The sequence below is a fragment of the Talpa occidentalis genome, unplaced genomic scaffold (genome assembly GCF_014898055.3).
Source record: "Talpa occidentalis isolate TD23 unplaced genomic scaffold, MPIMG_talOcc4v2.1 talOcc4.2, whole genome shotgun sequence".
Classification (NCBI taxonomy): Eukaryota; Metazoa; Chordata; class Mammalia; order Eulipotyphla; family Talpidae; genus Talpa; species Talpa occidentalis.
The window spans coordinates 120430976-120554877 of NW_023602073.1; the positions used below are offsets into that span (position 1 = coordinate 120430976).

Genomic DNA, 123902 nt, shown 5'->3' on the forward strand with positions numbered 1-123902 from the left:
AAACTGATTTGGAGTTTTAGATAATTCACCTTATTCAAATTATCTGAAATAGCTGAGCTTCGGGTTATTATCTAAAAACAGAGATGATTATTACTACATTTTGGGATTAGTGATGGAGTTCAAGTGATGGGTTTTGGTGCGTGGGTTTCTTGGGTCCCTCTGAGAAAGAATTCATAGATGTCCCCACTCATCGGCACAGCACAAGGCAAGTTTGTTGAGGAAAGGAGAACAGGGAAAGAGAGATGCCTGCACAGACACAGGTGGGCAGTCCTAAGGACAAGAACTGCATTTTGCCAGGGCAAGGGGTGTTCTTTTATAATGTTCTTTGATGGAATTACTGTGGAAATGACTGCCTTGGAGTCAGATTGGGCTGGTCTCCTAAGATGGAACGAAGATCTTCTCTACCCTCACCTCTGGCTGATAATCTTTTCTGACCCCACCTTAGATTCCTGGAACCTTCCATAGCTGGAAGGTTAGTTAAGATTTACTAATCATCCCTACATCCACCTCTGGTGGATTTTGTACTTGTGATACCTTCCATCCTAAATTTTTTCACTGTACATTTCCATCATTAGGATGGGAACTTGGAAGTAGTCAGTAGTGAAGTGGTCAATATCATAGACCTTGGGTAGGATGCCAGAGCCTATATGAGCATATCGGCCCTTAGAAGACTTTGAACACTAATAATGACTTTCAGGAAACCATAGATCCCGGGTTTCAAGGCCAGAAAGCTGAGAAGAGCACCTTAATTTTATCAGCAGTGTTATCCATTTAATAAAGCATTTAAAAGACACAATGACACCGTCATAGCACAGAACTCATTTTCCTTAGTGGGGACCCGAAAGTGAAACTTGATATGCATTGTTTTCTGCTTTTCTTTGCACAAAAGTTTTCAAGTTGCATGTTACTCCCCTAACTGATAAAATAATCTGTTAATAAACTCAAAGACTCGGATTCCGTGTGCAGATAAGAAAACAATGTGCATAGAAGGCATCCCTACCTTCTCCAAACAGCAGGGTTAGATAAAAGGGCAACCTTATGACACTCTGAGCCCAAACCCTCCTGCTCAGGCACAAACGGGTTGGACGAATACCAAAGGTAGCAACTAGGAGCCTGGAGAGAAAGGAAATTCTTGCAATCATACTAAGCAAATCTAACAGAACCTGAACAATCTCCTGGGCGAACTGAGAATGGTGGGGGACTCGGGGTGAAATGGGGATGGACTCAGAGACAGGTGGGGGAGGACGCTGATGCTGTGATGATCACTAACGATTAATTGTTAATGTTCAGACCAGAAAAAGCCCTCCAGCCCTGCCCTGAGCGTCTACAAGGAAGAGACACCCCAGCGCTGGCTGCGAGAGCTCCGCCACCACCGAGCGCCGGACGCCTCCGGTGCCTGGGGGCGGGTCCTGGCCACCGCTCTCCCCACCCCCAGAGTCGCCGCCACCTCCCGGCTGCTCGGGTGCTGGCAGCTCAGACGCGGCTGCATCCCTGTGGACAGAAGAGGCGGCAGCGAGCTGGAGTCCGCGTCGCTGCTCCCGGCCACAGGCCAGCTGGGAGCGCCGGAGCGCGGGGAGCCTGCAGGCGCTGCTGGTGGGTACTTGGCGGAGGGGGCGGGAGTGGGTGTCGCTGGGGCGAGGAGCGGCGGGAATGGGCATTCGCGGGAGACCAAACGAGCCAAGACGAGACAAGTGCAACTTTCCCATTTTCCACCCTGTCTGCACAATCATGGGGGCGGGGTGGGGGGAGGTGACCCTTTTGCTGTGGCGACCACAGCATTCACATGTAAACTAGGGTAATTTTGAGGCGCTGGGGGCGCTTAGGTCAACAGCCGCAACCCGGGGGAGGTCTTGTCACCTGTTTTTTTTTACCCACTTTGCTTACCCTGAAGAGAGTGTTGCTGATCTTCTGTCTTAAGTTGCCGAACCTTCATCTCACGCGCAGGCAATGCCACGTCGTTTTCCTTGGGCTGAGCTTTCCCGGCCCTGGGCATCCGCTGGAGGCCAGGGGTCAGCTGAGACCTCGTTTCTAACCGGTTCTACCAGCATGGGGCTGTGTGGCTCTGGCGAAATCACCTCACCTCACCGGTCCCCGTGCATTCTTTGATGAAATATAGGGAGGATTAGAATGAACCCCTCAAGTCTCTCGCAGCTATTGGACTTTCTCTACTCTTAGGGCACTGGCGGGTAGCTAGGGCTGGACCCATCTAACGGAATCGCTGGGGATTAGGGATGGAGGTCCAGAATCCGAATAGCTGCAGCTAAGCTACCCCTTTGCAGACCAGTCCCATCTTTGTAGACTTCATCCCAGGGAGCTGTGTGAACGGGTTGCCTTGGAAAATCGCTGGGCACGAGCGGGACAGATGGGAAACACAAAGCGAGCAAGCCAGCAGATACAGAAAAACCCTAAAACTGCAAGTGGTGTTATTAGGAGGAGTATCTATGCAGAGCTAGAAAGTGGAGATTTCAGTTTCCAATTTTTTGAAAAAAATTTTTCCCCGATTTTTCCAATTTTTTTAAAAAAGAAAGTTGTTGATAATTAATTGCCTTTAAAGTTTTCTTTTTACCACAACTTCAACAAAATATCAAAAGCTAATGGACTATCTTATGTAGTATATTTAAAATGTGTAAAATTTCACTTTTGTTAAATAATGTTTCTTTTTTTAGTTAATATAAAAGTAGTAATTCAGATTTTTTAAAGAAATGTACCCATTTCAAGGATTTTTAAGAAACTTTATCAAGTTTAAAACCATCACAATAATCTAGTTTTAGAACATTTTCATCACCCAATAAGATTCCTCATGCCCATTTATTTTCTTGCTTAGCTTCAGACAAAACCTAATCTACTTTCAGTGTCTGTAGATTTGCTTTTCTTGACATTTCATATAAATAAGATCATACAATATGTGTTCTTTTGTTTATGACTTTTTTCACATATCACCATAATTTAGAAGTTCACCCATGCTATAGCATAGATCTATTTCATTCCCTTTTGTTGTTGAATAGTTTTCCATTCAACATATATCCATTCTGTGGATATACCACAGTTAACTTGTCTATTCATTCACCAGTGGATATGCATTTGGGTTGTTACTACTTTGAGGCTATTATGAATTATGCTGCTAAGATCATTCACATGCAAGCCTTTGTGAGCACATATGTTTTCATTTCCCTTGGGTAGAGGTTTAGCATTGGGATTGATGGGTTTGAATGATAAACTCATGTCTTTTAAGAGCATTATAGAGTGATTTTTTTTTGGCAGAAGTTTTATATTCACAAAATGTAGAAAATGATGAAGAAATAAATATTCCTCACTAGATTGTGTGTGATTTTACAAATATGTAAAGAGAAAGCTGGGAGAAGGAACACTTTGCTTTCTTTCAAATTTAGAACTCAATTATTGGAAATAATTTTGAAAAAAATGTGATATTTCTCAGAAATAAAATATTTCTTGGTTAATTTTAAAAGACCTGATTTTTGCAGAGCAATTTTAGGTTCACAACAAAACTGAAATGAAGGTACGGAGATTTCCCATATATGCCCTATTCCTACATGTGCTGAGCCTCTCCCATTCTTATGATCACACATCAGTGTCATGTGTTTGTTATAATGATAAACCGACATTGACACATCATAATCACCCAAAGACCATAGTTTACCTTAGGATTTACTTTTGGTGTAGTACATTCCATGTGTTTGAACAAATTTTTAATAGCATATATCCATCATAATACCATACAAAGTATTTTCACTCTCCTAAAAATTCTCTGTGCTCTGCCTTGTGGGTTCTTCCTCTATCTCTTGGATTTCCCTTCCCCATAGACCTTACTTCCTGCTAAATTCCAGAATTTTCTATGCTGGTGAAAAGTAGTCCTTATTTTGGAAAGTGAAAATCATCTTGGTAAGATGTACCTTTTTTTGATAATGAAGTAAAAGAGGAAATTGAGGTCCAGTTTGATGGTTTCAGGAATAAAACTATGGAAGATAGGAAAGAGTTAAACAGTCTTATCAAGCAAGCTTATGTTTAAATGACCATAAAATTATTTACTTCAAAATTAATCTTTATAGCCTTGCCTTATTTGTCTCAAAAGAAAATATTATTTTTAAGATCAGTGTGTGTGTATGTTATATAAATGGCTTATAATTCATAAATTACATTAATTTATTTTTAAAATGAGAATAAGTACTTCTATCATGGAGTCTCTGGAGCCAGGTATAATATTAAGTCTCAAAACACTGAAATAAGCCTTTCCCAAACAGATCAGAAATCTAATAAAAAGTCAGATTATAGCTATGATGGGTTTTATCACATTCTTAAGGCTTGTAAAGAGACTATCAAAACAAAAGAAGATGTTATAAAGGCCATGGTCTCCACGGAAACCACTCTGTCTCTCAGTTCCCCATTCCTGCAGAAGGATATGTATAATAAAGAAGGAGAAGTGTTCACAGTAGTGAAAAGTTAGAAAACCCCACAAACTTCTATATTTTCTTAACATGTCCCAAAACTGTGTATATATTTATATGTACTCTTGTAGCTCTGAGGAGGTTGAACTTAAAAGGTCCAGTCTGCTTTGGACAGACTTGTGCAGTCCAAGCAAGAGATACTATAGAGTGAGTCTGGGATTTAAGAGGAGGAATTAGAGATGAAAAGAGAATTCAAAGTCTAGAGATATTCTGAACTGAAAATGATCAAGCTTGATAATAGGGATAGGACATTAGAAGAAAAGGAGAATGAAGACTGCTCCTTAGTTTCCTGGATTGAAGTCAAGAGCTGGCACTACTTTTTTTTTTTTCTTTAAAACAAATCCTATGGTTTTATGTTTCAATATCTTTTTTTTTTTTAAGATTTATTTATTTTTTTGTTTATTTATACAAGCACTGGGTACAGTCAGAAGCGCGGGAGGGTGAGAGAATTCACCAGAGCCAGAGCAGGGAGCAGAGCAGGCAGAAGGACCGAAGTACACTGCTGAGGGGAGCAGCGGGTGGCAGGAGAGGTCTGCGTGCCATGTGAGACCCTCCACCGGTGGCCGGGGAGCAGCCGGGAATGGAACTGGCGTTGCAAAGGCCGCGGGCAGCTTTGCAACCCAGCGCTCAACCGCTGCGCCACCAGGGAGGCCCGAGCTGGCACTACTTTTAAAAGATGGGAGTTTGAGAATGAGAGCAGAATTGGTGGGTTTATTTGATTGAATAATGTCTCCTCAAAATTCATGTACTTCCTGAGACCTCAGATGTGGCCTTATTTAAAATAGGGTCATTGCAAATGTAATTAAGATGAGCTCATAATGGAGTAACATGGGACTTTACTCTAAAATGACTGGTGTTCTTATAAGAAAAGGAGAAGAGACACAGACAGAGACACACAGAGGGAAGACAAATCTGTGACAATGAGGCAATGAAGCTGCATGGCAGGGGGTTCAAGACTCCAGGGCCACTCTTAGAAACGAGGAGAAAGGCTTGGAATACATTCTCCCTTCAAGTTCCCTAGAAGGGCCCAACTCTGTTGACACTGTTTTTGAATTGCTGGCCACCTAAACTATGTGAGAATGAATTCATATTATTTTATGACACTGGTTTGTGGCGATTTCTTATGACAACCCTAGCAAATTAATATAGTGGATAGAAGGGAAGATGGTGAATAAAAGATGAATTAGAGGGGAAGGTATCCAGGAGGCTTTTCTGTAACAAACTCAAAAACAGATTTAGTTGACAGGTGGCATCCAGAAGGTAGCTATAATAATGAGACTTCCTATGGTAAAAACATACAATAAGAAGGAAAATGGGAGAAAATGGAGGCCTGGGAAGTAAGTTTCACTGGGAACCCAAACTATTATCATAGCAACAAAAATATGTCTGTGGCACTTCAAAATGACTGTCCCGATCTACAGGTCACAGTCATTAGAAAGGAGAAGAGCTGAAAGGATTTTTGACTTGACAAACACAAAGTTAGCATAATGGCTTTATAATTGGAGGTGAAAGCCAGATTATATTGAATAAGAAATGGAAAGTAATGAAATGGCCTCAGTCAGTGTTGATAACTCATTGCAGGATTACAGGTGACAGATGGAAGAAAAAATTGGGTGAAGAGTGGTGGTCAGAACACTTGGTCATATTAATTTTTAGTTAATGTTTCAAGGAAAGGCTTGGATCTCTTTTTAATGTCATAAAGAAGTGATTAGTGTGGAAGAGGCTTGAGGTACAGGAAAGAATATTCGTGCAGCTGATTTCCAAAGGAGGATGAAATTAGGGCAAAAGTAGAGACCTAAACTTACATATATATTTCAATCTCTAATAGAAAAGACAGTTATTTTTTTCTTTCTAATAGAAGACAGTTATTTCTTTCTAACAGAAGACAGTTATTTCTTTTCTAATAGAAAAGATGGTTATTTTTTCTTTCTCTGGAAATGATTACATATGCTGTTTACTGAGTAACATGCTAGGCCCAAACTAGGTGCTTTAACATTTTTTTTTCTTATTATTTTCCAGTCTGTGGAGTTGGTCTTAGGGCTCTATTTTCTAGTATGGGATGCAAGTGTCTCTCCAAAGTCATTTAATAGAAAGTGCCAGAGTTGTGATTAGAGGCCAGATTTGTATGGTGCCTAAATTTATTCACAACTTTTCTACCGCTTTAACTGGGAATACCCAGCACACTTATTCGTATTGGATATTTTTTGAAGTCACCTTTGAGCTTGACACACACTCAGTATTAATACAGTTGTGGTGAGGACTACAGGAAAAAAGCAATGTGATAACTTGGGTAGTGCCACCACAACCACAATATCCTGACATAGTCAAAGTCTTTTACCCCCAAACCAGGTAATAGGTCTGTCCGGCCATGTCAAGTTTCCCGTCCATTTATATGGGTCCATTGTAGATGGGACCCATCTACAATATGGAGTGGAGGTGGTTGTGCAGTTTTTATTCAGGTAGTGGTGGGAAAAAGAATTTAGGGGAAGTGAAGAAAGCTTTTCTAACAAGGTAGATTGAGGGTAACTCCCTGAGATGTTTATAACCTTTTGCCAGTGAATGTTATGCTTCAAGTAAAACCCAGCATAAATGTGTCAAGTCTGAGAAGCCCATGCTTTGGGTCCCCGCTTTCATTGCATTGGGAGGAAATTAAAACTTTCAGTTTTTTTTTAAAGATACATTTATTTATGCATACAAGAATTAGGGTACAGGCCAGAGATGTGGGGGATGAGGGGATTCACCAAAGACAGAGTGGGGAACAGAACAGGCAGATTGACTGAAATATACTGCTGAGGGGATTCACCAAAGACAGAGTGGGGAACAGAACAGGCAGATTGACTGAAATATACTGCTGAGGGGAGCAGCGGGCGAGACAGGAGAGGTCTGCTGTGCCACGTGGGCTGCTCCCCAGCCAGGGATTGAGCTCGTGCTGCAGTGGCTGCAGATAGCTTCATAGGTTGCATCTTATTACCCTTGCGGCACCAGGGAGACCCAAAACTTTCAGTTTTAATTGAACAATGGAAGGAAACAAAGCATATTTTACTCATAGATATTTATTTTACCAACTGTTTTAAAAGTATTTTAATTTATTCTATTACAACTTTTCCAAATTATCTGTCGGTAATTGTTACTGATCGTAACAGTCAATTGGTTCAGTTCTTCATTTTGTAGGTTTTTTTCTCCACATGATTCACTCGAAGAATTGGTGAAACATGTATTTTGTCTCATGATAACAGTTTTGATTGTATTTAAGACATCTTAAATTATCTTACAGAAGGATTATTAGACTTCTACTATATGTAATGTTATTGTTTTGGGGCTATTTTTTATAATGAAACTACAACCCTGTTAAGAAAACAAATTTTTCATTTCAATTCTAATATTTAACAATAAGTATTTCACTGTTCAATAACTTCCAGTATTTGTATATTTGTAAAGATTAATTTTATACTAATATAATAATGGTATACAATTTGCTCATTTTTTTCTATTAAAATTATTACTGTCAGAATAAAAGTGAATAGGGACAGCAAATTTAAAAATGATATTTTTCTTTATCATGTAATATAACCTATTAAGTAGTTTTTGACTAGATAAAATTTCAGATCTTATTTTCTTTTTTAAAGATTTTATTTATTTACACAAGAACTGGGGTACAGGTGAGAGGTGCGGGAGGGTGAGAGAATTCACCAGAAATAGAGTGGGGAGCAGAACAGGCTGATGACCAAAGCCATTGCTGAGGGGAGCAGCGGGCGCACATGAGAGGTCTGCCACGCCATGTGGGTTTCTCCTGGTCAGCAGGTATCGAACCCGCGCTGCAGAGGCTGCGGACAGTTTCACAGCGCAGCGCTCAACCCGCTGCGTCACCTGGGAGACCCAAAATTTCAGATCTTAAAGGATATAAAGCAGAGCATTTTATAGTTGACTGAAAGATTTCATTCTAATTTTGCTGCATTCTGTGATAATTGTTGATTTAACATAGAAATAGGAAAGTGAGACAAAAGAAAATGATATCCAAAGCATTAAAAAACATGCTTTAAATACAGCAGTGTTCAATTATAGAATTCTGTTTTCCAAGAATAATATGTGCTTACCATTGTAAATTCTTCACTAGAATCACAGATGTGAAAAATAATCAAGTGATTTTTTTCTTTTTCCATCTTACCCTTTTGTCAATTCACCATTGTTGCATTACAATTAGTTATTCCAGATGTGATTTTCTGGACAAGTAATATTTACTATTTAAAATAAAGTTATAAACTGGGGCCTCCCCTGGTGGCGCAGGCTGTTGAGCATAGTGCTGTGAAGCTGTCTGCAGCCTTTGCAGCGGGGTTTTGATCCCGGCAGGCGGGCAGGTGGGCAGGTGAGAGTCCCACATGGCATGTCAGACCTCTCCTGTCTCTCCTGCTGGCTGCTCCCCTCAGCAGTGTATTTCAATCTGCCTGTTCTGTTCCCAGCTCCGTCTCTTGTGAATCCTCTCACCCTCCTGCGCATGTGGCCTGTGCCCCGGTTCTTGTGTGCATAAATAAGTAAATCTTTTAAAAATAAATAAAGTTATAAACTTAAAAATTTTGAAATAGTATTTTTGAAATAATATACTTTGCAGTGAAAATCAGACATTTCAGGATAATATAAGGAAGAAATTGTCAACCTATGTTTTCATCAACCATAGATTATCATTATAAAATTATTCTCTATAAATATGTATCTTTTAAAAAACAAAATTGATAAGGACCTCCCCTGTGGGCAAGGGATTAAGTTTCAGTGTTACCACCTCTACTGGCCTGAGTTCGATCCTTGGTGAGGGAGCTAACCCACATATGATGCAGCAGACCTCTCCTGTCTCCCCTTAGTAGTGTATTTCAGTAGATCAGCCTGTTCTGCCCCGTTCCCCCCGCCCAGCATTCTGTCTCTGGTGAATCCTCTCACCTTCCCATGTCTGGCCTACACCCTAGTTCTTCTGCACAAAAATAAATTTAAAAAATCATTTAGGGGACCTCCCCGGTGGTGCAGCGGTTGAGCGCTGGGTTGCAAACCTACCTGCAGCCTCTGCAGCGCTGGTTTGATCCCCGGCTGCCAGGCGAGGGTCCCACATAGCGCGCAGACCTCTCCTGCTGCCCACTGCTCCCCTCAGCAGTGTTTTCTGTCAGTCTGCCTGTTCTGCTCCCCGCTCTGGCTCTGGTGAATTCTCTCACCCTCCCGCGCTGCTGACTGTACCCAGTGCTTGTATTAAAAAATAAATAAATAAACAAACAAACAAACAAATAAATAAGTCTCTTTAAAAAAAAATCATTTAGGGCCTCCTTAGTGGTGTGGGAACTAAAGACACAGTGCTATCAAGCTATCGTCAGCCTCTGTAGTGCAAGTTATATCCCTGGCTGGCCAGGAAGCTACCCACATGGCGCTGCAGACCTCGCCTACCTCACCTGCTGCTCCCCTCAGCAGTGTATTTCAATAGATCTGCTTGTTCTGTTCCCCACTCTGTCTCTGGTGAATCCTCTCACCACCACCCCCGCACGTCCTGTCTACACCCCATTTCTTATATGCATAAATAAATAAATCTTTAAAAACTAAAAAAACCCCAAATATATATGATATACCTTATTTTCCACTTTATAAACCATTTTAACATATATTGTGAAGGCAATAGTCTTTTTTGAATGTCTGCATTGTGTTTTATTAAAATATTTAATTAATCACCTATAGGCAAATGTGTAGATTATCTCCAAATTTTACCTTGTAAATAATATCATAATAATAATTGATTTTATAATCTTTTCGTATTGTGCATACTTATCTGATTAATTCCTTTGAATCAATTTCTAGTCATAGAATTGACAGGCTAGAGGATAGTCACTTTTAATGTTTTTCAATACACTTACAAAATTTCTTTTTTAGTAAGCCTGTAGCATTTATACTCTGGCTATTTCACTAACATATTGTTTCTAAATTTGTAAATTTAGAAATCAGTGGAAAAAGATAGCTCAGATTTGTATTTCTTTAATTGCTAGTGAGGCTCAATATTTTTAGTTAACCAAATGTTTATTGTATATTTTGGATTTATTTTTGTGAATTGCCTTTTTATATTCTTTGTCCATTTTAAAATCTTTTATTTTGTGCCTGCAATATTTTAAATGAACTCTTTGTATATATGTTATGTCATAATTTTTTGCCATTAAATTTTATGAATGTCAAAGCTATCAGTTTCTTCTTACATAATTTATGATTTTATTAAGCTTGAGAACGTTCCCACTTATAAAAATATTCACATACGTTTTTATAGCACTTTTGATGTCTTTTTAAAATTTAAACCTTTATTCCTTTGGAAATTTTAGTGAGGAATCTAGCTTAATTTGTTTATGACCTTGTCTCTCTCACTCCATTTGCTCTTTGACTGACACCTTCCCCAGTGAGTTAATATAGTGCCCTGCGCTGCCTATTCCCTTATAGCTCTTGGAGAACAACTTCATCATGGGTGTCCCACCCCGTGTGATGTGATGTCCCACACACTTTCTACCACATACTTTCCTCACTTTCATTTTCTTTTTTCTTTTTTTTTTAAAGATCTATTTATTTATGCATACAAGAACTGGGGTGTAGAGCAGAGGTGTGGGGCAGGGAGTGAGAGGATTCACCAGAGAGAATGGGGAGCAGAATAGGCAGATCTACTGAAATACACTGCAAGGCTGGCGAGGTCTGCAGTGCCATGTGGGTTGCTTCCTGGCTGGCTAGGGATTGAACTCATGCTTCAGTGGCTGGCCATAGCTAGATATCCTGCGTCTTTAACCCCTGCGCCACCAGGGAGGCCCCTCACTATCATTTTTGCCTATCAGTGAAGTCTCTTAATTGTTTTCCTAAATTACATTGATCCATATCTATCCTAAAGGAAAAAATTCCTCAACTTACATCATAGCTGCTAGCTCTTCCTACATTTCTGAAATACCAGTTAGGACACATGATTTTGTTAGCCCTGCAAAACAGGTAATTTGCTAGTGCTTTAAATCTGATTTTATCATTTGCTCTTTATTTATTTTTTTGCTCTGCCACAAACCTTATGATGGTTTGTGTTGACTCCCCGTCACCTAATCTCTGCTACTTTTATTCTTTTTTCAAAACCATTCTATCATACCTTCTGAAACACCTGTTCAATCATACTAAATTCTTCTTAAATTCCATTTCCCCCTCTAGACTTAAGAGTTGTCTCTCCTTTGAGTATCCTACTTCCTCTTGAACCCTTTCTGTTGTCAATTGAGGGCTTCCCAGGATGCTTGTGAAGTAAGTCCTGATTTAAAAATTCTGCACTTGAAATTCCGAATCTTCATTTTATGTATCACTTTGTTTTCACCTTCACCTTCAAGCTGTAAATATTATTTCATCTGCAGTATGTGATACTGTTTCCTCTTTCTACATGGTCCTTTTAATCTATTGTGGGCTGAGAAACTGAAGAGAAGTAAGTGAGCTAGGAATGTAACAATTGCCCATGATAGACTAGCCCTGTCAAACTGGCTTAAGGAAAAAGGGAAAATTACTCAGATTGATGTAATCCAGCCTTCAGTCACAGCTTGATCTAGAGCACAAATTTTTTTTATAAGAAATCAGTTTTTTTTTTCTACTTCTTATTACTCTCCTTCATGTTGGCTTTATTCTTAGATTCAGCTTGGTTATAAAATAGCTATCAATAGCACCAGGCCTAATTTGTCAAGTTTAAATGCAAAGAGAAATATGTATCTTTGCTTGGTAGCTTTGGCACCAGTCCTAGGATGCACTCACTTGCTGATCAACCCACTCACTCTATGTATTTACCTTGTTGGAAAAAGGTAATAAGCATGCTGATGAATGTTTGATTCATACACACGCACACGCGTGTGCGCGCGCACACACACACACACACACACGCTTCTGAACCAGTCACTATGGCTAGAGGCCTTTGGAGTCTGATTTGTTCAGGTCTCAATTGCATTCTTGGGAGTGAATGAATCACTTAAAATAAGTAGAGGGGAAAAGACGGTGGGCAGGTAAAATTTTTACCAACCGGCAAACTGATGACAAACAGAAAAAAAATACAGCAGAGGCTTACATAGGTTCTTATTAAACTTGTAGGACTGTCTTAAGAGCAGAAGAAATTGAACATTATTAGTATATAGGTTCCATGATATTTATTTTGACTAAAGGGCAGTGTGTTATAGTACTTTGATTCTTGACTGCATTCTTTATTGTTTAAAGTCGCAAAATATGTAAACCATATAATTTTGTTCAAATTAACCCTTTTTATTCACCATTAATGGATTTTATTTTAAATTCTGCCTGTTAAAGTAGTGTTTTGAAGATATATCATAAATAAGAGAAGGAAATATTTCCACTTAACAAAAATTCTTTCAAAGATTTATTTTATTTATTTATGCATATAAGAGCTGGGGTGCAGGCCAGAGGTGTGGGGGTGGTGAGAGGATTCACCAGAAACAGAGTGGGGAGCAGAACAGGCAGATTGACTGAAATATACCACTGAGGGGAGCAGCAGACAGGAGAAGTCTGCTGAGCTATGAGAGTTAGCTCCCTGGTGTGTGATTGAACTCATGCTGCAGTGCCTGCTCATAGCTCCATAGTGCTGATACTTAACCCCTGTACCACCAGGGAGGCCCCCTACAAAAATATTTTTGGGGCCTCCCTGATGGCGCAAGGGGTTAAGGCGCAACCTATGAAGCTGTCTGCAGCCACTGCAGCACGAATTTGATCCCCGCCTAGGGAGCTGCCCACATGGTGCAGCAGACCTCTCTTGACTCACCCGCTGCTCCCTCAGCAGTGTATTTCAGTCTGCCTGTTCTGTTCCCCACTCTGTCTCTGGTGAATCCTCTCACCCCCCCATATCTCTGACCTGTACCCCAGGTCTTGTATGCACAAATAAGTTAATCTTTAAAAAAATTGTTTCAGTTAACATTTAAGAAAATATATGACACATGATTTTGGAGATGATAGTGAAAAAAATAAGCTAGAAATTTAAAAACTTTGTTGTATAGCTAATTCAGCTTTTAACTAGTCATTGGACTCTGAAGAAGTGACTCTTTTTTAAAAAGACTTATTTATTTATGCATACGAGAACTGGAGAGTAGGCCGGAAGTGCAAGGGGTGGGGGGTGGTGAGAGGATTCACCAAAGACAGGGTGGGGGGCACACAGGCAGATCTACTGAAATACACTGCTGAGGAGAGCAGGGGGAGGAGACAGGAGAGGTCTGCTACCTCTTGTGGGTCAGGTCCCTGGTCAGTGATAGAACTCAGGCTGCAGTGGCTGGCAGTAGCTTGTTGGCACTGAGACTTTAACCCCTGTGCCACAGGGAGGCCCAAGTCTCTTAATCTCTTGAGATTTCAAGGTTGCTTTTTTGCCAATAGAATCATGTGAATATGATTTCACTTCATCATGAAATCAATATATTGAAAATAGTACCTGTGTATTTTAAATCTATAGTTCCATGTTTTATAAATAGATGTACCCATTCATTTTTTAGGTTAGTTTTTGTGGATGATATAAAAGTCCTTTATTTACATTTTTAATGAATTTTTGAAACTCATACATGCATCTCTAATATGAATAGTTAGGTAAACTCAAATAGACAAGTACCTACTAAAAGTATTCTCCTGAATTCACGTCCTTATTCTTAGTGCTGCAGTGCAACCAGAAATGAGTGAGAAACCCTGATTTCTACATGAAACTTAGAGTTCCATCTTCTCGGTGGAGGTGAAAAAAGATAATACACACAACTTTCCTGTGAGGCAGATTATAATAGATGCCATAAAAGAATTAAAAAGTAGTGTGGGGTCTCAGAGAGAAAGAAAAACTTTGAAATTAATCAGATAGATTTTATAAAGGACGTAGCAATTGGGGTGAACCTTGAAGGAATGATGAAATTTCAGTGAGTGAATGTAAGGTTCCTGATTGGGAGAATACCATGAAAAAAAGTACAAACACAGGGAAAAAATGAAACTGAGCTGTGTAGCATTTAAGAAGCTGGGAGAAGATAAGTGCAGAAAGACACTTGGAGGCTATAGTGAAGAATCTCACATGTGAAGTTGAGAACTGGATTTTAGATAAATTTGTAGCTAGTCCTTGAAAAGTGTTGTGTAGGGAGCCATCTGTATATTCAGTGTCACTCAATGAGTCAAAAAATTTTTAACAGCTTGTTTATTTGTGGATAAATATAAGAGTTATATACATTTTTAAAAAGAAATTAGCTAGGAAAAACTGTTACTTACAAAATCTGTAAAAAATTATGGAAAAATTTTGGTTTATGACCTATTCAATATGAATTGGCAACGTCAAGTGATTGTCTTACCAAGATAGCACATTTTTTAGTTGTATTAAGATAAGTATCTGATCCAGAACAAGGGCAGTGATGGCCCAATTCTGTTTTACCCTGGTCTAACACTCTGCTCCTACAAATAAGTGCACAGTGTTCTGGAAGCGTCTCTCCTACATATGAACATATGTGTGCACACACACACACAGAGACACACACACACACATTGGTAAGGGTGGTGAGTCATTGCAGAAGTGATAGATTAGTCATAAAATGAACATATTTAACTATGGAAATGAACACTTTGGAAAGAGGGCATGGGAACCTGGTATAATATGATGTATTAAAAAAAAGAACAAAACAAACACAAACTTTGGAATTAGATCTGTATTTAAATCTCAGTTCTTTTCCTTGTTAGCTGTATTATTTTGGGAAAGTTGCTTATACTTTTACAGACTTTGTTTCCAAAAAGGTATTTCCAAGGCTACCAGTTTCCAAGTTGGAGAAGCACAGCCTTAGCATATATAGACCCCACAGGTTCATAGTCCACTGAGTGTTCTCTTTCTGTTTCACCCATGGACTATCACTTCAGATTTCCATTCATCAGAATTGGCGTTTCTTGTTTTAACATAAACAATCATATTGCTAATATCGAAATGTTTGGCAATATATTTGCATAAATGTATATGTGAAATTAAGGAGTTAAGAAAAAACATAAAAACATGGCTATATTTGAAAGTATAGGCTTATATCTCTAGCTCCTGTGATGGTGAGGTAAGAGGTTGAGAAGCTTTGTGGTATTATACATGGCTTTTGCATTTTAGGCTTTAGTGTGTAGTTTGCTCATGTTCCTATTTATTTTTTTAATTAGTGCTTTAATGGATACAGATGTTGAGCAAATGCTGTTTTGTGAAGTATTATTTAGGAAGTTTTAAAATTAGAATAACTTTTCTTGCTTTTTGTTTAGTCCTTTTTTTTTTAATGTTCTCATCCCTCCTTTAAGTGTATCAGCCATTGCTTCCAAAGTTATTAATCTAAATGGGATATTATCTTCCCTGAGATCAAATCTAAACCAGCTTTTGGTTACCTGACCATGAAACTTTCTTAAGTTTTATATATATATATATTTTTTTAAAGATTTATTTATTTATGCATACAAGAACTGGGGTACAGGCTAGAGGTGCGGGAAGGTGAGAGGATTCACCAGAGACAGAGTGGGGAGCAGAACAGCCAGATTGGCTGAAAATCACTGCTGAGGGGAGCAGCGGGCGAGTCAGGGGAGTCTGCTGCGCCATGTGGGTCCTGGCAGGCTGGGGATCGAACTTGTGCTGCAGAGTCTTCCACATAACTTCATAGTGCTGTGCTTAACCCCTTGCACTACCAGGGAGGCCCTTTGAGTTTTATATTATTGTACTAAAAGGGCTCAGGCAATGGGTCACTGTTTATGTTGATTTCAACAATTCATCATAATTTAGGGGAGAAGGCCAGTCCAGAGGTCAGAAGATAACATTTTTGTTTTTATTTTTGGTGAATTGCTTTAGTACTCATCCCTAGTTAATTAAGAGATTGAAAATACTCAACCCTTTTGTATTTTTCAATTTTTCTTTGGTGTGATTACTTTCTGTGATCTTTAATAAAGATGTATTATTATATGTAAACACTTCCACAATGCTAAGAAATATGTCAGGCACCAAGGAGATCAGATTGAACAGAACCAAGTTTTAGACCTTGAATAGCATGGATTTAATGTGAGTAGGCAGATAACTGTGAGACAGTGTAACTAAGGTCACTGTAGTAGTGTCAACCAAGTAGGATGATGCTTGGAGGTGGTTATAATTCATTGCAAAATCAGGAATGTATTCTCAGAGGTGATGATGTTTCTAGATCTTCAAAGGTAACTGGTGGTCCTCTTTCCAAGCAAAGGGGAATGTATCCAAGGAAGAGAAAAGAGACAAAATGGGTGATATATTTAAGGAACATAGTGGCTAGCAGATGTGGTTAGAAGAGAGGAAATAGATTCAGAAGAGCCTTGTACATCATGCCAAATAGCTTGGGCTTGACTAGTTTTGAATTAGGGTGTAGAAGACTCTCCTATGTGCTGTGTTGTATTGAGTGTAAGATCAGGTCTCTCAGAGCACTTGTCTCTTCCTATATAATACAGAAATAGGGGGCAGAACCTAAGAGAGGGCAAGGCTACACCCTTGTTTAGATGTGTGGGTGTAGGGTAAGGAAAAAATGTCAGGCTTTTCTGCCCTCCCACCATCAGGATGGATGGTGGATCCTTGCGGTCCTGAATGCATGCCTGATGGCGGGCACCTGGAGGAGGGTGTGGGCATAGGTAGAAGGGGTTCACCTAGGCTGAGACTGGGCTTTTAAGGGCGGCGTCTCGGGGACGCCAGTAGAAGCCGAAAGAGAAGCCGAGAGAGGAGCAGAGAAGCAGAGATCACCGGAGAGCCCAAATAGAGTGAAGACTTGCTGGAGGCTGGGAGGCCTGCCAGCCTCCAGGCCCCCCATGACCCCTGCCTGCTGTGTACCTGGTAAATCCCAATAAAAGACCTGCAAAAACCACTAAGGACTCTGACTCCTCCTTCACCCGGTCTGCATGGGATCAGAAAACCTGCCAGTGGTCATTCCTGCCTCTACAGTGGGTAAACTTTTAGATTGGTTAACCAAGTTGTTGCCTTTGTCCTAAGAAGGAGAGGAGAAATGGATTGGAACATGTGACTATATTTGTTGAGTTTGAGTTAAGAGTGTAGAAGTAAGGAAAACATTAAGACTGAAAATTTAAATGTGGGTTTAACTATAGCTGTGACTTGAAGAATTTCCTGGAAATTGCTATACTTAAACAGAGTTATGTTAAAATATTGTAGGAGTAGTCTTGCCATAAAAGTGATGTAATTTAATTCTTATGTTTCCCCCATTTTTTTGTCTGTTACTTATGTGAGACACATATAACAGTGTTCTTTGAAATTGTGAAAGCTTTGAAAGTCCTATTTAAAATCTGATTTTAAAAAGAATTACTCCTCCTTCTTTCTTTCTCCCTCTCTCTCTCTCCCTCTCTCTCTCTCCCTCTCTCTCTTTCTCTGTTTGTGTGTGTGTGTGTTTTAATAGACTTTTTGGCCAAAGGTTTTGGCTTAGATGCATTCATTTTCTGTCAGCTTCTCTGAAAATCCAGGATAGAGTTTAAATTAAGGATGCAGTCAAGGGTACCCTTTGGGCTAGGAACTAGCTCTACTCTGATTTTTATTTAGTGACAGTGGAGAGCACTCAGAGAAATGTATATATAGATTATGTAACTTGTCATTTAGAGGCCCTGGCCTCCTGTGACCAGGGCCCTCTTGAGAGGGAGTACATGGAGAGCAGCTGGGTTAGATTCAGTGCTGTTGCCTAGCAGTCCCAGAGGAACAATCATAAGGGGTTGTTGCTGGGCAACCAGGAGGTTTGTGGTGGAGCATCAGCCCCCATGGAGTTTTACAGTAATGGTGGGCCTGCCCTCATGGGAAAAGGAGTATAGTCTGGCAGGGGGCCAAGCCTCCCTCAGAGACACCAGGGTTGTTAGCAGTACATATTTGGCCTTGGAATCAAAGATGATAACTTATGTTCTATGAACATGCAGGTATTTATGGAATTATTCATGTAAATTTAATTAAACATGGACTTGGAACAAGGCAGGTAGCTGTGAGAACCAGACTTCTATTTTGAAAACTTTCATTGAGTTTCCTTCTCCTTCAGGCTTAGTTTCAAGTGAAGTTTTCTGGGTCAACAGAAAGCAGTTTTTCTTTATGTTGCATGAGAAACATAACTTTGCCTATTAATGTTAGTTAACCAAAGCAAACATTTCCATTTGAGAAAGCTAGCAAGCTAACTCTGTTTGGTTAAGTGGGCCTGAATCACAAAGTATTTGACTTAATATCAATTTGAAGAACTTTATACTAATATTTGAGATACTGCTTCAGTTTTCTTTCTGAATATAAAGGTCAGAAAATAATTTACCAAGGCCACATCCTATTTTACTTTTAATATTAACACAGATCATAAATGACTCTTCAGGAGAGTTGATAACATGTTGAAACCAATCAGCTCTTGTAAGAAGGCTGAATTTTACTTTTAGAAGTTAAAGTCACCTGTGTTGAGCAATTGCTTCTCTTTAAGATTCAGGCACATATTTGAAAGGCCAAAATATAGCTGTTTCAATATTGGAAATAACAGAGTTGCATCAAAGGCTAAAGTGTGAAGTAGAGGAAAATACAACTGCCACATTTGAGAAATAATTAACATTGGCCAGCTAGAGAGAAGTGATGTAAACCTTTCTTATCTCCCTCCCTGCTCTACATTTTTATCAAGTACCTCTGGCCCTGGGCTGTAAGTGTTTGCCTACTCATTCAGAGGGTTTAGGAGGTAGGATTTTGCGCCCGGTACAAAGGGAAACCTCTTTGTTAGTGTTAGGGTCTGCACTCTTTAAGTGACCTATAATCTCTTTTTAAAAGTACTTAAGAACTTAAAATTTCCTCACAAGCCATACCCTGAGATTTTTGTTTTGCCTGTATGTATGCACACATACTAATGTGTCTCAGCCATTCAATTAGAGCACTGCTGATCTAGTTCATTAATCGTTATAGAAAATTTAAATGTTTTCCTAAGATGCCTTACTTAAACTACTTAACATTTAATAGTGATATTATTTACTATTTTATCATCTATAGCATTGGTAGCAGCATTCTATTATAATAGTTATGTAAGAATATTAATAAATCTTAAGCATCTTAAGTGCAATAATTGTTTTGTGATTTATTTAAATTGTCATGTAAACCTTCCAACATCTTTATGTGATAAGGTACTTTATATAAATATATGTGTATATATATATATATATTTTTTTTTTACATTGTGGTTCCTCTCAGGTGTAGGCCCCATAGAATTCCCACCAAGTCACCCTTGAACCATCACCATAGTCTCTTGTGCTCTTCCCGCTCCTGTTCTAATCCCTGTCACTTCTCCTCCACTGCTGAATGGCTCCAATTTATCTTTTGCCTGCTACTTTTGTTTTGGCTTTGTGTTTTATTTTTTCCTGATCGCTTATTTGTTTCCATAGTCCTCCTACTTTTCTTTTTCCTTCTGACTTATTTCACTGAGCATAATCCCTTCCAGCTCCATCCATGTTGCTGCAAATGGCATGAGTTTATCTTTTTTGACGCTGAATAGTATTCCATTGTGTATATATGCCACATCTTTTTTATCCAGTCATCTGTTTTGGGGCATTTAGGTTGTTTCCATATCTTAGCTATTGTAAATAGTGTCAGTAAAGACAGGAGTGAAGTTTTCCTTTCAAATTAATGCTTTTATTTCTTTTGGTAGATTTCTAGCAGTGGAATTGCTGGATCATATGGTAGTTCCATTTTTAGTAGTTTGAGGGTCCTCCACACAGCTTTCCATAGTGGTTGGACTATTTTTCAGTCTCACCAGCAGTGTAAGAGGGTTCCTTTTTCTCCATATCCTTACCAGCATTTGTTGTTGCCAGTTTTTTTAATATGGGCCACTCTCATTGGTGTGAGGTGGTATCTCATTGTGGTTTTGATTTGTAGTTCCCTGATTATAAGTGATGTTCAACATTTTTTCATATACCTGTTAGCCATTTGCGTTGCCTCTTTGGAAGTATTCTATTTCATATATGAGAAGTCTAGGTTTGACCAGAAAGGTTAAATAACGTGATAAATTTACATAACAGCTTTTATAATCAGAAAATATGTCTTCATAATCCAGGCTTTTGGTTATTACAGTGTACTTTAAATACCATATTATTCCATGAGGACAGCCCTTATGTCAGTATTGACAAAAAATTTGCTTATATGTTACAATGATAAAATGTAAGCATGAAATGAAAGCATACAAGAGAATGAAGACTATAAAATCATTCAGAAACTTGATTTGCTTATTTTATTCTTTGGGGCTACAATCTGAAACAGGAAGTCTTTTTAATCAAGCTTCATTTCATGCATCCAGTCTCTATGAATGTGAAAATTGGATTCAGCAAGCATTTAGCACTGAAGTTGTTTCTTTTTTGGTGTGAGGTATATTATTTTTGCTACATGTGATGTAAAGGAAGAGGAAATGGTTAAAACAAAAATTAGAGGAAATGAGCAAATAAACTTTCTGACTAATTCACAAAATTCTTATTTCTTAGAGCTTTGAGATTTGAAGCAAAATAATGTGTCAAGAAACTGCTGTTTTGTCATAACAGAAAAATAATACAGGAGAGAAGTTATATAAAAAACAGGTCAATAGTCTAAGAATATTATGAGGGATCATGTAGCCTAATAGCTCAGTCACAGGTTTTAGAGTCAGACAGAGATGAACGTGAGTCCTGGCACGGTGATTTGCTTGTTGTGACCTTAGAGATCTATCTCGCTATCTCTAAGCTCTAAAAGAAGTACTCTGTGTGGTAAATTGTGATGATTAAAAGGATTAAAATGCAAAGTGTCTAGCAAGGCTCATGACACAGAACAGGTGTTTCTAAAATGTTAAAATCCTTTTATCTCCTCTCCTTCCCTACAGCAACAGCAACAAGAAGTCAGAAGAGGGTTATCTTGAGTTTCTGAAGAGTCAAGGAGGTTTCACAGTGGAATTATTGGGTTAAAGTTTGTCAATATTTTTAACATTCTTGGTCAGCTTTGCCAAATTGCCATGTAAAAGTCATTGTACAATGCAGCACTTGCATTTTTAATTAAAAACCTGATTTTTGCTTATCACAACTATTTATGATATCAGCTTGAATCTAAGAAGACAGTTACTCTGGATGATTTACTGCTTAACTACTATCAGAAACATGAATGTTTCTTTTTTTTTTAAGATTTATTTATTTATTTATTCTTTATTTATACAAGCACTGGGTACAGTCAGAAGCGTGGGAGGGTGAGAGAATTCACCAGAGCCAGAGCGGGGAGCAGAGCAGGCAGAAGGACCAAAGTACACTGCTGGGGGAGCAGCGGGTGGCAGGAGAGGTCTGCGCGCCATGTGGGACCCTCCTCCGGTGGCCGGGGAGCAGCCGGGGATCGAACCTGCGCTGCAGAAGCTGCGGGCAGCTTTGCAACCCAGCGCTCAACCACTGCTCCACCGGGGAGGCCCATGAATATGTTTCTTAGTCATTATATGAGTTTCTCTTAATTCATTCTTTAAGTACTCAGACTTCACTGAAAAATTTTTTAAATTGGTATTTCAGATAAATTAGAGGTATGCCATCTAGATGAAATTCTGATTTTGGCCATTTGTGTATTTCTTATCAACTAGTCTAGTTATAACCCTTCTGTTACCTCAAACAGGGTCTGCATTTCTTCCATGTTATCTATCATATGATAAGACAATTGCTGAATGAATCAATGAATGAGTGAATGAATAAATGAATGCGGCAGATTACTTGCAATTTTATGTACCTACAACAACTATTAAAGCTTTTCAAAATGTAGCAGTTTATAAGGATCAAACAGATATTTGTAATTAAGTATATATAGTATGAAAAAAAAAAAAAAGAAAGAAGAGACTATAGGCCAAGGGCCAATGAGAGGGAAACTAAGTGAAGGTAAATAAAAAATTTTGAATAGAATAATGCTAATTTTGTTGTGAACACTTTCAAAAATGATTACATGAGTTTTCCATACATTTTACCAAAATATAAATTTACTTTTTTATAAGAATGAGAATAAGTTGTTTGGAAATGTTTATTTTAAATTTATGATATATCTTTTACTCATGCAAGATGTATGAATTTTCCATTCAGTAATCACCAATTGAGTCCCTGCACTGAGTATCTACATCACTAATTGAGTATCTATATCATACTAACTTGCGTATGTGGATGAAGAAATCATTGTCTCAAGATATTCATAGGTTGCTAAGGAAGTCTGTCACGCACACAGCCGTAATGCAGTTGGCCATGATAAATGCTTCAGAGAGTTTGATTAATACCATACTGGAGAGGTTCCAAAGACCTTCACAAAAGAGGGAGCATTTGAGTTGGCTCTTTAAGGGTGGGCCAGAGTCTTATAATAAGTGCACAGGGGGATGCGCCTTCTAGACAACAAGTGGTGTGTGTCTTATGTGGCTTGTGTACGCAATTCTTTGAACATTTGTTGCTAACCACAAGTGACCGATGGTTCAACCCAGCCCATCTTTTCACATCTTACATAAGAACTCGTGCTCTGGAGGCCCTTAGGAATTACTCATTTTGTAATATCAGAATGGATAAATGAACAAATTTATAGATCCCTTTTAATATGGAAAAATAAATTTCAGATTTAAAAATTATGCTTCATTCCTTGAGAGTTTTTTTATCTTTACCTAATTGCACCTATCTAATCCAAAGGAAAATTTAAACTTTGTGAACTCTGATTAACTTTCATCTCACCAAATTTTGAGAAAATACAGCTGTGGGTTTTCCCCCTAGCATTCTGCTTTTCTCATTCTAAACTTAATTCCTACACTTTTGTTGGCTTTACATGCATGAGTTCATATATATATATCCACTTTTTTAGTATAAAGTGAAAAACTTCCTTAAATTGAGGTAATAGTGTTCCTTATTTATGAAATGATATTTGGATTAATACATTTATTTTTTTCTTTAGAAGCAAAACAAACTTATTCTGTTATATACTCAGTCCACATGCGCTAATAAAATACCTACAACACAGTGGTAGGCAGTAGGCATACATTTCCTTTTGAAAAGTGTACAGTAATATCTGGAGTGATTAAATGGGTTTTAAGGAGGTTGCACTAATATTTGTGCCACAAATGACAATTTGGTTATTTAAAAATTAAATAAAAGTATAGGCCAACTAAGATTTGTGACTTTGAGCCCCTCTTTTCATTCCCTTTTACATTCAGCATGTCTTGGAAATCCAAAGAAATCAGAGTATGGCTACTTTGGGGGTTTTTGTTTGTTTCTTTTGGAAGTCAAAACAGAACTCTTTAGAACATCACATTCCCAAAAGGAAGCTGTAAGACTTAGGAGTGTGATCACAGTACCTTTCTAGGATCCCAATCTGAAACTCGTGTTAAACACAAGAAGCAGTTTTTACTTTTGCAGTTCTTGAGGGAAAGTAATAGCAATACTGTGTATTTGGTGTTTCATTGTATATGATCCTTCTTGATTCCTAGAGCAACCTAGGGAGACAGGAAGGATAAACTTTTATCCCTATTTAATAAGAAAGGATGTGTCATTTATGTTCAAGGTGATGACTCCTCAATATCAACAACTGATAAATGGATGAACTGGAACTAGAACTTGCTTTGGTATTTCTGCCTCCATATTACAGTGCGTTTAGGCCTTCCCTTTACTGACCGGCTTGTGAGCTGTGCGAAATGCAAGAAGCAAAGGAAAGAGAAGAATAATAAAGTTGTTTGAAAACTAATTTAAAAGAAGGAATAGCATAATGCTGCTGGTATTTGGGGGAAATGTGTATTTTGAGGATAATGGTGAAATATTTCTACCACATATTTTCTTGGGTTTTACACAAATTAAAAATTACACATCCAACAATGTTGTGTGGAACACAGACTGGAAAGGGACTGGCTCACACCAGGGAGACTAGTGAAAGAGGTAATAATCTTCATGGGGTGGAGGATGGTTTGGGAGGAGGATCAAACTAGTTGGTGTCTTAAGGAATGCAATTGGACAGAAGAGTGAGTTGATGGACATTTTACCCTAGAATAGATGGGATTTGGTAGCTTATTGAAAAGGCAGAGAGGAGAGTAGACAGACAGCATTGCTTCTTTAATACATAAGACAAAACTGAATTCTCTCTGCTTCTATCACATAGAGGCATGGGAATATTCACATGCTGGCCCCAATACTTTGGAGAAAAAGCCACAGATCATCTGATTAATATAAAAGAAACATACCTCCTCATCTAGGCAACCAAGCAGTTATTACATGTCTGCTCAAATGTGTAGTGAAAGGGAACCTGGTTTGCCTCATGATCATTTAAAGCCACCTCTGTAAGGAATGGCTATGGAAATGAAATGAATTGTTTTCTGTATTGTTAGTTTTAAAATGGGGCTTTAGATACAAATATGCTAAAGGATAAGAACAGGGGAAAATATGCAAGTTGTTCTGGTGCCTACTGATACCAAATTTCCAACCTTCCTCTTGAAGCTGAGGTATCATGTGTGGGTTGGATTTTATTAGGTTCATTTTCTCTTCCAGAATTTCAATCACCATATTGTATAATTGAGAAAAACAATGTCCTCGTTCCTTGGCATTGAAATTCCTAAATGAACTGCTGCAGGGATGTGTTGTTTTTAAGTTACATTTGAGATGGGTTGCCACTCAATTTATGAAACTATTTCTAATGGAAATCTGAAAAACTGAAGAAGTATTATAAATATTTTTGATTTTACTATTTAGAAATAAAGTTTCACACTGTTTATTTGCATAGTATTAGAGCAAAATGCAAGAAAGTTTGCACAGAATACAATTAATGGGTTTGAATGATGGACAAAATATCAATAACAAAAAAGAAACACAATCCTCGTTTATAAGGGAGTATTGAACTGCTTATTCAAGGAATTTTATCCTGCCCCTGCTATAAATCAGAGAAGGATAAAAGAAAAACAGATCAGGATGAGGAATGAAAGACTAGCAATGAATGTTTCAAAGTTGTGTGACATTTTGTCACTTAATTAGATGTTTTTGGCCAAGGAACCATTTGTTCTTTTCTGCAAGACAAGGAATGAGATATGTTCATCTTAATCAAGCTTTTCTTCAACTTATGTTTCCTTCAGGGGTCATGGTATTCTGAAGAGGAACTCAATCAAGAGAAATCTGGGGAAAGCCGGAAATCACTGAGTTATTGAAGACACACAGGAGGCAGAACAGATAGCGGTAAGTATACTTTTGATCCATCGATCATGCTGTTGAGGATGTCTCTGAAAATATCTTTGTTGTTATAAAGCCAGAGGACAGCAAAGAAAAAGTCAGGTAGAAAGTCTTTGTTTTTGAAATCAAATCAATATAGTTAAATCGAAGTTTAATACTATCTATTGTTATCATCAAATTAATCACATATAATGCATGCTAAGAACTTGAAACACATCTCCATTCTATGTCTGCCAAGAGACCAAACCTGGTTTGCTATTTCCACTCGTAGTTGTGCTTATTTAAATTGTACTCAGGATAGGCACCTGGCCCACGAAAATGTCATGAATTTATAGCCCTTGAAGCAGAAGATAAAATCAGAATATAACCTATCAGGTTTTTTTTTTTTTTTTTTTTTTTTTTAAATATTAAATTTTATTTTTATATTCCCCCATACAATTGCAAACGCCCCATTCTGACCCCATAACCTATCAGGTTTTATAAACTTAACTGTTCTTCCAATGCTATACCCCTTAGAGATCCTAATAATAGTTTTATAATTAGTACATACAAGTAAATATTCTTGATGACACTGATGGGTGAACATAAATATTAAATACTTTTTTGAGAAATGGGTTTCTATTTTCTGGGGATGTGTATATAGCTCATATATTTCATATATATAAAGGTATGCATGGCAATTTTTTATATATAAATATATATAAATTCTACAAGATACAATGGCAATTTTTTATATATAAATATATATAAATTCTACAAGATACATATATATAGTGATACCCATTTGTGCAGGTGTATGTAAATATATATAGATCTCTGTATGTACTCACTTATATATATGTTTATATACACACACACACACACACACACACACACACTGTATTCACAAATTGTGTTTTCTTTAAAAATGAGTCTATATTCAAGTACAATCTTATTAATATTTCACAAAATTTCTACTATGTTGGTAGGATTTGTATTTGTGAACACTTCAGACCCTTAGCACTCTATTTTCTGACCCTGAGTGAAAGCTTTGCTCCCTTATTGCAGATGAGAACACAGAGTAATCCCCAGCTTGTGTGAAGGCTCTAGCATTGTCCGCCCACTCTGATTCCCTTGAGAACAAAGCTCCAAGGGAACAGGAAAGAGTGGAAGACATTAAATTTGGTTTAGGCTGATTGCCTGGTTTCTTCAAAAAGAGTACAACGTTCCAATTTACACATTGTAATCTCATTTAGACAAATGGCGAGGGGTTCATTTTCTTTTCTTACCAGAGTATTTTTAATTTAATGTCAAATTTCAAATTTATAGGACATGAATAACAAGTGTTAATTGAAATTACCTTTACTTATGAAGTAATTTCACACAAATAATTTTATCAAAAACATTTACATTTGTACATAAACAAAAATCTCCATAGTAAGTGCCTCCCCGGTGGTGCAGCAGGTTGAGCGCAGTGCTGTGGAGTTGCCCGCAGCCTCTGCAGCATGGGTTCGATTCCCAACTGGCCAGGGAGATACCCACATGGCGTGGCAGACTTCTCGTGTCTCGCCTGTGCTCCAGTCTGTCTGTCTGTTCTGCTGCCTGCTCTGCCTCTGGTGAATTCTCTCACCCTTCATAGCTTCTGGCCTGTACCCTGGTTCTTGTATAAATAATTAAAATCTTTAAAAAAAATCTCCATAATAAGAAAAAATGACAAGTAAAATTGGAAAAAATTGTATTTAAGGAAAATTAAAGCTAGCTTGTAAAATAATCTGTGAATCTTTAATAATGGTTGGAACTTACTGTGATTATGAACATAACTTTATAAAATCCTCATGCTAACTCTGTGTGATGAAGATTCGGGTGTATGGTTATTTTCTGTAATAAAAATGTACCTTGCCAAGTATACACATTTAGCTAGTGGGTGAATTTAGGCTTTGGGCCTAATTTGGTCTGATGCTTAAGCCTATGTCCTTTGGCAGGAGCTAAAGTACTATCTGTTTAGCTGAGCAAAATATCTTGTTTGCATCAGGTATTTGGAATTAATTGTTGAAAAATGTACACTGTTAAGGAACATTTTATTCCACACTCTGAACTCTACAAAAGATGAAACATTTTTCTAGCCATTCAATAAAATGTATAATGCTATAAAGCACTAATAAAAGTTGCAAAAAAAGAAAAATCTCAAAAGTTCATTAAAACTTTAGATACAGGAATATAGAAATCAATAAAATAGATTAATTCAACAACTGTCATTTATTCTAGGAGTTTATAAGTTATTCAATATTGGGATAGGTTTTAAAATAACTTCCTAATAGATTCTAAATAAGTTTTGATAAAATGCAACTGTATTTATTTTAATAAAACATGAAATTCTAGGGCTTCCCTCATGGCGCAGTGGGTTAAGTTGTAGCACTATCAAGCTATTGCCAGCCACTGCAGCATGAGTTCCATCCCCAGCCAGGCAGCTAGCCCACATGGTACAAGCCGACCTCTCCTGTCTTGCCTGCTGCTCCCATCAGCAGTGTATTTCAGTAGATCTGCCTCTTCTGCTCTCCACTCTGTCTCTGGTGAATCCTTTCACCCTCCCATACCTCTGACCTACTCTCCAGTTCTTGTATGCATAAATAAAAATAAATCTTTAAAAAAAACATACAATTCTAAAAGTAATTTAGGAATAGATGTTATTAAAATGAAAACAGTCATTAAATTTAAAAATGCAATTTTAAGAAGATAAAGATGTTAAATGTTTATTGTGTGCCCAATTCATCACTTATAATTCACATTCTATAATTTCTAGCCAAGGCAGTAAATTTTTTAAATGACTAACATTTTAAAATTTATATATTCTACAAAATGTTCCAAAATACTTGACAAATATTAACTGATTATTCACAATAATCCTATGAGATAGAGACTACTGTCATTCTCATTTTACAAATTAGAAAGCCAAGGACAAAGAAGCGAAGTAACCTGGCTAAGTTCACACAGCTAATAAGTGATGAAGCAGGACTAGAACACAAATGGTTTTACTCATGAGTCTTTAATCTTAAATAGTGTGTCATGCTGCCTCTCAATGGTTACAGTTACATCTGTTTTCCTTTAAAATAAATTTTTAAAACTAAAATTCAAAAAAATTCAACTGACTAAATGCTAGATTAAGAGACTTTAATTAAGTGGGCACACAAAGAAAAAATGTGTATAAATCAAAAGATTTTTCTATCCCAGCTCATATAGAAACCAGGATGAAAGACTCATTTATAATAGCAAAGGATGTCGTGTCTATAAATAAACTATATGAAAAAGTTAAATGAAGAAAATAACATTTAATTGAGAAAAATAAAATAATAATAGAGATTTATATTGTTTCCCTAGATGAGAATAATAAATATAAGATGTTAATGTTCCCAAATGAATTTATGACATTAATGCAATTCTATTTAAACCCCCAAAGAAATTTTTGGGGAGAACCTGGCAAAAATCATTATTAAAATTAATTTGGAAGATTGGACAGTCTGGGAAATGCAAACAATTGAAAAGAAGAATAATGAAGAATGAATTTGCTGTACTCTAAGTATTAAAGCATATTGTATACTTATAATTACTACAGTATAGTACTTTTTCTAAAACAGAGCCTTAGAGGAGCTATATTAACTTAAAAATTCCCCAAACAGATTTAAGCTTAAAATGTAATGATATACATGTTGGTAGAGAAAGTACAGACTAGTCAACAAACACAAGTGCAATAATTGGTTAATGTTAGAAAATATATAGAGTCTTATTCACACAATATACAAATAAATTTTGTATTCATTAAAAAAGAAAAGAACAGGGCCTCCCCTGGTGGCGCAGCGGTTGAGCGCTGGGCTGCAAAGCTGCCCACATCCTCTGCAGCGCTGGTTCGATCCCCGGCTGACGGTGAGGGTCCCACATGGCGCGCAGACCTCTCCTGCCACGTGCTGCTCCCCTCAGCAGTGTATTTCATGGGTCTGCGTGTTCTGTTCCCCACTCTGGCTCTGGTGAATTCTCTCACCCTCCCGCGCTTCTGACTGTACCCAGTGCTCGTATAAATAAATAAATAAATAAATCTTTAAAAAAAAAAAAAAAAAGAACAGTGTGACATAACTGAAACAACGTAAATCAGTGAATAATTTTATAATCTTGTCTATTATGATGTTAAAGGCAAAAACCATAATTGAAGATTGATAGACTTGAATACACATATTAAAACTTTTGAACATATAAGTAGAAAATAAACTAAAGTACATGCTTAACAGTGTATTTATACCCTTTTCCTTTATATTGGAAATAAGTTTTGACCAATCTCTAAATATGCTATTGTTCAAAGGCCTAGTAAAGCAGAGGCTGTATGGGACACTATTTGCTATGGGACACATACCTGCTATAGGCACAAGGAATCACAAAAAAATTTTGTAGGTTGAATATATAGTATGTGTTGGCTAAAAATGAAGATGAAATTCTAGAGAAGATCAAAATTTACATGGAAATTATGATTGTTCCACTTAAAAAGCTCAACTAAATTTGATCTTATTTGCTATTTATTTGTATATGAAGAATACAGGATTTCAGCTAGATAGCTTTATAATTCTTGCGTGCACTATGGCATTTTGTTTTAGTAGAAGTTATTTGCAACATTATTGAGTAATGCCTGATTTTAAAATGCGTGAAAAGGTGCTATCTCTAATAAAAAAAAAGTGTAAGAATTTGTTTCTTGTCTTGAATTATGCTGTGGCTAATTGCAGAAAAGTGACATAGTGATAAAATATAGAGAGAAGATTTTCCTATTTTATTGTAGATTATGATGCAAAAGGATTGTTTTCCTCATCTTCCTCCACAGTAGTTCTCCTTCACTGCTGGGACATCAGGGCGAGTGGAAAAATGCTCAAAATCAAACAATTGCATGGAATAAGATATAGAAAACCTTCTGGATCGTTGTTCTTTTCTTTTTCATCATGCTGTTTCTTATGTTTAAAAGAATTTGAGAAGTAGTGGATTCTTATGGCCATCTCATCAGAAAAACAATGCCTGATATTAGTCTGAATGCCTGATTATAGTATGGCTTTCATCTATGATTTTTTCCTTATGATTACTCTCTCCATGCCCAGATAAACCTAGTTATGTCCCCTTTCCACTAACACACTAAGTCCCACTTGTAGGTAGTGGAATGTGATCAGGTAAATCAGGTTTTACTGGTGATCAGAGGTCCTACCTTTTCCAATTTCTTGTCAGCTTAACTTTACCCTACAGTTGTCTTGTTATCAAGTAGCTAGTTAATGAATGTGACGTATGTTTCCGTAAGGTTTGGGTGTGCCAAGATTGTATGGGAGATTGAGAATTGACTCATGTATTAAACCATACACAGCCTGAGAACCAAGGGCTTTCACTTCCAACTCAGATCTGCAGTTTCCTTCAGTCAAGCTCATTCTCAATCTCATAGTAAGATGGTATTGTCATTGTATCACTATAGATTATAATTTGTGCTTAGTACAGGGTGTTAGAACAGGTAAATCATCATTTTATTTTTATTTTTTAACCTTTAAAATACTTTAACTCATAGGATCAAAAGACTTTAAAATAGTTTTTAATTTTTGCTTATTTCAAATATTTTATTTCCCAAAATGTTTTATAATGTTTAATAAGATTAATATGAAAGTGAAACGATATATTGAAAGTGAAGATTAACTTGCATTAGTTCTCAAGTGTCAATCATGTTCTTAAAGTTGTGACAATTTTATTTTTTTATGAATAAGTTCAGCCTGCAAAATCCTAATTTACAGATGAGAACACAATATTTTTTATTAGTTTGATATCAACCTATTATTCTGCCTTGTAAATAGCATAGCAATTGTAACTGTAAACATAAATTATAAAAACCCATTGGTAGGAAAATATAAGTACTTATGATGCTTTTAAAACAAATATAAAATGTCAAATATATGACCTTTGAAAGATAAAATCATTATCTAAAAAATGCATATGAGCTATTTTTTTTCCTCCAGAGGATGCATCTTCAAATTGCTGGAAGACATTATTTCAATATTTAGCTACTGATTATTATTAAGAGTTTCTCATGTGTGACAGCTCTGTTTATGTGGGTATGGCTGCTGCATGACAGCTACAGGGACAATGTCCCTTCAAGTCATATCCTCATTTTTTACATCTGAAGGATTCTCTTTGGCTTGGTTTGATAGGTGGTTATATTTTAATCTGTATATCATGTGACACATGTCTCAACTTTGTGAATTGACTACTAGGATTCACCCAAAATGAATCATTTCACTTAAAATCATTCTGTTAGTTTGTGGAATCTGTTATTATATTTAAATGCATATCATAGTTTAATAACATCATCTCAACTTACAATTTTACCTCTCTTTGACTGATTTTGCTTGTGGCTATTTGCTAGCCGACCACATGAGATTTCATAGTCTTTCTTGATACTAGGTGAACATTTGAAATATATGAAATATTTGGTATAAAGAGCCACAAATTTGGAAGTCCAATCTCTATTGAATACCTTGTTTTGATACTGTATAACTGCATGTCTCAATATGTTATTCTGAGATACAGCACAGTTCTGTGAATCAAATCATAAATGGCCATATTTGAGTTTTATGCTATTATTAACTGAGTATCATTGGGCAAATTACTTAAACTATCTGTGTCAAGGATCTTATCTGTAAATTGGAAATGACAATAGAACCTGTTTTAAAAAATTAATAAGAGCATTCAAATACTTGATTTTTTTAAAGCACTGAGAATGGTGTCCATATGGCTGATTTTTAAATAAAATTTTAAGGTGCTTAGACTTTATTGGATTTGATGTCTGCAAGAATATTTCCAGTTTGAAAATTGCATCATTTAAAATTTGTTTCTTTCTTTGTTTTCAAAATGCTATTCTTTTTTTAAAAAGTTTTATTTATTTATTTGTTTGTTTGTTTATTTATTTATTTATTTGTTTGTTTATGCAAGGACCGGGGTAGAGTCCAGATGCGCAGGAGGGTGAGAGGATTCACCAGAGACAGAGCGGGGACCAGAGCAGGCAGACTGATGAAATACACTGCTGAGGGGAGCAGCGGGCGAGACGGAGAGGTCTACCACGCTATGTGGGACCCTTGCCTGCTGGCCAGGATCTAACCAGCCCCGCAGTGGCTGCGGAGAGCCTCACAGCATGATGCTCAACCGCCTGCACCACCAGGGGAAGCCCTCAAAATACTATTATTAAAGTTATGCTAGTGAAAACATTGTTACTGCACAGAGTATTAGTGATTATATAGGCTTGCATTGATGCTTTTTTTGGTCATTTGTTTTAAATTAAGGCATTAAGTATAACTAAAGAATTGCTTTAAAATCTAGGCAAAGTATCTATATATCTCATAATTGTATAGACTGTAACAACTCCTATAACTGGCTTGAAACTTGTTTTTGAATTGTGTAGACATTTTATTTACCTTCTAAAGGGTTAATATCATTTATTTCATTTTTAAACTTCTGTCTTTCTAAATGTGCTATAGGATGGCAAACTGGAAACTAAATTTCTTGATTACTCCTTTTTTTTTTTAAGATTTATTTACTTATTTATACAAGCACTGGGTACAGTCAGAAGCGAGGGAGGGTGAGAGAATTCACCAGAGACAGAGCAGGGAACAGAACAGGCAGACCGACGAAATACACTGCTGAGGGGAGCAGTGGGCAGCAAGGAGAGGTCTGTGCGCCATGTGGGCCCCTCCCCGGTGGCTGGGATCAAACCTGTGCTGCAGAGGCTGCAAGTGACTTTGCAGCCCAGTGCTTAATTGCTATGCCACCAGGGGAGGCCCTCTTGATTACTACTTCTCTGTAGTATCAGTGAAAATATTCTTTATCCGATTTCTTTAGTACAGGCTGGTACATGACTTCTATCTTTTTGGGCTTATCACATACCCATAACTTTGTGTTAAACAATCTGAGGTCTCTTAATTAAGCTTGGAAACTGTTAAATTGGTATTTTTGTGGGATGTAGAACAGTGTAATGTCAGTTTGAGAGCTTGTTGATTGAAGGCTAGATTAGCTTGTTTTGTAAAAACAGGATGTTTCCACCAGGGTGAAAGAGGCTATTGAAACTGGAACTCATTTCAGCTGATGGGATAAAGTCCAACCAAGCTAGTGACCTAATTATTGAGGGAGAATGATGATGGCAACAGGAGGCAGTCATGACAGGTAGTGGGTCAGAGTCCAGGAACACCACCAAAGTGCAACAGATGGTGTCCCAGCAAGAGGGCAGCCATGGTGACACAGAGTCTGGAAACAGATGAGATTCAGGTAGATAAACAGGTAGATAAACAGATAAATCAGGTCTGATCATGGATAGTGGGGCCTCAAGGATTATTAGGGTTGGGGCCAGAGCCTGAAATTTAGATTGAAGGAAAACTAGATAGACTAGTGCAGAGGCCCATTTTATTTTATTTATTTATTTTTAAAGATTTATTTATTTATGGGCCTCCCTGGTGGCACAAGGGGTTAAGACCCAACCTATGAAGCTATTGCAGGCACTGTAGCACGAGTTCAGTCCCACACCAGGGAGCTACCCAGATGGTGCAACAGACCTCTCCTGACTCGCCTGCTGCTCCCCCCAGCAGTGTTTTGGTTGATCTGCCTGTTCTGTTCCCCGCTTCTGTCTCTGGTGAATCTTCTCACCCTCCCCCACACACACCTCTGGCCTGTACCCCATTTCTTGTATGCATAGATGGATAAATCTTTTTTAAAAAAAGTGGGTTTTTTTTGTGCATACAAGAACTGGGGTAGGGCCTCCCAGGTGGCGCAGCGGTTGAGCACTGGGTTGCGAGGCTGCCCGCAGACTCTGCAGCGCCAGTTCAATCTCCAGCCACCGGGTGAGGGTCCCACATGGCGCGCAGACCTCTCCTACCGCCTGCTGCTCCCCTCAGCAGTGTGCTTCATCAGTCTGCCTGTTCTGCTCCCTGCTCTGACTCTGGTGAATTCTCTCACCCTCCCATGCTTCTGACTGTACCCAGTGCTTGTATAAATAAATAAAATAAAACTTAAAAATAAAATTGTGAGAATCTGTATGCCTTGATGGCAAATTATTTGCTGTACTAGGTTTTAGTTTTATATCAATTTCTACCATCTTCTTAGAAATATGGTATTCTGGTATAGCCTTGGGAATCACAATAAATAACTAAAGTTTACCTCTTCTTAATGGAAATTTCTTTTAGTGGAAATCATTTTAATATGTCCAATTTTACATGCTGTAATAATTTGAACATACTTGTATAACTCAGGTTTCCACCAAAGAAATAGAACCAGTAGCAGATATATACTAAAAGATTTATTGCAAAAGATTGGCCTAAGTATTTGTGGCTGATTAGGTGAGTCTGAAATCAGGAAACATGAAGGACAGGCTGAAAATTCCATGGCAGAAGTTGAAACTGAGCACAGGTGGAATTAAAGGAAAATGCTTTGCTTTTAAGACCTTTCGAATGATTAGATCAGACTCCACCAAGATTATTGAGAATTGTGTGCTTCACTTAAATGAATTTATTTTAGTTGTTAAGCATTACTACAAAATTTCTTCATCGCAACACCTAGATCGGTGTTTGATTAACTGGGGACTACAGCATAGCCAAGTTGACACATGAAGCTCTTTGGTGTGTACACATTTCCTTAAACTTATTTTCAAAATGTAAACCATCACTAATAATTCTATCCAAGAAGATTTTCTTGTACGTAGAGACTGGGTATAACTGAAAGTATGCTAACCCTTTCCCCAGAAGTGGTTGCAAGGTTGTTGGATATATACTCTTCTCCTTGATATAAAATAACTGAAACATAAAATAACTGACATAAATTTAGTTATTATTAACATATATTGGATAATAAGCACTTGACAGGGAAGAAAACAAAATACTTGGCACACATATACATATTTATAACAAAATAAGGGTTACTCACTACCTATTCTGTTTAGTTCCTTTTCCCTTTGCTCTCAAGCAACTGGTTAAGATTCTTTCCCAGATACATGACCCAAACCTTCACTCCTAAAGGGTCTGAGTCATTAACATTTGTTATGTGGTTTTCATTGACTTTAGTCATGTACCATAGCAGTAGTGAGATACTCTGAGGGATCTTTTGTGTTTAGACATTTTCTTCTTTACTTCTAATGTGTATTACAGTTCAATTTCCTCTTGGTAATCAGGACCAGTCACCCTGGTCAGAATAGACTTTCTTTCCTTGATTGTTGATTCAGAGGCTTGAGGGAACTGAAGTAATCGGTGGCAATCTTTACTTTATGTTCAATGGAATAATTGTTGTGCTTCCTGATAGAAACACTTTTCTTTTTGAAATTAAAACTCCTTGACCTGCAAATCAGAAAATCACACGGGTATAAAGTTAGTGGATTTCTAGGAGCTAATGGGGTGGTGCCACTTGCATTTATACTCATTAATATCTGAACCCACAGAGTACCATGTATTGGTTGCTAGTTTAGGATATATGTAGCCTCTAGGAGGATATTGCCAAAACCTGGCAAGGTACTGCCACTTCACTAGCACTGAACTGAATCTTCAACACATTCCACTGTTTTATCATGTCGTCTGATTCAAGACGAAGAAGAACATGGTGAGGCCAATTAATGAGCATTCCTGGACATCATTTGCTGTGAAGTGAATGCCTTAACCAGAAGGTATGCTGTGTGGAAGACCACCATGTTACCTAAGGAATTTTGTCAATATGTGGATGACAGCCACATGGTTGTTGTGTGGTTTTCATTGACAGAAGTATTGCATGTGGGGAGAACAAATCTATATCCAGAGTGTCTGTTGTAGTAAGAACAAAACACCACTCCTTTCCTGGTGGAAGCAGTCCAGTATAATCAATCTGCCACCAGAGAGCTGACTGATCATCCTAGGGAATGATGCCATATCAGGAACTCAACATTGGTGTCTGCTGCTGGCAGATTGGGCACTCAGCAATGATCAGGTTGCCAGGGTGAGTGCTATCACATAGTGCTGTCTTCATGGCCATTGTTCATAAACCCATTAGGCAATGATAGCAGTGGCTGGGAAAAAAGGTACAGTGTTCATCAAATCAGTGACCTAGTCTGTTTCATTATATCCTTCTCTGTTGATGTCAGCCTTAGGTGTACAGTACATTCACGCAGGAACACAAATATCTTTTCATTATTTGTGCATGCAGAGGGGTCTATCCATGTAGCAGATTTTCGTGTCACCATTTATAGTCATTTATTTCCAATTTACTATCCAGTCAAACAATTGACCACAGTTTATGAGTCAATACAGTTTTGTGCTTATGACCATTACAAGCAAAATGAACATCTAGCACCTCTGCTCAAAATTCTATGCCCGGAGGATTTTCCTTCAGAGATGTTTCAGAAAGGAGCGTTAGTCTTAGTTGTCCACTGTCCGGTGGTGCTCATATATCATACAAAATCATCTGTAGGGCCTCCCCTGGTGGCGCAGCGGATGAATGCTGGGCTGTGAAGGTGCCCGCAGACTCTGCAGCACCAGTTCAATCCCCAGCCACCAGCGAGGGTCCCACATGGTGCGCAGACATCTCCCGCTGTGCCCACTGCTCCCCTCAGCAGTGTATTTCGTCGGTCTGCCTGTTCTGTTCCCCACTCTGGCTCTGGTGAATTCTCTCACCCTCCCGTGCTTCTGACTGTACCCAGTGCTTGTATAAATAAATAAATAAATATCTTTAAAAAACAAAATCATCTGTATACTAGATACAAGATTCCTCTTTCTCATGCAACTAGTTTAAGGGAACTTCCCACGAGGCTATGAGTATAGCCTGCTAGAGAGAAGAGAGGGAAGGTAATATAGCACAAGCAGGGGCCATGGCATTTGGACCACTTCATATAATTTATGTCTTCAGGGCCTGTTTTAGCTCAATCTCATGTATGTCTCTTCCAGTTGATATTGGGGTGCTGCTGTGCATGCCCAGCTTTGTGACTTAGTGGGTTCTAAGTCACAGCTGGTTCATGATGGATAATTAAAGTTTCATGATAACTTGGTGGTCCATGAATAGGTGTTCATTTTCTACTGAGGTCCAGTAGTTTTCAAAAGAACGATAGTTATCCAAAACATCAGAGTTTTCACTGTGGTTCAATAATAGGGGCTTAATAAGTCTCCAAACAACATCTCTATTTGACACCAGCTCTCGTAGGAGAAAGCTGGTAAAAAGATGAACAATATAAATCTCTGGGAGTACAGCAGTTCTCAAAGAAATCCTGACTCCTCTTCATCCAAGAGGTTCTGGTTCATAAACTAGGTAGAGACTAGTAATTGAGAGGTTACGACTCTTTCAATGATTCGAGATGGATTTCTGTTCACTTTCCATTCTGCTTGTACAGATCAATAATTTATTAGGGTGTCCATCCATTTAATTTCTTCTTTTTTCTTTTTTTAAAATTTATTTATTTTATTAATTTATATAAGCACTGGGTACAGTCAGAAGCGCAGGAAGGTGAGAGAATCCACCAGAGCCAGAGTGGGGAACAGAACAGGCAGACTGACCAAATACACTGCTGAGGGGAGCAGTGGGCAGCAGGAGAGGTCTGCACACCATGTGGGACCCTGACCCTCGCCCGGCGGATGTGGATCAAACAGGCGCTGCAGGGGCTGCGGGCGAGCGCTCAATTGCTGCACCACCAGGGGAGGCCCTTTCCATCCATTTAATTTCTAAAGATGCCATGACCAATGAACCAATGCCGTAGGTCTCTCTCTGCAAATCAGATAATTCTGACAACTGTTATTCTTTGTTTCTTTTTTTTTTAGATTTATTTATTTTTATACAAGAGCTGGGTTACAGGCCAGAGATGCAGGAGGGTGAGAGGATTCACCAGAGACAGAGCAGGGAGCAGAACAGGGAGATGACAGAAAAACACTGCTGAGGGGAGCAGTGGGCAAGACAGGAGAGGTCTGCTGCACCATGTGGGATTCTCACTGGCCGGTGGGGATTAAACCCGCACTGCAGAGGCTGCGGACAGCATCATAGCGCGGCACTCAACCTGCTGCACCTCCAAGGAGGCCCCAACTGCTACTTTGTCTTTGGTTTTTAAGTGCTACCACTTTACCCTGGCATCCAAATATCCCCACTGAATTTAGGGATGCCAGCTTAGTGGCAACAATTACACCGTAATTCCTGATCAATAGGAAGGAATTGCAACACTGTTTTTGAAGGATGCTAGGACTCCCCTTCTAAATTTATTTCTCACAGTTATATTGAAGGGTGTGTCCTTTAGTCCCTCCTAGAATAGGTGTCTTTATGTGATAAAGACACTTGAACATTTATGCTGCAGTATGTGAAGATAGTCAGTTCTGGCATTTGGTCTTCATTTAGTGTTGGTCAGTGACACAACCAGGGCCTCCCTGGTGGCACAAGGGCTTAAGATCCAACGTATGAAGCTGTCTGCAGCCACTGCAGCACGAGTTTGAGCCACGGCTAGGGAGCTACCCACATGGTGCAGCAGACCTCTCCTGTCTCACCCTCAGCAGTGAATTTCAGTCAGTCTGCCTGTTCTTTTCCCCACTTTGTCTCTGGTGAACTCTCTCACCCCCCAGACCTCTTGCCTGTACCCCAGTTCATGTATGCATAAATAAATAAATCTTTAAAAAAATGATACAACCAACCAACTAAAATGTTGGATCTCTATGTAATCTCTTGAGCTAAGACACTGAATCTAGAATATCTGCTTAGTGAAAACCATATCAGTAAGTTCATTTAACTTTCTGTCCCTTCTGTAATTATACTGTGCTCTTCATATCCATTCATGCACATATTCTTCAGATTTATATCTATATATATTGGAAAAATCATACAGTTCTTTTGGTGTGTAACATACTTTGTACCTCACACTTTGGGGCCTGTTAGAACACGAGATTAGAAGGTTAGAAAAAAAGAAGTGTGGGAAGAATAGGTCCTGGGGAGAATCATCAGTGTCCTGCAAGGCACCTATTTCAGGAAAAACTATTACAAATTCTTAAATTTTTTTAAAGATTTATTTATTTATTTATACAAGCACTGGGTACAGTCAGAAATGCGGGAGGGTGAGAGAATTCACCAGAGCCAGAGCGGGGACCAGAGCAGACAGAAGGACCGAAATACACTGCTGAGGGGAGCAGCGGGCGGCAGGAGAGGTCTGCGTGCCATGTGGGACCCTCCTCCGGTGGCCGGGGAGCAGCCGGGGATCGCCGCAGAGGCTGCGGGCAGCTTAGCAACCCAGCGCTCAACCGCTGCGCCACCGGGGAGGCCCTATTACAGATTCTTAAGGTAAAATGGGGTAGAGAGGAGATTTCTACTGGCAAATATAGAAGACTCTCTGAATTTAGAGATTTGATAATCTTCAACTACTTTGTGTATCTGTTACACATTTATTCCATATGTGTCTATTCCAGTTTTCAGGATCTCATCTTTTTCCAGTCAATGCCTTCATTTCACTTGTAAAAGACATTCTGCAAGCTTGATAATTCAATTTGTGTTGTAATTTAGCAATTTGCACAATGAGATTCTGGGTTTGAAATCCCAACTTTACAGCTGTCGGGCATAATGACTTCTTTTTAGGCAGACACAGAAGATTTTAGGTCATTTATACAGAGCTTGAACTGGGAATTTCAAATCCCGAGCTCATTGTTTTCCTGTTTTTTCTATAGCATAGTTAGAAACAATCCAAAGGAGAGATTAAAAGGTATGATTTTTGTGATTATAAAGGCTAGGTGGGAGAGCCCAATATCTATTGGGCAGGCTGATAGACTGAAGAACCAGCTGTTCTTTCAGCTGTTCTTGTCAGGCCCACACAGATTATTGAGGATAATCTCCTTCATTTAAATCAACTGGTTATAGATATTAATCACATCTACAAAATTCCTTTATACCACTACCTAGATTAGTGTTAGATTGCGTAACCGGGGATTATAACATAACTAGGTTGACTCATAAAACTGATTATTCCAATTGCTCAGTTTTGTACTTGACCCAGAGTCATCACACATAGGGGCAGAGGTAATGATGTGTCCACAAAGACTATGACAGATTACTTAAGCACAGGTTCTAGAAGTTGGTTTTTTGTAAAAGTTCTAGAAAATAATTTGCTATTTAATCATTTATCTTTCCTGAAAGTAGAGTGAAATATTATGGCTACAATATGCTTTTAGAAAGCTTGACATGGCTCTTTTTTTGAAAAAAGAGTTAGCAATAGTGACATTTTCTCAGCAGTTTCTCACTCTTGAGAATATCTTATCTCTGGCTTGTGGGATTAATGTCTTTAAATTGGTGCAGCCATAAAAAAGTGAGGAAAGCATGACATTTGGGTCCAGAAGTCTTTTCTATTATGTACATGTATTGGTGATTGAGGGACTGATTCTGCTAATAGAGTTGGAATGTAGCATTGTTTAGCTAAGAATTCTAAAATTGGAAATTTCCAGAATGCTGGTTCCTGGATAACTGTGCTTTCTTGGTATGATTAAATGTTTAACATGTATGTGAAGAAGTTTGGTTGAACTGTGACTAGAAGGATAGTTTACTCAGGGAAGTGGAACACTCCTGAGTGTAGTTTGGTTACTAATCATTTAACAAGGTTAACAGGGCTCCAGGTAAATACCATCTCAGCTGAACTCTCGACTTATTTGATGTGTAGTTTGGTGTGTTGAGCCATTCTTTTCTCTTGCATATATGCTGGTAGCCAAGAGGCAAGATCTAAATTGATCTGACAGGATATCAGGTGCAATCTATGACTGCTAGAGATTTTTGTGAGAAACTTTTAGTGCAGCTTATTTGATGCTTTACAATTTAGACCTGTGGCAGGGCGGAAGGTGGAGAAAGGAGACTGATTCTAGTAATATACTTTTCTTTCCATATTAAATTCCCAGCATTATATTTGAAGGGATAATCTGAATAAAATATAAAAGATTGTGAGGTGGCAATTCCTGGCAATCAGCGACTCCCTCTTCCACTGGGTGCCATTCCTGATCTCCACTTGGAATCAGCAGAACATCACAACTGATTTATTTTAGACCAGATAATGTCAGTGCTTGAGGCAACCAGATTATTTCTGTTGCCTCTTCTGGTCTTTCCCAATCCTTAATCTCCTTAATCCTATGTTCTATTCTGGCAGTGTGGTGTAGTAAGAAAAACTTAAGCTGGGCCTCCCTAGTGGTGCAGGGGTTAAAAACTATAGTGGCTGGATGGGCACAGGGCAGGACCTTTGTGACCCGGGCAAAGGAGGGAGTCCTGGAGCCCTCAGGCTTTTGCAGACTTTTATTGGGATTTACCAGGTACATGGCAGGAAGGGGTGCTGGGGGGCCAGATGGCTTGCAGGCCTCCTAGCCCCCAGCAAATCTTCACTCTCTCTGGGTTCTCTAATGTCCTCTTGCGGCCTTTGCTTCTCTGCTGCTGGTTTCTTTCTTCTCTGCTGTTCTGCTCTTTTCACTCTTGTTTGCTCTGCTCTCTTCTGCTGGCATCCCCATGATGCCACCCTTATAAGCCCAGTTTCAGCCCAGGTGTACCCACTAACGCATGCCCACACCTTATTCCAGGTGCCTGCCATCAGCCATACATTCAGGACTGCAGGGATCCATCATCAATCCTAATGGTGGGAGGGAAGAAAAGCGTGATATTTTTTTACCCTACAAAGACCCAGTGCTATCAAGCTAGTGTCAGCCACTGCAGCATGAGTTCGATGCCCGGCCTGTCAGGGAGCTACCTCTCCTGTCTCACCCGCTGCTCCCTTTCAGCAGTGTATTTCAGTAGATCTGCCTGTTCTGCTCCCCACTCTCTCTGGTGAATCCTCTCACTCCCCCATCTCTAGCCTATACCCCTGTTCTTGTATGCATAAATAAATCTTAAAAAAATAAGTAATACTTCAAAATAAAGGAAAAACTTAAGCTTTGTGTTCAGTTAGATCAGGACTTGAATTCTTACATGATTAGCTAAATTTTCTAAACTTAGGTTTCCTTATTAAGAAAATGCACTAATTTAGGGCAGTATGTTGGAATTGAAACTGGACACCCTTCCACCAGCCCCTCCCCGCCTCAGGCTCTGGCACCCTGCCCCAGAGCACTGCTTGCTGGCAGTGCAGATCACTGACATTTTACCACCCACCACCAGAGCATGCCCTTCTTAAGCACACTGGGACTCAGGCTGCAGGCAGAGGCCAGCACAGATGGTGGACATCAGTGGTTTCCCTACCATGACACTTCAGGGCATACAGCCCCTCAACCACAATTTCAGGGCTGCAGAGAGAATGCATGGGGCTCTACTGGGCCAGCTGCAGGCAGTAGAGAGGCCTGTGGATTTAGTGCATGGATTAGTGAATGGTCCAATCAGGTGTTAGCTATGAGCTGATTGGTAAATGGTCCAATCAGACTTGTAGTGGGGGCAGTGGGTGTCCCGGAAAGAGCATATAAGGTAGGAAGGTGCCAGCTTGTGCCTCTGTGCTTGAGAAGGGCATGCTCTGTTCCTGATGCTCTGCTCCTGGCCTCTGAAGAAAGCAACAGCATTGTAGGGTGAGGAAAAATGTCAGGCTTTTCCACCCTCCCGCCATCAGGATAAATGATGGATCATTGCGGTCCTGAATGCATGCCTGACGGCAGACACCTGGAATAGGGTGTGAGCAGATGTAGATAGGATTCACCTGGGCTAAGACTGGACTTTTAAGGGCGGCGTCACGAGGACGCCAAAAGAAGCCAAGAACGAGTAGAAGCCGAGAGAAGGCCGGAGAGCCCAGAGTGAAGACCTGCTGGGGGCTGGGAGGCCTGCCAGCCTACCTGCCCCCCAGCACCCCTGCCTGCCCTGTACCTGGTAAATCCCAATAAAAACCTGCAAAACCACTGAGGACTCTGACTCCTCCTTTACTTGGTCTGCATGGGATCAGAAAACCTGCACTGTGTGTCATTCCTGACCCTACAAGCATCTAGTGGCCAACCTCCAAAAGGAAAAGAGAAACTGGAAAGCTTCCCAGAGGTTGGGGGCCACCACTCTCCAGCCCTGCCTCTGACACTGCCTGAAAAGAGCACCAAAGGCCCCAGTCCTGGTGTCTCAAAGAGCTATTTGTTCTTTGTGTGGGCCAACAACTCACAAATAGCTGTAATGGTGGTGTATCTTGCAGCGCCTCCTAGTGACCAGGTGACTGGTACTACTGGCCAGTGCTGTCCAGCACTGTTGATGGGTGACTGGCACTTTGTGTCCAGGAACCTCTCCTAGTCATTTGGCACCGCCTCCCGGTGCTGCTGTCTCCATTGCTGTCTGGCCCAGCAGCTAATGCTGTCCATCCTGACCGTTACCATGGGCTGCTGAACCTTGAGGCATGGCCCTACTCTGAGCATCTCCAGCTGCGGTGAGTTGGCTCACTGCTTGCTGGTGTGCCATGAATTCCAGGCCCTCTTTGATAGGACAGCACCATCTTGGATGAGTGGTCTTTTCTTTAGGACTTTTGGACAATTTGGACACTATCTGGAGTGAGATAGATGGCCACTTGTGGCCTTGAGAATTGTTTTCCCTGTTTGTTATATATACCCCATTGTTGAACCTGAGGTGTGCGTTGTCTTGCAGTTGTGCATGCAGGTGAAAAATCCAGAGAGTGACCTGTATTCTATTGGCCCTGTCCCTTGGAGTGCTAAAGCCCCTATTAGTCCTGTTTGAGAATAAGATCATGCATGAAAAGTACCTGGTACAGGATAGACATTTAACAAAATACATTTTCCTTGTTTCCCCCTCTTAATTTCCTAATTATAAAAATAGCATTTAGGGTGGAAATGACATCGCTAGTCCTTCAACTGTGGCTCTATAACTTCTAAAAATAGCCCCAATTTAGTTTTCCTTTACCTCTAGAATATTGCGTATATGAATAGACATTTATTAAAAGTCCAATAACTGGCATTTTTATGTGACTATAAATTAAGATTTTAAGACTAATCTACATTTTGGTATTCTGTCCTCAAACTCTTGAAACAAATGTAAGTTTTGTAACTCTAAAAATCAGTTGTAACCTGTTGGACTCTTATTATACTATTGTTAATTTTTTTAAATGCTATCCTCTCTCAAAATAGCATTAGGAAAACAAATTTTTACATCTTCTAATTACTTTGCATTTATTTTTGTGTGTACAAGAAAATGCAGTTTGTGTCTGCCCACCTTTTTATTTATACTACTAGTTTACTTAGAAATTTAAATACTTCTGTCTTATTTCCTCTTCTGTGTTCAGCTCATAGCAGCAATTTTTAGTTCTTACTTATAAGTACCTTATGGTCTCTTTCATCATAAGTAATCTGTCATTCATTCAATAAAAATATATTGAGGGCCCAACAAAACCTAAGGATATGAAATAAAAATGAAAATGGTACCTGAGTTCATGTAGGTAAGCTTAATAGAGAAGACAGATGTAAACATACATACACATATAGCTACTAATTGTAGCACATATTATAAAAAAATATTGCTTGAGAGAATAGCCTCAATATTTATGGTGCTCACAACATTAGTCTTTTTAATTAAAATTAAATAGCCTTGCGCCTGCCCTGGTGGCGCAGAGGTTGAGTGCTGGGCTGTGAAGCTGCCCACAGCCTCTGCAGCACCAGTTCAATCCCCGGCTGCTGGCAAGGGTCCCACATGGCGCACAGACCTCTCCTGCCACACCCCTTGCTCCCCTCAGCAGTCGTATTTTGTCAGTCTGCCTGTTCTGTTCCCCGCTCTGACTCTGGTGAATTCTCTCACCCTCCCGCGCTTCTGACTGTACCCAGTGCTTGTATAAGTAAATAAATAAAAATCTTTAAAAATTAAATTAAATTAAATTAAATTAAATTAAATAGCCTATACAAGAAATCAGTCATTTCAGGTTTCATTCTTCTAGTTCTAAAGCAGGAGAAAGAAATGACTACTTATTTTGTATAGTTATAGTACTTTGAAGGTGTTTGAAATGAAAAATTGGGATTCAAAGATAGCAGTATTTTAAACATTTACTCTTGACAGTAATTATCTTTCATGGTATTGTGAGTTTCATTTGTCTGCATATGTAATATTCTTAGGAGACTTTGTGTTCTACCTAGGAAATGTTCAGGTTTAGCACCTGCAAATGTTTATACCTAAAAATACCAGTTGTTTACTGAGCGATTACCTGGGCCAGAAAATCTGCCTAGGGTAATCTTTGTCGCCATTAAATAACAAACCTGGTAAGTCTGTTACATAAGAGAATATTGTCATAGATAATATATTATCAAACTTCAAGCAAATGCTCTTTTAAATAATAGTAACAATAGCATAAAATTCATTTTTACTTAGGTAACCTGAAAATGAAGACTTCAAGTATATTCCTAAGTAATTGGAAAGAATCAGATCATGAAGAATTAAATGAAATTTGTTTACTTAAGTGGATCTTAAATATAGTACTTGAATTTGAGATGAATTAATGTTGCCTAGCTATTGTAGTAAGGAACTGCTCCTATAACATCAAGGAGAGATTTTTACTTACCTTTTGTCCTAGTGGAAGCCATCTGGCTGCTTCTGACTCCTCTGCCCTGGCCCCACAGCACGGCTGGGCTGTGCAGTTGCAGCTCTAGACTTGCAGCCTTTTGAGGGGAGTGAGGGAGCAAGGTGGGGGAGTTGGGACTTCTGGGAGTAGAAGAGAAGGAAACAGGGCATCTATAAACTGTAGATGTGGTATTGAAAGTGCAGAAGAACTGACATAGGTAAAAAATCCTTTTGTTATTAAGAAAAGGTCACTGGTGTTCCTATTTGTTCTCAGCGTTCTTGGTGTATTTGTCATGCATGGTCTATCTGCTTCACCTCAGATCTATCTACTTTAAGATCCTCTTTGGTTCTTAATCACTAATCTGTTGTCTCATTCATAGCCCTGATCAAAGCTGTAAATTATGTATGTGCTTACTTAACTTTCTTTGCTCTTTAGGTTTTGTCATTCTTTTTTCCCATGTTGTACCACCTCCCTCTAGTTGCTAGTTCAGGACATACTTTTTTTTTTTTTTTCTTAAAGATTTTATTTATTTATATGAGCACTGGGTATAGTCAGAAGTGTGGGAGGGTGAGAGAATTCACCAGAGCCAGAGCGGGGAGCAGAACAGGCAGACTGACGAAATACACTGCTGAGGGGAGCAGCGGGTGCAGCAGGAGAGGTCTGCGCTCCATGTGGGATTCTCGCCTGTGGCCGGGGATTGAACCTGCGCTGCAGAGGCTGCTAGCAGCTTCACAGCCCAGCACTCAACTGCTGTGCCACCGGGGAGGCCCCAGGACATACTTGTTAAAGGAATGAATGACAAAGCTTTCAATTGGTTGCTCTTAGCTTTCCTCTTAATCCATTGGAACTTGAGTCTGAAATGACTGGTATTGGCTACCTGTTCATTTACATCACGAACATCACCAAAATGATCAGAAACGTTCTTGTCTTTTTCAGAGAGGTTATTCAGTTGACTCTTAATAGATGTTGATTGTTTACCCCCAAAATGCACTATTGGGGCCTCCCCTGGTGGCGCAGGCTGTGAGTGCAGCGCTGTGAAGCTGTCCGCAGCCTCTGCAGTGCCCAGGCCTGCGACGGTCCCATGTGGCGCGGCAGACCTCTCCTGTCCTGCCCGCTGTTCCCCTCAGCAGTGTATTTCAATCACTCTGCCTAGTCTGTTCCCCACTCTGTCTCTGGTGAATCCTTTCACCCTCCCACGCATCTGGCCTGTATCCTGGTTCTTGTATAAATAAATAAGCAAATAAATCTTAAATAAAGTGCTATTCATCTGAAGAGATGTATGGTAATTTATGTTAGTGTTATTAGTTACTTTTTATTGATACCAATGATTGATCATAAGTTGGTTTTTTGAAGCTATTTTAGCTTTAATTCTGAGTGTAATGTAGGATTGGCTTATAATTGAATAATTATAGAATTATTTGTACTGTCTCCTTTAGGAGGATATCTTCAAAACTGCTTCCTTTTTCATCACAATGAAGTTAGAGTTGCTTGGGATCTTTTTTACATTGGTTTTCCATCTGTGTTGTGTATCTTCTGAGCTCCTTTTAGGCTGGTGTGTTTCTAAACTTTGAAAGATTAAGGAGTGTTTCAGCTTAAATATTGGCTTTCATCCATATCTCAATGTAGTCATACAACCAATAAAAGTACTCAGCACAGCTTCACAGATACAGGAACTAGATGGCTCTTGGTAGAGCAATTATGGGATATAGTTAAAGATAAGGGCTTCATGAAATATCAGGTAAGTTGTGATAATAATAACCTTAAGGAAACACTCACAAGTTCTAATTCTCTAGTTTTGTCCTGAATTTGTGGATTAAGCTCTTTATTGCTGTGTAGATTAGAATATAAATTGCAATTAAGTTTAGTAATTTTTCATATAAATTTCAAAGAAAAACTTTCACAGAACCTTTTTTAGTTGAGAATGTACTTTAGAGCTTCTGGAAATCTAAGTTATTTTTTAAAATTGGTTACCTTTGTACTGGTTTTTGAATAATTAGGGGATATTAGATGTAACAGATTTGCAGAATTAGTTTGGGTGAAGTCATTTATATTATGCCTTGATAGCACATATTTATGTGCACTGGATTACTTACTTTATGGTTAAAGAATTAAATGATCCTTACTAAATGATGAGCCAGATTTGATTTATAAATCTGGAAAAAGTAATGATATAAAGTTTTTGCTACATATTTCTTTAAAATTGAGAGGGACATGTGATGGATTAGGTTGCTGAGTGCTTTAAGATTATCATAAATACTATCCCTTGAGATGCCAATAAATCCAATTGCATGACTTTAAACTTTTCACTAATTGCCTTAATTCACTTATGTACTCATTTTTCTTTTTTTCAAACTTACAATTATTACTTTCATTAGGGGAGTTTAATAAGGTTGGAATTCAAGTTTGACTTTTTTTGGTAGTAGGGACTCTTGTTGTGTGTGTGTGTGTGTTTTTTGTTTTGTTTTGTTTTTTTTGTAGAACACTTTCTAAATTAAGACCTTTGGAAAGCCTCATATTCTTGGCAAGAGTGGCCTGACTGAGGAAAACGGCTGACTGCTACATTTTTTTACCTGAAATCTGAACTAGGAGTCATCACTGAAAAAAAAAGGATCTGGAGGAAACACAGGGTCTCTTAAGTATGGAAGGTCCTCAGTGTTTGCTCTAAGTATGCTTTTCTTCTACATTTCACCACAAAATAGGCAAAGACTGTATTGTTATCTTAGAAAAGTTGTGATTGTTAATGAGATATTCCTATGAATGGGTTTCATCAACTTTGGATATGATCAAACATGAAAAATTCAGGATTGTGGCCACCATAATGCACTAACATTATTAAAGAAAATGGAAGAATTTATATTCCATGAGAAGGTAGAATGAAAATAAGTCAGCAATCATCCCTGGATTTCTTTTCCAGGAATTACGATGTCCGCTAATGAAAAGAATTCCACTGATATGTATCTCTCTGCCTTTATTACTCTGTTGTAACATTAAGTCACAAGTGGTGAAGCTAATAAGAGAAGCTATTTGGGGGAGCAGGTTCTGGAATGGGTCAAGTCTAGTTTACCAAAGCTCTTGCAAACTTTTATTCTCAGAAAATGAGAAATATGAGTAATAATTGGTCAGTGTCTTTGAATTGAACTCCAGGCTTCAATTGGATCTTAATCCCTTTACTTACCAACTGGTGACTTGGGCATTTTCTCCCAGCCTCAGTTTTCTTATCAGTGAAATGGGGAGAAATCATATCTACCTTGGCAATGTTAGCAGAACTGTGATAATAATGTTAATTCCTAGCACATTCTAGTCAAGGAGATTCCAGTCAAGGAGAACTGGCTTTAAATCCCTAAACTTTACCTCTCTGAGCTTACTCTTATTTATAAAATGCAGATGACAGTGGTTCCTGTTCAGTAGGACTGTTTGAAGGTGAAAAGCAACAGTATAGAGAGTTTTGCATAGCTCCTGTCACTTTTGAAGTACTTGGTAATGTTAGACAGTTATATTAACAATGACAGTTACTTGTTTATTTAGCATTCATTTGAGTAATTTTTATTAAACTCTTCTCGGCAATCTTCTAGATATTTGGTGATATAATGATGAACAGAAGCACAGCTTAATAGAACTTCCATTTTATAATAATGTCCACAGTAGCCTTAATTTATGAAATATTTTTAATCAAAGCAATTTTTTTCATGAAGAACAAAAACTAGCCTTTACTAAATAGAAGTCACATGGAGTTTTTAAATGAATAAAGATGTTTTTATTTGCATATTATTTACAAGGAAATACATGCTTCTAACATCTTAATTTGTTTTCTGGACAAGTTTAAAGATATCAAGCTCATTAAGAATTTTTATTCTACTTAATAAAATTAACAAAGTTTTACACTTGAGTGTATTTTTAAATTTCTAGTTATTATGTATATGTGAATATACATTTAGAAAAACATTTTCAAAATTGTTGGCAACATATATTCAACCTTTACCGTGCTATTTACCTCACATGGTACAGTTTAATTGTGCCTTTATTTTTCATTGTGAACAATAAATCTATTGATAAGCTATGTATAAAATCATTCTGCAAGACTATTTGACTGTTAATATGGTTTATCTGTAACTACTTGATTTTTTCCCCACATAAGCAGTAACTGTGCTTTAACTAAGTAGAATATTATTCTGTTATCTCTAAGTATCATAGCATGAATTTTGCCATTTGAAAGGAGATAGTCTTAACTAGTGTACAAAGTTCTAGTTTCATAAACTCTCAGCTCAGACATTTCTGGCTCAAGTTGTCTATGTATGTGACTAGCACTGATTTAGTGAAGTATCAAGAAGGGAATTTGTAAATATAAACATGAAATAATTTGAAATCAATTAGCTGAGATTTCTGTTCATACTATATTTTAGAGAACATACATTTTTTTTAAAGGAAAAAATAAGAACCTTTTATATAAAAAGACACACAGGTGAATAATAGAAAGCTGCTCAGATGAAAGAACAATGGAAAAGTGTCCTGTGCCGCATATTAAATTCTGAAAGAGCATGAAGATTAATTATCTACTTGAGTTTGCCTTTACAAATGAATTGGAAATGTCAAAGAGTTTCTGGATGAATGAGAAGGCTAAGCATTGAGTCATTTGCTGGTGTTTTCTAAACACAGCAGAACCAAGAGGATTTTGACATACGTAAGAAAAGTCCCACAAAACATACTCATAATGTGCATTCACTGTTATTGGCAACACAGACAGGAACAAACCCGTGTTCCCTTTTTTCACTGAAAGACAATGTAATGTGGTGAAAAAGGCACTGAGTTTGGGCTCTAGTTCCACTTCTGTTCTTCATTTTGGCAGCTCATTCAAGGAACTGTGGTATATAGGTTTAGGTTCTGAAATTAGAGGATTGCAATTTGCAGCAACATGGATGGCACTGGAAGGGATCATGCTCAGCGAAATAAGCCAAAATGAAAAAGAAAAATACCGGATGGTCTCACTCATAGCAGGAATCTAGAAAACTTAAATAAGGGACCAGGAAAACGAATAACTATAAGAAAGTGAAAATCAAAATCAACAAAAAACTACGAACCAGAGACAGTTTTAGGGGGGCGGGGTTGGGAGGGGAGGGATTGGGGTCAGAATGGGGGAGCTGCAATTGTATGGGGAATATAAAAATAAAATTTATTATTAAAAAAAAATGAAATTAAAAGAGTTAAATATATTTTTCTTGAAGGCCCTGTCCAATACCAACATTCTGTAGTTTTTTGATCTGTTCTCTTACAAACTAAACCACAAACAGAATCACATCCTCCTTGCTTAGACTTCATGGCCAAGAGAGCTTACTCTGTGTTTAGAATGATTAAACATTACTGCTGGAAAACATAAAAGGCATGAGTATCTGGAAATTAAATAAACACATGGCCTACTTACGCTAAAAGTTCCTGTTTTATTAAGCACAAATTCTTGGTTAAAATAAGATTAGGTAACTCTTATGTGGGTCTAAAGGAAATTTGTGTCTATTATTAAATGACCAAAGAGAATCTGTTCTCCTATGGAAATGTGTGATTTCTTTATGAAAACAAATATGGAATTGATTTGCAGATAGAAGAAAAATCTCAGTGACTGACATATTCCTAAAGTTAGTATTGCTGTTCATCTAAAAAACTCACCCATTTTAACGAATTCTTCTGTAATCAAAGAATTTATAGATTGGATATTCATACGTAGACATTTCTTACTACTTTAGAATAATCAGAAGGTAGAACATATGTACCATATGTTAAATGTAACAAATTGGCACCCTAATTCTACATTTTGTCTATAGTCAAAGAAACAAGCTCAGCTGGGATCTGCAATAAATGTTTTTTTTAATGGATAAACATAATTGACATATTACACATTAATTCCCTTTCAAATATTCACAAAAGTAATCCATTTAAATATCAATTAATGGTTTCTCATATATTTATATGCCATCACCACAATCAACTTTTGATCATTTTTCTCACCACAAAGAGAAACCCTAAAACCATTAGTTGTGACTCTCCCCTTTTTCCCTAAACCCCCTGTCACCCACAGCTCCAGGATATCACAGATTCACTTTGTCTCTATAAATTTGATATATTGGATGTTTCATATAAATGGAACCATGCAACATGTGTTTTCTTTCATTTACCATTATGTTTTCAAAGTTGATGTTTTAGCCTGTATTAGAACTTCATTCCTTTTTATTGCCCCATAATATTACATTATAAGGACATATTACATTTTATTTATGAATTCATCAGTAGACATTTGGATTGTTTCCACTTTAAATAATATGAGTAACATTACTATGAATACCCCATGTAAAGGTTTTTGTGTAAATACATGCTTTCTTTTTCCTGGAGTATATATACCTAGAATTAGAATGACTAGTTCATATGGTAACTTTATATTTAACAACTTGAGGAACTAGCATACTATTTTCCAATGAGACTTCATCATTTTACATTCTTACTGAGATTGAATGAGTCTTTCAATCTCTCCACATCCTTGCCAACACTTTTCTTAGTCTGTCTTTTGTGTTATAGTTATCCTGGTGGGTATGAAGTGGTATTTCATTGTGATTTTTAATCTGTGCGTTCCTGGTGTCTAATGATGTTGTAAATCCTTTAGTATGCTTACTAGTCATTTGTGTACCATCTTTGGAGAAATGTCTATTAATATCCATTTACTTTTTTAATTGGGTCTCCCACCCTTTTATTATTGCAGTCATTCTTACATGCTCTAGATATAAGTCACTTATTATTGGAAAACAGTTTATCCAATTCTGTGGCTATTTTTCCCAATTTTTGATTGTGTACTTGAATGTACAAAACTTTTATTTTGGTAAAATTCTAATTATTTTTTCTTTTGCCACTTGTGCTTTTGGTATCATATCTAAGAAATTATTCTCTAACCAAAAGTTATGAAGCTTTACTCATATCTTCTTTTAAAAATGTTTTAGTTCTACCATTTATATATATAATCCACTTTGAGTTACTTTTTCAATATGCTGTAAGGTATTCATCCAGTCTCATTCCTTTGCATCTGGCTGTCCATTTGTCCTGAAACTATTTGTTGAAAAGATTATCCTTTCCCCCATTCAGTTGTCTCGGCACTCTTGTTAAAAACCAATTCACTACATTTCTAGACTCTCATTTCTAGTCTCTCAACTTACATGTCTGTCTTTATGTCAGTATCAAACTATCTTGATTACTGTCACTTTGTAGAAAGTTTTGAAATAGAGATGTGTTGGTCCTCCAACTTTGTTATTTTTAGGATTGTCGTTAATGTTTTTAATTTCTTACTTTCCATTTGAATTTCAGAATTAGTTTGTCAAGTCCTGTGTAAAAAGCAAACAGATTTTCTTGAGACTGATGTTGGAATCAGCTGCTCAATTTGGGAAGAGTATTGCCCTCTTAACCACATTGTCTTCAGAACTAAAATCTATATCTCTGTCATCTTCTCTTGAGTGGATCCATTTCAAGATGGAGAAAAAAAATCTATGACATGCTTCGTAACACTCTTTTTACTAGAGCTGTGCTTAGTATTAGAAGATTTTTTTTTTCAACTTTATTACACAAGCTAGAGAATGGCCTTTTGGTAGAATTAACACTTGTCTTAGACTAAACCAAAGCTTCTAGGGGAGAATTCTTTCTTGCCTCTTCTAGCTTCTCACTCCTCTTTCTACCCCCACTTTCACATGATGTTCTCCCTGTATATCTCTGTCTTCATCTTGTCTTCCCTCTCCTTGTAAGGATACCAACCATATTGGATTAAGAGTCTAACCTATTCAGTTCTGACCTCATTTGGTTATATTTGCAAAGACTATTTCCAAATAGATCACATTCACATAAGGGTTAGGAATTCAACATATCCTTTTAGGGACACAATTCAAACCACAACAAAAATTTTGTTATTTGTGAATCTGCTGGAGTGTGATTGACTGAGGTCAACCCATTAGGAAACATGAATGACCTGAAAATTAACCTCTAGGTATTTAGAGTGAACACTCTTTTCACTATTTTCTTCACATAATGGTTGCATTTCGTGATTATGTGTATTTTCCCCTGCTTGAAGGTTCACAAGACAGTATTTCAACTGGTGCAGCATGATAAGACAACAATATTGTACTGCAGTGCCAATATCAACAACCACAAAATCAATACGCTGAGTAGATGATGTGACTGAACTAGCTGCGACAATCAGCTAATGATTGATGTATGAAGCACAGCTTCCAGAAGCAGCTGCTTCACTGAAAATTGGTTTTAATGAATCACCACTGCAGCTGCCATTTTTCTCTGAGCCAGATAAATCCCAACATGCACAAGGTGCATTTAGAGGGGATGTAAATTCAGCTAGTGATGAATGTCACTGGCCTAAGTATGAGACATGTAATGTAATCATTTTCAAATGTAAGGAAGGAGATAATTTTAATGTTAACTATTTTGTTGATATTTGTTCCTTGTTTGTGTGTTTTATCCGTAACTGCCTTGCATGCATTTTGTTAAAGTGAAGTACATTAAATATGTTAAAATGAAGCCTATTTAAATCAGTTAATTTGTCTTCTGAAAGCAAATGTACTTCTGTATAGAATTTAGTGTGCCTAGTAAACAACACTAGGACAAAATGTCTTTGCGAAAGGTATATTAAGACGTGGCACCAGCAATTTTTAAATTGAGCTCTAGTGTTAGAAAACAATGTGATTAGTATCGTAAAATGCACAAACCACCTAGTGCCGTAGTCTGCTATAAATGCCTCTCCAGTTCTAGACAGATCAAGACTAGAAAAGTGAAGTATTTTTTTAGGTGACCCATATACCTGGGTTGAAAAAAAAAATCCTCAAAATGACAGCCTGAACAACTATAAAAGGAAATAAGGCTAGGCTGCATCCTTAATAAAGATAAAAAGGAGAACCAGAAATGAACATTTCAATCTCTCTTTTTATTGATGAAATAAGTATGAAACCTTAGCTTGGTCATTTTTCTTTTCAGAGATTGTTCCTATGGATAGTGTTTGAGTTAGTTACTCTTCAAAAGACCCTTTAAAAATGGATTTATTGGGCCTTCCCCGTGGCACAGCGGTTGAGCACTGGGTTGCGAAGCTGCCCAAGCCTCTGCAGCACCGGCTCGATCCCCAGCCACCGGGCGAGGGTCCCACAAGGCGCGCAGACCTTTCCTGCCGCCTGCTGCTCCCCTCAGCAGTGTACTTTGGTCCTTCTGCCTGTTCTGCTCACTGTTGTCTCTTTGGTGAATTCTCTTACCCTCCCTCGTTTCTGACAGTATCCAGTGCTTGTATAAATAAATAAATCTTTAAAAAAATGGATTTATTGTAAAATATTATTTAAGATTAGTTTTTGTTAATAATCTGAAATCTGAAGCTAACAGTCTCTATCTTACTTAGTTGATGAAAGCATTGAAATTTCAACATAATAGTTAATAAAGAATAAGATTTCTTTAATACAGTTCAATGTGTACTTCTAGATTGTAGGAGAAAGCAATAGAAATGATTGAAAATATCACAACAAAGTAAATTAAAGAGGGAGACCTTCAGTTCAAGAAATAGCACAAATCAATATCATTCAGAGATTCAAACAGAGTTAGTTTTGAAAGGAAATGGAAGTCAAGTAGAAGGGGGAAAGTTAGTCATAAAGACAGTTTTATTAATGAAAAAATAATTAAAATACATTGAAATTTTCATAGACCTTTTCTGGTTATGAGTTAGTAACTGTTTACAGGCAATTGGGTTTTTGGATAAAGTTGATTTAAACCCCCCCACACTCACCCCTCACTAAAGGGCTCGTGATGCCTGGCTCCTAAAGTATAGTTTCTGCTTTGATACAAAGAACATCCTAATAACAACTATCTTTTATTAAGTGCTTTTGTATGTTAGGCATTATGCTAAGTACTTTTCAGGCATTGTCTCATTTAATCTTCATAATACCCTGTGTGGTGGAAGTTTTATTTCCACATTATAAATAAGGAAACTTGGGCTCATATTGCTCAAATCCCACAGCTGTTATGTTCTAGAGCTAGTCTGTCTCCAAAGTTCATGTGTACAACATTAAACCGTCTGTAGCATTAGAATCTCTTCCAGCTTTAGCCTTCTCTGACCAAACCTTTGTGACCATCTGACTTCTTTTGCCTAGTGCTTTCGCTATTGACAATGCCTCTCAACCACACTCAAGGGTAATACTGCAAATGCCCTAAAAGCTCCCACAGGCTGTTTATGCAGATACGGAAACTAAAGGGCTTACTGTTTTATAAGAACTCATTATATCTATTTCATAAGAGCATGTTGGCTTAGCCAAAGGGCATCTAGTTATAATAATATATATTTCAAAATATTTTTTTAATTGAGGGTTTACTATGTAGGGTTATTTTATAGCCCTCTCCCATTTCCCAACTTTGTTACTCTAGGAGTCTATCAAGTCACTCTCTGGTAGATATGCAAGATGTGCAGAGTCCAGATATGCACAGCCCAGATCTATCTTCAAGGACACATATGCTTTTGAACAAAAAGGACAGGCTCCTTTGAATAGAGTAGTGATCTTGTGACAGTTGGGATGGAACACCTTTTGTTAAAATATGATGCTAATAGGAATTCTTATAAAAAGCACTGAAAAACCCTATAGCATATCCAAAGTGACCTGTAAAGTTCAACTCTACTTTCCCACATATTTACTCATTGCTGATCCTGTAGGGTGACTTACTGAAGTACCACAATTGTTGTGAGTCAGTGTAACTTTGTTTAGCAGACCTGTGTTCCAGTCTTGACTCTGCTTGGTGCTGCTTCTATTTTATTTCAGGCTCCCTCAGGGTTTTGTAAGGATTCAGTGAGAGAATATTAAGGGCATCTGAAAAATCATGGGTACTCAGCAATTATTTGCTCCCTCTGCCCCACTCCTCCATGAGTTGGTATATCTACTTTCATATTTAACATCGTTATAATTGGCTTTCTTTTGTTAATATAAATGTTTCAATGCCATGTCTAAATCTGCCAGAGGGGAATATAACAATATTAGGGTTAATACTTAAATTTAAACTCAATCTCTCAGGTTGACATTTTATCATAATTACTTTATTAACTGTGATGCTTAGCATTTTTCTCTTTAACCTCAGATATACCTATAAAAATGTTATAGTTGTAAGGAACTTATGAGGCCTGTGAACTGATTTCCTGGTGTTTGAGGACTATGATATAGGCAAGAAAGTAATATGGTCTAAAAAGTGTATTGTTAGAAAAATTTTAAAGTTACTCCCTTTACTAAACTTGGCAAGAAAACATTAAACAGCAGTATTTCATGACAAATGTGTCTGGTGCTTCAGTGTTGTAGTTTTTAATAGTAACATGATAAAGGATAGAGAAAGGGACTTTCCTGAAATCAGATATATAACCTGCCTTTCAGGTTATATATTTTAAATGCCAAGAATTCTGGAGCCATACAAGTCATATGTGAGAAGATGAAAAGAACATGGAAATGAAACGACCAATTTTGCATCTTGAGTACTAAGTTCATTAAAAGGTGACCTAGGGCAGACCTTCCCACTTTGTTTTGGAAGAATGAGTAGTAATATCTGATCATAACAATAAAAGGAGTGTGGAATCCCCAAATTTGAGCCAATATTAAGAACTTAACAGAAGACTGATTATGAAACTCAAGGAAAACACTAGAAACAAGGGTAAAAACTATCCCCTAAACAGTTTTAAAGACCATGGATAATGCAATCACTATGTGGGGCGAGAACGGCTATTACTTGCAGATTTCTCTTCAAAGGAAAGGAGGAGAATATCAATTTCTCATACAAAGAGAACTAATATGATTGGTTTCGATGAAAATGTAGTGGCAAAGAATCCTTGAATTTTCTCTGGTGCTATTTCAGTAGCTATAATGTACACTCTGTAAGCTAAAGCCAGTGAGAAAAAGCTAGCATGTTGAATTTCTTCAACTTGAGGTGAATAGTGAAATGAAAAACAGAAATCTTGGGTCTGACTCCAAGCCAGGTGGAGAAGAAGGACTGTTGGAGGGCATGATACAACAAATTTTCTTGAATGTTCTGGAAAGTTGGTAACCTTTCAGTGATTAGATTGCATATGGCAAGTCATAAAGATTCCCAAGCTATTGCTTTTTAGATGCAATGGTTGACTTCCAATGTTGCCATCCTATATTAACTTAAAGTATAAATGTGAAAGTCAGAGCATCAATGTGAAATCTTTGAAGGAACTTAATAAAAGTTGGGAAGGAGGTCTTTGTTTTAGTTTGTCATTTCCTCATTTAAACATCAGCCTCCTAGAACGAATGACAGCAACAAAAACATGCTGCTTCCATTTCCCTTTGTTTTTCACACCTCATTCCTTCTTTACTGTGAAAATAGACAAGAGAGAATGATATAATTACCTGCTGTTTGTTTCTGTTCTCTTGGAATTCTGGAAATTTAAGTTGAATCTAAAGCATGATTGAGACCTGGCTTATTCAGAACCTTGAATAATATCTTTCTATTTCAAGAAATGATTGCTTTAATTTTTTATGGGAACTTCAAAAAGATTAGAAGCTTAGACTACATCAAATTCCTTTTAAACCTGTTTGCTAGTTTGGGTCAAGGTAAAATCTATTCTTATGTTCTTTAATCATTACCCTTTTCCATTAAGATAATAACATTCTTCCTCCTTCCCTTTGCTGAGAACTGCTTCTTCTTCTGCCTTCTCTGAGAACATCTTATTCAGTTTTTGTCACACACTGATCTCTCTTTGTTCAAGATTCTGTCAATTCTTATTTTGAACTATCTATACGATATACAGTCTCTGAAATTTCCATTTTCAATTTTCTCCTCTTATCTGAGCTCCAGGCCCATTTTTTTTTTTTTTAACTTACTGTTGCCCCTGAAATTCAACCAGATCTCCTTCTTATCTGTTATTTTGTTAGTGGCTTCATTATTATCCTGTTTTCCTAGACATAAAGCCTTATAATTGTTTCAGCTCATTGTTCTCTTTTATTTGCCATAATAACCTGTCGCCACATTGCATGAATTGTTCCATTTCAAAAAAAAAAAAATTAATTCATCTGTATTACTTATGACTTTGGCTTGGCAGTTATAATGAAGTCAAAAAATTACAGTGGATTAAACACAATATGGTTTTAGCTCTATCTATGTACAGTCCAGCTACATGGTATAGGGGTGGTATAGAGGCTTGGCCATCTTGGGGATGCAGACTTCTTTCATCTTCTGCTTTGTCTTCCTCAAGGTATTGTCCTTGTCTGCCTAGTGAATGATGGCTTACCCCCACAAATACAGTCCAGTTTTCAGAAAGGAGAAAAAGAGGAGAGAGGGTCCATACTTCCTCTCTTTTAGGGTATAATCTAGAAATGGAACACATCACTTCTGCTCATGTCTAGATGACAAAATCCAGTAGTGTGGCATCTCTGGTAGAATGGCAGACTTCATGATATGGTCTTTAACTGGGTTCCCATCTAAATTTTCCATTTCTGTAGAAGAGAAATGGAATGGTTTTCAATCGTTATTGAAAACCAACCAGCAGTATCTACCACACCTCCCTTGCTCGAAATTTACTCTTTTCCTGCTGTGGGCCTTTATTGCCCACTGCCAAGATTACTTATGGAGACTCTTAGCTTGGTATACTATTTGCTGACTCTCAATCCTCCCATTCTTTCTTTTAAAGAACCACTCCCAGCTCCCAAATCTCTGCTCAGTAGCCCACAGCTTAAAGTCTCTGTTTCAAAACTCTTGATGATATTCGTCTATTCTTTCTGTTTTTAGTCTTTTTTCAACTTTAATTATTCAGACAATATGTGTTGAGTGCCTACTATGTGTCAGGTATGGGATTATTTGTTTTTCTAAGCTAGTTCATTTGGGTTCTATGGTTAGAAAACTTCCCCAGGAATGTACAAACTCTTTAAAGTCACAATAATTCATCTCTTTGGGTGGTTCTTACTATTGCCATTCTTGACAAGTTAAAAGTGTTTTAAGAATGGCCTTTTAAAACTGTCTTCCAGTTGAAGTGGTTGTAAGAATCAGCTGATTTTTACCTGACTCACTTTGATGTTCACGTTTTTATACATTTTAAACTATGATTTGCTTTTTAAAACAAAACAAAAATAGAATAGAATGCTTACTGAAGCAATTTTAGCTAGATTTATTAGCTCATTGAAATTGCAAAGTAGTTCAAATGTGATGCTAGACTGAGTATTGCCTCATGTAGTATGGTTTTTTAGTTGCTTATTTGTTCACAAACAACTTCATTCTCAGTCCTATGGACTCAGTGTGAAGGTCTGTATCACAGAACACACCCTGTCTGGGTTGTGACTTCCAAACTACATTTTCTATTCCTTCAACAACCCTAAATATTATTTAGGTAGACATTTACATAACACAAGTACAGTGGCAGCATTGTTTTATTTGTATTTCATTCTTTGAGAGAAGTCACAGAACCTTGTCCACTACTAGTGTGAGGTACATGAAACTATATATGTGTAGAGTCAAATATTTATTTAACATTTTGATATTTTGCTCATCATGGATTTTTGCACCTATTTTTATTTTGTAAAATTAAAGAATTAAAATTTTATTTATCTTGATACCTAACATTTTGGGGCCCACCTGAAATAGTATGTCTGAGGCATACCATGTTTATTCTCTGTGCAAATTATATGCAAGTTGACATGGCTGAGTCATTAAAATTTCAAATTAGAAAGTGTGCATATCAAAGAGAAAATAAGTGTAAGTCCTGTCAGATTATAGTTGCATTTACTTTTATCACTGAGATCAGATTGGGATTTGTAAGGAGGCCTGTCTGTGAGAACAAGTCAGGAGTATCAAAAATGAGATGGAAATGTACCAGGATTAATCATTTTAGACACTTTATGAAACTGCCTTGACATGACTGTTCTTGTTCCATCTCCAGTGTCGTGGTCTCATCTCTAACATGGCAACGTGGCCACAGCTCTCATTCTGTGTCTGTGGAAGAGAGTGAGAATGTTAAACCCTAGTTGCATTAACCTGAGCAACTCTGCTTGCATCTATTTTATATATTGGCCATATGCTAAAGTATTAATTTTGGGGAAATATTTCTAGTTAAAAATAGTTTGCAAATCCCTGGCCTAGAAGATTTTCAAGATCTCTGCTAATTCAAAATCTCAGTATATACCTGTTTTAATATGATGAATTTGCTAACCCATGTACACCTTGATTAGTTCCCCAAGCAAGGCATGTGGTGCTTTTTGGTGAAACCCCTGTTTTGTTTTGTTTTGTTTTCACCATGGGTTTCACACTGCCATAAATCCATCAGACTGTCTCTAGATTCAGTTGTATTTCCGAGAGGGATAATAGAGAGAAACTTAAACCTTGTATAGTAAAAATGTCTTGCAAATTCTATCCAACCTTGAAGTTCAGGAAGAACAGTAGAATATCTGGCTATATTTATTTCTTATTTTTAATTTCTGCTAATGTGTTTAGTATATATAATAATTTTATGACATAAATTACATTAGTCTGTTAGCATATTGGTACTTATAATTTATATAATATTAATAGAAGATATGTACTCAATTTTTTTGTTGTTGCTAGAGGCATGCTACTATTTTTGAAACCTTTTTAGGAATTACTTCTCTTTGATTAGTTAATTTTTTAAAAAGATTTATTTATTTATGTGTACAAGAACTGGGGTACAGGCCAAAGGCATGGGGGTGGGAGGATCCACCAGAGATAGAGTGGGGAGCAGAACAGATAGATGTACTGAAATACACTGCTGAGGGGAGCAGCAGGTGAGTCAGGAGAGGTCTGCTGTGCCATGTGGGTTGCTCCCTGGTGGGGGATTGAAATCATGCTGCAGTGGCTGCGGATTGCTTCATAGGTTGCGTTCTAACCCCTCATGCCACCAGGGAGGCCCTGATTAAATTTTTGATAATTAAAAATTAAAATTTAAGAGATGAGTAGAGAGTCTCAATCTTTATTTGTACTTAAGTTTAGTGTATCTCCTATATTCAAAAAGATATATGAATTTCACTTTCAAAGTCATAGTTATATTTGAATATAACAATTTTCGAAGAATGGAAAGGAAAATAATTATTTCACTCTTCTATTTCTTTTTTTTTAATATTTATTTATTTATACAGAAACTGGGGTACAGTCAGAGGCATGGGAGAGTGAGAGAATTCACCAGAGACAGGGTGGGGAGCACAACAGGCAGACGGACCAAAGACACTGCTGAGGGGAGCAGCAGGTGAGGCAGGAGAGGTCTGCTGCGCCATGTGGGTTTCTCCCTGGTAGGCCGGGAATTGAGCCTGTGGCTGCAGAGGTTGCGGACAGCTTCACAGTGTGGTGCTCAACCTGCTGTGCCACCGGGGAGGCCCTCACTCTTCTATTTCTTATTTTGTTTTTAATTCTAATGCAAGAGTAGAGATCGGTAGAAATTGTAAAGGGAAAACAAACTTAATCTTGGAAAAGGTATTAAATATGTAGGGATTTTTAGAAGTTTCCATTTTATTTTATTTTTCTAAAGATTTATTTATTTATACAAGAACCAGGGTACAGGCCAGAGGTGTGAGGGCGGGGGTGGGGGGGTTGAGAGGATTCACCAGAGACAGAGCAGGGAACAGAACAGGTAGACTGACTGAAACACACTGCTGAGGGGAGCAGTGGGCGAGACTGAAGAGGTTTCCTGCGCCGTGTGGGTTGCTCTGCGACCGGCAGGCATTGAACCAGCACTGCAGAGGCTGTGGACGGCTTCACAGCGCTGCACCCAACTGCCTGTGCCACCAGGGAGGCTCTAGAAGTTTCCATTTTAAAGACAAAAAGTAATATTAGTTTTATCTGACTATAAACTCTGTTCTTGTTTACAGTTTTTATTAGATCTTTACCAAGAACTTATATGCAAATGGTTGAAAAATTAGGACCAGAAAAGTATGTTTTTTTTTTAATCTTGTTTGTTAGAGGTGCATATATGCATTATAATATACAATTTTGAAGTTTATAATTTTTTATTACTACTTCTACAATCATTTTTTCCATTTACTTCTCCTCTTCTCAGCCTTATTTATCCAGCCTGTACAAGTAGGACTCAATTGAAGGGAAACAGTCCCATATATAGAGTGAGAAGAGCCCTGAAAACTATTTGGGAAGGTGGGTAACGGAAGTAGGTTAAAAGATGTCTGTTTTTGATTTTTTTAAAATTCTTCCAAAGTGATCAAGTATGCTTCAGATAACTTTGAGTCTGAAAATCACCTTCTGCATCTTGACATTCAGTAGATATTTGTTGCATAAATATCTACTGTGTGCAAAAAACATTGTGCAAGATGAATGAGTCAGTACATGCCTCAACAGGCTTGAAAATCTGATGTCAGGTGGGAGCAGGAAGGCAGATAGTAATCAGAAATTTATAATTTATGTGATGAGTTTGTTGATAAAGCTATGCCAGAATATTTTAGAGCACAGAGAAGAGAATCTATGTGGCCAAGGGGACAGAGAACACTCTGGGAAAGAGCTGCACAAGTTAACCCTGAGTAGATGAATGTAGACGTTAGCCAGACCATCAGGAAGGGACTGAAGACAAAGAAAGGGGTAATATGAACAAGGCTTAAGGGTGCCATTGGCTTGGTGTGACTGTAGAGTTTTAGGGTTAGTGCAGGTTGGGTTTCTGAGAAAATAAAAGAAAGAAAGTTTGAGGCCAATTCCTGGTGGGCACCATGTACTCTGTGAAGAGACTTGTGCTTAATCCTATCAGTGCTGGGAAGGCTGTTAAGGATTAATTTTAGGAAAATCATGAGCAGATTTACTTTAAAATAATTCCACCTGACATCAGTGTAAGGGATGGAGTTGTAGGAAGGAAGAATTCCTGCAAGAGAATCATTTAAGGTGTTGCAAGAGCCCAGGAAGAGTGAATGGCAGTCTGAATGAGGGCAGTGGGAGTGGTAGGAGAGAATTTGCAGTATCCAGTTGCTGTGAGGGGCTAATATGAATAATGATGGCTCGTACTTCTATTATTTCCCACCCTTCTTTTTAAGGTGCTCACTGTTGAGATATAGGACTCACTTTGGTAACAGAAATTATATGATTGTAATTTATCTTCATTTCTAGGGTCAAGATAGTTGGATTCCTTCCATAAGGTCCCCATGTGGTTGCTTGAAATATTGGTACATGTCTCATGTCATTTAGTAAAGATCCAAAAGAATCTCCATAGTAATATTCCAAAAGCACTAAATGTTTCTACAACCAAAACTGTAGTCGTTTCAAATATTAGTTATTTTTCTTTGCCCATAAATGTTTGTTATAATGATGTCCACGATGACTTTCTCAACCTGATTTTAATCCCTCATAGCACTGAATATAGCAGTAATTGTCTACTACTTATTATCGCTGGCAAACCTAATTACTAATACTTGTTGTTTGAAATGAAGCTACTTTGACTTTTATTAGAAACTGTCATTGTTGAATTAGAGGTTCTACTTTTTCCAAGAAGGTCAAGCAAATCATTATATTTACATTTGAACACAATTTTAAAAAAGATAAAATGATTAAAATTTGATATTTTAATTAATTTTCACATTTTCTTGTTATTCATAGATTTTTATTATTATTATTCACAGGAAAGAACATTTATCAGAGCTCCTTCCTAAACCTGTTTTAAACAAAAATCAGCATATTTTAATCAGAGATTTGTAAGTATCCTTTTTTTCTTTATTTAGGAAATTAGGTTGATTTTGTGAAAGAAATGTCTCCTCAATAAAATACATGACGGGATACAGCTATACAGTATGAGCTGGCATGCAACATGTGAATGAGAATAAAACACATAATCACCCCTCAAAAAAAAAAAAAAGAAAACTCAATAAGGAAACGTTCGGGCCTCCCCGGGGCGCAGTGGTTGAGCACTGGGTTGCGAAGCTGCCTGCATCCTCTGAAGCGCCAGTTTGATCCCTGGCTGCTGGCGAGGGTCCCACATGGCGCGCAGACCTCTCCTGCCACCCGCTGCTCCCCTCAGCAGTGTATTTCGTCAATTTGACTGTTCTGCTCCCCTCTCTGGCTTTGGTGAATCCTCTCACCTTCCCGCGCTTCTGACTGTACCCAGTGCTTGTATGAATAAATAAATAAATCTTAAAAAAAAAAAAAAGTAAACTTTCACCAAATCTATCTATAGCCAATGAATGTTCAATTAATATACTTTGCAATTGCTCTTTCTTGATGTCACTTTCATTCCTTTTTCACCTTAGTGAAATATCTGTGTGAAAGTTTGTAACACCAATGGGAAGGAAGAGGGAAAGAGTGGGGTGGGAGTCCAGGAAAGGGAAGAATTGGTATTCTGGTACAGAGTAGATGGATTTGGACAACTTTGTAAGCTAAGTCTCATAATAGCTGAGGTCCATTCACCTTTATCACATGTTTGAAATTCCTTATATTATTATATATATTCCTTATATTATTGTACCCCAAACTGGTCCACTCATGAATGGAGAATCTGGGAGACTCTGTATTTCCATTCAGCATGAGACCAAGACAAGCAGATCTTTTTATTTTTTTTTTGACTTTGTATTTCTTTAAAGATTTATTTATACAAGAACTGGGGTACAGGCCAGAGGCACCAGAGGGTGAGGGAATTCAACAGAGACAGAATGGGAAACAGAAAAGGCAGATGACTGAAATACACTGCTGAGGGGAGCAGCAGGCAAGTCAGGAGAGGTCTGCTGTGCCATGTAGCTCCCTGACTGGGGATCGAACTCATGCTGCAGTGGCTGCAGATAGCTTCATAGGTTGTTTCTCAACCCCTTGCACCATCAGGGAGGCCCAGTGCATCTTTTTAAAATGGATATTTATGAGATGAATTGAAAAGAAACAGTGAAAATAGAAAACCTTTGTCCTAAAAATATTTTTGTAGTACTAGCATTTTATGTTTATGCCCTGGTATACATGTTAAGTCTAGTATAGTCTTATTCTAGCACTAAAGCAAATAATCAGTATATCAAGCTGAAGAGCAGAGTCTAGGGCTCATGGTGTAAAGACAGGCAGCAGGTGTGGAACTGGGTGAGCCTCTCAGGAGGTGAGGTTGTGTGTAAGGGTTTGAACAGCACAATTCTAGGTTTCTCAACTGTAAATATTTGTGTTTGATGGCTGTTAACTGAAAATGATAACTGCCTTATATCATTTTATGATTCCAAGAAATCCCTGAAACATTGTTGCTTAGTAGTAAACAGTCATTTATCTTGGCTAATCTTGTGACAATTATGACATTAACATTTGTGTAGTAGCTAATAAAACCAGCCAACAGGAACTGAGACATATTTTTAACTTGTTTCATCAGATAAGATCTCAGCAAGTTATTTAATTAAAAGGTGTGCTGCATTCTTATTTACACATTCTGCAGCCATACAGGCTGTTTTGCAGCTATGTGGCATTAGTTTTTGGTTCCAGTACATCTATCTGTGATCCTGTGGACTTGAGCAAGTTATCTGAACTCTTTAATGCTTCAATCTGTTAGTAAAATGAAGGTAAAAGTGCTTATATCAGGCATGTTATGGAGATTAAATACAATGTAACATAAATACTAAACATATATACCTCAATCAAAATTTACTATTCCTATTGTTTTGTAGAATTTGAGGTTGTCCACATAATGACTTCATTTGTCAGCTTATATAAAAGCTATTTTAGCAATAAAATTGGAATTTATGAAATCACTAAAAGAAATGTAAAATACCTATTCTTGGCCATATTTCCAGATACTTTTAACAAACACATTAGGTAATTCACTGAAAGTGATCTACAGGTTACCTTTAAGAAATGCTAATTTTCCTTTAAAAATGAGACCCAAATTAGCTGATTATCAAGGTAACATGGGGGATCTGTAAAAAATACATATTCTTAGGGCTCTACTTTTCTACCTTAGAGATGCTGATTGGCAGGTCAGGGGTAAGGCTTTGGAAATTGTGTTTTCAAAATATTGCCACTCTGAATTTGGTATTTGCAAACCACTGCTTTACAGCCTCACCATATCTCTAACTTTTTATTGATAATGTTTTTGACTGTGTGGATGAAATGAAGGGACATAGTTACCAGTTGAGGCTTCAATTCACCCAGATCAAGTTACTAAAATGAAAAGGAAGATTTTGGTTGTCTCCATTGCATGTATTAACCAATGGATACTTTTCTCACCCTTGCTTTTGTAGCTGCTTTAAGGAAGTCCAAGTGACAAGACCATAAATCACAGCATCCCTAAATAAAGAAGGGACTATCAGAGATGGAATAGTTCAAACTTTCTATTTCACAGAAGTGAATTGTGAGACTCAAAAATTTGCCAGAGGTCACAGGGCTAACATTTGAACTAACATTTGGCCTGCTGCCCCCAGCTCAGTTTTATTTCCATCAAAATGGGCTGACTGATTCTGTCATCTCAAAATCTATGGCTGTTGACTTCCCAGCAGGGCCTGGAAGTGCTTTGAGTTGTCTTCCCTACATACCTACCCAGTACTTACAGAAAGTGTTCTATCCAGCTGTCTGAAGGTGAGAGCTTCTTCTGTTCTAACTCCATCTTCTGTTCTGACTAAAAAGAGATCAGAAGGCTACCCTCGGACCAAAGCCTTCTCAAGGCTTTTTCAGCCTGTTCCAGTAGGGACACCATCCTTTCTTACCTTTCTTGGCATCCATATATATTCTCAAACTCCTTATCTCCCAGGGCAAATTGTTACAGTTTGTCTTCTTACTCTTGCACCATTTTATTTATTTTGGCTTTTCTTCATTTCTTACATCACTTTAGTTAGCCTTACTTGGACTCAATCCAACTCTGGAGTGCTGTGAAGTTAAATAAATATTAAATACTTCTCTGTCCCAAGAACAGTTTTGAGTGCCAGGAGTATAAAACAAGTCCAGCAGGGTCCTAGCTTGAGCTGAGTTCACAGTGTTATGGGGAAAGATCATTGTAAAAGGTTGCAGGAGGGCTTGGGAGAGCCACAGGAGCCATGGCTCCCCTTCCCAGGGGAGTCAGAGAAGACTTTGGAGAAGAGTTGCACTGGTCTGTTTGGGTCACAACTATCATGACTCATAGCATCAATGTACAACATTTTGAAACCACACAAAGAGTATGCTTCTAAGACTCAGTGGAGAAAGCTAATGCAATTGAGATGGAGAGAAAGGTGCACTGTGACACATGACAGGAGACCTGCGTCTTCTCCTCATGCTATCATCCCAACCTCTGTAACCTTTGGTAAACTGGTCAGACTCTCCAGGACTCCCTTGATTGCTCACTCAATTCATTCAAATAGTGAAATTTATATTGTAGGTTGTCCTTTCTTGGGATACAGTCAGGTGGAAGAGAAGTTCTGGGCCAAAGTGCTGTCTGAACTGAGGCCTCAGTTTTGAGTAGTTGTTGACCAAGTGAAGAGAAATTCAGGACAGTGTCCAGTGAGGAGGAACTGCAACCAGGATTTGGCCAGAATCTAGAGGTGAAGAGAGTATGTAGTTGAGTCACAAGTCGAGAATGGGCAGAATTTGTTTTATCTACTCTTACCAGAAGGGAAAGGTGAGTCTGGGTAGTAAGCAGAGTGTCCATCATGTAGGGTCATGTTTGTCAGACTAAAGAACTAGATCACTCTCTTTCCTGTAGGAAGGAGAGTGTCAGAAAAAGCTCAGAGAGGGAGATTAGCTTAGCTGGTGTAAAAGGTTCTGACCAGAGTGCTAAACCAGGTGTATTTCATCTAAAGCAGTACCTTCAATTATCACTCTGCTTTCCTTTTTAGCTTTGAAACATATAATTCTGTGAAAATGGGTCAATTGCAGAATATACATCACTTTAGACTTTATGGATTGTTAAATAGAAGGCATAAACTTGACCTTTTAATCTACCATCATCTCCCACTTAGAATACTGCAGTTGCCTCCAAACTCATCTCCTGAATCCATTCTTCTTTTCCAATCTATTCCATTTGTTTCAGTCAGAGTCACCTTTTCTAAGTTCAATTTTGATTGTCATGCTATTGTTTAAAAACCTTCCTTGATTTCTCATTGCTGTTAGGATAGACCAAATCGTTAACCCATCTCATTAATGTAACCTCTGGTAGCTGATCCACTTTGTCTTGTGCCATTTCCTAGACTTCCTTCTTTGTAGTGGGACCACTCTAACTTTCCTTAGTTCCTGAATGTTCTTCTCCTCTGCCTGAAATATTCTTTTTCTACCTTGGTACCAGGGAGCTCCTTTTCTTCCCTAATATCTGAGTTTGTATTGGCAGTGAGTCAAATGCTCATCCACACATCTAATACCTTGTAATTTTTCATCTAAGACTTACCACAGTTTACATTCATACCTGTTTTGCCAGGCACCTCATTAGCATTCAATATTTATTTTCTAAGTGAATCAGCAGTTTTATAAATGATTGAAAGGGATTCTGGATTAGCTAGTTTATAGTTGATTATCTGGTTTATTACTGTTAAGAACTTGAAAAGAACAGTTTCTTTCATTTCTGTAAAATAAATTGACTCAGTCACATATATTTTTAGTACCTCAAGGATACAGAATTTCCCCTGGTGTTATATAATAATTATTTTTACTTTTCTGAAGTCAAATTTTATCTTGTTCACTAAATGGAGCTGATTCCAACAGTATAGGGGTAATTACTGAATTGACATTTTTGAATTAAAGCAAATCAAAGCAATTAAAACATGGTAATGGCAACTATAAAAGAACAATATGTCATCATTTAGTGTACCAATGAAGGATGGAAATATGTTATAATTTGTTTTTAAATTTGTTTCTAAATGTCACATTTTTATTGCACTTGCTAATTAAATGAGGCTTTCTGTCCCAGCCTCACTGAAAATAATTTAGAATTTTCAGGAGTGATATTTCTTCTCTCTAAAGTATCATTCTCTGTAATGTGACCTTCATGGTCTAAAAAACAAGATCTAGATAGGCTTAGGAAGCCCTCAAGTCTGAAGTGCTCAAAACTGGCTCCAGGACTCTGGACTAACAAATGATTGGATTGTGGAATGGAATCTAGTGTGAGGGATTCTTGTGTTCTATTCCCCAGTTACATCACTGAGACTTTGCAGAATTGTCTACGAAATGTTAATAGTCATAGTTACCTGGCCTTTCAACCTCTAATTGCCTACTGTGGGACTTACATTAAATGATTATTGAACATGTTTTTTAGCTTCATTAATCTACAATTCTAAGTGAAAACACAGAAAAATTAAAGGTAGGTGGAATATTAGATATTATTAGAGATTAACATTGTGGTTGTTGTGTGAAGAAGGATGCTGGATTCTAGGGCCATAACTGATGATACATCCAGAGTTTGTCAACATGGGGATCCTGGTCTCCTCAGACTCCATAGAATTATGAGAGGGGTCCAACAAAGCCATGTAATAGTGTCATATAACATACATGTTACCATTATTTAAATATATAGATTATTGATATAAAAATAAAAAATAATTCAAAATATTTATTTCATAGTTATATTTACCCATCATATATCTTTGCAGATATCTGAAAAAAAAAAAAAGTAGGTTCTTCAACCTTGAGAGGCCATCTTGCCATTAAACCTCAATAAACATAGCTGTAGCACCCATACTATATGACATACAATCTGTTTCTCCACACCTAGTATTTCTGAAAATTTCAGATTCTGTTAATCTATCCTGAGTGCTGCTGTCACTTTTAACTGGCCTGCTGGCCTGGTCTCTACTCGCCATTTCTGCTAGCGCTTAGGGTTTTTTGATAGCTGAAACACACTCTAGTCTATACCACCATAAGATTGACCTTAGGCTTCTCCATTGTTGTCCAAAGTAGAGATATCACTAAGATGGTTGTGGTGTGTAGTAAGCTTTACCAAAAACTGGAGGATTATGTGAGAGAACTACAGTGCAGAAAGAAGGCAGCTAGAATTGGATATTTAACATCATTGCTAGCAGAGTTCATTCAGTGTGCCCATTCAGAGCGGTCACCTAGAGGTTAGCTCTGTTCTTAGTGTCCAGTCTGTCACCTTGTTTCCAGCAAGTTTGCTTCAATCTTGTCCTGCCTTCCTAGAATCTAGAACAAAATCCTTCTCCCTGCACAGAAATAAATGAGTAGCTGTTACGATGTTTATACTCTGGCAGTTATGTAGTTCAGACACTGCTGAACACAACTTTTGAATTATAACATTAAGTAATGTTTACTTATGGTCTGAATATCATCATCCCACAGTGGAGTTCCCATTGACCAAAACTTCTGCTCCCTAAATCTACTTCCAAGCCAAGAGGTCTTTGTCATTCAAAGGGGTGATATTTTTTTTTCATAAAACCTTGGAAGAATAACTATTGACTTATAAATCAAGGCTCAAGATCAATATATGACATATTTTCTCCTCACAGATTTTCCCTAATAGACTTCCCCTAACCTCACAAGGACCTGAGCATCATAGAAAGGACTAGCAGAAGTTCTACCTTACTCTGTCACATACACTCCAGAGGTTGGGTATTCTTTCTCTCTCTTTACAAACTATATCCTCCATTCCACAGATGATCTGATAGTAAAAAATGACTTTTATCCTTGAAAAAAATCATAAATTGCCATTTTTCTAGGATAAGTATTGGTCCAGAAGTCCAGTGGTAACCATGCCCTGACTTGATTCTGAAATTAAGCTGAAATTTGGTATTGTCCTACCGACAATCTGATCTTCTTTTCATCTTCCTTGAAATTAGGGTTGCTTCTTGACTGATTTTTTATTGATTGATTTGCAAATGGCTAACATTCTTTCTGGTTCCAAAATTCTTAGATATTTCCAAGTTACTTATGGATTGTCAATTGCTTTGTTTTTCTCTTGATTGCTTTTAATAACAATGATTAATATGACTTTGCATCTAGTCCATTAAGTTGTAAAATAGGTAAAATAAATTGGATTATGTAGCCTATGTGACCAAGGTCAAATAGACATTTGATTCTCTTGTGTAAAATGTTACATCTCAATCTTAATTAGCCTATTGAAGTATTTCTAAGTATTTTTAACTTCAGAAAACATACTTGTTAATCTTTGCCTAGCTACTGAACTTCACAGGTCATTAAAAATGTGTTATGAATTTAGTCACTTGTCCCTGGTTATAGATGGTGATAGAATTAAGAAATGAATCATGTTTCTATCATTACCAATAATTTTAAAAATGGGAATTACTATAAAAAATTAAAGGGAGATATTGTGCCAGAGAGCAGATACTATTAAAAAACTGCAGCCTTAAAGAAACTAAAAATTCTGTGCACAGTTAAAGTTACTACTATGTATATGGGAAATAGAGGTGAAATAGAGATGAAAATCATCCAACATGTTTCCCAGGTAGACCTGGAAGCAAGTTACAGAAAAACCTAAAGAAAGAGAATATTTTTAGACTGAAATTTACTTGTCTGTAAATTTACTTTATGTGTAAAGTAAATGTGTCAATTTACTTTTTGTGTAATGTGAGCACAGCAGTAAAATGACCATTCGACTTTGCCTCAGTTGAACAAATTCCTATGGGAAAAAAAAAATACCAGTGAAAATATTTTGCAATGATTGGAATAGCTTCCTAAGCTAAAATATATCAAGAAATATGATTTTTCAGACACCAGAAAGTCTTTTAATTTATAATTTTCTGAGAAGCAGATTTTGAGTTTTATTTAGTATTTAACAATATTTTAAAATATGAAGATTATTCAAGTAACAAAAGATAGGAACCTCTGTTTATTCTCCATGTTCCAAAGTACCCTAGGGTAGTATACATAGCTGGAACTTGAGACTCCTGTGCCTTAGGAGGACACAAGCATAAGTTGCACCAGAGTACTCATTCAAAGCAAACATGAGTTGGTTAGATTTAGCTGATTACTGTAGGAAAATGTATTTTTAGTCCATTTCATCCATCTAGCTCAGAAAATTCCAATTTTGGAGGTTTATTGCAGTGAGTATACCTAGTCAGTATATCTTAAAAGTGAATCAAATTGGCTTTTAAATGCTTATAAATGATCTAGTGCTTTAACCACTACTTTCTTCTTTAGTTCCTAGCTATTTTAGATGAATTGGGAAGTTTAGTCAGGTTTTATTTAAGCAGGTTTGTCTATAAGGTAAGTGGAAGAGCTAAAAGCTACTTACTTACCAGAAAGAAAACTGAAAATCTAGTTCTGCCTATGCTGCTAATGGAAGACAAGGGAATACATTCCATGACAGGGACTAGAGAAATAGGAATGTTAAGGAACCGACCCCATGTTATGTACTTGGTGGGGCTAGGAACATTGATTGGACTCCAATACCCCCACTAATCTTCCAAATAGGCAGAAAATAAAATGTTAATTATTCTCTCCCATCTTTTCCAGACAGCACTCCTTTTCTATTAGCTAATTTGTGGAAGTACCACCATTAATAATTTACTTCTTTGCTCTAAGACTATCTGGAATTCTCCCTGAAGGAAACCACACAGAGAGCATGCTCCTGTGAATTAATAAAGTAAGTTTTTCCCAAGAGCTTACTTGGCTAGATGAAAAGGAAGAGAACATTGGAAGACCAATGGCAGGAGTATGGGCTAGAGAGAGGAGGGACAGGGGATTGATGAAGGCAGATGGGGAAGTGTGCGTCTGTCCCAGATGGTCCGAGAAAGTCTGTCATTGACAAGAAGGTGGACATACTGTTATAAAGAAATTGTTTTCGGACATGATTTTAAAGTGATCATGCAGTATCTTTCTTACTTGGCAGACTTCATTTGTTCATTCTCAGTATTTTCCTTCTATAAATAGCTATTTTACATTAACCACATTTCAAAAGGTTACTTCTGATTTTTTTAATTAAGAAGATGTCCTTATATAAATGATGCTCTGCAAATATTAGTGGAATTAAAGAATTTCTTCAACTTTTTTTTTAGTTCATTTTTTAAAAATTTCTTTGAGATATCCTGAGATATGTTAGTATCATCCAGGATATTCTGATCTCTGAAGGTGACAATGCCAAGCAATTCTTTCTGCTATTTTCAATGTGTCCATGCTTCATTTATTCCCCACCCACCCCTAATAGTGAGGATTTTGAAAATTGTAATTCTACTTATTTGCAAATTATTAGAAGCTAAGTCAGCTTTCTAGTATTTTTTTCAGGTATTTTAATTTTGATTGATATAGGAGAATTTTTCAATACAAAATTCTTAACATTCTTATCAAATGTCAAAGGGTAACAGTGAAAAATCTAAGATGAAACAGATCAGAATGTCAGGAAGATTTGAAAGGTCTTTTGTGGTTCAGATATCCTGCTGGCCAAGGGTATAAAAGTGGCAATGCTTAAAATGCCAACAGAGCTCTCTTGATCAGATTCAATAATGTAAGCGTCCTACCCACAAAGACAGGATCTGCACATAATGTGGATTGCACAGGGCCAGACTGAAGTTCAGTATGAAAACACTCATTGAAAACCAACCATCCACTGTTGACACTTAGAACCTATTTGTTCTTGCCTCCCAGAAAATATGATCTGATTTAGTTAGTGGTGGTAAACTTCAGGGATGGTTATCAGTATGGAAGGTAAAAGGACTGTGGAATGATTGAGCTAGGCAAAGCTACCCTGTGTATTTCCCAATAGATCTGCACAGTTAATTTTGTTATTTATTTAATTTTTAATTTACTATAAGGACATTTTTTATAGGGTTTGAATTGGATAAGTGGATCTGCAAGGTTACATTCATGCATTGGTATACTTTATTTTGTGTTTTTTTTTTTTTTTTTTTTTAGTAGAGGCATTTTATTTATTTATTTATTCATTTGTTTGTTTTGTTTATACATGCACTGGGTACAGTCAGAAGCGCGGGAGGGTGAGAGAATTCACCAGAGCCAGAGCCGGGAGCAGAGCAGGCAGAAGGACCGAAGTACACTGCTGAGGGGAGCAGCAGGCGGCAGGAGAGGTCTGAGCGCCATGTGGGACCCTCCTCTGGTGGCTGGGGGAGCAGCCGGGGATGGAACCGGTGCTGCAGAGGCTGCTGGCAGCTTTGCAACCCAGCGCTCAACCGCTGCGCCACCAGGGAGGCCCTGGTATACTTTGTTAACATCACTGGTAAATGTTCCATTCTTTTGGGTTGTCAAACAGACATACTTGAAACAGCATAATTTATGGATTTCTATTTCAGTGTATCATTAGAGAAAGATGGAGAAGAATTAGATTTCCCTTTACTGTGAGCTATTCCCAAACTTGTGTGACAATAGAATCTTTTTGGATACTTGTAATGCACCTGGGGTCGAACATACTGAATCAGAGACTCTGAGGAAGGCACTGGCAATCTGTACTGTTAACCGGCTTCCTAGGTGAGGCTTATGAGAGGGCAAGCTTAGGAGACACTGCTCTAGTTCATCTGGCATAAGATTGATTTTACATAAATAGCCCCCCACCTTCTCTCTCTTACTCAATTTCTCTCTCTCTCCCTTTAAGATTTTTGTAAAATTTTAGAAGCAGCTAATTTGCCTTCAAGATTCTGTATTTGTCTTCAGGCTGGCATAGATGAGATACAATTTTCCCAGAGGCTTCATTTAATCAAGTGTTAAGGTGAAAAATTTGTCTCTTTTTCTGTGGAGTGGCTCATAAGAAAGAAGAAGAATTAATTTACACTGCCTGGTGTCAGGATGTAATATGATTATGTTGGCAAAGCTATAAAAAGAAATTAGTTAACGATTATAAAAAATTTGAAAGAGGTCACTGTTAGGACAGATGGATGAAGCCAAGTGCCTGATCATTTAGCAGCTATGGAGCTAAAAGGGTATTAGGGCTGAGGTGTCTATAGCTAGGGGAGCTTGGAAGGTCACTGGATGGTAATTATAGTTTTCAACGGGAAAGCTCAAAATCTTACAGGAAAATGTTTGTCTTACTGTGTAAGAATGACTAAAAGTTCTGATAAATATGGTGTAGGCAACTGTCCATTTCCCCAGGGAGTTGCCTTGGCTGCTTTCTTCGGGGCTTTCTCTCCTTTGTAACCAGAAATGTTTTAATACAAATAATGATGTAAACCAGAGTAATTCAGTTTAAAAAAAGAAAATGTTTTTCCCTAAAATACAAGTTTAGTTTGATATTTTAACAAAAACCTATGAAGTTCTGCAAAACAAAGAAGATGCAGATACACGTGAGGCTGTGGGGATCCCTGAGGTGATAGCAGTTTACACCCAGCACAGTGATGGCGAGGACAAGTTGCACCTCAGTGAGGGTCAGCTTGGAAGTGGACACATGCAAACTGGGTGTCTTATCCCCCTGTACTTAAGGCTGTGTTTCAAGAGCAAAAGGAAAGCGGTACTGGTGATAGGGAACTTTCATCACTTACTTATCCCATTAGTGAAAGGGGGGTTCCCACCCTAGGGTAGGGGGAGAACCATACACATGGCACCTGACACTGGATAGGTTGAGATCAGATGAAATGGACAGAAGTTTAATTGTCATATCCTTGGGGAGGGAGATACCATGTAGGGCTACATAGCAATACTTTGGGGAACAGTGAACAACAGGAACTGGGAGAGGGACAGGCTTTGTACTATTCAGAGGGTGTCTTCTTGTCCTCTGGGAAGATATCATTGGATTGTTGAATAATTCTGCAAACAGGCAAGCAACTGAAAACCACTATTCAGAAATAATCAGGAATTGTGCCTGGTTCCTTTGAAAAGGAGGGTTGTTTGGTGAAGCGGCCTTCTCTAGGGGAGCACAGTAAAGAGGGGAATTTGCCGTTTATCCATTCAAGGCCTCTCTTATCAGATGTCAAGGCAAAGATCTGTGTGTCATTGGTGGGGGGAATGGATATCTCTGATGTGTGGGGGTGAATTTTTTACTTTGTGAGTTCTTTGAGGAGCCTAAGATTCTCAATTAAACCACGTGTATGGGGCTGGTGGGGGAGGTAGAAGATTGAATGCGTCAAACATTGTGTGTTCTGAGAAATGAGTGCCTTGAACACTGTCGGTAGTATCTAGAACTCCAAAGAGGATAGGGAGTATCTTAGTGACCTTAGTATATGTGGAGAAATCTGTTACCTTTATTAATTTTGGGGCTATCTGTGGAGGGAGAGATTCCCAGAGGTTTTTCTCCAAGGGGAGCAAGTCTTACTCAGGACTAAGAATTTGTAAAAATGGTCAAATGTGGCCAGTTGTTGATCAACTGCTTGCCAGTTGTGCTGACCCTTGGGTCCTCTTCCTTATCAGAGGCATTCTGGTTTAGGAGGCAAAGTAGAGCTCTCCCTGAATTCCATCATGTATGATGGCGGTGCTGTATCAGTAAAATGTGTGAGTTGTTCATTCATTTTATCCTAAGGGGCTCCCCAACTAGTCAGTTGCCCTGGCAGGGAGGTGACCCCCTCCAGCACTATGGCATATGTCAAGGACTAAGAGCTGGGGAGGTCTCTCCCTACTAGAGGTGGACTGAGCCAAGGGGCCTTAAGTTCAACTCCATCCTATGTAAGGCGGACTCAGCAACCATATTGAGCTCTTGGGGTTCTGCTTCAATAACTCAGAATATTGGATAGCTGGTACATAGGGTCACAAGGTCAAGGTTTGTAAGAACCAGTATTTCCAGAAAAGCCTAGTATGTTGCCAATATAGCTGCTATAATGGTGTGTCATGCAAGGTTGAGAAAGGCACTTTCATATTTCAGAAGACTTTGGACAACTTGTAGCCATCACAAGTAGTGAAAAGACTCCAGGAGTCACTAGATAACCCTGCAAAATCATACATAGTGAAGAGGGCTCTGAGGACAATAAACAGAGTGCTTGTTGATTTTAATTTTGATAGATTTCTGGAGCCTTTCATAGGAGGAGGACCTCCTCAAGGTAGGCTGAGTTATTTAAGTTAACAGCACAATGACATTAAATAAAATTTGTAGATGAGGAAAAAATTTACGTCCTTAACACAAAAGAGATTGAAATACATTGAACATGTATTAACCTTATAGGTGTTGAGAGACATCAATACCTGCTTCTTGATAGTGTCAGGGATTTATCAGGTAACTCTCAGGAATTTATGGAGGTGCCACTTCTTTCTCTAAGCATTGCCAATCTCCCTGGAATCTGGTTCCACTTCCAGTAAAAATTATTCTGCCTATGGCTTGGACAGAAGCCATCGGACACATGAGTATAAGATCAGGTCTTTGGTATGCTGATGGACAGCAGTACTGGCAAAGCCTAGGTGCATTGACTGTGGGATTTGCATTGGGCGAGCCATTGAGTACCAAATATTCCTTCCTCCTCCCACCTTTTTTTTTCTCATCAGCCCCTGGACCACGGGCCACCATGGATGTGCACCTCGATAACCTTGAGGGTCAGGAGAACACAAGCAACATCGACAAGGAAAAGAGCAGCACAGGAGATAAGCAAGGTTACTACCCTTGCATGACCAACAGCAATAAAAACCAGGACACCATGCTTAATTCTCTGCAAGGTGGTGATTTCTGCCTCTTCACAAACCTTATAAAGCGTTGTCTCTGGGGGTGTCCCAGAGCTACATGATGCAAACAATATCTATTATTGCTTCCTCAAGCAGCCAGTCATGGTCACCAGGCTAGACGCAATAACGTAGCTGGACTCTTAGTAGTCAGGACTGAAGTGCTGATTGATTAAGGCACTGTATTTTCACTACCTTTACAGGTGGAAACCTGAGATATCATCTGCCAAACCCAGACTTAACCTGACAATACCTGATTACTTCAGGGAATAGTCAAATAACAATAATTCTCATCTTAGAGACAAAAATATTTTATGGTGGAAAAAGATGGCAATGGCCGACAAAGACAACAGAATCCCACGGAAGACACAACTCCAGCTTGCCAACAGTTAGTTGCTCCATCTCAGGTAGACTTTACCAGGTAACATAACCCCTTAAGTAAGCCAAGGGCAGTCTATTAAAGCTGACCAGGTGTCCTTGGGCATGTGATGCTGTTCATGATGACAGTAATTTTTATTGCCTCTTATTCGCCCTTTTGTGAGGGAGATTCCTGCCTGAATGGGTGCAGGGGTGGCTAAACACACAACACTTGTCACTGCACAGATGAGATCAACTGTGCTCACAGCCCAAGGCAGACTGCACTGTATGCCACTCAGGGATTGTACTCAGGAACAGAGTGAACAACTAAGGGCTGTGGAATGCAAATTTCGTAGTAAAAGGAGGGTGTGGTGTTTCTTCTGTTTCCCCCAGTAGGATGTGATTGGCTTATTTGAATAATTGCATGGGAAAAGAACTGGAAAACTACTCCCTAGGGAGTGTCTTATGCCTTCTCCCTTGATAACAAGGGATGTTTCCTAGAGCTTGGTCATGGGAGTAGATGTGGAGGGAAACTTGTGCTTAGGCAATTCAAAACTCTCATTTTGGGCCTCCCTGGTGGCGCAGCGGTTGAGCGCTGGGTTGCGAAGCTGCCCGCGGCCTCTGCAGCGCTGGTTCAATCCCCGGCTGCTCCCCGGCCACCAGAGGAGGGTCCCACATGGCGCGCAGACCTCTCCTGCCGCCCGCTGCTCCCCTCAGCAGTGTACTTCGGTCCTTCTGCCTGCTCTGCTCCCCACTCTGGCTCTGGTGAATTCTCTCACCCTCCCGCGCTTCTGACTGTACCCAGTGCATGTATAAACAAAACAAACAAACAAACAAACAAACAAATAAATAAATAAAAACATGCCTCTATTAAAAAAAAAATTAAAAAAAAAACCAAAAAAACAAAACTCTCATTTTGCTGGATGTTAGGGAAATGTAGAAGATTGATACTTAATTTTAAACCTTTACCACATGAAGAAATGATCCTATGGATGTTCATGGATTGGCTGTGAGTTTGCCAAAGGAAAAATAAATTTTAAAGTGGAAGTGAATGATTTTATTCCAAATTACAAGAAAATTTTCTGCTGTGAAAGAAAAATTGGAACCTGAGTTAAAATAAATTTTGATAAGAATAGTTATAGTATTACATGTTACTTTTTCTGATTAAAGGAAGTAAATGTCTTGCTATGACTTGGATGAAAAATTATTGAAACTTAATCCAGAACATTTTCCTGCTACTAAGGAAGACTTCATGTCCTCAAAAAAACCAGGATCCTAAAATATAGGATAATATATTTTCAAGTCTTTTAAAATGAATGTTTATGTTGATAAAATAAGAAAATTTTTCACAGTCCCATGACAATGAGAAATCATAAATCTAGAGGCAGGAGAACACTTCCTGGGTTTCTGAATGACACCTGACTTGTGTTTTTGATAAAGTCATGTTCTGGGAACACATGAAGAACTTAGGTCTTACTCGAGGTGGAAAATCAGATTGGGTGTTCCGCATAAAGCTTATGTCATAAAACTTCAGAATAAAGCCGAACATGTCACTAGTGACACATTCAGTTAAAAGCTAATGTTATCAAAAAGCCCCAGCCTTCAAAGGAAGACAGTAAGGGTACTTTCCCTACTGACCTTGCCTTGGGTAGAGAGGAAGGAAAAGACTTAACTGATAATTTATGACCCAAAGTGGAAGCTCATACAGGTTTGCAACTGTGTTGTCTTCAGATTTTCTGAAAGAACCCAAGCTGAAAATTTAAAGGTAATCAATTTGGTGGTACCCGCACACACCCTGTCTAGGCAAATTCAGACTATGGAGAGGAAAAACGCTATTATTCAAGTCTCAGGCAATCTCAAGGAAAAGGTTTTAAAAACTAGAGCTGCAAGCAAAATCACAAAACATGGAAGGAAATAAGTCACCATGAGAGAGATGCTAAAGAAACAATAAATAACAGAATTAGAATATAAAAAATACAGATATTGGAATTACTCATGAAGTGTTTAAGTATAGACTTAATATATTTGGAAATAAATGATGGTATTTAAATTATGCATGACTAAGGGATAAAGTTCTATAAAAACAATTAAGAACGCCTGAAAAAATAGCCTAACAGGTTATCTAGAAATGAGAAATATAATAATTGGAAATTAGAAATGTGCGTATATCATTCAGTAGAGTAGACACACTCAAGAGAAAACTAGTGAACTGGAGGTTAAATCTGAAGAAGCACAAAGATATAAAGAGGTGCAGAATATTAAAGAATTGTTGCAAGACATGGTCAGTAGAATGTCTATCTCATATGTCTAGCTAGAATTCCCAAGGAAAGGATAAAGGTTGAAAAACAATATTCAAAGAGATCGTGCCTAAAATCTTCCCAGAATGGATGAAAATCTCAAATGTATGGATTCTGACAATTCACAAAGGCAATAAATAAAAAAGGACCTTAGGTGGTTAGTAATAACATTACAGAAACACCAAAGAAAGAAATCCTTAAAATAAACCAGAAAAAAAAAAGCTCTCACAAACCAAGAATGACAGTTATGCCATCAGTATGTTATTCAAAGTTCTCCAAAGAAACAGAACCAATAGAATACATATTTATCTATTATAAAGAATTGATTCATCCTGTTCTGGAAACTGAGGAATCTCAACACCTACGATCAATAAGCTGGAGACCCAGGAGTGTGGATGAATAAATCCAATCCTAGTTTGAAGGTATGAAAAGAGAAGAGAGGATGGCGTAAGTTCCTGTTTGCATCTGAGTCTGAGGACAGAAGATTATGTCCCCATTCCAGGACAGGCAAAGAGAGCAACTTCTCTTTTTCTCAACCTTTTGTTCTTAACAGATCTTCGATGGATTGCCCACCCACATTGGGGAGGACAGTCACTCATCTATTGATTCAAAGTCAATCCCATCCAAAACACCCTCGCCAAGAATAAACTTTAACCAAATCTCTGGACACTCCTTGGCCAGGTTGACAAATGAAATTAATCATCACAATCAGCAAAGTTCCTAACAGCAAAAATGAAATAAAGTAGAATAATACTGTAAAGTTCTTGGAGAAGGTAACCTCAACCCCAGGTAGTACACCCTGCAAGAGTGAGAAAAACAAAACAAAACAAAAACCCAATAATTCCCAAAGGAATTTCTAAAGTCTATCCTCCAAGGGAAAGGTAATTATCTCAGAACTGTAATATGCAAAAAAGAATTTTGTGGCAATACAATGGTATTGTAGGTATGTAGGAGAAAATACTTCTTAAGGGCTACATGCTAAAGTATTTAGATGTGAATGTCATGTTATTATCAGTTTGCTTTCATATGGTTAACAAAAGTTGGGTGTGTGTATTTAGAGAGAGTGATATTAAGTATAGCAAACTGTTAACAATTAGTGAACCAAGTGGAGGTCATATATTATTCAACAATATGAATATATTTAAATAGTAAATTCATGGGAAAACACTAAAACTTCAAATCATTTATTTAATAATCCTAGATTTTGTGGTAAATTGTGATAAGCACCATCTGTTTTTTCCACGATCAACAGTCTTCCCTTCAGTATCCAGTTTTGTGATGTTTCCTCTCTGTGCATCCTCCAAGATCACCAGGAGTGGTTCAGTGACCACCTCCATGGTTGAACTCTCAGTGACACCTACGTATATGTATGTCTTTCTTTTTTTATTTAAACTGATTTCATTTTTAGATGTGTCTGTTTCTGGAGTCTCTGCTTCATTCTGTTTGTCTCTCCTTTAAGAACACCGAACTGCCTTAGTAACTAGTACTTGGCAATGGACTTCATATCTGATGGCTAAATCCTCAGACTTTATAATGTCTTCAGGTCTGATAGAATGTGTCTTTCTAGCTTTTCCCTTTTTAAAGGAAGAAGCTATTCTTGGTTTGTTTCATTTATATATGAATTTTGTGATTAGCCTATCAGTCGATTATGTAGATATGCTTACAGAAATTCCTTTTTTAATAGCCTCCTAAGGGTATCCTTTACATGAGTTTCTATTTTCAGACTGCATCTTAAATATGTTTTTATTATATGACTTAGAAATTTTTGTAGTTCTTTAGTGCTTACAAATAGAAATACCATATCCTTTTTAATGACATCCTTTGCAACTTGGACTCCAGTTTTATGATTATACTCCAACTTATTTTTCCAACTCTAAGTGGCATAGCATTCCATTAGGGCCAGGTGTTTCCTTTTCCTTAATTTGGAACTTGCCTTTTACACTCCCATCTAGGTGACTTATCATAAGATATTTGTAGAGTTTGAGAGCATGATAATATTTCTCATGTCCTTTCTACCTGTGTTAATCCTGCCCTGATATTAAGGTCAAATAATCTATACGTGCTCTCCAGCTTCTGTGACATCTCTCGATGGCCCAGAAATTCAATAGCCATTTCCATTTTATATTTCCATAATATTTTACATTTATAGCACTTACTTGAATATATCATATGTTGACTTTTATTTTTACATTTCCTTTAATATGCCTGTGTTTCATCTGTAGAATTAAGTCACATACTCTTTCAGAGTAAAGACCATGTATTTTGCTTAAAACAGCTTAAAATTTTTGGTGTGATTTTTTATTGAATTCTGTGCTTGATGAAACACTAAAATGATGACTTCTTTTTCTGCAAAGAAAAATGAGGTACTGAAGGGAACTTAGAAAACAAATCAGAGCTTACAGAATTTCAATCATTCCCCTACCCCTTTTCTCAACTGGAAGAAAAAAAAGTGAAAATTGAATTCATTTAAAAAGGGACAAAGGGGCCTCCCTGGTAGCACATGGGTTAAGTCTCATTGCTATCAAGCTATCGCCAGCCACTGTGGCCTGAGTTTGCTATTTCTCCACCCTGCCCCTGCCAGGTAGTTAACCCACATTGCACAGCAGACCTCTCCTGTCTCACTTGTTGCTCCCCTCAGCAGTGTATTTCAGCAGATCCACCTGCTCTGCTCCCCACTCTGTCTCTGGTGAATCCTCTTACACCCCATACCTCTGGCCTAGACCCCAGTTCTTGTGTGCATAAATTAAACATAAATAAATAAAAATAAAAAGGGATAGAGTCAGCCCGAAAAATTTTATTTTAAATTGATGAATGAGAAGAAAAAGACAATACTGGAACTTTCAAATTTCTATACATTTAAGAAAGCATCTTACCAGTTTATCAACTTCATATAATTAAGAAAAGGGTTGTGAATGATTTCAGAACTCAGCTATCCTCCTTCCAGTTGCCATTGCCTTTGACTTTTTGACTGGGCATATTTTGCATAGTTGGCATGTCCCCTGAAATGTTAGCTTTCTAGAAAAGGTTTTTTTCAAACCTTTCATTAAAAATTTAGAATGATCTTAGCCGGGAAGAAAACATATTTTTAAGGTATAATAAAATGATAAATAAATGTAATCTAGCTTTGAAATGCATACATGTAAGATGTGTATGTGATGTGCTTGGGTATGTGAGCACTAAAAAAATTCTAGAGGTATATACACCAGAATTATAACAGAGCTGTCACTGCATAATGGGATATAAGGCTGTTTGTTTTTTCTTCTTAACTTCCAGAATTGCCATTTTTTGAAACAGTGAGCATATGCTGTTTTCACTGCAAAATGAAAAGAACTCATTTAACAAAGGAAAAATAGAAAGATAATTGCTTTATCAAGTAAACATATTTTATAGAGCATCAACTAAGTGAGTGCCAGGCCTGACTTTTAGTGCCATAAATCCATCTGTGAAACTACTTCTAAAAACCTCTACCTTGTGAAGTTTACATTGTAGTTAAATAGATGGTAAACAATGAATACAATAATAATAGGTTGTAACGTATGTTGAACATACAGTGTATGTTAACATTCTAAGTCCCAGGAGAAAGTAGAGTTAAGAAAAGGGGAATCAGGAGCTACCAGGAAGTGAAATCATATTTAATGGCGTTGTCAGGGTGAGCTTCATTGAGGAAAAGTAGCTCTCATGAGATCTTTTGTGACCCTTGTTTCCTTGCCATATTATGTCATCATGACATTTCTCAGATGATTCAGAACTGTTTTTTAGGCATCATGAAGAAATTGAGAATTTTAATCCAATTTTAACTATTAATGAAACACTTAAACCTGGTTTGTTGCTGAAAGTGTGTGAATTCACCTGTAAGGAGGACCTCTTCTGAACAGTATAAGGGAGATGCAGTTTTATGTGACAGGCTGATCTGGTATTGATTATGCAGAAAGGAATCAATTTTGACATGTGGAGAGGGTGGGAAAATTGGAAATCATTTTTTTAATGCTCGTTTTTTGAAACCCAAGTTTCTAGCAATATCTCTGTTCATCTCCTTTTGTGTTTACAACTCAACATCAGAGGCTGTTTCTAGTCACATCAACACCATTGTTCAATCGGATAATTGATGTTCATGATAATTACATAGTGTCTGTCAATAAACACTATGATTGATTTATAAGCAAATTTCATTTGTGTATTTGCTAATCAACACATTTATATCCACTACTTCGTGTGACTTCAAGGTGGTAGAGTAAGTAATATAATTCTGCTTGTGATAAATGTGGAAACAATTAACTGAGAAGTTAGATGTCTCATTGGAAGTTGCAAGTCAAATAGATGGCAATGCAGGATTCAACATAGTAATGTTCATTTTTAGGTAGCCATATGGACTACTTAAACACTGACGACTAATTTAAGGACAGCCATACCAAGTAAATGTTGATATAACTCAGAAATGCTGTCATTGCTTAGACTTCTGCTTTTAAATCTTTACTTGAAATAGTTTTCTTTTGATTATATGCAAATCTAATTATTTGAGGAAGTTGAAAAGAATGTGAAGTTGATCTTAGCACAAAGATATGGGTGACCAAATAAGACATATTGTCATTAATAAAAGCACTTACTATAAAACATAATGTTATGTTTAAATTTCAGTATTATCCTACCATTTTATTGTATGAGTGTGAAGTGAGTTGTGTTGATATAGTTACAAAAACATTTTGAGAAGTGGAATAAATAGGTAGTTTCCTAAAGTAATTGCTGTAACAGTTCTGGTTCACATTTACACTTAAAATTTCTGTATGTAGTAAAATAGTACTATTATTCTGTATTACAAAGGATTTTTCCTTTTGAAGATACATAAGCCTATATAGATTAAAGGTTTTCTGAAAAGCATGCAATTTAACTTAAATTACTAAGTCCAAGCTTAACCTACTGCTTTAAATTACCTTTACGTTGGAAGAGTAAATATGGAACTATTTTTTTGTCATAGATGTATTACTGTCAATAATAATTTTAAGCAAAGAAAAATCTAGAGAATAAAGGAATCTATTCTCTCTTGTTGAGAATAAGAAGGGTAAAGGAGATTCAGCTGAAAAAATTTAAGCTGTAAGTTCTGGTTTATTGAAAATGTCAGTGGATTCCATATTTATACAAGGGGAAGCTGAGAAACTGTGAATTGTGTGTAACTGACTTCAAGTTGCCAACTCATTCAAAATTAATGAATCCCTTCCAGACTGGCCAGTACTTAAAGAGTATTAACTATGCAGATGCCCTAGATGATGGTGGTTCTCTAAGAGTTTTTACATTGACTCTGTATATGACAATTGATGTTGGCCACACCTGCAAGTCATTGTATTTTTCATTTGTTTACATCCTGCCTCTAAACCTATTTTAATGTTAACAAAATTCATTTTACTATTTAATAATTGAACTTTCAGTCTTTATTGATAACATTAAAAATTAAACCACCTTCATTGACAGTGTTTGCCTGCTCATAATTTATAGGTATTGGCTATTCAACATTTGTTTATTGAATTTATTAGATAACTGTTTCAGTCCATGTACCAGACAGACGTTGGTGAGAACTAACTTCCTCTTTCTTCCTTAATAATGATGTCATTGAAGTCACTTGACATTTTCAAACCTCCTGCCTCATTGAAAGGGAAACCAGTTTTTTAGGATTTGCATTTAATCCCCTAAGCAGAAAGGCTGAGGCAAGAAGAGTACAAGCAGACCCTATAAACCTCAAAATAGTGTCATTTTTCCACTAGTGCAAAATTAGTCCTTGGGCTTTTGTGGACTTGAAGGGTCTTTGTGCTCCTTTTGAAATCTGGGGAAACTTTGTGTCCAAAAGCAGTTGGAAAGGGCAAAGATGAGAAGTGGGTTGTCTGACAGCAACCTCTCTCTCTAGAGTTTTGTTATTCTTTCTCTGAGGCCCCTTTCAAATGCTGTGTTCCCAGTTTCATTTTCTTTTTTTTCTTTTTTTTTGAATTAACCATTCCCTCCTCTGCAGTTGTTGGGGAGCTAACTAGTAGGCAATCTTCCCAAGTTTTCCGTTGAGGCAGAGAAAGCCCATATATATTGTGCCAAAGCCGACAGTAACTAGCATGGTGTAGTACATTGCGCAGAATTGGAGCTAAATACTTTTAAAATTAAATACAAATACTTCTTCAGGCAGGCTCTAGTACCTTAATAAAATAACACAATTATATTAGTCACTAATTAGAAAAGATAATGTGAGACGTAAATGAAGGAGCACAGTCAGACAAAGTGGAGAAAAAGGGTGAGATTGATTCCTTCCAATCAATGCTAATTCCTCTCAAGTCTGGTCACTCAGAAAGAGGAATAAAAAGGTAAGAGGTGAAATGTCAAAACTGTGTATGATATAAGAGAGGAGGGATGCTCTACTATGACTTAGAAACATTTATAATTACTCTCATCTAAAAAATAATTGAAAATTTCACTCTGTGCCCTGGTTACCACCCACTCCACGTAGCACACACATACGACCCCTTCAGAGAAGGTACTGATAAAAAGAGAAAGACTCTCACACCCACCTGTTATATGACTGTGTTGCAATTTCTTCATCTGAAAGGTTAGATTACCTGGTCATTTTAAATTAAAAATCCTGCAGTAAAGGGAAAAATTTAATGGTCCTTTAGGAAAGCTATAAGAGTTGGAAGGAATCCTTATGGCAAACTAACTCCCTACAGTACTTCATGGAGGGTACCTGTTGGGTATGCTTTCTAGCAGGAATCAAAGAGGATAGAATGACCAGTGAAATGACACCCTCACAATCAAGGGGATTACATAGCTTATTGCAGTTAACCTTCTCTAAATTTTTTTTTTTTTACCTCAGTCTGTATTATTGTTTTAAGTGGTCCTATCTCAGTTTAATAAATGTCATTTTACTGGTGTATTTCCTTTATTTGGAAAGATTAATGAAAAATCAGTTTGACTTTGCATTTAAAATTTGTAGATCAAAACTGTCAAAAATTCATTATTGGTAAAAATGCCTCCTATTTGTCTACTAATATATGTTGAAGGATATATACATATCAATATCAAGTAAGACTTTAAAAACAGTATGTGTGTCAGTAGCTAAAATCCTCATTGACTTATACTGGAGGCATGGAAATACCATATATGGGGAGATTTTTAAAAAGAGAAAGGGTCTCTAAGTTAAAAAAAAAAAACTAAACAATTATACATTCCATGTAAGCTCTGTTTACCCTAAAGTGGTCCTCATATTTAGGTGAAAATGTGACGTGTTAAAGGATTCATGTGTTGAACTTTGATACAGTAAGATCACAGGAGAAAATACCTCTCTCTGTGGATTCTTCTCAGGCTGCATAAGCAAACAAATTAACATCAGACACATTAGTAGAGGAAAAGACCAAATTTAGTTATATACATATGGAGTATTTTCTTGGCTGTAAATCTAAAGCAAAAGGAACAAACTGAGAGCTTGTGTCTTGTGTTAGGTAAATGGGATAGGGGCTGGGTTGTCAGTGAGAGGAGAGGTTTTACATGAGAAGAAAGGAATGACAGCATATGACCAAGTCTTACCTCTAGATGTTTGCCCTACTCTAAGACAGATTTCCTGCATAAAAAGTTTGTTTCCGGAGATGGCCCTAAATCTGGCCTAAACCTTAAATTCTTTAAGGTTATGGGAACAGTTTTTTCCCAAGGCCCACAAAGTCTCCGTTGACCTCAGTTACACATACGAAAGTGACAGGTATTGGAAATAATTTGCTCTTGTGATCTTGTAAAATTTATCTCTGAATATTTTCAGGGAGATCTATCTTTTTTTTTTTTATATTTCTTTATTTATACAAGAACTGGGGTACAGGCCAGATGCACGGGAGGGTAAGAGGATTCACCAGAGACAGAGCGGGGAAAAGAACAGGCAGACTGACTGAAATACACTGCTGAAGGGAGCAGTGGGCGAGACAGGAGAGGTCTGCTGCGCCATGTGGGTTTCTCACTGGCCGGCCGGTATCAAACCCATGTTGCAGAGACTGCAGATAGCTTCACAGTGTGGCGCTCAACTACCTGCACCACCAGGAAGGCCCTGGGAGATCAATCTTATAATACTTTTATTTTGTCTTACTAAGAAAAAAAATTGAAGTCAAAAAAATTAAATTAAAAGATCAGAATGTGTTTTATCTCACCAGACTGTGACTCTCTCTGATGAATCTAGCACAGGGCCTAGTATTTCATGATTTAATAGGGGTTCAAAAAATATTCACTAGATAAATACATATTTTTGTTAGTCCACATTAAGAGGTGATTGTTATCCTTCTTTCACCTGTTTGAAAGAGATTTGTCTACTCCAAAAAAGAAAATCATAAAAAAAAAATAATTTGTAGGCAGAGAACTAAAGAAATACGGCATAGGTTATTAAGATATTGAGAGCTAGAGAGAGACAGATAAAGTATTTGGTTATCAGCTGAGACCAATGTGTCTCTGTCTTTCTGTCTTTGAACAAGAAAAACACTGACTTTCCAAAATGTGTGTTCTTCCTTCTTTGTTATTTTAAGTGTTTTTTCAAATAGACTGACTCATACCACAAGGGAATTGATTTAGTGGGTAAGAAGTTTATTTCAAGCCTTACATGCATACTGAGTAGTGGCTTCACAGTAGGAGGTAGGGTGAATGATATGAATCCAGAGATTAGGGGGAAAAAAGCAAACTGTGTTGTAAACTAAAGTTACCTCAATGAAAAAAGAGGAGAAAAAGGCATCTACCTTTTTGCTGTCTTGGCTTCATATTAGGAAGCTTGAGAAAGAGTGAGTGTGAGTTAAGATGTTTCTTTGTTTGTAATTAACTAATATACTCTTCACAGGCTCTTTTGAACCCATGGAAGCTGACTAGTGATTTCACACACACACACACACACACACACACACACACACATACTCCTTAAGTGCTTAATTTAGCTTGACTAACTTAGTCCTCTTCTGTTCTGTGTTTCTTTTTTAATACTTCGGAGATTATGGAGATGCTATTATATATGTGTATATATACATGGAGAGAGAGAGAGAGAGACTGTGTAATGGTATTTTGTTAAAACTTCCTGAAAATTGTGTATTTTCAAAAGAAATGGAAATGAGTTCCAGGCTAGATAAATCACATTACCTTACTGTGGGCATGCAGGAACTGCTGCAAAATCTCTAAATGTCCAAATGGTTTCAACTCCTGTAAACAACCACAGTTGACTAAGCAGAACTCATCCAGATTCCTGTGCTAATTCCGTAGAAGAAAAAGAGGAAGAGCTGCGAGTGAGTCAGCTGCTCGAATTAGTAAACATAAACACAATTTACTTCATAAGCCCAGAAAATGAAAAGAACCTGGAAGTTAGTCTCTCCTTTGTATTTCTTAGTAGTGTTTCCTCATCTTTCTATGGATTATATATATTTTTAAGTGCTGCAAACTATTTGAAAAAATAACATGTATGTGTATTTATATAGTATTTGTATATATGTACATATTACTCCTACATATGTGTAGTATGTGTATATGTACATACTACACATATACACACATGTATAATATAAGCCTAGGGCAATAACAGTTGAAAAATAGATGAGTATTTGAAGGAGGGAGGGGCTTGCACATAAAAATATGCTATTTTTGATAAATTGTAAAAATATTGTTTAGAATCTTTCTAGACGAAAGCATATTCTTTCTAGAACATGTATATTCTTAATTTTGCTGTATGGAGGTCTTTTAGTGCTTTTAAATGATGAAGGTAATAGATGCTCATTATTACTAATTAAAATATTTAAGGCAGTATCAAAATTGTTATTTTCCTTGTCCTCTCATTTGCAGCTAGGATTCTTATTCTTTTCACAAAGATGAGAATTCATTATGCCCATTATTTCACACCCCATACACTCTAAATGTCTTTTTTTAAGCTTGCTTTTGTCTCACAGATCGGCAGGCAGCTGTGCAATGTTAAATACACCGCTTAATCTCTTGAGTCCCAGTTTCCATGTCCCCAGAGTAAAGATTATTCCTCACAGGATTATTAGAAGTTTTAAATGAGATAATAGATATGATAATGTTCATGCAGTGTTGAATAAATTTTGGCTTTCCACTTAGAAAACTCAAGAGATCTTTCAATAGGAAGCTATTTCTTGTTAGTATTAAAGGGGGATACATAGGAGGGGGATACATAGGGGAAACATAAGAGGGTGATCTCAATAGTTCTTCACAAGAATCTTGTGAATTAGGCTAATTTTTAAATACCCGTTATATCAGGGAGCACTATAATTTGGAGAAATTAAATGGAATGACCAATATTTCTTGCAAGCTTGTAATGGAGTGAAATTCTTTTTTACTAGTAGTCCAGTGTTCTTTATAATACTCAGTGCTCAATTCCAGCAAGATATGTCAAAGCCAGAGAATTGGCAAATACTAAACAGAAGTCTAACTGATTTCAAAATTGTGTCTATAAATTTAGTTTTCTCAAATATTTCGTGATTCCTAGAAAGAGAAGAGTACCTGGGGAAGTAGCCTAAACTGCTCCTGAAACCCATATTAACTAAACTAAACTCAGTGTGTATTTCTTGGGTGCTGTGGACCAGAGCAGTTGCAATTCTAGTATCAAATGTACCACATTTTGCTATTATTTCTCTAAAAAACATCATACAAAAGAGGAGTAGTTTTAGAATCAGTAAAACCTACTACTTCCCCCCTTATACAGTAAATAATCTCTTGAGAATTTCATGGAGACAATCGCTAGAAAGACAAAAGATGCTTAAGAAAGCACTAATAATTGCAGTGTCCACTGGAGGACTAAAAATGGTGGAATGGATCCTGCTGTCCCAAAATCTAACCATGACAGTAATGAAAATTAGGTCTGACAATGGAACAGATGAAAATCCACAGCGGTCACTGAGGGAAAAAAATCCTTTGAGATAAAGTTAAACTACTTGTTTGTAAAATAATAAGAATAGAGTGTATTCTGTTTGGGCCTACGAATGATAGTGATTTGGTTTCAGCCTGTATATTTGGCTACAAGCAAATACTGGTAGGCAGTCTACTAGCATGGTGAAACAAGTCAGTTTTCATTTCCTTTCAAGTCCTGCTTTAGCTTATCCATCTATACAAAAGCAGAACAAAAGGCAAGAGATTACTGTACCCTAAAGCATCCAAGTGGCTCATAGGCTCAGGGTTATTTATAGCTCTCTGGCTCATACTGAGAACTTCCTGTCTATTCAGTGAATGTGAGAATGTGCAAACGGGAGCTCCAGCACTGTCATAGGAGACACAGATGCAGCATGTGATCAATGATTAGATTCTCAAGCCTGTTTTTGTTTTTGATCTGTTGTGCTTGGCAATCACTTTGTGAATATTTACCTCAGAATAGGTTCATCCTTTTCTTCATGTGCACATTCTGTTTGTAGATGTTGCTATGAGGACAGATTCATCAGAAATGACTGATGTGGAACATGTGATCACCAGTTTTGCAGCTTCAGCACGGACAGGCCGCCGAAATGCCATACCAGACATCCAGGGTTCAACTTCGACAGGTGAACTCTCAGAGTTGCCCCTGAAACTGGAGAACCTCTCCTTGAAGAAAGGTAACACTCAAAGTCTCTTAAAATCATCAGCACTTCTCTCTACTTAATCACCCTTTTCCTTTGAAACAGATTCTCTTTTAACTAACTGAAAGCATTTCTTTCTCTTGTTTACTAAACCTTTTGTTTAAGATGAAGTAAATTTTTCAGTATTTTGGAAAGTGAACAATTTCTTTTTATCACATGGTGCAGTTGGATATTTATTTATTTACTTGATTATTAATTTTTGTACAGTATTTGATTTCTCCTTTCAGGAGTAGGCAGTGGGCAGGTTTGAATTTTGTACACTCAGAAATTATGTTGAAGGAATATATTGAAAATATATTCAGTTATATTGAAAACACCAGACAAATTCAAAAGGTTGTACAACAATAGTGATAACTATCCATGACTATGTATAACACTGTACAGAAAATAGCCTTTTTTGTTGTTTAACATCCTTCATTTACCCTTCATCAACATTACAATAGAAAGGAAAAAGCTATCATAGCCTCTTTGAAGAGTTTATTTCCTTTTCTCTTCAATTATCTTTCAATATATTTCTAAACATTTACTATTACATTTCAAAGGCAAAAAAAGGTGCTTGGAACCATATTCCATATTTTAGCTCATAATCTTGAGCAAGATACTAGATCATCATACTAGATGATCTCTGAAGAATCTTAATTCAGTTGTTATTATGAACTTCTAGTTGATTTCATAGCAAGAGAACTACTTAAGGGGCCTTCACCATCTCCTCATTAGCCCAACTTAGAGAAAACAGAGCTGACAGCTCTTCTCAGAAAGCTCTAAATACTTCATGGGTAGCTTGATTAGAGTCAGTGATAGCAAGTGGTGCTTAAATAATTCTGAAAGTAATTTAAGTGCTTCATATTTCATACTGGCTTAGAGTACCATTTCCTACCAAGCCTGTTTTCCTGTGAGAGTTGTTTCAATAAACATTTATTAAGCACCTGCCATGATAATCAGAAGGCAACTGAGCATGATTGCTATGATTCAGACCCACCGTGGATCCCACTTCTCATTTCTGTTTTGTAGCAAAACAATGTGGCAAAACAACATATCTATTTTTCTGCCTCCAAATCCTTTGTCCCATTCTTAACCCTGATAAGACTTTCACCCCACCACCCCACTGCAGTTTCAAGATGGCAAATGACATCTCTGATAAAAATCAGTATTCAATTCTTAGTCCTCATTTCACATGATCTTGTAGAAATTTTCTTATGGCTGATCTTTACTTCTTCTCCTAAACACTATTCTTCCCTTGACGTCCACTACAATCCATTTTCCTGGTTTCCTTCCTCCATACTGACAGCTGTTCCTCAGACTGTTGTTTCCCTACCTTTTCATAAATGGGTTGTACCAGTTTATGGTACAACTCTACTAACCCTCCATTTCTATTTTTTTTAAGATTTATTTATTTATGTATAAAAGAACTGGGTTATAGGCCAGAGATGGGGGGGGGTGGATTCACCAGAGATAGTGGGGAGCAGAACAGGCAGATGCAGTGAAATACACTGCAAAGGGGAGCAGCAGGCATGACAGGAGAGGTCTGCTGCACCATGTATGTTGGCTCTTTGGTGGGGGATTGAACTCATGTCACAGTGGAGACAGCTGGACAGCACTGTGTCTTTAACCCCTGCACCACCAGGGAGGCCCTAACCCTCCATTTCTTGTGATAGCATCTAGTCTCACTGGGATAATGATTGGCCTTCTGATTACTCACATTGTTGTATCTCCAGGCTAGAGGACCTCTGAACTTTACCCTCATTGGCATCTTTGCTTGAATATTAAAACAGTAAATTTCAAACTTAATGGGTACTAAAGGGAGCTCCAGATATAATCACTGAAACCTGCTCTTTCCCATCTCAGTGAATCACAGTTTCAGATTCCCACCTGCTAAATTCAAAAAACATTCAAATTACTATTGTCCCCCACTGTCTCATATCCTACATCTCACCCATTTGCAAATACTGCCAGCTTTACTGTCAAAACTGGCCCAGAAAAGTGCTATTTTTTTTTCACCTAAAAGACTACTCTCTTATTACCCCTCTGACCCAACCTCCAACTCCTTTTACTATACTCTGTCCTACTTGCCTTCCTTCCAGTGTTGATGCCACTGACCTTGCTGTTCTCTTTGTTTGGCATGCTTTTCTCCCTGATATCCAAATAGCTGACTCCCTCGCACCCTTAGGCATTTATTCAAATACCCCCTTTTCAGTGAGGCATTCTAAACCCTATCTAAATCTGCAACCTCCAGGCCCCAAGAATTCTCAGTAATTTCAATTCTTTAATTTCATTCTGAGCATGTATCACTTCTTATACCCACACATTTTACTTTGTATATTGTCCATATCCCTCATCAAAAGTTCCCCAAGAGTAGTATATGTATTTTCATTTCTTAGTGTGTAATATATGCCTAATAAATATTTGATGAATGAAATTTGAAGAACTGAATAGAATCCATCATATTTATCTTCCAAGGTATCATTGATGATTGTAGTAGATGCAATTTGAGGAAAGTAGTAGAAAACTTACTAGTTTTATTTTAAAATGGGGACAGCAAAAGATGATATATTTTATTTTATTTATTTATTTTTTAAAAATTTATTTATTTATGCATACAAGAACTGGGGTATAAGCCAGAGGTGTGGGAGGTGTGAGGATTCACCGGAGAGAGTGGGGAGCAGAACAGGCAGATCTACTGAAATACACTGCCTAGGGGAGCAGCGGGCGAGGCAGGAGAGGTCTGCCTTGCCATGTAGTAGCTCCCTGGCCAGCTGGGAATTGAACTCATGCTGTTGTGTCTGGCAAGAGCTTGTTACCACTGTCTTTAACCCCTGCACCACCAGGGAGGCCCTGGTGATATATTTTAAAGAATAAAAGAGAAGTGTGTGGAAGAATAGCAATTTAGTAAAAGGTTTTTGAAGAATGTAGTAGTGTGAAGAATTGGCACTACTAGGAGAAAGGGAAAGTCAGATGAAATAGAGAAAGGGAATGAATAGTTTCCTGATGAGGCAAAATGGGTAGTTTCCCAGATCATGAAAGAATTAGATCTGGATAGTACAAACAGCATTGGGGTCCGCTCCAAGATTGTGCAACTAATGCAGTAATGCAAGGTCCCAGGCCCAGAAGAGACCTTCACTCGTTTTTATGCTCTACTGGTGCCATCTTGGAATTTTCCTTATTTTCTGAGCAAGGTGGTGCTGTGCTTTCACTTTGCACTGGGTCCCAACAATTATGTAGACAGGCCTGAGGAGCACATCTTTCTTTCTAGTAGGAGGGAGGGCAGGAATAAATACAGGCCACAGGGGCTTTTGGAAGTTTTGTTGGCAGAAAACTGAAGGAGGCAGAAAGCTGAGGGATGACTGATTTTTTTTTTTCTGTGAGGTACAAAGTGACATCATCTCCTAAGAGCAAAAGAGAAAGTGTAAGGAAGCTAGAGAAAGTGTGATCCAGTACAGAAAGGTAATAAACTATGAAACCTGTCAGCCTGGGTCCAAATTGTGACTTTGCCATTTAGTGGCTTGTGATTTTGGGCAAGTCACTTAACCTTTTAATCTGTAGATGGAGATTGTAATAATGATACCTTATGGAGACTTCCTGGTGCATAATAATTCTGGAGAATAGGAGAGAAGGGTGATTAGGAGAAATAGATGATCAAATCTACCCATATTTCTTTTCTTTGTATAGTTTCTATATCTGGGTTGGAGACAAAGTATTTATGACTCATGGAAAAATGACTAGAGCTCGTAAGGAGAAAACAACTGTTCATTTTTTTTTTTTTTTGCAATAAAACTTTTGTTTATTTTAATTGAGGTAACATAGGTTTACAATATTGTATATGATTTAGTGGTACAAGATCACACCCTTCATGGTCTATTACCACACCACACCTACCAACACGGCACTGAAAGTCCTTCACCATAGCTAACTGTGCCCCCTACTGTCTATGCTCACCCTGCTACCCCTTCCCATGTGGTGGTCTTAATTATGGTCAGATTTCTAGGGTCATTATTGGTTTGATTTTATTGATCGTTTGTTTCCCTGTGTTCTGCATGTAAGTGACACCATTTGATACTTGTTTTTCTCCTTGACTTATTTGCTTAGCATAATCCCCTACAGTTTCATCTGTATTATTGCAAAAGTGAAGCGTTTGTTATTTTTTATAGCTGAGTAGTATTCCATTGTGTATTTTAAGCATATCTTCCTAATACGCTTATCAGTCTTTGGGCGCTTAAATTGTTGCCATAACTTGACTATTATACTAATGAATAGTGCTTCAATAAACATAGGTGTGCATATATCTCTTTAAATTAATATTTTTGTAAATCTTTAGGTATATAGCTAGAGTTGAATTATTGGATCATATCGTAGATCTATTTGTAATATTTTTAGAAATTTTCCACAGGATGTGAAACAGCCTACATTCCACAAGTAGTGTGTGTTCTAGCCATTTTGATATGGGCCATTCTCATAGGTGCGTGGTGTTATCTCATTGTGGTTTTGATTTGCATGACTGATGATGAGTGATAATATTTTTTCATGTTTTATACCAATATAATTAATGTGTTTCAATGAAAATTATGTTTTTTATAGATGTAATAAAGAAAGATGAAGAAATAACACAAGACCAATTGGAAAAACCCCCAAATGAAGAAAAATGAAGGCTCATAACCTATTGCAAGTGCTAAATTTCTGCACTTTGAGAGACTTAGTGGTTCTGCTTTCCTGAGATATTTGATCTGGTAGTAACTATGGTAACATTGCAGCCCTAAGCAACATGTGTATTAGATAATTTTGTTGTGATGCTACTCACTTGGATTGCAACCATTATGTTCAATATAGGTTATTAAAAGGCAGATTTCTTCCAAATTGCACCCAAGGAAAAGTTTAAAAATGATGGTCACTTTAAAAAATAATGTCTATAAACCCAACAAAACCCATTGTTCTCTTTTGAAATTAATTTAGTCAGATATATATTTTTAATTCCATGTTTATGGTAATGGGTAGACCAGTTCTTGATAAATATAAAGCAAACATCATTTATGTGAAACTTCATAGAATTTGTAGGAAATTATGTTTTTTGGTGAGAAGGGATAATAGAATATTCAAAAACATTTAAATAGGATATATTTGTTCTTAACCAAAAATACACCAATTTTCTCCTAAATAAAATTTAGAAAAATGTCAAAAGTTTGATAAACTAATTTTCTCTAGGATGTTTTTGCTGAATTATTTTGCTTCTAGTCTGTGCATACTGTGATTTTTCATGTGGGCTCTTCAAATGCAAAATTTGTGACAAATTGTTTATATGGAACATGACTATTAAATGAATTTCACTATCTTCCTTAACTTTGATGTGTATTTGTGTGTATCTTTTATTTTACTGTGTATTATGAAAAAAAAGGCATTTTACTATTTGTTTCACACTGTCTTTTCTTACTCTAAGTGGTTTTGTGTGTATATATATATATATATATATATATATATATATATATATGACTTGGTTCTAAAATAATTTCCTTAGGAATGCAGACATTAATTTTATATCTTTCCTAAAGTAACTAACACAACTATGGGCACTTAAATATTCAGTGCATGATGTAGGCTAGATAGCAAAGTACTTACTTTTAATATATCTATATATATATATTTAAAAGGAATAAAAGCAAAACCAAAGCTTTAGTAGCTTTTGATTCTTTAGATTTTAAGACAATAACAGTATTTTGAATTAAAAATTTTTGACTAACAAATTAATTTTTATGTGTGAATCCAGTGATATTTTATTTGCTTGCCCATATCTATATGCAGTAATCAAACTCTCACAAAATTGCTACTAAAACAGATTTTTTATTTTATCTTCTAAAGTGTACTAGCAGAAAAATGGAGATACATTTTAAAGGACGATGTTAAGAGTCTTTGCAATATAAATCACTTCCTGCTTATTATTTCATTGACAAAGTTTATTTTGATATCTAATATCTGCCAAAGGGGTAGATTTCAAATAAACTGATGTTTTTAAGTTTTCAAATATAAATACTTCAAATGTAAGTACTAAATTTTAGTATTCAGTAAATGTATTTTAGCCTTGAAAATAGTGTTTCTGAATGACATGATGAGAGTAGAATAGTGGTTTTCCATTTGAGGGGAGTGTTGATTTTGCCTCCTAGAGGACATTTGGCAATGTCTGAAGAGTTTTTGATTGCAACACCAGAGGACCAGTAGAGAAGGCACTACTGGCATCTAGTGGGCAGAGGCCAGGGATGCTGCTAAGTTGTTAAGCGTCCCGCAGTACAGCAGGCAAAACCTCACAGCAAGAATTATCTGGCCACCTGTGTCAGTGGTGCTGCAGCTGAGAAACTCCAGAGTAGTTTTTTTAAGCATGTGGATTTTAGGTTCAGGTGATCTGCGTCTGAATTCTAGCTCTGATCCTTGCTATTTATGTGTTCTTGGGCAATTTATATCTTGTCACACAGTCTTAGCTTCATCCTTTGTAGATTAGTATTAATAATAGTATTTATAGGGAATTAGTGAGATAGTATATGTAAAACACTTGAGTAATGCCTGGCAAAGAATAACATTCAATAAATATTAACTATCATCAATAGCACACCCATTTTTATTCTAGATATCTTTGCTATTATTCTCTGGAGGTGTTGGTCAGCAGCTAGGTTTGTTAATTTGACCGTCTTCTGCCTTCTGCTGCGATTTCACAAATGACCCTAATTCTCAGTGCTAGGAGAATCCATTATAGAGGAAATTCACGGTTCACAGCATTTACCATGTAGTCCCAATTCACTCAAGCTGAGTGACTGATAGATGATGAACATTACTCTTTAACAATGAGTCACCTCACTAGTGTTTTGTTAGAGTGATTGCAGCAAAACAAAATTTTGAGTCAGTATTTAAATGAGTAACATGAAATTGTAGAAGAAAAAAATATTGCTCTTGGGGTCACTATTATTTGGTTCTTATCTCTCATTTGGAAGGGCAGAAATGAAGCCACATCTCCTCATTACTGCTAGTAATATATTCTGAATGATGTGTATCCTAAATCAGTCATCAAAATGTGCACATAAATGTCATATTATATACATATTTATAAGTATTTTATATTACACAGGCTATCAGGCTACTTGAATAATTGGCAGCAAAAAGATTTTCTTTTTTTCCTGGGAAGGAGTACAGACAAAGGAGATGAGGGGGATCAGTGCTAGTTTAAAAAAAAATGAATTTGCTTATCAACTTAAAAAAAATAGCTAGTTTTGAGAACCTGTGGTATTTTGTCATAGCAGGTAGACAGTTTCAACAAATCTACCTAGTTGGGGCTTATTGTAAAAATCTCCATGTACATTTTTGCCATTGTCCTTTCACAAGGTGCTTGCTTTCATCAATAGCTATAGGTCTTAATTAATATTGCCAGAAAAACCTGGAAAAAGGGAGGATGATAAAGCTATAAAGCAGGTCTCTGGAAACTTGACAGTGTACAGAGGAGAAGAAGAAGAAAAAGAAATCATTCTGTGTTATGTGCCCAAAGTGTATTATGATCTGGGCTGGAAAGGATTGAGCCTCCTGAGTCTGGCTTTGGGGAGAGGCATTCTACTTGCAAAAGGAAAGGGCCATTTGCTTCAGTTTTGATAGGGGAAGTGACTTGAGCATCTTGGGCAGATGTGGGTGGAGAAAGAGGAGTAGCCAGAGCACAAAGCAGTGTGCTGCCTGATCTGTGGAAACTGACACCTCAAATACAAATCAGTTCTGCCATTTTTTCAGTGACCTTGTTTTTTTTTCTCTCTGCACTTCAATATCTTCCATGTGTAAGATGGTAAATAATTATCCTGAGGACTAAATGAGTAAATACTGTTAATTGCTAAGGAAAATGCCTGATACATGACAAAAGTTGTTTATTATTATTATCATCATCATCATTATTGTAGAGAGTGGTAAGGACTTCAAGGTGAAATTCTTAATCTGTTGATTCTTTCCTCTATTTACCAAAGTATATTTTCCTTTTTTTATTTTATTTTTATACTCTTTCCTTTCCATGAACAACATCTATGTAACATAAAATTAGGACTGATTAATCAGAATAAATTCCATTTTCAGAGATATTGACAATAGTTCTTAGAACATAAAACATCTGCAGCTATTTAAAAACAAAAGCATTGACTCAAATAAGGGTTAGATAGGTGCTGTTGCTACCTGTAAAAATTCTAAATGGATTTCTCATCGAGCACACATCAGTAGGAATAACTGTAATTATTATAACTGCACTTTGAGTGACTGATAACTACTAAGCACCATAGTAGATCCCTTTGAAGCTTCATAAAAATCATTATGCAAAATATTAATATTTATTGATGGAAATAATGAATATAGGGAGTGCTTTTGGGAATTCATGGAAGAAAGAAAATGGCAGGAGTGACCTAGGATAGGATGCTCAGATTCAGAATGTATGCTGCTTGTCTCTCCCTTAAAAGGCTGTTCTGCCCCAGACCATCTCAACTATCAGTCTGGTCAAATTTATTTGAATCTCTTCAGGATTCATAGAGAAACTGAGATGGATATAGGTAGGACAGCACAGAAGTCATCATGAGGCATTGATATCTTAGCATAAGCATTTTTGTTTGGTTTCATTCATTTCCTCGTTGATTCTTTCATAGTTTACCTTCTGGGTAAAGGGTAAAGGAAAGATTTTATATGATGAACAAATCACTTAATTTTCCAGTTACTTGAACAAACCTGAAGAAATAAAAAATAGTGAGAAACCTGTGGTTCATTTTGGAAGGGAGAAAATACCCAGAACTGAGGCAAAGGGATAAAGGCTGAGCTGAAGAGAAGAAACACGGTGCCCAGATTTGACTCACTTCATGTTTGTCCCAGGACTAGCCTACCTGTGAAAAGGACACACTGTCATTTTGTGGGAAACACAATCAAACCTGGCAGGAACTGCCTATAAATACCTTTAAAATAGAACCACATTGGCCAACGAATTGATCTCTGGTGTTCCATGTAGATGTGTTTCGGAGGTTGAGTAGTGTTTTTCAGTACTGATGGCAGAGAATCACCCGAAGTGCTCCTTGGGGTCTCTACAGGAAACCATTCTCAGAGAATAAATTAGAACAGAAAGTCTTTCCACACTATGTGGAAAGCACAGGTATATAGCATTCATTTGCAGCTTTCTCATTGCTTTACACATACTACACATTCAACAATTCCTGTTTTATAGTAAAAAGTTTTTTTTTGTGTGTGTGTGTGTTTTTTTTTTTTTTTTTTTTTTTTTTTGTGGGACCCTCGCCGGCAGTCGGGGAACGAACTGGTGCTGCAGAGGCTGCGCTCAACCGCTGCGCCACCTGCGGAGGTCCTATAGTAAAAAGTTTTACCTAAATTCGATTTGTATTAGTGAAAAAAAAAGCATTTTAAGTCCTTCTTTTTTATATAGTAATATTGTTGAGAACATGAAAAAATCAGGGTTAGGAAGTGTCAGTAGTAAATGTGGATTTTGATCTGCATTTAATCCAATTGACTGTATGCCTTTAGGTAAATTAGCCACCTCATCATTTAGGAGACATTACTCACAATGGACACTAGGTGGTGCTGGCACCACACTTCTGGTTGATTTCACAAAAGTCATTTATTCAGGTTTCTTATAGGTTCCAGTTTGTTTTGTTTGCTTATTTTGCTTTGTTTTACAAGTTTTCTGCTATGCGTGCTGACCAGGATAAATACATAAAACACAACAAACAAAAGCTGCAGTATTGCAAATACAATTCTTTTTGAGAGACAGTTTATAAAGGAAATTATGAGTGTGCTAATCTATGGACATTCACATTTTAGGATTCCCTATGTTATTAAGTACCAAGAGAGGGTGCTCTAGTCTTAAAAATACATTTCTTGGGCCTACAAAGGCTACAACTTTTTCTTCTCTGTAACAGTTTTTTTTTCTCCCTTTATGACAGGGTCGACTATTTTTAAAATTTAAGATAGCTACACATGTACAATGTTTTATTTACTAAAATCAAATTGAAATGAGCTCTGAATTTTATATAATCTTAAGTTCAAAATTGACCTGTAATGCTTTATAAGTTAAAAGCACTATTTTCAAATGTGACTTGGAGAAGCCTCTGGCAGCTTCAACCCAAGTTTATGTATGTGAATACGCTGCTTTACTCTTGATTTAACTCACTTGACAGTTTTCCCTCCACTTAGGAAAAATAGGTTTCATGAAAATAAAATAGGGGTTTATAGCCTGCTTGTAGGGTAAGGAAAAATATCAGGCTTTTCTGCCCTCCCGCCATCAGGATAGATGAGGGAACCCTGTGATCCTGAATGCATGCCTGATGGTGGGCACCTGGAATGGGTACACCTGGGCTAAGACTGTGCTTTTAAGGGCAGCGTCACAGGGACGCCAGGAGAAGCCGAAGCAGAAGCAGAAAGAGAAGCCGAGAAGCAGAAGCAGAGAATGCCAGAGAGCCCAGATAGAGTGCGGATTTGCTGGGGCTGGGAGGACTGCCAGCCTCCCAGCCCCCCAGCACCCCTGCCTGCCATATGCCTGGTGAACCCCAATAAAAGACCTGCCAAAAAAACCCACTAAGGACTCTGACTCCTCCTTTACCCAGTCTGCATGGGATCAGAAAACCTGCACCATGTCCAGTTCTGCCCTTACACTGCTCTTGGAAGCCTTTCTTCCAAGAGCAGAAAGGAAAATAAGAAAACTTTTCCCCACAAATCCTGCTGCATGTTGTGTGGGAAAGTTAAATGCACAAAAGGGACATTGGCCAAGTAGACTTGGCAAAGTAGCTGTATGGGGTAAGAGGTCCTGAACACAGCTCTTCATGTCTCTAGGGTGCTCGCACTGGACAAGATGTTTCTGTTTGATATCAGGCCACCTATGAGAGAGTAGAGAGGGAATGGGACAGATAATGCCTAATATGCATTAAAGCTACACAATATGCATGAAAGACTGTTGTCATTGCTTTATGTATGTTTATTTCATTCTCACAACAGGCTTACACACACACACACACACACACACACACAAGAGAGGCCCAGAGAAATCCTTGCTTGGTTCACAACTAGTAAACGCCAAAATCAAGTTTCAAATCAAAGTAGGCTGAATCCAGAAACTGTTATTTTAACCTCTAACTACAACTTTTGTAAGGAGAGCAAGCACATAAGCACATAGGGATTGCAAAATGCTGCATAGGGATACTGAGACTGTTCTAAGTGCTTTGCACATATTCTCATCAACTCAATTCTCATAACCCTATAATATAGAGAGTATGGTCCCCATTTTACATCAGAGAAAACTGAAGCACAGAGCAGTTAAAAGGTTAAGATGATGATTGAAGGTGACGGTGTGCTCAAAGATAGCACTTTAAAACCAATTTATTTGAAGAATTATCACCTGGTACAGAGTCAGTTCTGAGCACCTACCCCCTTTCTCCTTTCCCTGGGTCTTTACCCTAAGTGCTGTCCCAGGTGTCCTAGTCCAACTCTTTCATGGAGAACACCTGCTTCCTTGGAGATTGCGTGGGGGCAATGCTGCTCCATTAGAGGGCATTAGATGCAAGGAGCTACCTCAGGTATTTCACCTAATAGCAGAAAATGAGGAGCAGTAGACTGGATGATTCTGTCACCAGGAGTGGCTGAAATTCCAAAAGAAGAAGGAGATTGCAATCCACAAGTTCTTTTCAAATACAAGTGTTCTTTGTTTCTCAGTTCTCAGAAAACATCAGTTTTCTTGTATGTAGAATGAAGTTACTGAAAAGTCCTCTTAATTCTACCAGGTTCACAACTACCAGATTATCAATTCTGATAATCTCTGATTTTTTAACTAATTTTAAGAGAGATTTTGAGAGAACAAGCCTGCTTATCAGCAAGAGTGGTAAATGTGCTTTTATTTAATTTTTAAGATTATTTTTATTTATTTATGCATACAAGAACTGGGGTGTAGACCAGAGGTGTGGGGTGGGGTTGTGTGTGAGAGGATTCACCAGAGGCAGAGTGGGGAGCAGAACAGGCAGATCTACTGAAATATACTGCTGAGGGGAGCAGCGGGTGAGACAGGAGAGGTCTGCTGCACCATGTGTGTATCTCCCTAGCTGGGGCTCGAACTTGAGCTGCAGTGGCTGCAGATATCTTCATATGTTGTGTCTTAACCCCCTGCACCACCAGGGAGGCCCCACTTACTCAAATTTAATTCCTCAAGTTGTCTTGGGCCCACTTTGACACACTAACTTACATTGTCCTATGACTCACGATATTACTCTCCAGAAGAACCACTCCGAGTCTCCCATAACCATAACGACAGCTGCTGTCTTTAAAACTTTGACCCCTTAAAAAAAGGCTTTCACCCCATCAGCTCCCTGATCTTAGTGACTCTGTATCACCACATTAGAGGTCTCTGGCCACCAAGCAGGAACCAGGAGCCCGATGGCTGGCTATAGGGTAAATGAAGTGATCAGGATTTTTCCGTCCTCCCGCCATTAGCATCAACGATCGACACTTGTGATCTTATACGTGTGCCTGATGGCGGACACCTGTAGTATGGCGTGGACGTGCATGAGTGGGCACACCTGAGCCAGGAGACTGAGCATATGTAAGGGCGGCATCACGGAGAAGAGGGCGGGGCGGCAGAGGACAGCGCCGCGGAGAGCAGCAGAGACGGGGAGAGGCCATGAGGGGGCGCCAGAGAGCCCAGTAAGTGACAATTCCTGGGGGTTGCCTGGCCCCCAGGCCTCCCTTCCTGCCCTACCTTCCCGGTTGCCTCAAGACAGATGTTCTGGAGAGATCATTAAGAACCCGAAAAAGGCACTGAGGGCTCCAGGACTCTCCTTTACCCATCTGCCTGCATCCATAGTAACCTGCTCCATGCCTTGCTGGCGCTGCACTGACCTTCTGGGTGCTCGTGGGGTAGTAGCCATTGCTCCCCTGAATAGGGGCCGGGTACAGAATGATGGCATTTGTGGAACAGGGAGAGCGTTTCAGAAGTGAAAGACAAGAGGCTGAAGAGGCAGAAATGCACAAGCCGTATTTGAAGAGAAATGGGTCGGTGTGTCGGGCATTGGGGTGAACAGAGAAGTAGCGGAAGGCACGGGAACTTAAGGCTGGACATGAGATTCAGAACAGAATAGATTCCAGACATTCGGCATTAGCAGGCTAAGGACTCTAGACCCCATCCTGTGGACAAAAGGAAAACAAAGAGGGTTTTTTTTTTTTTTTTTAGATGAGAGCTATTCAACGCCTTTTTTTTCTTAAGAGATGTAACTGAAGTTGTTTTATATATTATCGTTAGTCAGTTAATGGGAAATGGGTAGTAATTAAATACAACCAGACCATTTTTTCAAAAAGTTCTCCACCTCAGAGAACAAGATCAGCTGTACGAAAGTGGCATCCATGCAAATAACTGTTCAGCTCAGACTCTGCCCTCGAGGAACACGCCGCCAGATCCTCGTCCATCTAACTCAGCCTCGCCAGTAATCTGCTTCAAAAAGCCTCTCTCCTCAGATCAGAGTTTCTTCAACCTTATGTGTTTGTTTTTGATGATGTTTAAGAAATAACACTTCAAATGCCCTCAGTCTTGGGAGAAAGCAGGAGAATGTGGTCAGAATTTGACCCATCCTTGTTCTTATCACTGTGATTTCTGCACTTTAATAGGCTGATGCACAACCTACTCCTGGAGCAGAAATGAGCAGAATTTCCACATCCTTGAAGGGTATACTGTTGATTTCTAGAAAAAGAACAAAACAGTAACCAGATGGCAGTTGACAGACCAATTTTAAAGGCAAGTATTTATTTTGATCTCTGTCCTAGGGGAAAGAAAGTTTGATAATTAATGAGAGAAAAGATGTAACTGCAAATTTTTCACCCAGTGGTTGCCTGGGAAACTAAACGGTTGTGTTTCTCTCTCCTGATATCTGCTGGAGGACACATTGAGTCTAGAGGCTGTGACTCTATTAGCTTCAAATGGAAAGCAAACACATTTCAGTCATATTATCTATGAACAACAGATTTTCTTTATTATGCTTTTCTCCTGATGAAAAAGTGGTCGATATCAACACTTTTGGAGGGCAATAGGAGAGAAATAGGGAGATTAGAAACAGAAGCATGGAAAGATTTTTTTTAAAAATCAGATTAGGATGGCACGTTAGTATCCGTAAGATTGAGTAACCAACTATGTAAAAAGTAAATTAGGAAAGAAACAGTCCATTTGGCATTATGAGACCATCTTAACAGTTTGCCAAGTATTCTGCTAAAAAACATGTTTCCATGTAAAGAGCTTGGCCACCTTTCTGCATTAGAAACCACCTTGATGGAGTTGAGAAATGCCATGATGAAAAGATGACTTTTTGCTCTAATTGTACTTATTTTCCTGGGTCATGGTAAAATAAAAGCACAGTTGGGCATGTAGATCATGTCTCTGCATATTTTATAACACTCATAGTTCCTGTGCATAAACAGTTGGCTTTTGAACATAGCAAGAGTTAGGAAAGCCAATCTCTGTACAGTTGAAAATACATATTTAATTTTTGACTCCTCCAAAAATTTACTACAAATACACTGCTGTTGACCAGATAAACTAAGCAGTAGATTGACACATATTTTGTATGTTATGTGCTTTATATGCTATATTTTTAGAGTAAGCTAGATTAAAGAAAACACTAACACAATCATAAAGGGGAGATAATATAGTACTGTGCTATATTTATCCATGCTGTGAGATCACAGTGACTGTTGACAAAATAATCTGAGCCCAAGTGGACTAGCACAGTGCAAGTTGATGGTGTCAACCATCATGCATTCTTCTAAGTTTTCTTACATTTTAGTTGAACAAGATAACTACACATTTCAGTTCTAAGTACATCTTATAAAAGAATTAAAAAACCTAATTAAAGAGTAATGATTGAAATAAAACAGTTTTGAAAGCTATAATTATACATAATAGGACCTCCCTGGTGGCCTAGGGGTTAAGTGTCAGCACTACCACCTCGAGGGCTGAGTTCGATCCCCTCCCCCCAGGGAGGTGACCCACATGTGGCAGAGCAGACCTCTCCTGTCTCTCTTGCTACTCCCCTCAGCAGTGTATTTCAGTAGATCTACCTATTCTGCTCCCCACTGTGTCTCTGGTGAATCCTTTCACTCTCCCCACCACTGGCTTACACCCCAGTTCTTCTATGCAAAAATAAGTAAAATCTTTTTTAAAAAAAGTAATATATACAATAAAAGCATTAGTTTTCAAGTTGAAAATTGAACATGGAATTGTACCAGAAAATAGTTTACAAGGGGAAAAAATATTTGAAAAAATAATAAAAGAATATGAAAAAATACAACCTTTTGACCACTGAATTAGTCACAATACAGCGATATGGTATGAATAGTTAAGAACAAGAACTCTGAGAGGGACAAGCCGGATTGCAATCTCTGCTGTACCTCTTCCAGATTGCAAGTCTTGGACATGTCTCTGTTTTCCCACTGTAATCTGGGAACAGCAATAGCACCTACCTAATAGGTGAACTAACAATACTTTAAATGAGATTAATGTGCCTCACAAAATGCCTACCCTGTACTAAGAATGTAATCTTAATATATTATCATTGCTGTCCTGCTAAGGGAAGCGTCAAGCAGCACAGATATTTTAATAAGCAGCTGACTGGAAAATGTATTGAAATATTAACTAGTCCTCTATATGTTTTAAATAGTCTTTAATAACACTAGAAAATTAATCTATCAATCCCAGTTTGAAAACTACAAGGAATTAAATTTTCCTAATTTGTCCCTTTAGCAAAGGCCATTAACTTCTAAGCTGTTTTGATTCCGTACCTCATTCTACAAGATAAATGTATATGTGCACACACATATAGGCATGTATCACATGTGTATGTACATATACATATAACATGTGTGCATACATATGCTGCATGTACACATGTGTATACAAGTATATGTTATCAAAAATAAAAACTTGAACAATAATATTTTCAAAATTTTTCAGCTTTTAAAAATACATAGCTAGGAATTTTGTAAGCATTACAAAATATTTTTAAATCGTTATGATTTAAAAGAGATTAATATGATTAACATAATTTCTAGCATAAATTATCTACTTTATTTATTTGAAAATTTAAAGTAAAATAAACCTATTTATTTATAGAAATCCTGACTTTTTTTTTTTTTTTTACCAGTTAAACAAAATAATGGTGGCTTTCCTTAAGTGCCAGGAATGTTTGTAGACAGTTTCAATGCTATTGTCAGAGATAGAAAATACTTGCAATACAAGAATGATTTGAGCAGGAGATTCATTTATCAAAGAAAGAAGACAAATCAACTTGTCAAATTCTTTCTCACAGGCAATAAGAATGCAGTAGATTCTTGCATTAGGAAATATTTCCCATAATACCAGGCACACTGTGTCTTCTTTTCATGTTGAAATTTGTGTTTCTAGGATTAACCATAAATTATAACAGCATCCACAAGCTTCACATGGTGACTGAGGAACATTCTACAATATTCAGCAATTTTATGTTACTTTTAGATGTGATATCAGTTCAACTAGATGAAAATTGAGCACTAATGATAATTAAAATTATTTAAATTAAAAAAATGTTTAATAGTCATCAAATGTTTCATACTCATTTTAAATTTTTATTTGCTTTATAGTTTAAAAAAATGTTGGATATTTTAGAAGAATAGTGCTTTAAAAAGAATAATTTTGTTTTGGATTTTTAATATTAATTTTAGTTCCTTTTTTAAATGGAGGCAACATTGGTTTACATTGTTGTATGTGGTGAAGAGGTATGGATCACGCCCATCAGGTGATGCCAAGTATAGCAAACCCCCAGCAAGACACCCAGAGTCCTCCCGCACAGCCCATTCCTGTCCTCTCCCTAACTGCTCTTCTTCCTCCCTCTTCTCTCTGGCAGCCTCAATTCTATAGTCAGATTAATGAAACTATGTTTAAACTTGTGTTCACTGAATATAATTACATGTTGTCTTTTAATCTAGTTGTCTTTTAATCTTTTAGAATAATTGTTGTCAGTAGGACATTAAATAGGTGAAAAATCTTGAGTATTGCAACATTGTTATTACTTTGCTTAAATTAAAGAAAAAATACACTTTGTGGAATGATGAATCATTAATGATGCTTGTCATTATTAGTCATCCAAACATTGATAGTTCATTAACAGTGCAAACATGTGCAATAATAACTAAGCTCTTGTCTTTGGTATTTTGCTAATTTTCAGCTTTGTGATTTCATAGTGTTATACATCTTTGGATTATGAAAGTGTATTTGTCAAGGCAGGGAGATAAGATATACATTTAGCAACTTATGGGCCTCTATTTTCACTCTAACTCTGGGGTGCACTAATGTTAAAGACTGGACAAACATAAGAAACTTATTTAAATCTAGATGTGAAAGAATTCAAGGTGGTGATAAACACAGCATTTGAATGATTTACCTCCGGGCAAGGCCTTTGAAGAGAGAAAAGCAAAGTCAGGAGATAGATAACAAATAAGAATATAAAGAAAATTGAGAGATTAAGTTTATGTTGAAGAGAAAAGGAGAGATTGTAGTTTTTCCTGTTCTATATTGCTTGAGTTATTTTTTCTTGCTTTTATGCAAAATACATTATTGCTTTCATTTTGTATTACCTGGTTTATATTATACCTCGTAATTAAAAAATTCACATTCGGCATTTTTGTAGTGGGTTTAAATCTTTCTGCGAAAAATTAAGTGTAATAATATGTATGTAAATACATACATATATGTATGTATTTAATAATATGTATGTAAATACATATATGTATGTATTTAATAATATGTATGTAAATACATACATATATGTATGTATTTAATAATATGTATGTAAATACATATATGTATGTATTTAATAATGTGTATGTAAATACATACATATATGTATGTACTTACATGCATATATGTATGTAAATACACATACATGCTTAACTTTTTTCTTTGTTCAAGTGTAGAAGATTTCATGAAATTGATCACTCATTTCTACTTATTACAAATTAAGTTTTTAACCTCTGTGTGCCTGTTTCCTCATCTGTAAAATGGCACCAACACCATAGGGTTATGAGAATTATTGATAAATGTTTTAATTAGCATACACTACATAGAATAGTGCCTGGTCTATAGAAAGCTCTATATGTTTACAACTATTAGTCCCTCCACCCTCATCCTTGAGGCTGATTCCACATTCCAGGAAATGATGCTGGGTCATGAAAAGCAAAGTGTGGGGAGATGTATCTTGTGCTTTATTGTCATCATCTGTGCATGTCGGAATCCATGCTGACAAGTCACATTCCTTCAAAATTTCTACTCAGGTAGCTACCACATCTTGCCTATAAGCCTTTCTAGTTTCACTTCAAGCTTACCTATGAATACCCCTTTTTGGTGCATTTAGTTCAGGAAAGTCCTGTGTCAGACACACCTGTGTACTTAGTATGCAGATGACCCCCTCCCTTGCAATGCTCTGCTATGCTGCTGTGTAAGAAGGGAACCCAGCAAGGCTTGCTATCTGTCAATGAGGCACAAGTGCTTCTTTCTCAGAGCCTTCCAAATAAACACAATTTCTTGTTTTTAAAGATTTATTTATGCATACAAAAGCTGGGGTACAGGCCAGAGATGTAGGGGAGTGAGAGGACCCACTGGAGACAGAGTGGGAAACAGAACAGGCAGACTGACTGAAATACACTGCTGAGGGGAGCAGTGGGTGAGACAGAAGAGGTCTGCTTCGCCATGTGTGTAGCTCCCTGGCTGGCCCGGGATCCTACTCGTGCTGCAGAGGCTGCAGATTGCTTCATAGTGCGGTGCTTAACCCCTTGCGCCACTGGGGAGGCCCCAGATATACACAATTTCTATTCTGCCCTCCACCTCAGCACTCAGCGGAGCAGAAGAGGGCCAGTGGAGGACCAAGGGCCTAGCAGGGACTCACTAGCTGCTAAGCTGTCCAGTTTCCCTGTCTGTCTCCCTTCTTTCTCTTCTCTCATCCCTTGGACCCAGCCCCAGTAATCTTTGTTTCTTATAGGCCTTTTGGAATCAGAGTTGGGGGGCCTATCTCCTACATCACCAGGCATCTTGCAAATCCCGTAGTCAAGGTCCTTTTATCCCCCCATATAATTATTTCTACTTGTATAACTGAGAACCCACTGCCCCACTCATTTTCTACCCCACCCTACTCCCAGCTTTTCTCTGTGGGCAAACCTATCTCTTGATGACCCAAATGACTAGCAAGGTCATTTGCTAATTTGATTGAAAGTAAAAAGAAAGAACCAATGATTTATATTTCAAATATCATTTTGCTTGAGAAACTCCCTATGTTCTGAAAAAGAAAACCAACTTCTCTTTTGGGTGTGCGTGTTCCTGTCTGTAATCTACAAGAGGGTAAGAACTAGTTTCCTATCAGAATTTCTTTCACAAGAATAGTAATTTCCTCATCACACGGTGCAGCCTGTGTTTCTCTGGTGACATTTCCTCTTCTCTCTCCAGGATTAAACCTAAATAGTGGGTTTCATTTGCAACTTTGTTGACTAGAATTAGTGTTAGTCCCTAGTGACTAGTGACTAGAGTTAGTAAGTAGTGTGAGTCACTTTACAGGTGTTTTCCTTCAAGTCCTGGCCTCTTCCCATCCTTCCTTCCTTCCTCCAGGCACAGTGAGCATCAGGCAGACTGAAGCTCTCCTTCAGGAATAAGCCCTGATGACACCGCTTTCCGGCTTTGCATATAGATAGGGGTGTGTTTTACTTTTTGTCTAAGCCTCAGACCCTTTTGAAAGTGAAAGGGGACACAGTACTTACGCAATGGGTATGAATTGGGATAATCTCTTCCCCAACCCACAAATGACGTTTGCTGGCACTCAAGCTTTACAGACAATGTGACTGGTTTCCTGACTCAGAATTTGAGCCATGCCCACTCACCGAGTGTTTGCCTCATCTCTCACCTCAGCACGGTGATTGTCTCATCGGTTGCCCTCAATTGTCAATTTTAAAAAACCATTGCCTGGGTTTAGGGTCTGTGTCCCTCTACCCCCTAATCTGTTGATTCTTCCTTAGAGATTCTCATCTTCCCTCCCTCCCTCCCTTCCTCCCTCCCTTGCTCCCTTTCATCCTTTCTTCCTTCTTTTTCTTCTGTCTCTCTCTCTCTCTCAGTGGAGGTAACATCAGTTCACTTCATTGTATAGGTTTAGAGGTATCAGATTTCTTCCTTTGGGTGGTGTTTTCTCACCCACCACCAAAGCACCCATCGTCCTGTACCATAGTCCACTGTGCTCTCTCCCCACTTTTCTCACTCCCCATCTGGTAGCCTCATTTTTACAGTCATATTTCTAAGGTGTGTTATTGGTTTGTTTTTATCTGAGCCTTCGTTCTGTTTCTTTCTATTCCACATATAAGTGACACCATCCAGTATTTGTCTTTCTCCTTCTGATTTATTTCACTTAGTGTAATTTTCTCCATTTCCATGGGGCCTCCCTGGTGGCTCAAGGGGTTAAGATGCAACCTATGAAGCTATCTGCAGCCATTGCAGCATGAGTTTGATCCCCGGCCAGGGAGCAACCCACATGGTACAGCAGACCTCTCCTGACTTGCCCCCTACTGTCCCCTCAGCAATGTATTTCAGTCAGTCTGCCTGTTCTGTTACCCACTCTGTCTCTGGTGAATCCTCTAACACCCCCACACCTCTGGCCTGTACCCCAGTTCTTGTATGCATAAATAAATCTTCAAAAAAATTTTCCTCCATTTCTATACATGTTGTTGCAAATGGCAAGAGTTTATCTTTTTTTTTTTTTTTAGTTGAGTAGTATTCCATTGTGTATATATACCACATCTTCATAATCCACTCATTTGTCTTTGAGCACTTAGGTTGTTTCCATAGCTTGACTACTGTAAACTGCTGCAATGAACACAAGAATGCATATAAAACTTTGAATTAGTGTTTTTGTATTCTTCTGGTAGATACCTAGGAGTGGAATTGCTGGATCATTTTAGTACTTCTTATATTATCCATATATATATATATCCATTTTTAATATTTTGAGAAAGCCTCATACCATTTTCTGTTAGTCCTGAGCCAATCTAAATCCCCAGATATAGTTTCTTTTTAAGCATCTCAGCTAAAAGCAACTTGCTGTTTTTATTAAAAAAAAAAAAAGAAAGAAAGAAAAATGCTTACTCCAGACTAAATGCTTAGCAACTGTCCGAGAAAATGCTCTCTCTGGGACTAAGTAATTCTCTCTGATTTACCATGGAGTCCACATTCTTCTCCCAAAGCACGGTTTATCTCCCAGCAGGTACCCAGGTAACTGTTTGATGGTATCTCTGTGAGGTAATTGGGGCCCTCTGTCTTGTTGGACTTTTGTAGATAGCTTTTAAAGGAAATTTGAAACCTAAGGTATGGACTCAAAATGGATTCTTTCACTTCTCCTTAGGTGTTCTCTAGAGACTTAGAGAATTGAATCTCTATAACAATTTATAGGAGCGTATTGACTTCTTTCTTTTCTTATATATATTGCCAAACATCTACCTAAAATTTTTTAGTGATTTTCTCACACTCAGTATCATCACTCTTCAACTGTTTATCTGAAACTAGTATTGACTTTGGAGTCTGCCTCAATTGTGACAATTCCATCCCACTTGTCACTTCAAGATGATTTGATTCTATCAGGCATGTTTTTGTTATAGACAGGATCTACCTATAGTCTGTATCACTATTAGTCCACAAGACTCAGTTGTATTTGAAGTATAACTTTATTTTTCTACCTTCAAGCTTAGTTTCAAATAGGAGTTCCACAAAATGTTTTCTAACTCTTCTTCATTAATTTTAGATAAAATTTGATTTAAAATTTGTATTTTAGTTGATGAACATGTCAGACATGCTGAGATGCTCTGCCATCCTCCCTGTGTCAATGGAAGAAGCATCTCAACTCCTATATCAGCATATTCGTGCATTCTGGTTCTCAAACCCTTCCACTTTCCTAAGGACTTGTGTCCTGAAAATATACCCTTTTTCTTAGTTTTCCCTAAGACCTTTAAGGTTTAGATTTATATAGTTCAGAATTTCAGATTTTTCAACTTAAAAGCACTAAATTCTATTTTTTTGGCCTTATTTCTGTTTTTCTGTGGTACGATGGGTATCATGAAGTCATTTGAAAGAATAATGGGATAAGAGGGAACGTCATGAGTGAAAAATACATTGATTAAACAGTAGAAAACACATTTTCCTATTGTACTTTGATATTATATCACTATGTCTCCTTGAGATTTGACCTTGTCCATAGCAGGTTCTAAGGTAGACCTGTAGAGACCTCAGTGCCTCTGCTGAGACCAACCCTGTTCCCATCACTCCCACTATTTACTATTACAAATAGTAATCTCCATGAAGGCTGGAATAAGGACTAAACACTGAATATTGACTACCCATAGGAATTGTGTTCTTTGCTCACTTAAATACTTTGTTCCTACAATCATTCCATTTATACCACACAATTTTCAGTAGCATACCAATTTGCTATAATATCACCTATCAAAACAAAACAAAACAAAACAAAACAAAAAAACAGTTATCATGACTTCACATAACTTTTCAAACACTTCTGCTTTCTGAATGTGTGAGTTCTTTGTGACAAACTGTTTAAATGGTATATCACTAATTACTGCATCCAATTTCTCTTAGTTTCTCTTGAATTCACTCTCATTCGGAATGGATAAATCACACTTATCAAAGACATCAATGACTTTACTCTTGCTTTGTCTGAAGATCAACTCTGTTTTTACTTCTTCCAATTTCTTACTAATATTTGACAAAGTTAATTTGCCACTCTTTGAAGTACTTCTTCTTTTGGCTTCCCACCTATGATGCCATCCTTATGTTCTTCACATCTCTCTGGTCACTTTTCAGCTCTCTTGTCTGGATCCTTCATAATTCTTTCCTCTGAAATTGAGACTGCCATATTTAAAATTCCAGTAATATCTGCTTCTAATATATAATGGACATTTCAAGCTTATCAGCTCCAAAAAAATGCTAATTTTCTACTGGAAACCAGTTTTCCCTTAGTTTCCTTAATGCACTAAATACAATTTCAGGGCCTCCCTGGTAGCACAGCGGTTGAGCGCTGGGTTGTGAGGCTGCCCGCAGCCTCTGCAGCACCGGTTCAATCCCCAGCCACCGGACAAGGGTCCCACATGGCACGCAGACCTCTCCTGCCACCCGCTGGTCCCCTCAGCAGTGTATTTCATCGGTCTGCCTTTTCTGCTCCCTGTCCTGGCTCTGGTGAATTCTCTCACCCTCCTGCGCTTCTGACTGTACCCAGTGTTTGTATGGATTAAATAAATAAATCTTTAAAAAATATAAAAATAAATATAAATATAATTCCAATTTCCCCAGTCATAAGCCTTGTGATCTTTCTTGACACAGCCCTTTCTCTCATGTGTTACAGGAAATATTAGTATCAGATGCCCTCTGGATGAGTGCCAAAGTCTTAAGAGAATGCTAGAGGAACAGATAGTGTGATACCACCATGACCACCAGCTCCTTCCTTGCCCCTGGCCCTGGCCTCTGACCCTTTTATCTCCTCTACTATCGTCAGAACTTAGATGAAACCTGTTGTAGAAGGAAGAAAAGTGAATCCTCAACTTGACGCAGACTTAAAAATTAATCCTAAGTTTGCAGAAAAATGACTGCATAAATATTTGCTATTAGATCAAAATAGGAAGTTGAGTTAGTAATCAAGTTCAGTTACAGAAAAAGACATATGTATATAAGTCTGGATTGAAAATTCATACCCACATCCTTGAGGTTTTTCTCCTCCTTATGTGACTTGTGGGCTTGCTTTACTGATGGATCTCTCAAGGAGGGCACATGATTCCCAATGAGTCTGGAAGATGATCTATTAAGGTGCCAGAAGAAAATATGAATATTACCATTCATATTTAATTTTACATAAAATGAGATATAAATTAATCTTTACTAAGATTTATATATGAATTGATATTGATTCTTACTTCAAGCATGTGTCAGTCATTTGTCATGAAATGCTCCAAGGAAAAAGTTCATAATAGACCATGGAAATTTCATTTTTCATTCCATGTCAACTTATTGTATTGATTTGCTGTATTATATGTGGACCCAAGTAAGTGACTTCATAAATAATGATGTTTAGTTTTATTAAAACTCAGCATAAAATGAGAGAAAAAGATTAGAAAATACCTTTAAAATTGAATTTAAAATAATGTTAATAGTATATAACCTAACAACAAATAATGAGTCCAAATATGAGTTCTCCCAGTGCAAGTGCTTGTCAGTCATATTCCAAAATATATATTGGAAGCATAAAAATAGCTTTAACAAAAGAACTGTATTTAACAATTACAAAAGTCTACTTGAAATATAGATTTATATTTTTTACAGAAGATAACTCTTAAACCTACCTTAATGTTAAGCCTTGAAATAGTAACTAGCTGTAATGTGAAGCCACTTACTATTAGCAAGATAATATATTAAACTATCAAGATAATATATTAAACTATTATATTTTATTCATTTCAATCTATTCATTTTGTGTTATTAATGTCTTAAAATACTCAAAATGATGTTAGCATGTTAATATACATGTGTAACTTATGAATAAATGAATATACATATATGTTGTAGATAATCTTTACAAACAGAGCAGAAAACAAAAGATGTTTAGAGATTCTTGCTTCATAGCACAGCAATTAGAAGTTCTGTTTCTAAGTGTTGTAGTAAAAAATGGTAGAGATACATATGCTTTAAAGAAGTTATTAAAAGAAACAAGGTCCCTAGGAATCAACATCGTCTTTTTTCTCAAGTTTTTCCTTTTGTAAAGTTATAAAGCAGGGTCACTAGCATCACATGAATGGGAGTCCCATGATTTCCTATTCATTAGTTTAGTCAAACATATTTATTAATTATGCCCTATCTATAGAGTGTGACAGGACAGAACCGAGTTTCCTTCTGAGAGTTTCCAAATCAGGTAACAAGAATTCTTGGCAAAATTCCAAATTGTGTTTGACTACCATCTTTCCCCACTGGGTGTGTGCCAGTTATGCAAATCAGATTACAGGAAGAGGTTAGTTATTGCTCAAGCTAAAAATCTAGACATTCAAACTAATTCTAGTTAATTTCTGGGTTGAAAATTGATTTCCAGTAAATGACAATTTTTCTTCCACATTTTCCTCCCCCTCTTATTTTCTCCTATTGATGCATTAAAATGTTTCAGATTGTCAGAAGCATCCACTGGTAATCAGGATTAAGCAGAGGACACAGAACATTACACTAGCTAACATCCATTGAGTACTTGCTGTGACACTACATTCTAAGCACTTCACATTAATTAATTTAATCCTTATACAACCCCCCAAAATAATCCTTACACAAACATTTAACTACAACAATAATGTCCACCTTAAAGAGAAAGCGAAGCACAGAGAAATCAGCTGATTTAGTTAATTTTATATATGGTAAGGAACAGAGGCAGGAATTAGCTGCTGGTTGTCTGGCCAAAGAACATGCATTTTGTGCCACTATGCTCTGATGGTTCATTTGACAAATGTTAATTTTTCTTTTTTAACTTTATTAAGATATAATTTACATGCCATACACGTACCCATTTCAAATGTACAATCTGATGGTTTAACAAAAGGACTCACCCAAATATCCACCACCAACAAAAAAGAAGAATATTTATATTACTCTGAAAATCTCCCTCATGTCCCATTGCAAGAAATAATAATTGACTCTTTCCTCATTATAAAATTTTCCTCTTTATCTCCAGTGAGGTGACTTGTTCTGGTTTGTTTAGTTTCATAACACAACCACTTCAGATTTCTTACGATCAACATTTACATAATATATTCCCGTCATTTTACTTTTTATATATGTGACTTCACATTTACAATAAATTTTCTTATGAGCAGTATGTACTTAGGATATTTAAAAAAAATTATCATCTTGCACTTTTGTTTTCTATTTGCCCAATACTATCCACTCTGCTCCTTTTTCCCTCTGCTCTTGCCTTCTATTTGGGTTAATTGAATTTTTAACATTTTATATTATAGACACTTTTGGCTTACTAGCTATACTTCTTTGCATTTCATTTTTTTGACTATAAAGATATGACTGAGGAGTAATTTACAAGAATTATTAAATTGGCCAGTTGAATAACTAGTTTTTAAAGAGTGGATCTAACCAGCTAACTGTCTGGTAGTCATAACTCAAAGTTTACTTTGGCATTTCATGTGCAGTGTCAACAACAGAGACCTTCAAGGATTATCATTTTAAAAAACCTAAATTTTTGATTTAGAAATGACAATAACCCATAACCAGTGGACCAGAGATTTCATTGAGATGACAATGTATAGGCATGCTTATTGGCACCAGATTTCCACATATGACAAAGCACAAAATTCTCCTACTGTTGCATTTAGTGAATATGCAATATATCTGGAGACACTATTAAGCACTTTTGTAAGTACTTTTGTAAATACATTTACTTTGAAGGAAAAAAGAAGTCCCTAAGAAAATAACTCTCAATTTCCTCCTAAACATTACCATGATAGGAATGAGGAAGAAGTTTAGATATCCTTTGGGAATTGTATCGGCTACAAAAAAAAAAGTTTGTATAACCACCTAGAGAAAACCATTTATACAACAGTTTAAATCCTTCCTTTTTTTGAAGTTCTCTAATTCTCTGTGTTCACCCTCTAATTTGTTCATATCTTTAATATTTGGTAAACACTAGCGACTTTATACTGTGTTAGGCAATGGGAATGGGGCAGAATAATCTATGAAAATAATAGTAGATGCTTCAGGGTACTTGTGCTCTTAAAAGTATTTAAAATTATGATTTGTGCAAATAGACAAAACCATGAGGTGACTTAACCAGGGTTTTGCTCCACCTTTTTTGAGGAAATAATAGTTGAAATAAACTTTAAAAGACAAGTGGAAATTACACATGATACTGCAGAGGAGAATATTCTTGGTGCAGTTGAGGCATATAAATGGCCCAAGGAGGAAACTATTTCATAATAAATCTGGAACAAAGTTCTTTCCCGTGTCACTATGTCAAATCTTGGGGTAGATAAAGGATTTTCTCTACAATTTATTCTTAAGAAAAAATGAAGAATGGAATACGTAGGTAATGGGAGGTAAAAGAAGAAAAGCAGAAAGTGGGAAAAATGAGAGGGCCATTAAAAAGATAGTTCATACCTCACCAAATTGACTTTATTACCTCTTATTCCTCCAATAGGAAAATAAAACACATCTTTTTAAGACTGTGCCACATCTGACGATGCATCTTCTCTGGCCCAGTCCAGATTTAAAAAAAGTGCAGTAAGATAAAATTTTCACAATGCCTATAAACAGATAATTCACATTTTCCCCCATATACTCCCTCCCCATTAAATTCCATTACACACATTATTGTAACTTCTGCTTCTAGGTTAGACTCTTCAATGAATCCCAATGTCTAGAGCTGATTTAACTGGTTGATTTTTGAGAGGAATATGGTATGAAAATAGGGATGCATGTCAGAGACTACTGAGTCTGTAGGGAATTTCAGTACCACTCTTTCAGCAAAGGCTGTGGCCTGATCTTATTACTATCATTGGGGCTTCATTTGTAAACTATATTCTTTCTCTTTCTCTTCTCCCTGCTGCACACTAATTATTATACACTAACTGTATTAAAGTTCTTTCCTATTGAAGGTATTATGCACTAGAGTATGTTTTGTCTTGATGCAGTGGCTAGCAGAACCCTTTAGAGTGGGCAGGTTTAGGGGCTCTGGGATTCCCCTCCTTCTGCCCAATAACAAAATCATAAGCTACTTCCAAATTTAGGACTTGGAAAAGAAATATTTATTAGTTGAATCTTTCTTAGTACAACACAGTATCTTTTCTATTATTTCATTTTTCTCTTCTAAAATCCTCAGTAATCAGGGCAAATAATCTATCAACCAAAAGGCATAAATCATTTTTAGGTATAAATCTATTACATCCTGAATAATTAAAAATAATAACTTTGAAAGTGTCTGTTTAGGGAATTGTAAATAGTCCAATGGCTTTTCCAAAAATTTTTGCTAGAGACACTTATATACAATATTTTCTTTTTATTACTAAATTAATATACAACAAAAAAACTGTCAGTTACTGAGCCTATAAATAATAAGTTTAATGTAAGGTATAAATAATCAGAATTGCGAGGATATATATTTTAATTTGAATAAATTTATTAGCAGGTCAAATTGCTTATTTAACAAGTGAAATAAATGAGCATGGACTAATATTTTGGCAATGTGATCTATGATATTAAGCTGAATATGTCTAATGTACTTTTATTCTTGGACAATGAAAAATATATATTTTGGAACAATACTTCAACATTCTATCAGTTTAAGCATGTTTTACTAAATGGGACATATAGGACATTTTGATATACCAAAAATTATTTTGAGATCTTCTACCAGAGTGGATGGCTTCCATAAATGGATTAATCCGTCATCTAGATATTAGCAAAAAATAGAATGTGAAAAATTCAGAGATGGGGTTGGTTTCAAGGTCTTGGTTCAATGACTCAAATGATGTCAGAGGGGTCTGATGGTGTTAACCACTTCCTTGCAGTTGGCTTCATTTCTGGCTTTTCATAGGGGCCACTGGCATTTTCAGGCTCATGTCAGCACATAAGTGCAAGTTAGTCTCCAATCCAGACTTAGGGAATTTCAGTCTGGAAACTCTGTGTGGAAACTCTGGGGTCCAGACCATCTCCGTCCAGACCATCTAGCCCAGTAGATCTGTGTTAGTGCTGCTGTGTGGCTGTCAGGAAAGGGGTGGACACATATTGAGTCCTGGAGGAATGCTGGTCCAGGCCTTGGGCATCATTTGATTTAACTTTGGTTTGTTAGACATGTGGCATGTAAGCCTTGTTTGGAATCTTACTCCAGGTCCCTGAAATGTTAGGTGTAGGTCTGGTCGAGGTGATGCTAGGAATTATTCTGTTGCAGTTTGAATATACAGAAGTTAGGGCAAATGGTTGTCAGTTGTGAAAGGCAAAAGGCAAATGAGGTGGTGTTGGCATATCCAAGTGGGTTTAAACATGCAAAATGGAATTTTCTTAAGGAGATGTCACCCAGAAAGGCTACTAGTGCCACATAGAAACCATCAGCCTAGTGACTTTCTAAGAAATTTGCTTACAGAATTTCAGAACGTTTGGCATAGTGGGCAGTAAGCCTGATTGTTTGAGATGACTCTGTTATAATAGCTCAGTGATTTCAGAGAAAGCAGCGGGAGTGCAGATCTGCTTTTTCTCCTTGTTGTGAGCAGGCAGGAGATCACCAGAGAATAGAAGTATTAAGTAAGGAGGAAGCTGCGGTATCATACCACAGAAAGCTTAAAAATCAGTATAGAGCTGGAAGGGATCATGCTCAGCGAAATAAGCCAGAAAGAAAAAGGGAAATACTGGATGGTCTCACTCATAGCAGGAATGTAGAAAACTTAAATAAGGGACCAGGAAAAAGACTAACTATAAGAAAGAAAATATCAGAATCGACAAACAACTATAACCAGAGACACTCTATGGCAGGTGGGGGGAGGAGAAAGGAGAGCTTGGGGTCAAAATAAGGGGGCTGTAATTGTATGGGGAATATAAAAAATAAAATTTAAATTAAAAAAATCAGTAAGTCAAACCCTGCTAAGTGGGGACAAGAAGATGCAGATTTCTGTTTTAAAATGTCTCCTAGGCTCCAGTGCACCAAAGGACTGCAGATGAGGACTGGCTGCAGGAAGAACAGGTAAGAGGTTGTTGACAAAGGACTAGTAAAAGATAGTGGTTGCTTGTTTTAAAACGGAGGTTGTGGAGATGGCGGTGGGGAGATGACAAATTAGAAAAGGATTCAAGAAGAAAAATGATAACACTTGACAGTGACATTGATTTTAGAGAGTAAGGTATTAGAAAAGATTCCAAGTGGTTTGGTTTGGGTAGATAATGTTGTCATTTACAAACAATGAAAACTGGAAGAAAACCTGGTGTGGGAAAAGGTTTAAGTTTATTTAGTTTTGAAGTGCCTTTGAGACATTCTAGTAGAATCTTGGAACTGGCGATTGGAATAAGATCTTCTCTGAGGTATGTTTCTTGGATTTGGTGTGTGGACAGAAGCTGAAATACAGTGGACTGAAGTTTAAATAGGAGGAGAAAAAAGAACAGCAGTTGACAAGCAGGATTCCTCTGCTCTGTCCCCAGGAAAGGGCCAACACTTGCTTTTCATTGGTGCTAAAGTGGGAAGAAACTGGGTGAAGGAGAGGGTCAGAATCCTCCTTTAAATGTTCTACTACAGGGCCTCCCCAGTGGCACAGCTGGTTGAGCGCAGCGCTGTGAAGCTGTCCACAGCCTCTGCAGCATGGATTCAATTCCCAGCTGGCCAGGGAGATTCCCACATGGTGCAGCAGACCTCTCCTGACTCACCCGCTGCTCCCCCCAGCAGTGTATTTTGTCAGTCTGCCTGTTCTGCTCCCCACTCTGTCTCTGGTGAATCCTCTCACCCTCCCGCACATCTGGCCTGTACCCCGGTTCTTGTATGTATGAATAAATAAATCTTTTATAAAATAAATGTTCTACTACAATCCTTGATGTATTTTGCCAAACTTGGGGTACCATGAGCCAGAACAAACGCAAGTCTGAGTTCTTGTGATTCCCAACGTTACTCCAATAACTGCCCTCCGCTCTTTGTTTCTCCTAATTGTGCACGGATCGCATTTATCTAGACATGGCTCGGGAAATCAAAATGTATCGTCATGCAGACCATTTAAAATTTTAATAAATGATCTTCTGTCTAGTTTTTTTCTATAATCTGTTGAAAGAAGGGGGAAAAAAGAACCTTCTTTTCTTAACTTGTGTCCCTCATTAGTGAATTCTTACCATACTCTTCCTCAGATCCCTTTTCCATCTCAGCCTGGTTCTCACATCCTTAGAAGGGACAACGGATCTTTAAATTTACTCAGCTTGTGTTGGGAAGGGGCCAGAGCGAGTTAGTGTCCCATTGATACTCAGCCTGAGTAAGCTCCAGCAGCACAATCCAGGGCAGGCATTGACACCGCCCCCCTCCTCTTTTCCGAAGTTGGCACATTCTAGCTGTGTTTTGCTCTCCCTGTAAATATGAGAGAAAAT

The 123902-nt window shown here is 37.5% G+C and overlaps 1 protein-coding gene across 13 annotated transcripts; it reads left to right on the forward strand.

Moving 5' to 3' along the window:
* The first annotated feature begins 18206 nt into the window (after positions 1-18206).
* Positions 18207-98052, forward strand: PKIB (cAMP-dependent protein kinase inhibitor beta). 13 transcript variants are annotated; one of them, XM_037520324.2, is made up of 8 exons: positions 18207-18368; positions 25526-25625; positions 63146-63237; positions 64701-64772; positions 73420-73549; positions 78313-78480; positions 92534-92710; positions 97307-98052. In XM_037520324.2, the coding sequence occupies exons 6-8, from the start codon at positions 78333-78335 to the stop codon at positions 97372-97374; spliced, it is 393 nt and encodes a 130-aa protein (XP_037376221.1). In that variant the 5' UTR covers positions 18207-18368; positions 25526-25625; positions 63146-63237; positions 64701-64772; positions 73420-73549; positions 78313-78332; the 3' UTR covers positions 97375-98052. The 13 variants fall into 13 exon arrangements, with proteins under 13 accessions (XP_037376221.1, XP_037376222.1, XP_037376230.1 ...); XM_037520325.2 differs by having other exon boundaries at positions 73489-73549; XM_037520333.2 differs by lacking the exon at positions 78313-78480.
* The last annotated feature ends 25850 nt before the right edge of the window (positions 98053-123902 follow it).

Bases quoted from the DNA above. Each gene is read 5' to 3' on its own strand.
- PKIB (XM_037520324.2), top strand. From the start codon at position 78,333: ATGGATGTGCACCTCGATAACCTTGAGGGTCAGGAGAACACAAGCAAC. The intron at 78,481-92,533 runs GTGGTGATTTCT...TTCTGTTTGTAG, and splicing joins CATGCTTAATTCTCTGCAAG to ATGTTGCTATGAGGACAGAT. The intron at 92,711-97,306 runs GTAACACTCAAA...TGTTTTTTATAG, and splicing joins GAACCTCTCCTTGAAGAAAG to ATGTAATAAAGAAAGATGAA.